The following is a 144,179-nucleotide window of genomic DNA, read 5'->3' on the forward strand; positions in this document are numbered from 1 at the left end:
TGATTGTTACGCCTGCATAAACTGAACGACAAGCAAGATGTGAACTAATTATTGTTTGTGGTTCAGTTGCTGGCAGCATTTAGACTGAACAATTATTGTTCAGATTCCTGCCATAAACTGAATGATCATCTTTCCTTGTAAAAGAGAGCTGTCCATGCAGAGTCCTCCGCCATAGAGGTGAATGAGAGGAACTATGTGATCCACGTGGAACCAACCGGTCACACTGCCACCAACCACAATTTTATGGCAAGCGGTTGGATGTTTACATTTTGCAACAAAGATTGTGGATTACTGGTATAAAAGCATAAATGTCTGAACATAACATCGCTGTCCATGGATTTACCTTATACAGTGGGGAAAAAAAGTACTTAGTCAGATACCAATTGTACAAGTTCTCCCACTTACAAAGATGAGAGAGGCCTGTAATTGACATCAGAGGTAGACCTCAACTATGAGAGACAACATGAGAAAACACATTCAGAAAATCACATTGTCTGATGTGTAACGAATTTATTTGCAAATTATGGTGGAAAATAAGTATTTGGTCACCTACAAACAAGCAAGATTTCTGGGTCTCACAGACCTGTACCTTCTTATTTAAGAGGCTCCTCTGTCCTCCACTCATTACCTGCAGTAATGGCACCTGTTTGAAGGACACCTGTCCACAACCTCAAGCAGTCACACTCCAAACTCCACTATGGTGAAGACCAAAGAGCTGTCGAAGGACACCAGAAACACAATTGTAGCCCTGCACCAGACTGGGAAGACTGAATCTGCAATAGGCAAGCAGCTTGGGGTGAAGAAATCAACTGTGGGAGCAATAATTAGAGAATGGAAGAGATACAAGACCACTGATAATCTCCCTCGATCTGGGACTCCACGCAAGATCTCACCCCGTGGGGTCAAAATGATCACAGGAATGGTGAGCAAAAATCTCAGAACCACACGGGGGAACCCAGTGAATGACCTGCAGAGAGCTGGGACCAACGTAACAAAGGCTACCATCAGTAACACACTACGCCACCAGGGACTCAGATCCTGCAGTGCCAGACGTGTCCCCTGCTTAAGCCGGTACATGTCCGGGGCCGACTGAAGAGTATTGGGAGAATGTCATATGGTCAGATGAAACCAAAGTAGAACTGTTTGGCAGAAACACAACTCGTGTTTGGAGGAGAAAGAATGCTGAGTTGCATCCAAAGAGCACCATACCTACTGTGAAGCATGAGGGTGGCAACATCATGCTTTGGGGCTGTTACCAGGACGACTGATCCGTATACATGAAAGAATGAATGTGGCCATGTATCGTGAGATTGTGAGTGCAAACCTCCTTCCATCAGCGAGGGCACTGAAGATGAAACGTGGCTGCGTCTTTCAGCATGACAATGATCCCAAGCATAAGGCCAACGAAGGAGTGGCTTTGTAAAAAGCATTTCAAGGTCCTAGAGTGGCCTAGCCAGTCTCTAGAACCTTATAGAAAACCTTTGGAGGGAGTTGAAAGTCCGTGTTGCCCAGCGACAGCCCCAAAACATCACTGCTCTTGAGGAGATCTGCATGGATGAATGTGTGGGAGATATCCTATATGTTCACCATTTTGTATGTATTTTCTGTTGTCAACTGTGTATATACTGTATTTTGTCTATAATGGTCTGAACCTCTGGAGGAAGGGAACATCACCTCCCCTCCACCTCCACAAGAATTGGAGGAGCTCAAGAACTGGTAAAACCAGTTCTAACTGGCCAAACCTTTTTAGGAGTGCTTTGTCTTGGACAGCAGAGAGGAGGAACAGGATGTTTCTCTCATGAAGCCAAATTCAAGAATGAACTGAGCGTGCTCACTGAAGTTCCTCCCAGATGGATGACATCACAAGCTACCTCACAAATACTTCCCTCTGAGAAATGGCCTATCAACTCACTGTAACTGCTAAATTGCCTGACTTCCTGTGTTGAAACTTTATTTAAGGTTTTACGCGCGCATAATAAAGACAGACTCTTTTGGGAACACATGATGTAGGCTTGTGATCTTTGAAAGGCTCTCCAGGCCTGTACACATATTATTTAATTTGGAACACACGGTATATCTATAATAGCGAATTTTGCGCTAACAAATTTGGAGGCACCGCTGGGATAATGAAGATACAGAGATATGAAGATATTTCATCGTTATCCGGACACAAGGGGACTTCGAAGCAGAGACGGACAGATAATGAGCTCAAACAAGGTAATAAGCTATTCTTATACCTGTACCATCTCTCCCTCTCTGCTATGATCCGCCCCAGGCCGGGTGAGTTGAAATATGATAAGTCTGTATCTAAAGAACTATGAAATAGATATACTGTGTTGTTTTTATGTTGTCTGTGAAGAAAATGTCCTGAGTGAAAGAAGGTGTGAGCTATGGGGGTTTATATATTCTCTGTAGTAGTGAATGGTGTGAACAGACTGTGCAGGTTAATAAGGAACAAAGAAAGTGTAGTATAACTTGTTAAAAGAAAGCAAAAAGGAAAGTTGATATAAGCAATTTTAGCTGAAGGTTATAGTAGTGAGTAAAGTTGCTGAGAGTGTCCATGCGGTGAGTTTCCATTGTTCAACATGTGGCTGAAGAGGTCTCCCTTTGTTATGTGGGGGGAGGGGTGCACATGGAATGCTTGCATTTGCCATGTCTGCATACATCAACTCAAGGGAATTTGGGCTTGGAGTAAAGATGTGGGCTAGCCAGAGATTCTGCTCCGATTATGGCAGGCCAAACGGGCTGTTGAGGTTCCACAATGTGGTGCCAAAAGTGCAGATCTGTGCCATGAGGTGCAGGAGTAGAGAATCTCAATTAATTAAGGATTTTTCCAATTACGACAAGATGGGCAGGGGTGAAATTGTAAGTGCTTATTAGTGGTAAGCCAGACCTGTGTCGTGAGTTGTGGGAAAAATCGAAGTATGACTCGCAAGCAAATTCAGTGAGATGATGTTTGTAAACATAACTGGACACACAAAAATGGGAAAGGAAAAAGCAAGTCAATGAGTTAAGGAAAGGTAGAAGGTTTAGCAATGAACGATGATAATGGTTGCTATCTGGAGTGGTGAATATAAGTATGTGGGTGGAAATGGGCATAAGTTGTATTGTGTTTGTCATTGGATAGCCTATTCTGAGCAAAATATGTAAAAACCGCGGTACATAAGAGTTTTTCTTATAACTATATACTTTGTTCAATATGGGAAGTTCTATGTACAGTAAATACAATCCCAGTTTCTACTTCACATGAGATACTTATCAGTCTGTGTATAAGTGAGTGAAAACCCCAGTGAGTGTGAATTTGTGTATTAATGAAGGGCCCGTATGAGAGTTAGATTGTGTTATATGGTATGTGTACTGTCCGTAACCAGAAATGAAATGAGGCAAGAAAGACCAAACGCTGAGCCAGACCACAGGGGGTGGAGCTAGGTGATGTAAGGAGATGGGAGGGAAGAACAATAGGAAGAGTCTTGCTCCACCCTCAACACAGACCAGCCTAGGAGAGAAGTGTGTCTCCATTTAAGTGGATGTTGGTATATATATGTATATTGTGGTAATGTATAGAGGGAAGGTCGCTCTTAGACTCCATGTTAAGTCTCTCACTTGAACAAATGTAGGTGACCAAAGGAGGGGCATCTAATTTTATTCCTGAGGGTAGTCGTGTGAGATAATAGTCCAAGATTGCCACAGTATATATATATATATATATATAGGTTCTTTGAGTATGTGGAGTTTTAAAAATATTGAGTCGTGTTAATTTGAATATTATTGAATTAAGATACAAAAATGAGATAGTTGTGTACTTGAGACACCTGATAAGTACTTTAGTCAAATTAATAACAAAAGTTCTATTTTAGAGTGTATCTCATTTTCAATTAACAACAGTATTTTACATGAAAATAGTTACATTTGAAAAATAAGTACATTTTTGATGCCAGTAATTGAGTTTTATCCCAAAGGGTATCAGGGATACGAGTCCCTTAGTAAACCAGTAATTAACCATCATTGGTGCAGTTGTTATGGTTGCAGATTGTAATAACAATATTTCCTCTCCTGTTTGCAGTATGTTTTCGTACAGGTACCAGAGATTTTGTGGGGCCCCTTAATATCATGCTTCCTCAAGGGGTCATAAAATACTGCATAGAGTACAAACTAAACATCTTTCAGCTTCCAGACTAGCTATGTATGAGACTGCCCTGCTAGCACCCTCACATATCGCAATCAAGAGGGGTATAGTTCCAAATGTCGTTTCATGTCTTTTACTGAATTCAGAAGGTTGAGAGGAAGGGGCAGCAGGCGCAGACCATGACATTAAATAGCAAGCACATGATTGTATGGTTGTAGAAACACGAATGAAAAGGAAAAATAGGGTCCTAACAATAATGTTGTAACTGCCATGATTAATGTAAATCTTGAGTTTTACCCATAGATGGTTCCAAATATTGTGGAAATGGACAAGTAAAACAGGCTATGCAATGGTAACCGACAGAAAGAGGTAATTGTACAAAAACCACTCTTTTCCTCATGAGACACTCAGTTACTCAGGAAATAGAGGTGATGGCGCTCACTGAAATATGTAAGCTGGCTGCAGGTAAGACTGTTTGTGTCTGCACCGACTTAAGGTACACATTGGGAATCGTACACGATTTCACATCCTTCGTGGCACAGTGGAAGTTTCATGGGGTCCTCGAGTAAGCCAATCCAGAATGCAGAAGAAGTGTTTTTGTTCTACAAGGTTTTAGCTCTTTCCGCACAGGTGACTTATCATCAGAGTCCAGGCTTATGCCACAGAGACAACTACTGAGGCTGGAAGGAACCAGAGAGCAGGCACCGCAGTAGCCTGACTTCCCTTGAATGAGGTAACGGCTGGTAACCTGCTTGCACCTGAAACAGGTGTAGATATTTCTCTGTTGCTTGAATTACAGGAACAGGCCTCAAAAGAAGAAAAAGGAGGAGTGGAATAGCGAGCGGAATGCTACTGGGGTCTGGCAGAAAGGTAAATGTCTGTGCCTCCCCGGCACGCTGTACTCCATGATGTCACACCTGATCCCTGAGCTAACCCATTCATCCAAGGAGGTAACGTGTGGTATGGTGTCTTCTGCTTGGCTTACCCCAGGGTTCAACACTGCTGCAATAGGGATTATACAGGGGTGCACGATATGCGCCCGTTACAATCCAGGCCAATTGGTCAAGGTACCTTCTCGGTGCGAGCCAGACTATCTGTATCAGTGACTGCAGAATGATAGCATACAGCTACCACAGGTAGGTGTTTGGAGTTGTTGGTTTGCATAGACCTCTTTTCATGTTATTTGGAGGCGTGGCTTGAGAAATAAAAATAATTTTTAACACGCCAAAAATATGACCTAAGAATATGTTTTATGAAAGTAATTTTGAATATTTGGGTACACCAGAAGTAATAATAAATAATAAAGGTAAACATTTTAATAGTCATCTACTTGGTTAGAGCCACGCCTGATTGTAAGACTAAGTTGAGTCCCTATGAAGGTTTTGTTTGGTAATGCTGCTGTAATAGGCCTATTCTTATTCCAGGCCAAAAAGGAGGGTCTCACCTCCCAAGTGAGTGCCTAACATTAGGAGTTATATCAACTGTCACTCATAAATGTGTATTCTCCGTGTTTCCAGATCAAAATGCAAAGAATCCTTTCAAGTGCTGTTAACCACTACAATCTCAGTGAAACCTCAAGAAAAGCTAATTTGGGTTCATGTCAGACATTGAATAAAGATAATCAAGGAAGGAGACAAATGTGGCCCATATCCTTTGTTATATGAAGGACCCTTGCGGTCATTGGGCTGTCATTTCTCTTCTTCCTCATAAGGGTAACAGAAGACGTACATCCTATGAAGAGGGTTATTAATGTTTCATATGTAATGTGCAGAGGCGTAACTTGAAGCTCCCGGGCCCTGATGAAAAACTTGGAACCGGACCCTGAACTATAATGCTTTACTCATAGTACTGGGTTCCCTATATGAAGAAGAGAGGCCTTATGGGCCCCAAAAAGGCTCCTGAGCCCGGGTGCAACTGTATCCTCTGTATCCTCTATAGTTACGCCCCTGGTAATGTGTCAAAGATCGGAAAAATGTCAACAGATGCAATAAGGTAGCAGTAAGTGTACCAATGTTTCAGCCATATTGTGTAATCAGACCAATGTTAACATGTAACAAACAATATAACCTGAGATCACACCTTGGAAAGCCAGTCACATTCAACATGTTGTATCATCTAAACTATGAACAAGGTGGCTTATGCAGAAAACGTGGAATAAAGATCAATCTTTCAGGAGCCATCTACCTAGAATACCGTTGGGAAACTGTAACGTGTTGTGAGGTATTTTCCTTATCCTGGATATCACCCAGCAGTAGGAAGGGATAAGGCAGGAGACAGGGAAAGGGCAGCAGGCGTGTGGTGTCACCCTTGCGGGAGGCAGCCACATGGCGGAGGTGACAGCTAGGGTCCCCTGTAGGCGGTAGGGAAAGGCCCGAGAACACAAATAGGAAGAAAAAACCATCCAGGAGAATGAAAATACGCACAACAAAGGAGGGAATTGTGGGAGATATCCTATATGTTCACCATTTTGTATGTATTTTCTGTTGTCAACTGTGTATATACTGTATTTTGTCTATAATGGTCTGAACTTCTGGAGGAAGGGAACATCACCTCCCCTCCACCTCCACAAGAATTGGAGGAGCTCAAGAACTGGTAAAACCAGTTCTAACTGGCCAAACCTTTTTAGGAGTGCTTTGTCTTGGACAGCAGAGAGGAGGAACAGGATGTTTCTCTCATGAAGCCAAATTCAAGAATGAACTGAGCGTGCTCACTGAAGTTCCTCCCAGATGGATGACATCACAAGCTACCTCACAAATACCTCCCTCTGAGAAATGGCCTATCAACTCACTGTAACTGCTAAATTGCCTGACTTCCTGTGTTGAAACTTTATTTAAGATTTTACGCGCGCATAATAAAGAGAGACTCTTTTGGGAACACATGATGTAGGCTTGTGATCTTTAAAAGGCTCTCCAGGCCTGTACACATATTATTTAATTTGGAACACACGGTATATCTATAATAGCGAATTTTGCGCTAACAAATGGGACAACATACCAGCCACAGTGTGTGCCAACCTTGTGAGGACTTGAGATGAGTATTGAGATGAACGTCTGTTATTGACCAAATACTTATTTTCCACCATAATTTGCAAATAAATTTGTTAAAAATCAGACAATGTGATTTTGTGGATGTTTTCTCTTGTTGTCTCTCATAGTTGAGGTCTACCTATGATGTCAATTACAGGAGAACTTGTACCATTGGGATGTGACTAAATACTTTTTTCCCCCACTGTATATATAAAAAAAACTTAAGCTTGTTTAACAAAAACGAAAACTGACAATCGAGATTTTTATAATATTTTTTTTTAATTAGACATCTTAATTTTACACCCAATGGCCGAGCTCCGGCTGAAGCCAGATTAATCTTAGAAGAAGGGAAATTTACGCTAAATAACTACTGCAATCTTTAAAAAATGTGACTATCACTTGAATTAGAGATAAGCTTGCAGCAGATGGAACAGTGTAGAATGTCTTCAGGAACATTTCTTGTGCACGGAGGCCATTGACGAACCGTACAAAAGCAAGAAAGATTGATGAAGAATTATCTCCAGAGTCCAAGACAATCTGTGCGGCCAGCGAGTCATGAGACCGGGATTCCACATTCAAGTGTCCATCACATTTTGAAGCGCTCAATGAAGATAATCCAGACTGGAGAGGGCAATTTTGAGAGTTGTACTTGGCCAGATGGGCAGAGGATGAACCGTTTCCAAGAAAGATGGTTTGGCGCGATGAGGCCACATTTAAATGGCTCACCTAACTGTCACAATGGGGACCTGAGAATCCACAGATTATGGAGGAACATCTCGTTAACCACTTAGTGACCAACCTTACGTGTTTTGTTGTCCTGGGTGTCTGGGCTTTACTCTAAAGGCTGTAAAAACAGCGCAGTCTGGGCTTACGACGGGTACCTCCGGTAGCTGATAGCAGGGAGCTAAGAAGCTGGAGTTGTCATCGGGGCCCTGGTGTGTGGTCCCCAGCCACGTAATTGCAATTATCCAATGGAGAATAGCAATTGCATAAAAGTTTTTGTTTTTTTTTAAAGTTAAAGTAAAATGAAACTTCCTGCACAGACCTTCCCCAGCTGCTGCGCATGCAAACGCCAGCAAAGTGACAGACGCATGATGCGCAGAAGGCAGGGAGGGCCTGGCAAATTTAAAATCCCCCTGCTTCTGGCTAGCAAAGGTAGTCGAGAGCCTGGAGCCATCCCTGGGAGACACAGTGAGCGGTTCCTAGTCACGTAAACATTAAGGAAAAGTTGAAGGGGTTTTCTATTGAGAAAACTATTGATGACCGATCCCCAGGATATTCACTTGTCCTTTAAAGGTCATCAATAGTTGATCGGCCGGGGTCCGTCACTCGGGACCCTAACCGTTCACCTGGTTGTGCACCCGCTGCCACCGTCGCAGTTACACAGGGGTCGGAGCGTAAGTCCATGCTCCGACCCCTGTGAATTGGCAGCGCTTGTAACTACAGGCACAGCTCGCGTTGATTTCAGTGAGAGCCACGCTTGCAGTTACAAGCACTGGCCACTACACAGAGATCAGTGCAGAGGCTTCTGCTCCGACCCCAGTGTAACTGCGGTGCTGTCAGCGGGCGCACAATTAGCTGATGGGTCGGGGTCCTGAGCGACGGATCCCAGCCGATCTAGTATTGATCACCTATCCTCAGGATAGGTCATCAGTAGTATTTTCCTATTTTCCCATTTTCTAAGTATTTTCTACTTAGATCGCAGCAGGAAAGGGGTGAACAGCGGTGGCTTTCTTTAAGACCTTCGCAGTCGGCGCTTGATCAAATGGAAGAACCCAGAATTGGTTGTGATTTGGTACAAAAGGGAAGCAAGGGACTTGTTTGACCAGTATTCAGAGATTTCAGTCTACCTTCACACTAACCGAATTTCCGTGTGAGTTTTTATACGCTTTATTTGCAATATGAAGAGGTGATGTGCACTCTTGGTCAAAAGCACTTCTGTTCTCTTTCCTGACCGATTCTTCTATAGTTCTGAGTTTTGCTGTGGTCCTGTGGTGGAGATGAGCATCAACCAGCATAAAATGTCTATTTGTCGCACAACTATATGTATTTCACTTTAATGATTTGACTTATAGAGACACGTAACAACATCTTTCATTATGATTGCTGCTGGACAGCAACATGACATCAGATGTGTATTGCATTGGCTGCTGAAGATGGGTTTAATAGTCCAGATGATGGGGAAGTAGTCTTTGCAGTATCAGACTACCCCCACATTCAGCCAACTTGAATCACATGACACACACACTGACCTTATTCTTCCTGCCACTCTCCCTTCTCCAGCAGCGAGCCAAGGACAAAGGAGGTTTGCACACAGACCACATGGCAAGGGGACAAAGACCAGTTTGCACATGGCACTACATAAGACTGGGAGGGGGGAAGGGGAGGAGGTTCTATATAGCCTAACCTATAGCAATGAGTATATACCATGTATACTATACCTTATACGCCCATAAAGGGCAGGTATTATGTGTTTAGATAAAAGGAGTTTCATGCATAATAAACAGCAGAGCTCTCGAGACTTCAGACTGAACTGTCTCAGTGTGAATTCTTTCTGTATGCACATAAATCAGAGTTGTCAATCGGGAGGCTACAAAATATCCCAAACCCTGCTGGAGAAATTTTGATCCAGAACAGTGGGCGTCCCTGGGTGGGTGAGTGGGCTATGACCACCGGCAGTCCGGACACGAGAGAGATCAGAGGAGCAGACAGTGAACTGGACTCGGTGGACCCTATCTACAGAACACGGTAAGATGGCTTTGAGTTGTCTACCTGTGTAACTGATTCCATGACTGTCAGTCTTCCTGTCCCTAGTACGACCGCTGGTGGTCATCAAAGACAGGTAATTTAGTTTTGCCTACTCCAAAGATTCACCGTATAACCTGTCAATAAGGGGTATTTTGTATGCCATAATTGTTGTCTTGAGGCGGTTATTGAGGGAACACTGAGGACCAAGAGACAATTTGGGAGGGTTAAATTGAAATAGATGAACTCGGGTGTATAATAAAGCACGTTATGTTCCTATGCACTTTTAGGGAAAGCGTCAGAGGCGTACTAAAGTGTATAATAGAGCACGGTATGTTCTAATACATTTGGAGGGTGACGCTGGGTAAATTTTGAAATAGGCGTACTCACTTGTATAATAGAGCATGTTAGGTTCTTATACATTTGGAGGGTGACACCGGGATTATAGCCGCGGTGCTGACGGCTGGTTACTATGAATATTGTTGAGGTCCTGGTCAGTACCGATATAACCGCCCATCATTGTGTGCAGTCCAAAGTCATGCCCGGAGTGCGTTCAGTTTGCTTTTGGGGATTACTAATAGAAGGTGGGCTGTTGCAAAGATAGGTGACACGTATACTTGAAGCCACTGTGGGTATTCTCCAGTAAACCCGTCAGTTCCTTTTGTTCTGTGTTATAGGGTTAATGTGCATTGTGATTTGCGGGGGAAGGAGGGGTCCTATTGGAAGGACTTGAGGAAAGTGGAATCTTTTAAAGGCGTACTACTGTGCACAGCAATTTTAGGACCGGATAGAATTAGCAGGAAGGATAGAGTTGAGGAGACTGGGCATTGATCCCAGTTATCTGAAGTTACCAGACAATGGGGAACAAAGCAAGTAAAGATAAGCGGCATAGAGCATGTGATTTAGTTGCACAGAGAGAGGGAGCAGATTATGCTAAGAAACGGGAGAAAATTAGGAAAGTTGCAGGATGGAAAAGAATGGAGGAGGTAGGTTGCAGACAGAAGAATGGAGAAAAGTTTTACGAGATAAGAAGGGGACTTTGGCAGACAGGGAGGTGCTTCAGGCTGCTAAGGGGTGGTAGCTAAAGGGATCAACGAGCAGAATTGGGTAGAGGAGGAGGTGAAAAAGGAGGGGATGTGTATTACCTGTATCATGAACAATGTAATGCATTTATGTCGTCCACTGCACCCCCTCCCTATTAAGGTGGTCACCCCTGCTGGACTTGCCACATCTGCAGTGTCCAAAACCCTGCATAGAGTGACGTCTGCAGCAATTGTGGGGCGCCACGCCCCCACTCTGAAGTCACGTCCGATGCCTGTGACATCACTTCCGGCCCCTCCCCATCCGGGACCAAGCCCAGCCCCTTCCTCCTCCTGCGGCCATCTTGCTTCACCTGGAAGGTCTGCAGGACTAAGCCCAGCCCCTTCTTTCTCTGGCAGCCATCTTGCTCCACCCAGAAGGCCTGCAGGACCAAGCTCAGCCCCTTCATCCTCTGGCGACTATCTTGCTACACCAGGAAGGCCTAATTCCCCGATGCCACTGTATCCAGTGCTGCGTCCGGATGGCTCTTTCGATGTGCCATCCACCACTGTGCCTCTGCTCCCAGAAGTCACTGTAGAGCCGGTTAGCCAGTCCAATGTCGGCAGTTCCCCCTTGATGGTGTTAAAAGAGCATGGCCCCCCCCCTACCTGTCCCCTGGCTACAGATGTTACTTGTGGGCAGACCCACCCCCCTCTAGCGCCAATGTGACCCATAGGCTCTTGGGGAAATTCCAAGGAGTACAGGAGGCCATCCGAAGTGGGCAGGTCCGCCTTGAACAATTTCTTACCAGGGCCCTCACGCCTAGTCCCTGGCCAACTGGTCCCCATACTCGCGGAATTCCAGCCCCCAGCTGACGCTCCCGTGATGTATGTCTCTTTCACCCCTACTCAAGCGTCCAGTCTCCAGACCAGTCTCCCTGATCCGGAGAAGCACCCGATGCCCTTCTATCGGAGATTGATGCAAATTCATAGAATTTTAGTTCCACCTGGAAGGACCTCCAGGCCCTCACTGAAGTTAAAGAAGGAGACACCTACTGGCTGATTATTGAGAAGCATCTGGACCCCCAGAAGGTAGAGAGTGACATCAATTATGAATCCGGTGTTTGGTTCTGCGACCAGATCAAGCCGTGGGCCCAGGACCGTCTTGCGGATCAAGCTACCACTATCCAAGACGTCTCCCAAGATAAGGGAGAGTCCGTGGAGAAGTATCACACTCGCCTGATCAAATTGTTTAATGACATAGGCTTCTTGGTGCAAACCAAGGCGCATTCCCAGATGCTGTCATCTGCCTTTGTATCAGGACTTGGCGAGCCCATACGGAAAGGTTTAATCATGTCCTGTCCGGAGTACAAGACTCTGTCCATGGATACGCTGCTGCGGGTAGCGAAAGGGCTAGAAGGAAAAGGACACTCATTGGTCATGCTGGCAGAGGACCCATCCCTGCAGAGGTTCCGAATGCCAAAGCCTGGACAACCGTACGTGCACATGTGCTACAACTGTGGTTGCTCCGGGCATTTCCGCCATGAAGGCCGCGCCTCAATGAAGTGACATTTTGCCTAGACACCAGAGGGCAGCTTCATCGTCCAGCCACTGACCTTCTCCAATAGGATAGTGGCAAGCCTGCGTCCACCATGGCCATGTCTCAGCAAGGTACCAACATTGATCTGCCGGATCCACAAGCCCAGGTCACCCGCTTTAGTGTAGGTCGTCCTACTACCTTCCTCCTGGACACAGGTGCAGCCAGAAGTGTGATTAAGGAAGCGGATTTCCCTTTCAAGGCCATGCTGGACAATGTCAAAAACTTCAAATGGGCATAGAAGGACGTCCCTCTGTCACTGCTTTTCAAAACCCCTGCAGATTGGTTCTCTCCCCAATGTGTTAGCACGGTTTGTGATCCACCTGAACCTGCTGGGAGCAGACCTGCTATCCAAGCTGCAAGCCACTATCACCTACACCAAGGATGGAGGAATAAAGCCTTTGTCGGAGGAAGATACGATGACTAGCATCAGAGCCTTTACTCCTTGCAGTCAACACAGAGAACCCTAATACAATACCAGCCTATGTCCTCCAGTGAGTCCCAGATAAATTGTGGTCCAAGGGCCCGGAAGATATTGGTAAACTCCGGGTTCCGCCTGTGGTAGTTAAACTGAAACCTGGAGCCAACCTCCCCCGTCGGGCGCAAAACCCACTCAAGCTTGCTGTCTCACAAGCCATCGCAGGGAAAGTGAAGGGACTCCTGGAAAATGGGGCACTCATACCCTGCGACACCCCACTGTTTCTGGTAAAAAAGACACCCAAGGGGGTGCCAGAGAAATATCGTATGATACAGGACCTCAGGGCAGTGAACGAGGCCACCATTTTGAACACACCATTTGTGCCGAATCCGCACACCTTGTTGGCAGGAGTCCCACGCACCGCCACATACTTCACAGTGGTGGATTTAGCAACGCCTTCTTCAGCATTCCGTTGGACCCTTCCTGTCAGTTCCTCTTCACGCATATTAGCCTTTTACTCTCCAGCTCAGTACTATGGAGCAATTCCAGCAACCTGATTGGTTGTTTGGGTTTTCTGATTCAACCTGATTGGTTGTTTGGGTTCGCTGATTCAACCTGATTGGCTGTTCGTACTGAGCTGAAGAGTAAAAGGCTAATATTCCCCCTTCACCTTCATCCATGATGGCCACCAATACACGTGGACCGTGATGTCTCAGGGGGCATATATCTATATTACACTCGAGTTCGGCACTAACAACCAATCAGGTTGAATCAGACAAGCCAAACAACCAATGAGGTTGCTGGAATTGTGAATCAGAACCAATGAGGTTGCTGGAATTGTGAATCAGAACCAATGAGGTTGCTGGAATTGTGAATCAGAACCCATGAGGTTGCTGGAATTGCTCCATAGTGCCGAACTTGAGTGTAATATAGATATATGCCCTCAGGGGGCTCAGAATTCTCACAGCCAGTTTGCTAAAGCCATAGCATCTATTCTTGCACCATGGCAATCCGAACACACTCCGGTGGTTCTCCTACAATATGGTGATGACCTCTTGCTGTGAGCTGTCGACCTTTCCACAGCTGAGGCGGAGTCGGATTGCCTACTTCACTTCCTGGCCGACCAAGGCTGCAAAAAATCCAAACTTCAGTGGTGCTCCACTTCGGTAGTTTTCCTTGGTCATTGCATCACGCAAAGAGCCAGGCACCTTACCCACGATCAGATACTGGCGATGCAACAGGTACAAGTGTCAAACTCCACGCAGGCGCTACAGGCTTTCCTTGGCCTAATCTCCTGCTGCAGATCATGGATCCCAGAAGCCTCTCTACTGATGTAACCTCTGTAGAATGCTTTGAAGACGGATCCATTCCTTTTAGGACCCGTGGCGCTGGAAAATTTCCATCTTCTGAAATCAGTCATCTCTATGGCCCCTGCTTTAGGCCTGCCGGACTATAACAAGGACTTCCACTTTTTTGTCTGTGAATGGCAGGGACATGCGACGGGTGTCCTTGCCCAATCTCACGGCCCCAGAATGAGACCCGTTGGCTACTGCTCTTCTCAGCTAGACACAGTAGCCGGCATAAGGCCTACGGACCATCTGCCCTGCTCAGGTCCTGTTGGACAAAACTTCACACCTCGATTTGGGACACCCTCTGATTGTCCAGGCTCCTCATGACATTATAGCCATCCTCAATCAAACGCAACCAAAACATCTTTCCGCGGCAAGACACCTCAGACTGCAATGTTCGCTTCTTCAAGCGAATAACGCGACTCTACGCCGATACCATAATCTCAACCCCTCCTCCCTCTTCCTCAGGTGGGTGTAGAGCTAGAAGAATAAGAAACCAATAATCCGGGGGTGCCCGAACATGAATGCTTCGAGCTCATGAAACAACAAACTTCACACCTACCTACTGTCCTAGATACCCCTCTACAGAATCCCAAACTCACAATTTTTGTTGACCGCTCCAGGTACACAGACAGCAAAGGAAGGTTTCATACAGGGTATGCAATCACTACGGAAGACACCATCGTCCAAGCTCGGGGACTGTCCCCCGACGAGGTCTACACAAGAAGCAGAACTACAAGCCCTGATCTCAACCTGCAAACTGGCCGAAGGGAAGACTGCAAATATCTACACGGACTCCAGATATGCTCTCAGAGTGGGCCATGACTTTTGACTGATAGGGAAAACCAGGGGATTCCTGACGACAGTCGGTACTCCAGTGAAGCACCATGTGGCTATCAGAGATCTGATGGATGCTCTACTCCTACCTACCCAAGTGGCTGTGCTGAAGTTCAAGGCTCACGGAGAGTTAAACTCAGCAGAAGCCAGAGGGAATCACCTAGCCGACATGTTGGCTAAAGAGGCAGCAATGGGTCCAGACGGAGGAAGTGGGACTCGGATGGAGGACCAGGCAATGGAAATGGGTGCCCAAATGGGACCAGTGGTACCTACTGGTCCATATGTAAGAAGCCTCTCAGAAGTACAGGCAAGAGCTAAAAACTTGGGAGATAGGGGGGCTACAAAAGACTACAAAAGACATATGAGGACAGATGTTTCCAAGTCTTACGGAAACCCTGTCTTGCAAGATCTTTGTACCCAGCAGTGGTACAATGTGCCCATGGACTGACCCACCTATCCAAAATGCTATAGATGCCCTCATTCAGAAGTACTATGTGGCCCCTGGTATCTCCGTTCTTACTGATCAATACTGTAAGTCATGCACTACTTGCACAGAATGCAACCCAGGAAGTATGGAGAAGGTTCCCGCAAAAGACCTTGCCAGACCCGTGCACCCCTTTCAACGGATTCAGATTGACCACATCCAGATGTCTAAGAGCGGGCAATTCAAATATGCTCTAGCAGTGGTAGATGTCTTCTCCGGTTGGGCAGAAGCATACGCAGCGAGCAATATGACTGCAAGAACCATTGCTAAGAAGCTGCTCACAGAACTCATCTGCAGGTTCAGGGTCCTGGAGGTCATCGAAAGTGACCAAGGCCCAGTGTTCACTGCCAACCTCGCCAAAGAAATTTGGCAGGCCCTCGGTAGCAATCTGTTGTTTCACACCCCTTACCACCCCCCCAGAGTAGTGGAAAGGTGGAGAGACTCAATGGCACGCTAAAGAGCAAGGTGCTTAAAATGACGCAGGAAACAGGGCTGTCCTAGCCAGACTGTCTCCCAATAGCCCTATTCAGTGTCAGGTATACACCCAGGGGGATCATGCACTATCTCCCTACAAGATCCTGTTTGAATCAGCCCCAAGGCTAGGTTGCTACTATCCTCAGAAGTTACAATTGCAATCTGATATATTGGCTAAGCATGTGACATCCCTTGCCAATGAACCAACCAAAGTCCATGCACAGGTGTTCTCTTCCATTCCAGATCCAGAGAGGGACACCGGGACACATATCTTACAGCCTGGGGATTTGGTGTATGTCAAGAGGTTCCTCATGAAGCACCCTCTTGAGCTTCGATTTGATGGTCCCTACCAGGTGCTTCTGACTGTTGCCACAGCTGTGAAACTGGCTAGAAGACCCACTTAGATCCATCCTTCACACTGTAAGAAAGCCTCAGATCCGGGAGATCAGGCTTAGTAGTCATGCTGTGGACACTACTCTTGTTGGAGCTAGTGAGAAAGGGGGGAGAATCTCGAGCGACAATCCCGAGAGAGGAGGGTGGCAACTGGAATCCCTGGTTGGAGGAATATGAGGGTATAGTTACCGTTTGGCATAACTCATCCAACACTCACGTACCCACATATTCCTTTGACGATTGTACTGTAGTCCCGTGTGTCTAGGAGCAAAGCCGCACCGCGGGCCAGATCTAGCCCGGTCTAGTTGGCTATAGGACCTATATACCCGGGGAATACAATATATTTGCATCACTGACAACTACTGGGGAGAAGACTGCCGCTATTGGGGATCAGTGGGATGGAACACAGGAACAGAGTGGTCCTACAAACCGCAGAGTGTCTTAGATAAGAAAGACAAACGGGAAATCCCTGATTAGTTGCATGACCCTCCGTAAGATTAATAAGGACAACGGGAATTGGAAGGTTTGATTTGGTATGTTGTTTAGATTTACTATGGTTCTTACATTGACCATAGAAAACCCAAGCCCAGGGGACGAAGGGACTTACTGTTTGGGAACATACCGATATGGGAAGACGGACCCCTTGGAAAAGTTTTAAAAATAAAGCATATGAAGGATGCTCCCGAGTGGAAACCTTCACCTAACCCCATACCAGTGGTTAACCACCTACGCCCTAAGATACGTGTGCGGCAGTGCCCGACCACATTTGGTAAAGGTCCCCCTGAATCTCCCCCTGTAGAAGCGGAGGAGTGTTTCCTCAGCCTCTACACTAACACCTCCACCAACCACACTATTTGAAGAGGTGGAAAAAGGAATACCCCATAACCACCCAAGTGCGTCGCCCCGGGGACAGCATTACTGTTTACCCCGAAAATTACACTTCCTATGCAAACAGACAGGGTGGGGGGGGGGTGGGGGGGAGATTTTTAGGGAACTTCATCGATGGCTATTCCTCTTCCTACAGTACACTAGTAGGGGAAGAGACACAAAACCAGGTCCAGTCCTTAGATGATGTTTATTGGCTTTGTGGGGACATGAAGTTGAGGACCCGCCTGGAAGGTAATTGGATAGTGTGCCTTAGCCAAAACCCTTATGTCCCTCCACATCCTGTCAGACAACGTTAGGGATAACCAGGTTACATCCAATTGTTACCATAGAGCAAGAAGAGAGGCCCTGGGCGGTAGTTTTGATCCTCACGTGTATATTGATGTCATAGGACAGCCAAGGGGGGTACCTTAAGAGTTTAAAGCTAGAGACCAGGTTAAGACCAGGTTAAGACCAGGTTAAGACCCTCGACTCCCTCTTCCCAATCATTACAGTAAACAAAAATGTTGACTGGATTAATTATATCTATTATAATCAGCAACAGTTTGTAAATTATACCAGGGACGCCTTACAGGGAGCAGCTGATCAATTAGGACCTACCTCGACTATGACTTTCCAAAATAGAATGGCCCTAGATATATTAGCAGAAAAGGGGGGGTGTTTGTAAGATGATAGGGGAGACCTGTTGTACCTACATCCCAGACAATACAGAACCTACAGGTAGTCACAGTTGCCATTAAGAAGCGGACTGCACTATCTGAAGAACTAAAAAGGAACTTGGGCATAACTGACCCTTGGGACCAGTACTTTTCATGGATGAGCGGGTGGCAAAATATCCTGGCTCAGATAAGGATTGCTGTCTTGCGTGTATTAATCATTTTTGCCATCATAGCCAGCCGTGTCATACCATGTATAAAGAAAATGTGCGAGAAGGCAATCGCTGGTGTAGTGCCAACCATGCCCCTTTTAAAACACGGAAACACATATGTAAAGAAACCTTATGCTCCACTGCAGTCCCTTCCCCCAGATACAAGATTCAGCCTTAGGGAAAGCACTTGATCCTCTGATATGCCAAGATGGTGACTCTGGGAGCCCATGGATAAGCCATGGGTTGTCAAAAAGGCCACAGAAGTGTTCGAGAAAGGCTTATCAAAGGGGGGTGGATAGGTCTTTGGAATTAGGGACAGTAAAATAGACATTTCAAGGGAGAATTGTGGTGGAGATGAGCATCAACCAGCATAACATGTCTAATTGTTGCACAACTATATGTATTTCACTACAGATACTCCCCTACTTGCGGAGTTCCAGGAACCTGTTCGCAAGTACATTTGTTCGTATGTCCGAACAAATGTTTGTATGAAGGGGATCGCGGGTGGATCCCGCTCCATACAATGTCAGGTGCAGGCTGTTCTTACAGCTGGCACTCGGCGGCACCAGTTCTGACGTTCAGGGGTCCTGTACAGTGTCCCGCAATAAGATCGCGGGACGCTGTGCGGTTGTAGGGCAGCCAGGGGCCTATCAAGTGCACGGCTTGATAGGCGCTCTGCATAGGCAGCGCTGGGGCCTTTCAGAAGGCCCCCAGCTGCCTAGCAACCGCACTGTGTCCTGCGATCTGACCGGACAGGCTTGATAGAAGCCTTCCCGGTCCCTGCACAGCATGATGTCATGCCATAGCATCATACTGTGCAGCACAGATTGTTCACATCTTGCGAAGTTCGTAACTCGAATGTTCACAAGTAGGGGACTATCTGTATTTGATTTGACTTACAGAGACACGTAACACCATCTTTCAGCATGATTGCTGCTGGACAGCAACATGCCGTCAGATGTGTATTGCACTGGCTGCTGAAGATGGGTTCAGTAGTCCGGGTGATTGGGGGGGTAGTCTTTGCCGTATCAGACTACCCCCACATTCAGCCAACTTGAATCACATGACACACACACTGACTGACTTCATTCTTCCTGCCACTCTCCCTTCTCCAGCAGCGAGCCAAGGACAAAGGAGAAGTTTGCACGCAGACCACATTGCAAGAGGACAAAGATCAATTTGCACACGGTACTACAGAGGCTGGGAGGGGGGAAGGGGAGGAGGTTCTATATAGCCTAACCTATAGCAATGAGTATATACCATGTATGATATACGTTATACGCCCATAAAGGGCAGGTATTATGTGTTTAGATAAAAGGAGTTTCATGCATAATAAACAGCAGAGCTCTCGAGACTTCAGACTGAACTGATCTCATTGTGAATCCTTTATGTGTGCACATAAATCAGAGTTGTCAATCAGGAGGCTACAAAATATCCCAAACCCTGCTGGAGAAATTTTGACACAGAACAGTCCTCGTCACTACTGGTACGAGGTGCTACCTGCAGCTCTATCAGGGTGTACAGGTAGTCCTGCACCTCTAGGATGGCTCATCTATATGTGACGGAGCAAGAAGGGTTGCAGTGTCTCCCAGCACAAAAACAAGGAGCAGATATCAGGACATGGGCCGTTACACCAGGAGAGCCGGACAGGAGGAGCTGCCAGACCGTACAAAATGCCCTCCCCTGTACTGACCAAAGTGTCATGCACGGACTCCATGAGGGCCGACCTTCTATAGGGGACCTGTGCTCACAGCTCAGTGCCGGGCAGCTCAATTGGCAGAGAAGACCCGAATCGGTAGCTCCGCCACTGGTGGCCCGATTCTCTTCACAGATGAGAGCAGCTTCACACTGAACACATGACAGACGTGAAAAGTCTGGAGACGCCATGGGGAACATCATGTGATGTGATTTAAGTGTTCCCTTAATTTTTTTTTTTTTAGCAGTGTAAAAGCAGAATTTTGAAAGCAGCTCTGGATGTGAATGGAGAGACACGATGCACCTCAAAATCGGTACAACAGGAACCAAGATTTGCTGCAGATTTATACTCTGAATGGTAACAGCTCCACTTCCGCCCTTCCATCCATTTCTACAGTGAAATCGGCCAATGAATCAAACGAGACAATAGTTTATTACGATTTATTTACAATTAAGCAACATGTCTTACAGACCACAGATCTGGCCAGGATAGATTTAGCTCCGTTGCAGAAGCTATAAAAATCCGTACAGTCATGTATAAAATCACAAATGAATACACAGGCACAATACAGTGGAGGGATGGAGAGCCGCGTCAGGAATGTCTGGGGCAGCGGCCTCCAGTCTGGGCCTGCAGCATCGTGCTACGCGGCTTTAAGTGCCGATTATGGCGGCGCCCCCCTCCCACCAGCGTGAGAAACTGATGGCAAGTTTACAAATGCAAACTGTAGACAAAGCCGTTCCAGCAGATAGAAAGAACTATAAAGAATGAAGGTCAACGATCCTTAAATAAACAAGAGCAATTATAATCCAAACAAGCCATAAAGTACAAAAGCCACAGACTCGGCCGCGGATACAAAACACGTTAACGTCATGCAGTTAGAAAAAGATTCGGACTTTGGACTTGGGATTTCGCATTACATACTTTAGTACCGGATTATGTTTTATCCCATCTATAAAACACGTGGACCTACAATGTACCGGAGGAGGCGCTGCAGAAGTTGCTTGTGGAGGTCATGCTCTCCTTCGGTAACGCACCCAGGGCCTGGAGAGCAGCGGCGGCGGCTGTGGCCTTGGCCAGCTTCTTGGTAAGACTGGGTTGACTCGGTTGACATAAGACTCCATTTACGGTTACCTGTCAGAGCAGAAGAACAGAAACCGACTTCATGTCCAGGAATGAAGCTACTTGGATCACAAAGCTTGTGTTTGTTTAACCCATTCAAAGCAGAGAGTGTTCATTTTGGTCTTTACGTGCCCGCCCTCCCAGAGCCGTGACTGGTTTATTCTCCCACTCACGTAGCCGTAGGAGGGCTTGTTTTTTGTGGGACGAGTTGTAGTTTTCAATGGAGCATTTTAATGTGCTGTATAACGTACAGAAAAACTTTTAAAAAGTTTTAAGTGGGGAGAAATGAAAAAAAAATGCAATTGTGTGTGGGGTTTGGTTTTTTACAGCGTTCACAGTGCAATAATGGACATGAACTTCGTTCTGTCAGTCCGATGACGGCGATAACAACTAGATCTATTTTTATTCATTCATTTTCTGAAACCATAAATGGCTTCCTGTCACATTTTGAGACCCGTAATTTTTATATTTTTTCACCGATTGCGCTGTGAGGGCTCATTTTTTGCTGTAGTTTTTATTAGTACAGTTTTAGGGAACACACACATTTTGATTACATTTTATTCCCTTTTTGGGGAGCCAGGATAAAGAAAATTCCATTATTTTCCATGGTCTTCACCATGCAGGATAAATATTGTGATGTTTTAATAGTTCGGACTTTTGAATACACAGGAATACCAAATAAGTTTTTATGTTGTTTTTTTTTTTTTTTTTTTTTTTTTAGTCTGTGGTTTTTGAACTTTTATTTATTTTTCTTACCCTTGTATTTCGTCCGCACCGGGAACTTGAATTTGCAATCACTTGACCGCTTGGACTATATACTGCAATACTTGATTATTGCAGTTTATAATATTTTTCAAATTTACCTCCGAAGTCCTTGAGATTGCTCCAAGCTGCCATGCTGGTGATGGGGCACAGAAAGAGATGCCCCCCTCCCACTGACGGTTTTGATGTGCAGCAAGCTTTGACAGCAGCATCTAAACTGTTAACTGCCATGGTCAAAGCTAGCTCATTGCAACAGTTGCCGGCTGCTGTCAACTGTCAGATGGATGTCAACTAACAGCTGACAGTCACGAGGTATAGAGCAGACTCGACTCCTGAGCTCACACTCCATACATCCATCATGACAACATGACATATTCAAGTAATGTGCTCAGGAAGGGGTTAAAGAAAAGTAGTGCTTAAAGGGGTTTTCTAGGACTACAGCATTGGTGATATTCTTAACCCCTTAAGGACATGGCTTATTTCGGGCATAAAGACGCAATGATTTTTGGTGCATTTGAATCTTCATTTTTCAAAAGCCATGTCGCTGTCCTCATGCTCCCCCGCTGTTGCAGTGGGAGGCCGGCTGTTGATGACAGACAGCTTCCCGGGCCATATAGCGCGGGATCTCTTATGATCTCGCGCTATCCCTCGGGCTTATCTGTATGTCCTGTTGCATTAAGTACCTCCCTGCCAGAATGTACAGTTATGCCCTGTGGCGGGAAGGGTTTAAAAAGGATGTCCTACTCCTAAGCATATGAAACCAATATACCTGTTTTAGCACCGCAACCATTTACTTGATGCAACCTGCTTCCCGATCTTGCACCCTGACAGAGATCCAACATATGGTCATGTGACCCCCACACCGACCAGAGTGTTTTTGCTGGTCCCACCATCACATCGTACATGCAAGGACCTAGTACTTCCAGCCAGATAAACGTATGCTACGCCACTAGTTACATAGCATCCACTGCCATGCCAGAAGTGCAGAAACTGCGGCCGGGTCATCAAGTATGAACAGTCCAGAACGGCACCTAAGCAATCCGCAGATTCTTGTCCCTACTTATTCCTACGCATCTGCTGTTCTCCCATGTGTACCAGAGACTGGAGTCTCAATAGAGCTGCTTTGGGTGTAGTAGGCGGGACAACCATGTTGTATGTGTACATTAGAAGAGCGGAAGTAGCATTGGCTGAAAGCAGTCTATAAGGTCTCTTACCCTAAAAAGAAAACGTTTCCGATGCTCGGGGCCGGTGTCATCCACAAGCTCGAATTCAGGAGGCGACCATTTCTTCTTGTTGCAGAGCTCCATCAGAGCAGAAATTGGATGTTTTCCTGTAAAACAGACCAACAGTTCATGACTGCGGCTAGACAAGAAGCGAAGCAATCTTAAAGGGGTTGTCCAGGACTTTTTGGAATTTTTCTATTGGTGAGCTGTCCTCAATATCAGCTGATACCTATGGACAGCGCAGGAAGCAGATCGTGCTGACCACAATGCAGCAGCCCAGGTTGGTATTGCATTGAATTCAATGAGTTCTGCACCTGTACTACCAACCCAGGCTGCTGTGCTAGAGTCCGAGCGATCTGCTTCTGTCCGTCTGAGTTGACAGCGGCGATCCAGAAGGATCCCCACCAAGGATATGGTCTATTTCCCATCCATGTATTGTAGCGGTCATACATGTATGTTCACCGTTACCAGATGGGTGCGGGGACCCCTGATTTCAGGCCATGACCTGGAAACAACAAATACAATTTTCTAACATGTCAGGCACTAATTAAACTAGAGAAGGCTTTGAGACGCTACAACTAAGACGTCTCAGCAGGGAAGGTTATATTCAGGACTCTGGTAGGGGGTCACCAAATAGACCAGCGGCAATTCCCCCGACATATTTAAAAGCATCCTGTCAGCAGGTCCGCCCCGGCAACGTCATTCCCACAGGCTTTCAGTCTGGAAAACACCTTTCCAAATATATAACTATTACTGCTCTGTAGAGATGAGCGAGCGTACTTGGAAAAGCACTACTCGCTCGAGTAATGTGCTTTATCCGAGTATCGCTGTGCTCGGGTCTGAAGATTCGGGTGCCGCTGCGGCTGACAGGTGAGTCGCAGCGGGGAGCAGGGGAGAGCGGGCGGGAGAGAGGGAGAGAAAGATCTCCCCGCCGTTCCTCCCCGCTCTCCCCTGCAGCTCCCCGCTCCGTGCCGGCACCCGATTCTTCAGACCCGAGCACAGCGATACTCGGATAAAGCAAATTACTCGAGCGAGTAGTGCTTTTCCAAGTACGCTCGCTCATCTCTACTGCTCTGGTAAAGTAGTTTAAGTCGTGCCATATGCTAATTAGCTGTCAACAGTCTGGTCGGTGTAACCAATCAGTGAGAGCTGTGCGTTGAAATCATCCTTAAAGGGGTTGTCCTGCGCAAGCAAGCGGTGTTAAGCACTTCTGTATGGCCATATTAATGCACTTTGTAATATACATCGTGCATTAAATATTGGCCATACAGAAGTTATACATTTACCCCTTCCGATGCTGGCGTCCCCGTCTCCATGGCGCCGACCGAAGCCTTCTTCTCCCTCGATTAGACGCGCTTGCGCAGTCTTCTCTTCTGTTCCGTTGAATGGGGCCGCTCCAGCGTGCTCGCGCCGCACAGGTCTTCTGCGCATGCGCATTAATATGGCCATACAGAAGTGCTTAACACCGCTTGCTTGCGCGGGACAACCCCTTTAAGCCAGACCGATTTATGTGGGCAACATCCCCTATGTCATCCGCAAGCCTCCCGTCACATCTGGACATGGGGAGTGGCCCAAAGGAAAACTGGTGCCTGTGCCCACAAAAGGGCAAAATAAACTGGGCATGTGCCAATCGTCCGCAGGATTCCTCTGTATATGTGCCACTCCCGATGGCCAAAGATGATGAGCAGCTCGTGGATGATGTAGGCCAAGTCATCTACGTAAGTTTGAGGCCTCTTTCACACAGAAGACAGAGATAGCGACTTGGTAGCGCTCATTTGCAAGGATTTTCGAGCAGGGGACTTGACATATAAGCTCCACCCCAAAATAAGCTCTGTCTGAATTTTTTTAAAAACGCCTCCAGGAAGTGCTGTCTCTGATTGGTTCTCGAGCGCCGCGACTCAACCAATCACTGCAGCGCTCGATGAACCAATCACAGCCATTCAACGCTGTATAGAGCATGCCGTAATTTTTTTCCCCTCGCAATGTAGCAGCCGACAAAACATTGCTCATGTGAAGGAACCCATTGGAAAGCATAGGCTTCACATACATGCAATTTGCAGTGCTGTCAAATGGCGCAAATTTGTCACCCGTGTGAAAGCGGTCTAACTGCACTTTCTAAGGCCTCATGTCCACGGGGAAAATAAGGCCGGCAACGGATTCTCCTGCCCCGCGGACATGAGGGCTGAAAATAAGAATAAACCCACCTGCTGCAGGCTGTGCGCGTCTTCCCTTCTTCGCGGCCGGATCTTCTTTCTTCGGCCCGGCGGATGTGCTCGGCACGCCGGCTGCGTGCCGCGCGCATGCGCCAGGCAAATCCGCCGCGCCGAAGAAAGAAGTTTCCGGCCGCGAAGGAAGGAAGACCTGCATCGCCCGGAGCAGGCGAGTTTAATTCAGGCGCGGGTCTCCTGCGGATACGGACGGCGTCCATAGGCTTCAATAGAAGCCTGCGGGAGCCATCCCCACGGGAGACCCGCACCTAAATGGAGCATGTCCGGATTTTTTCCTGCACACGGGACCCACGCCTGCAGGAAAAAATGACATCCGCAGGTATTTAACTACCTGCGGGTGTCTAATGCATCCCTATGGGGCGCGGATCCGCGTGCAGGAAAAACGCTGCAGAATTAAAATGTTAATTGTACCGTGAACATGAGGCCTAAAACCTTTTGACATGTCACTGTAACATTATGTTTTGATGACTGGGGGCTCCGTCTGCTGAGTTCCTCAACAATCATTAGAAGGAGTCATCGGAAGCACTCAGCAGAGTATTGTCACTGCTCGCTAACAGAAGACTGGCTCAACAGAAAATCTATAATAAACTGAAGGCCCATCATAAGGAAACACCGGGACTGGACATTCTGAATAGAACGCGGGACGGGATGTAAATGCCCCCTTGTCCATTCGCAGGTCAATGGCAGTTATAGGCAATGTAGGGGACTAAAGACTTTGGGCGCAAAAGTTGTGAAAAGGCAGTAAGATGAAATGCAAACTAAACGTCAGAGAATCCGCGTCCTCGTCTACCCAGAGGAGGCGACTCACCAGACAGATCCTTCATCGCCGGCAGAGCCAGTTTGTTAGAAGCTTTTTCTCCATCTGCAACCAAACCTGCAAGACAAAACAATGCAGTGATGTGAAAACACATTAAAGGGACGCAACGTGGAAACCGCAGACTAAACTCCCAGCAAACCCTCCCTTAAGGTCGTTCATTCCATTCTGTCTTACAGCAATAAAACAAAGGCCTTTCTGAATGTCTGCAAGAGATCAAACTCGTCCCTGGCTGTAAGGCAACCGGCTGCAGCAGAAGCCCTTCCCCACTGTCTTCAATAGCAGTCCAAGAACACGGAGCCGGAGAATGGAAGGACTTAACTAGGGAAGGATGAAATTAACCCCCGATTCTCTGCAGGATTTTTACTTGGCTGCTTCCAGAACTGCAAGACAATCTTACAGACTATAAAGCACAATCGCTTCACGTTTTCTATGATTAACGGGAAATTAAATCCCAGAATTCCTGAACAAAACCAAATGCCCTTTTACATGGCCGGCTAATCATATGAACGCTGGTCTCAGATTACATACCAGCAAAGGCTCATTGGCTAGCTGATCACATCTTTTAGGAGGGAGCAAAAAGAATGGTTGGCGGAACATCTCCCTGTGTACTCAGGATATACTGCTGGCAATAAAGGAAGCGTGGGGGCCGTACCAGTGGAGGGCGCTCATCAGAAGCCTGGAATTGGCCACTTAAAAGAGACTTAGGGCCCTTTCATACAGCAAAATTATCATGCAAACCACTGGTTAGATGGAGCAGGTTACACGATAATGGTTAGGTGTGAAATCAATGATAAATTGCTGATCGGATCTTTCATGCAAACCATAGGTCTGCCGCTGCATCTGTCTGTGTGAACAGGCAGTCGTTCATCTATGAACTGCCTATTTACTGTGAATGGAGAAGCATCTAGGGTCACTGGGTATACGTTATTAAAGTAAGAACCTCCGTCCAGAATCTAGTTAGTTTTGGGCAGCGCCACATCATATGTATCCCGCAGACTGTATTTTACATCGCAGACAGAGGGGGAAATCTCTTACCCCTACGTCATACAAAAATGCAGCGGAGCGGGACACTGCGCCCAGCGGGACACTGCGCCCAGTGGAGCGGGACACTGCGCGCGCAGCAGTTTGTGACAATTGATGTGAATCATTCAAAGATAATAGGGGTCGTCTGCAAGACTTCCGATCACTGTGAGTCTTCTACAGGGCTGATATCTCCCTCCCATCTATTCCGGGCAGGAATAGGCTCCTCTTTCGACAGGTGAAGCGTTTCCAGCTCCATATGGACACTTTGCTTACACCATATAAAACGACTGTCAACCTTCGAGAAGAAACCCTGCACAATCCACCTGGGGAATAAAGCAGTTGGGGCATCCAGATCATCTTCGTTAGGTTGACTCTCCCCACCGCTGGATCGGAGCTCGCACTAATCTTCTAATTTTTACTTGAATCTTGATAGGAGTCTTAATTCAATTTAGCGTATTCGGAGGCGGTCCTAGAAATTTACACGCCCAGATATAAGAACGCGGATGCGTAAACTAAGGGGCATGCTCAATTTGAACTAAATTGCTAAATCAGGATTACCCACTGGCATAAGAATAGATTTACTGCAATAACAAGGCCCAAATAACTACAATAATCATTAATTACCGAGATCAGCAGTCTCTAAAGAGGCACCTGAATCGCCAGAGAATAGCAACATACCCTCTGCATATAATGCAATCTGTTGTGGTGGAGCGCTATAGGACATGGGGTCTGCTGGCCACGTCATCCCGCCAGAGTCAGAAGGAACCACAGCGTCCACTGACGCCACAGAATGCTGTAGCGTCACTCAAAAGCGGCGTATGATATGGGTATCATAGGATATTTTAAGTAAACGCGTTGCCTGTGTGTATATATATATATATTTTATACATTTACTATTAATAAAAGCTTAGACGAAGATTGGGCCCGTCAACCTGCCTATTGTTATCTCCTGCAGACCTGGATCTTGGAGGGGGGGGGGGGGGGGGGGGGGGGAAGATTGGGCCCGTCAACCTGCCTATTGTTATCTCCTGCAGACCTGGATCTTGGAGGGGGGGGGGGGGGGGGGGAGATTGGGCCCGTCAACCTGCCTATTGTTATCTCCTGCAGACCTGGATCTTGGAGGGAAGGAAGGGGGGGGGGGTACTTTGTGGGTCCACTGAGGTGACCCTGTACATGTTGGTTAACACGTTGGACGAGGATGCCTCTAAGATAAGCCTTCATTATTCAAAAATTGATTTGTTCCTCTCGGATGCCAGAGGGTTCGGGAAGGTTACAGGATCATGCCCCAGTGACTATACCACTTCATGAGACGTTTTCCCATGCTCCTTTCTTTCCTTGGAGACTTAATATATTCTTTCCCATCCAGAATATGAATCTCACTTGAAAACCAAATTAGAAATGTTTTTTTTACCGCTAATTGTCAGTCGGTCGCTAGTGTCTTCTCTGTGTGGAATGCCCATTGAGCGTAAAATATTGCTCTAGGGTTAAGGGGAAAAGGGAGGAGGCGTTAACTTCACTGACCTCTCATATTGATATCATTGACTCCCTAAATAAGGCTAACTCTAAACCTCAAAGGACGGAAGAGATATTCAGGTTGCGGTCCAAGCTTCAGAGTCTTTGATGGTAAAGTGTGATATTGTGTTTCCAAAAATTAAAATCCAATTTTATGCACATGACAACCGTACCGAGCCGATTGGCCAAACAAAGCCTTAAATCTTACATAAGGATTAGGGATCGTTTAGACTCTGGTGGACATAAAGTCACTTATTCCCAAGAAATGGCTAATGCATTTGCCTCATATTATTCCTCCCATTATAATTAGGAGATAACACTAATACATATCAACTACAATGGAAAGTAATTACAGACTTTCTCCAGAACTTTAATCTGACATGTTTATCTTCTGACCAATCAGCCTCTCTTTCTATACCGATCTCCATGTCTGAACTTCTAGAAGCCATTAAAACAGTAAAACCTCTCAAATCTCCGGCCCAGATGGCTCCTGTAATGGATCCCTATTTAGTGACGGTGTTAATGAGGCAATGGCTGAAGAAGCCTTTCCCTCAGAAATGTTAGAAGCTTTTATTGTCACTTTACCTAAATCTGCTAAAGAAGCGACTTCCCCACATAATTTCCATCCGCTTTCCCTATTGAATACTGATGTAAGCATTTATGCTAAAATCCTTGGCAGCCGACCCTCTTCTATTCTTCCAATGTTAGCTAGTGCTGATCGAGTAGGCCTCACCCCCCCAGAGGCAGGCTGCCGATGAAACCCGCCCGTTCCGGTTAAGGCTGCCGAGCTTGGTCGCATACCTTCCTTATTCTTGGCCCTAGATGCAGTGAAAGCATTTGATGGGACCTACTGGGCTTATTTAGAGGCTATCTTAAGGAAATCTAGCTTCTCTGCTCCCATTAAAACTGTGATAATGTAGTTCTATTCAGCACCATCCTCAAGAGTTTTTCATCTTGGTGCATCTCCCCTTTATTTACAATCTCTAATGGTACTGGACAGCGTTACCCTCTCATTCATTAGTTTTGCTCTTCTTATGGAACTTCTGGCTGAGAAGAGCAGAATGGATTGCGATATCAAAAGGAATTATGTCCAATATGTAATTACTGAGTTTGGGACAATGTATTAATATAGGGTAAAAACCACAAATTCTCAATTGCCGGGTGTTGGGATTGACGATAAAACAAAAAAAAACTAACATCCTAAACCAAAATAGTCGAACCTGTAATGTCTACAACAGGTTGGGACAGCAGTCCTCCATCGGTCTAGACATGAAAATAACTGAAAAGCATCGTGCCATCAGGATAGACAAGAACCCAATCCCGTGTCTGTGGGTGCAGTCCCAGTCGTCTCCAGGGATCTAGTTCCAGTTACCGCCAACACCTGCCGGTCTGGAACGCACATGTTCTTCACCCCGCAGACGGCGTTTATACTGATCCAGCCAGTCACCCTTCAAATTGTCGAAAAAATGTGTTGCGCCATTTGCCACTACTTGCAGCCTCAAAGAGTGGAGCATTGCATATTGGACATGACGACTGCGCAGTCGGCGCTTTACATCCTGAAAGACTCTGCACTTATTTGTAAATCCGCTGAGAAATACAGGAAAAGAGATATATTGGCACAATCCACTGATATGTCCTTCATTTCACGCGCCTTCCACGGAATTATGTAAGGATCCTAAGGCCTCATGTCCACGGGGAAAATCAGATCCGCTGCAGATTCTCAATGGAGAATCTGCAGCGGGTCCCTCCTGCCCCGCGGACATGAGCGCCGAAAATAGCAATTTAAAAGCATTTACCTATCCGGCGCGGGCGGAGAAGGTCAGCTGTTCCTCACGGCCGGATCTTCATTTTCGGCCGGCGGATGAATTCCTGACGCCGGCGGCACGTCGCCGACGTGCCGCGCGCATGCGTCGGGCACATCCGCCGAGCCGAAGCAAGGAAGATGCGGCCGTGAGGAAGAGGAGACCTTCCCGGTCCGCTACGGATGGTAAATACTTTAAATTCCTATTTTAGGTCTCCCGCGGATCCGGACGGCTTCCATAGGCTTCAATAGAAGCCCGCGGGAGCCGTCCCCGCGGGAGACCCGCACGAAAATGGAGCATGGTCCAGATTTTTCCATGCTCCATTTTTTTTAAAATCCCTTTTATTGACGATCCGCGGGTATTTATCTACCCGCGGGTGGTCAATGCATCCCTATGGGATGCGGATCCGCATGCGGGAGATCCGCTGCGGATCTTAAATCATATTTTGCCCGTGGACATGAGCCCTTAAGGTTTCATCAGTACACATCGTGGAGGGGCCGCAGGTGAAGATGGGCACATTGAGACTCGGTGGGCTCTTTCCAATGCAAATAACCAAGTGGGGGAATCCTTGGCAAAGAGATTCAAAAGCCAAGTTTCAGAATAATCAGGATTAGTGCCATCTACCTTGTCAGGAAGGGCCGCAATGTGCACATTATTGCACCACGAGTGATTTTCCAAATCATCAAGCTTGCTCTGTAAATGGGGGACAGTCTGGTGATGTCTGCGGCAGCATAGAACTACATATTTCAGTTCAGAGGTGCTACATACATCGTCCTCTCCCCAGGACCCAATATCAGGACCTGTCTGTTCTGCACATTAGTGTGAATCCCAGAGTGTTCAGACCCCATAACACAAGTGCGGGGACATGTCGTCCATAGGGATATCACTGTGATGGGCAGCAATTCAGTGCCACTGTCACCCGATGTATGACTAAGGACGACAAGTCACCCGGTCCCATCTAAAACACACGACCAGTGGTGGAATGCTTATGAATGGCAAGGCGTGCATTTGACATTTCCATTTGCTAAATGTGGCTGGACCCATTACCTTTACGGTCCGTTTTAAAATCCAGAAGAATGGGATCGACGTTTCCTTCATTATTCCTCCCGAGTCCTTCTCCCTCCTTCCAGCCCATCTTCCTCATGAGCAGAGCGCCGCGTCCTCCGGTGACGGGCGCCGCCTTTAGAAACTGATCCTAGGAAAAAGACACGAGAGAAAGAAAAGAGCCGAGCCGAGTGTTAGTATAAAAACAGCTGCAAAGTTTCTCCAATGCAGATTGTCGACCGCTGCAGGTCGTCTCTAAACCATCGCTATAAAAACATGGCTATTAAAATGAATTCCAGTACAGACTTCCTACATTAACAATCCTGACTAGTCATTCCTTTGATAATACATTTAAGAAGCCAACGAACCATTTGTACAATGCAAATTAAAGGTAGAGACTCTTGAAAGGCTTACGTACCTATGCCTCTGCGGCCGCAGTGCTGTGATAGGAGAGCAGGCAGAGACCAATGGACACGAGGCACATACAAGGATCTGACCCTGCAACAAGTTTCCATACAGAGCGGTGAAAGTTCACAGGTGACTGTGAACTATCCCCTCTCTTGTAACCCATTGCTTACCCAAGCAGAAAAAGCTGTCCTACCGTCTTCCTGATACCTGAATACTGGACAATTCTAGACTCATCACTTCATCCTGGACTGTAGCAAAAAACAAACGGTCCCCTCCCCCACCACGTTAGTGAGACATCGAGCAGCCCTCAACATTGTACAGCAAAAAGGTTAAAGCGTACTCGATCGCCATCAAAGTGTAGATCGGTTTTGAAAGGAAATGGGCCTCTGACCTGTCCTGTCCAGATATGTTGGACTTAACCAGATCATGCAGAAGAAGCTCCCCTCCATGCTTGATCTCCTCGCTTTTTCAACACCCAAGGGTTTACTTACTTATGAGTTTCCATTTGCCCTTCTCAATTGCCAGGACATTTTCATAAAAGAAGGGCTGGGAGTGACCTAGACCCCAGCCATAGTCACACCGGGGTCCGATTCCTCTTTAGAACCTGCTTTGTAATGATAGAATTTTCAACATCAAGGTCTGTTTCATTGTGCCGTCCGGCTCGCAGATCACAATGCAAAACAACAATTGCACCTCCTCTTTGTCCAGGAGCTCTGGGTATTACGTTCACATGGTAACACACAGAAACCGCCTATCGGACCGTTTTGATCAGGCTGGCCATGATTTGATTGCAAATAGAGTCCCATTGCTCGCTGCTATAACCGAGCATTAAAGCAACATCTGATATGCAGAGGGGAGAGCCGAGGAAGCAGAAGCTTTAGCCGAGGTCCTCGGGAACTTCTCAAGGCAGCCAAACGATCATTCACCACCGAGGATCGTCTTCTTACGCTCCGCCAGTGCAGATGGTCTTCTCCTGGCATCTCTTCTCTTGGTCGGCACAGCGACATCTCCACTTCTCTGCATACCATCAGTTGCTACTTTACAGCAGGAGTATGGTTGGGATTTTCGGTATGACTGTGAATGGAGTGCAGACCTCAAGGGTCTTTAAAATTAGGTCAATGGAGTGTACAACACATTCTGTTTCTTATCATGTGAACGACCAACACAGCGAAAGGAACAGTGAAACAGACCGGTTTTGGGGAACAACAGGAATTCATCATTTCAAAAGGGGGAAAAAAGTCAGATTTTAAGGTACTGATGATGTCACAAAACCAGCCCAAGATGAAACGGAACAGAAACATTGACAAAAATTCAAAAAGTTACATTGCAACTATTTTCCGTTTCATTTTGTGGCGGTTTGTGACATGCTGCAATGGCAGGCTTACATGTACTACCGTTCTACTGGAAGCAAGCGCTGGCTATGTTCTCAGCATTTGCATAGTCCAGGCAAATACCTCTGCTTGCTTAACATATACCTTTTTAAGCCAGGCTTGAGGGCCGCTGTTGCTGATCTCTTCTGCAGACAGGACTTGTGCTCCGGTGCTCCCTGTAAATTGTCCAGGAATGGATGTAGACTGAGCCCAGGCGTCAATCTGTAGGAGGAGATGGGAGATAAGGACTGGTTAATATGTGATAATCACTGCTAGGAACTGTATCTGCAAGAGCCCGAAATAAAGAGAGGCGGTGGCAGAACAGTAGAAGAGAGGGATTTTTTTAGATGGACAGATCAAACGGGAACATTTGATTGCCCAATAATTGGCTTGTCTGAATTGTCGTCAGCACATTCCTCCGAGGAAGCAGGGGAAGAACACCACTAATTTAGTTGATTGGCGTTCGTCATTGGAAGCATAATGTTGCATGTAAAAGGACCCTTCGAGTAGTGAAACTGTGGAAAGCCGGACACCAAGTGGTAGTTATGCAAGATATTGAAATGCTGACAAAATTGGTATTCTGGTCAACGGGTCAAAACTGATAGATCGTGCGGAATGAGACCGCTGGAACCCCCACGATCCCAAGAATGTGGGCCCTGTGCCCCACCCTGATTCACAGTTCACAATCTCTTCTCCCATTCCTGTAGTATCATGGTGAATGGGCCACTGGTCACACATGGGTGGCAGCGGCTCCATTATAATTAACGACGCAGACTGATACCTGAGCACTGAGCTCGGCTGTCTGTCTGTCCACCGAAATGAATGGAAAGCAGGAAGCATGTGCGGTTTAATTCATGTAAACTTGGTTGACAAACATAGCCGAGCACGGAGCTCAGGTATCGCGACATTGATTAGAATGGAGTCGCTGCCATACGTACGACCATCTGCCCACTCACCACGATACTACAGAAATGGAAGTGGTGATTGTGAACTAGTGAATGGGTGAAAACTAGCCATTTTACCCACTGACTGGAATGCCCCTTTAAGTACCAGATGTTTATGTAATAAATAGTACAAATCCAGTAAATGGTGAAGTATAACTGTCTTTTAATGACAGGATTATGTAATAGTATATTTTATAGTGCATTATGCAATATTGTATATTATTTAAGCCTCTGTTCAGCCCATATGACAATATAAACGGCACCGCTCAGGTTCTAGAACGGATTTTGCAGCTGGAAACTGCAGGTTGGTCATAAACGTTGAGAATGGAAACAAGGATTTTTTTTTTTTTCCAAAAAGACATCAATGGACCAAAAATTATTATTATGTGACGAAAAGCACCATTGTGAAGGAGATATTCCTTCTCAATTTTTTTGAGTAAACAGCATTTTAAATTTTCAAAAGCAGCATCTCAGCATGCTGATGTCTGCTGTGGGGTCAGGAGAGAGCCTCTTTAAAGGGGGTGTAGCAGAAATGGATAGGGGATAACGTGTGGATCGATTGGGGGGTCTCACTACTGAGACCACTGCCAATCTTGAAAATGGGACTCCTGTGTCCTAGCCAAGTGCCTGCCGCTCTGGTATCCATTGAAAGTGAATTGAGCACTAGTACCCTTATGGGACCAGCTATCCATTCAGTCTCCTCCTCCTTGCGGGGGGTGCAGTAGCCCCACAGTGAGGATGATGGTGGACACAGGAGTTCTGTTTAAGATTGGTGTGCGTCTCAGTGGCTAGCAAGTTATGGCCCCCTGCACACGGGCGGAAATTCCGCTGTAGGATTTCCCGCAGAATTTCCGCCCCTACACGTCTGCATAGGATTGCATTACAATACGCCGCGATTTTGTTTTCTGCGCATGATTTCGCGCAGACAAATCGCGTCACGTTCTATTTCTGTGCAAGGCTCACAGAGCCCCGCACAGAAATGTCACTCGCCTGCCGCCGGCTCCGGTCTGCGCATGCGCCAGCTGCCCGGCAGCCGGAGCATGAAAGATCCGGAGCCGCGGGAGCAGGTGAGTGCTGTGCTGGTCTCTGCATGCAGTAGCCCACGTCTTATAAAAAGGTTTTTTTTTTGTAAAGACGTCTGGGCCCCTCATACATACTTAAATGGTCAGTATCTCAGTACAACTTTTCCAGACACCAAAATAAAGTTTTATTCTTTTTTGTCTTATGCAATGGCCCAATCTACTTTATAGAATTTCGCTAAGAGGTTAAAATGTGCCTAAAGTTTCAGGTGACTTTTTAAAATAAGCTGCTGTGTGATTGGACCAGATGACCCTGGAGGTCCCTTCCAAATCTACCACTCTAGGATACATGAGGAACACCACTTTCTGGTCATTATATGACTTGTATCCTTCATTTATCACCGGCTTTCCTCACTGCAGTCTCCATCTCTAACTCCCAGTTGTTCCTTGGCTGGTGGGTGTAGACGGCTGTTATGAGGTCTCCACACACTGCACACATAGGGGAGTAGGATCTCTTCTTCTCCATGTCTGAGGTGGTAGCTATAAACTGCTATGAGGTCTCTATATACTGCACACAGACATAAGATCCCACTCCTTTTACTTAGGGTTGTTTGTTGTAGACTGCTGCTATGACATCTCCATAGACTGGACATATAGAGAAGCGATCCTGTCCCCCTAGCTCAGAGCTGTTTTGTGTAGAGTGAGGTAGGTCGTCTCCATACACTGTACACATAAAAGAGCAGGATCTCTTCTCTATCTCTGAACTGGTGGATGTAGACTGCTGCTATGTTGTCTCCACAGACTGCAAACTTAGAGAAATGATCCTGCCCCACTATCTCTAACACATAGAGAAACATCAGCAGTATGGAGGTCATTATACAGCAGTACTGAGCAGTGTAGATGTGATTGCAACAGTTGAGGCAGTAACACACTTATAGCTGCAGCAGCATCTGTCTCTGCTTCTCTAACAGGTGGCTCCTCCTCCACCTCTAATCAACATTGCCTTTCTATGGGCAACAGGTAACCAGATCCCTCAGTGAGCAGTTAGTCAATTTTGCCTACCAACATGGATTTTAAGTAGTTTTTTCGAAAGTGAACGGTCTAGGAAGGAGGGGGAGAGGGAAAGGAGTCTTGAATAAGATATATTACAAAGTTTCTTACATTCACTTGTACTAAGGATTTATGTAAAGTTTGCTGAAAGTTCACCGACTAATTGAAATGGGGAGGGGAGGGCGGCCATCATGGGATGAAGCCACATTTGTAAAATCACTTTCTTACCTATTGCAGCTATAGGCCGCCTGCAGACGAGCGGGTCGGATCCGGCAGCGGGAATTCTCGCCGCGCGATCCGACCCGAGCGCCTGCAGGGACGAGCGTGTACTCACCCGCGCCTGGCGGCCCCGGCTCTTTCATGTGCCGGCTGCCGCGCAGCCCGGAGCCGGCGGCCGGGTAAGTGCGTGCCCCGCAGAAAATTAGGACGTGCCGCGGTTTGTTTGCCGCGCGATATTTCGCGCGGCCAAACCGCGGCCGTCTGCATAGGAGTGCGTATTTTAATGCACTCCTATGCAAACTTTCAGCGGCGGAAATCCCGCGGGATTTCCGCTCGTGTGCAGGCGGCCATAAAGTGCAATAACATGACAGCCTGGGACAGAATTACATTTATGAGGGTCAATGTATAGCCAACCATTTAGGGTATAGTAGGGACTGCACAGAAAAACCCAATGGTTTAGCAATTTATACTTATTCAGTCCTGAAACGTACAATGTCCGCCAGGTTCGACCTCATGCTGTGCTATATAATCAACTATGAGAAAATCTGCGACAGACTGACCACGGCCTCTCAGTTGTCAGCAGACCCTTTGAAACGGGAAATTAAACGTAAGACACATAGAAGATACTTTCAAATGCGGCAATAAAAAAGCTAACTTAACCAACCTGCTCCTGTGCGCGATTCAGCATATACAAGGCCTCAATGTCATAGGGATTTCCTGTGAGCCTGGTCTGGGCGACTGCACGTTCATTCATTGCCGAGGTGATATCCACCGGCTACGGGAGAAAAAAAAACGTACAGCACCTCAATACACAAATACATGTAATTCATCATTTTTGCAATATACAAAGCTAAGCAGGAGACCCGTGTACAATAACTAAGCTGCTCATTATGCACATTAATTGCATCTTTTTACCTTCTGTGACAAGTGTGCATGTTTGGTGATTAAAATGGGATGTCCAAGGCACAAAACCACTCCAAAAAAGGGCTGCCCCACTTTCACTTGTTTTGCTGCAGTGGCCTGGGTTGATACTTCAATAGGACTCAGCCTGCAGTACCAACCCATGCCACTGTGCAAAGTATGGAGCTGTCTGCTTCCTCCAGCTAAACAGCTAGTATTGGGATAACCCCTTTAATCTTCTATTTGTGCTGCATTGCATTAGGATGAACTGAACATCAACCAATACAGACTGAAGAACCTCAAGCATGCATAGTCCATCTGAATGCAAGAACGGCCCACCACTAATGAGGCGGCTGCTGCTGATGTACCAGTACACCGAGCTGCAGAGTCTTGTGGGTTGCGTATGTCACGTTGATTGGATTTCATAGCGGAGGCATGTGATCAATAGTGTGGATCGATGAATTGGCACATATTTGTAATAGTCAATTATGAACATGGTCAATGTAACAAACGGGGAAATAAAGAGTAATTTTGGATCCCAGACAACCCTTTAATGAAAAACAAAAACCCATGAAACAAATGACTAATTGGGAATGACATGCACAGACTACATACAAGACTCCAATATAAAAGGAGTGACTCAGTTATATAAACACCTCAATGTGTTATGATGTAAAGTTCTCTAACTTTCTAAAATTCCTCGTGTCAATTACATGCAGAGACTAAAGGCCCATTTACATGCAACGATTATCGCTCAAAATTTACCGAAACGATGTCTTTTGAGCGATAATCGTTGCGTGTAAATGCTACCATCGTTTGCTTTTGCACAATGATTTTTAATGATTTTTAGTTGAGTTTAAAATCCATTGTTTGGCCGGAGAGCTGACAGCATGGACCGCACACTCATTCTCCAGGGTAGCACTGATAACATTGTATTTAGCTGCAGTACTGCAACAGAACAAATGGGCTGCATGCAGATAACAGACCGCCTGCTGTTCTCTGCATACAGCTCGCGGAAGCTCATTTACATGCAAATGAAGGTAATAAGATGCTAATGGGCATTAGTGTCCATTAGCAGCTTATGCAAAATGATCACTCAAACTGTCAAACATCCTATCTTTTGAATGAATTTTGAGCGATCATCTTTGCGTGTAAATGGGGCTTAAAAGGCAAATATAGTACTCACATCCCTGGACTCAGTAAACCATCTCCTATGAAGCTCATAAGTTTAGCTTATTGGGCTCCAAGGAGCTGACAGATTCCCTTAAATAAAGTCCTGTAATTACAGCAGCCTCTGCAAACAGTTGAGAAGCGGGCATGGACAGGGAGCGAAGGAGTAAGACATGAAATATGGCCAGTAGATCCCCTTTAACTAGCAAGTCCCCCGTACTGGCAGCAAGTGACTTCCTGTTTGGTTAAGATATTCAAGCCTTCTACCCCTGTATCCAACACCTACAAGAGGCTGCCTCATACTGAAACGGATGGGGTGCGCAGCTTGCAAGTGAATTAAGCTAACAACTATCGCAACACAAGATGTAAAAGCATGAACTTACACACTGAAGTGTTAAGTGGATTACTGCAGGTACGCCTCATTATTAGTGTGAACTGCACACATCTAGTAATGCACTGCCCCAATGTCAGCAATGCAGTTATATCTGTAATACAGTAATCACACTAGTCAGAGCGAGGGACCAACATAGACAATCTATAGAAAATAACCATGAGCGGTGTTCTGTAAGTGGCAACTATGTAAAACATATATAGTTCATGTAAAGGGAAGCAAAGAACCCATTTAAAGAGAACCTACGTTATGGGGCTCAAAGGTCCGGGAATGGGTAGTCTAGGGAGTGCTGTGTTATAATATCCGGGCGCCCCGATCCTGCGCTGTCCCCCCTGAAGTCACTATGGGAGAGCGTGCGCACAGAGCAGACTGAAAAGATTCATGCTACTGTTGCGCCTGAACTTCAGGGGAACACAGAGCAGAAACTGGGTCACCGGCGAGTATGAAGAAGTGCTCCCCGAACTACCCGTTCCCTGGCCAAACAAGGGTTAAATAATTTACCGTGCCATTTCAACACTCCAGCACCATGTCACATGACCTGTGACATCACAGCATCTTCTGACGCCAGTGACATCCCATACTCTGGTCACATGGCCTAGTAATGCAGAGGCCCAGATTGTCTATAAGACATCACATGGGTAAACAACCACATCATTGCTAGAACCAATGCAAACGGAGATCAGCGGCGGGGAGCAGTGGAGGGGAGAACATGGTCTTTACTGCAATTTAATTCCCCCCATTAACACCAACATTTTTTTTCTAATTTGGAAAACCTTTTTAAAGCGATTGTCTGAGAGTAGAACAAGGGTCTGCTCCTCCCTTCAAGAGGCGGCACAGCTATTTTAAGTGGGTTGTGTATAGTGCTGCAGCTCAGCAAATGATGTTGAGCTGCAATACCAGACAATGCCCATGGACAAGGGTGGCGCTATTTCTCAAGAAGAAAATAAAAGCACCTCACACTATCTGGACGTCTAAACTTCCAGACCACCAAGTTGTTCCAAATTTAAAATAAAGTTTGGGTCGTGGTGGATCAGCATCTACCATCATAATGAAATCCTTGAATATCTAGAAAAGTCTTAATGACCGGATTAATAATTACAAATAAATAAAAAGATACAAAGCTCCCCGATATCATAAATATTCTGTACATTTAATTAGTTTTGCTAAACATTCAGCAGCGCTGTACAGACACAGTCAAAGCAGAAGTCACAGCAATGAAGGTGATCGTCGCCGTGCCGGCCGGCTGCAGGCAATATTCTTCCCAAACGCACGCACGGATTTCCGGTTCCCTCAGACTGTAATCTTCAAGGCTCCTCCTGTTGTGTAGGGGGGCATTTGTCTCCAGTAAGCTCTAACATAGATGTTTCGTATAGAGCTTGAAGACGATCATCGCGGTTCCTTAGACGGTTCTCTTCTTCAGTGCATTCAAAAGTTTGATCGAACAAACTTAGCAGATGGGTGGTCTTCATTCTGCTGAGGTTTACATTGTAAAGCGATGATACAATCTACGCGTGTTGTTCAACGGGTCATGGACACCAACTTCTTAATAGTCATGAAAGCAGACCAGGGGGTTTCGAATGGGACTTTTTTTTGTCTCTCAGGCTCTTACTTCAAAAATTCAACAGCAAGAACCAAGAAATGTAAACTTTGGTGTTGTTACAGTTTTAACAAAGGCAACTAATAAAGTGTTAAAACAGGATGACGGCGAAACAAACGACTATTTCATCACTTACCAAAGGGTTTAGTAACAGGTGGGATGCAGGAGTTACAAAGAAATAAAAAGTTTCTCGATTCAAGTTCAGAGTTTTAGGTTGACACAATTCACTAATAATACACCCCCAGGACAATCAGGATAACCGGATGTACTGCAGCTCACCCCCAGTCAGCAGTAAGTTAGTATAAATGATCAGCAGCGGGCCCCGCACGCCCCAACAGATTTTATGTCCAACACAAGACAAAACTGAACTAGGTACGGCCATTAGAATTCGGTTAACATATGCTGCCATCACTGTCTGTTAGAATAGTTAAAAGGGGCCGTTCAGCTCCCTCTGATATGGCAGCTCCCCCTACAGGTAGAGGATTGCCTGGTGCTCTGGTAGTCAAGCCGATCAGCTGTTATTAGAAGTGGAAGTGGTCTGGAAGAACACATTTAGCTGGCAGCAGTACATGCAATACGTCCAGAGGAATACCAGCTCATTGCAATGGCTCTGCATCAAACATGGATGCCACCGTTGTATAGAGACTCCTATAACACCCAAAGGGTCTCTGGCACAGCTCCTTTGAATTAGAAAAGGAGCTATAGGGAAGAGATTTTGGGCATTCTACAATTACCTCAACAGCTCTGCGGTCACAACTCCCGGCTTCACTGGTATACTAGATACCTCTTGAAAGGGGTTGTCCAGGGTAAGAAAACATGGCTGCTTTCTTCCAAACGCAGCCGCACCCTTGTCCATAGAGTTGTGTGTGGCATTGCAGCCACTGAAGTGAATAGTAGCTGAGTTGCAATACCAGACACAACCCACGGACAAGGGTGGCGCTATGTTTGGAAGAAAGCAGCCATGTTTTTTTAAACTCTGGACAATCCCTCTAAGAAAAAAAATCCTTTCCATTCAAAGAGACATCTTATTTAGATGTGGCCAATAAATGTGTGTGTGTGTCTAAATGTATAGGGCTGCGCGATGCCTAAACATACAAGGGACTCTTGAGACTCTATAGGCTTATCTACTTGTAGACTCTCAACCAGTGTCATGTCTCAAGGACGTGGCAGATACGGTTTTTGCAATGTCTGTAGCTTGCTAAAGAGCTTCTTCAACGATATGCAGTTAGCAGACACCACTAATACAAACTTGGTTGTACAGGTACTACGGGTGTACACACTGAGGGGGAGCGGATGGTGGGGATTCTGAATATGACTAATCACTAAGAGGGGAGTTTGCTTGTTAAGATACATTAGAGGATTCATTTCCATAATATATAGAGGTTTATATCACTTCTAAAATACATCACCTCATTGTCAAAAATAAATAAATAAATAAAGCACTTGGAGGGAGTTGTCGGAATAGGATGACACCGTGTGATTGTAACATGAATATAAATGATTAGAATATCAGAGCAAAGGGATCATTTACTGCAAAAAACTAAAGCTGTAGCTCTTGTATCCTCTAGCTTGGATACAAGATGTGATACGGGCGGACATGGAGGCTCTATTACTCTGTTGTACCACCTCTAGCTTGGATACAAGATGGCATACAGGTGGGCATGGAGGCTCTAGTACCCTGTTGTACCACCTCTAGCTTGGATACAAGATGTGATACGGGTGGACATGGAGGCTCTAGTACTCTGTTGTACTGCTTCTAGCTTGGATACAAGATGTGATACAGGTAGGCATGAGGCTCTAGTACCCTGTTGTACCACCTCTAGCTTGGATACAAGATGTCATACCGGCAGGCATGGAGGCTCTAGTACTCTGTTGTACCACCTCTAGCTTGGATACAAGATGTGATACGGGTGGACATGGAGGCTCTAGTACTCTGTTGTACTGCTTCTAGCTTGGATACAAGATGTGATACAGGCAGGCATGGAGGCTCTAGTACCCTGTTGTACTGCTTCTAGCTTGGATACAAGATGTGATACGGGTAGGCACGGAGGCTCTAGTACTCTGTTGTACCGCCTCTAGCTTGGATACAAGATGTGATACAGTCAGACATGGAGGCTCTAGTACTGTTTTGTACCACCTCTAGCTTGGATACAAAATGTGATACAGGCAGGCATGGAAGCTCTAGTACCCTGTTGGGTCATCTCTAGCTTGGATACAAAATGTGATATGGGCGGGCATGGAGGCATACAGGTTCTGCATGGTATCCTGCTAAACATCACTCCACATTTGCTGTAATGTAGCCTCTAGATCAAGGTTTCCCAAACTCTGTTCCTTATGGCCCCCGGAGGTCATGTTTTCTGGATGTCCTCAGTGTTGCACAGGTGATGTAATTATTGTCGGTGCTCCATACATTGCCACAGGTGTTCTTACTATAGAATATCCTGAAAATATGACCCGTGGTATATGGGTGAGCACGGAGGCTCTAGTACCCTGTGGTACCGCCACTAGCCTGGATACAAGATGTGATATGGGGGGCATGGAGGCATACAGGTGCTGTATGGTATCCCGCGGCACATCGCTCCACATTTGCTGTAACAGCCTCTCGATTGTGAATACTTGTAGGCTGTGGAAGTTGGCATCCCAGATGGTCCAATACATGTTCTTTTGGCCATAAATCTGGTGACCGGGCACCAACGGAGTTGTGACAATGTTGTGGAGGCTCCTGGGACCCCTTGTGTGTGCGGCTGAGCATTATCCTGCTGGAAGCCGCCATGAGAGGAACACATGTGGCTTCAGGATGTCCTGAACATATCGCTGAGCTGTCATTGTCCCTCGTACCACTACTAGCGGAGACCGACTGTCGTATGCAATGGCCCCCCAGACTATCACACCAGCAGGGGGCTGTGTGCCGCTCCACGGCAATAGAAGGACTGAGGCGCTTACCCTGCGGTCCCCAGACACGAACACGACTGTCGTCAATGCCAAAAGTTAACATGTATTCGTCATGAAAAGAACCAGGTTCCACTCCACAGCGTCCAGTTTCATTGTTTACAACATCACTGCAAACGGCGGCAATGGTGGGTGGGAGTCAAAGGCAGTACAGAAAAAGGGTGCCACGAGACCAAATGTCATTCAGCCAAGCACTTGGAGATGGTTCCGACAGCCACTGGGGCCTTTAACAATGGTGCCACCCGTCTCTGGGTGGCAGACAATAAAACAGTTGGAGCTTCTGGGGTGATAAGACGATCCTTTCTAGTGGCGGTCTGCCGAGGACGTCCTGAGCCCGGTCATCTTGTGTGCCCTCACGCATCCACTGGTCCCAACACCACCTAATAGTGGGGAACAATTCGTCGATTCGACCATCCAGCTCCTCACACCCCAATAATGCGCCCCTCACAGACTCTGGTAACGGGTGAAATCTCTTCTCTGCGTCGTAGAGGCGTCTAGTGGCCAACAAGCTCTACAAGTGGAAGAAGAGGTCACTACACACAAGGAGCCTCCGAGAGCCTCTTATAGGCCAAGGGGGAACCACTTTTAGGGCCTCCGGTGACAAGACCGTTCATCTAATCACCACAACTCTCATCATCTACATATCTGCCCAAGATGGAACTGCATGCACAGTTTTGCGGCAAAACTCCTCCTTCTAGGGGACCAATGGTTTTTGACCAAGAGTGCACATCACCTCTTCATATGGCAAAATCAAGGCTATGAAAACTCACGGGGAATCAGTTAGTGTGAAGGTAGACTAAAATCTCTGAATACTGGTCAAACAAGTCCCTTGCTTACCTTTTGTACATAAAGTCCAATATCTTGTTATGAGCAGCATTAGTCCTCCCTTTCCCTGCTTCCCCTCATTCCCGATACGAACAGCACTAGAGACAAACAATCTGATCAGAATTTACCAATCTACAACTCTTATAAGAGAGCGCTGCAAGCCAGTGAGAAAATACATTTGTATAGGCCACACGAGTAAATCTTAGCGCTTATTTGCTTCAAACACAGGATGGGTTATTACTGAGCAATTAGGATTAGGTTTGCAGTTTATGAAACATACTAACGACCACCCAAATGACCAGAGCAGGAGTGTACAACCACCTTTACTGGTCTGAGGGCCACAGTGTCCCATTGAACTACTGAAAAGGGTTGCAATAAAACTTAAAAGGGATATCGTTGTCTGGACATGTATGGCCAATCACAAGGGCACTGCCTTTGGAAAGTCTTTAGACTCTTTCACTTTATGTTGTGGCCTTGTGCAAATTAAAACAAAATTTCAAGTTTTTTTTCCTCCTTCTGCATTCAGTACCTCATAATGATAAAGTGAAGAACAGAATGCTACCATTTTGCATTGACATAAGTATTCACCCCCTTTGGTAAGACACTTAAAATTTAGTTCTGGGTCCTTTCATTTCTGACATGTTTCTACACCTTGACTGGAGTCCATCTGTAGTAAATTCAGTTGATGGACATGACTTTAAAAAGACACCACCTGTCTATATAAGGTCTCTCCGCTCACAATGCATATCAGAGCCAATACCAAGCTATGAAGAGGAAAGATCAGCCAGTAGAGCGCAGAGACAGGATTGTGTGGAGGCACAGAATTGGAGAAGCTGCAAAAACATTTCTGCTGCCCTGAAAGCTCCAGCAGCCTTTATAATTCTTACATAGAGGAAGAACAACCAGGACTTAACCTAGAGCTGGTCGACCCACCAAACTAAGGAGGAGTAGGGCTTTGGTAAGAGAGGTGACCAAGAACCCAATGGTCACTCTGGCTGAGCTCCAAAAGATCCTGTGCAGATGGGAGAAACTTCCAGAAGGTCAACCAAGACTGGAGCCTCCACCAATCTGGGCTTTATGGCGGAGGGGCCAGAAAGAAGCCTCCTCAGTAAGATGCATGAAAGCCGCCTGGAGTTAACCAAAAGCATCTAAAGGTCCCTCAGACTGCGAGAAACAAAATTCTCTGCTCTGATGACACCAAGATGGAGCTTTTTGGCCTCAATTCTAAGATTTATGTTTGGATGAAACCAGGCGCCCATCACCTGCCAATGCCATCCTTACAGTGAAGCTTGGTGATGGAGCATCATGCTGGGGGAGGGGAGACTGGTCAGGGGGGATGGAAAGTTGAATGAGGCAAAGTACAGATTGGGCGGAAGGTCACCTTCCATCAAGGCAATGACCCTAAGACCAAACACAAAACACAAGAGTACAACTCTGTGAATGTCCTTGAGTGGCCCAGCTAGAGCCCTGAACCCAATGGGACAGCTCTGAAGAGACCTGAAAATGGTTGTCTACTGGTGGCCCCCATTCAACCGACCAAGAAGAATGGCAGAAAATTCCCAAATCCAGGTGTGCCAACCTTGTGGCATGATAGAAGACTGGAGGCTGTAATTCCTGCTAAAAGTAGCTTAACTAAGTATTATGTACAGGGTGTGAATACTTATGTCAATGCAAAATGGGAGTTTTTAATTTTTTTTTTTAATTAGAAAGATATCTAACATTCTGTTATCACTGTCATTATAGGGTAAAACGAGAAGAATTCAGTACCGTGTTAGCCAGTAGAGCAAAGTGTGATTGTTCTAAGTGATTGTTCTCTTACTGAGAACAATCACACTTGTCATTGTAAGGTATTGAGTGCAGAACGATGGGGAACACAAGGCCACAACCTAAAAAAATCTAAAAAGTGAGAGGATCTTTAGACTTTACAAGTGCATTGTATATGCCATTAATGTGTGATAGGAACAGGTGCCACTTCTAGCATACCTCCTCATAGGCCATGGCGCAGAGTGGGAGGACTTATGCAAATTTTCATAAAATGGCATTCCTTTATCTTTTGCTGTAGTTTCCTGGGTTGGCAGGGGCTTACAACATCCTGCAAGTGTGGATGCAAATGATGGGCGGTATGCTTCCAGAAATTCCACATATTGGAAAATGGGGCCTCTTTCTCCTCAAGCAGTCTTCTATAGAGGAAGACACCATGCATGTCTGTGGCTCACTCCTTTGTAGACAATGGGTGTTGTAGTAACAGTCTAGCATTTCACAACTCCTATAAACTACAAACAGAAAGAGCCAAGTGCATACATGATCCCCTCTAACTCATATACTTCTTTCTAGAGTGCCAAAAAAGGATTAAGGGACCCCATTCCCCTGACGTATGGGGGATCCAGAGATGGCTACCCAATGAACCATTAGTACTTGCTCATCTGTGTTCCTGAGCCGTGTGCACCTCCACTCTGACACGGAAATTACATGTGAGCAGCCCCGAACAGGCCATTATTTTCTGTGTCAAGATGGTTGGAGGCCGCACAGAAAGGCATTGCTGCTGCAAGTGACCGCAGGCTGTGCACGCCCCTGGACTACTGGATGGTTGTAGCACAAATGCAAATGTATTTTTAAGAACCCCCATTTTAATACATTTACTAGGAGAATCTAATGGTACTCAAATATTTTGCACATTTGCAAGGACAAAAAAGTAAAGATTACACAAACAGGAGGATTCTGCAATGTACTACATAAAGAGATATTAGTTATGGGGTCCAGGAAAGGCAAGTTGCTAAGTCTATCCAACGCTGCTGCCAAAAAGATCAATAAAAAAGACTGACAAACTTTCACATACGCAAAGTATTTTACTAGTGCCCAAATGCCTGTCATGGCTGTTAAACTGAGGCCTAAGACTTCCGTACATTTCCCCCATCATCATCATCTGAGAAGCTTCTCTATATGGGTACATGCTAGCTATGCTTTTCAGTTTAGGACAAATTCAGCCAACCCTGAAAATTCAGATTTGATATAGCAATGGTATTTTTGAGGTTTGATGTTAAGGGTTTGTACACTTGTGCAGCCTTTAAACATCGCAAGGTTGCTTGGTTTATATTAAATGTGCAGGAGCTAAAATAAAATAGAATCTCCAAACATTGTGTTAACGGCTCCAATACGGACCTACAGCGGAAAGCAGAATTATTCACCTTCTTTGTAAATTCGGTCAATTTATAAACTTTCAGCTGTTTGCAAACAATTTAAATATCTCAACCCAACTAAAATATAGCAAGCAGTTTCTGCAAATTCAGCACAAAATGCCAATTTTACTGACTACCGCAATCTCAAAATTCCCCGCCCCCCCCAGCCCTCAGTACTTTGTAGAGCACCTTTTGTAGACGTGATGTATAACCAGACAGCAGCTTCTGACAGCGATCCTGAGGGATCTTACCCCGTTCCTCATGGACAATGGCCTCCAGTTCACTGATACTCTTGGGTTTGGGTGCTTCAGCCGCCGCCTTCACATCCCACTAAAGATTTTCTATGGTGTTCAAGACAAGTAACTGACGGCCACTCTAGAATATTCCAGGACTTCTTCTGAAACCAAGGCTTGGTGGACTCTGAGGTCTGCTTGGGATCCTTGTCCTGTTAGACGGTTCAATGACGTCCAAGCTTCAGCTTCCTCACAGAAGGCATAACATTTGCTCCAAGAATTTCCTGATACTTGAATGAATCCATCTTATCGTCCTCACACTGCAGGTTTCCAGGTCCAGAGCATCACAGAGCCACCGTCATGCTTCACAGTAGGCAGGGGGTTATTTTCAATGTTTGCTTCACTCCTCCTCCAGACAAACCGCTGATCCAGAAGCCCCAAAAGGTCCCATTTTGTTTCATTGCTCCACAGAACAGAATCCCAAAACTTCTATAGATATTTATATGGTTTTGTGCATATTCAAAGCAACTTTTCTTGTGTTTTTTGGTTAGTAGAGGTAACTTCTTGAGTTCTGGCATGAAGGCCTTCAGCGTTTAGTATGTGCCTTACTGTGCAAACAGAACCTCAGTGCCTGCTGCCACCAGATCAGGAATCCGGTAGCAACTGGTGATATCTTCCTCTTTCTGCCATGTCCATTGTTCTTGCAACTTTGAATTTGTGAAGAGCTTCCAGCTCTATCTCTAAGAACTTTCAGAACCTTTGTTATCTTTTTGTATCCTTTTTTTCTTTCATAGAATGGTAGAATTGGAAGGGACCTCCAGGGTCATCGGGTCCAACCACCTGCTCAGTGCAGGATTCACTAAATCATCCCAGACAGATATTTGTCCAGCCTTTGTTTGAACACTTCCATTGAAGGAGAACTCACCACCTCCCATGGTAACCTGTTCCACTCATTGATCCCCCTCACTGTCTAATATCTAATCTGTGTCCCCTCCCTTTGTTTCATGCCATTCCTTCTAGTCTTCCCTTGTGCAGATAAGAGTAGGGCTGATCCCTCTGCACTGTGACAGCCCTTCAGATATTTGTAGACAGCTATTAAGTCTCCTCTCAGCCTTTTTTGCAAGCTAGACATTCCCAGATCCTTTAACCATTCCTCATAGGAGAGGATTTGCAGACCGCTCACCATCTTGGTAACTGTTCTCTGAACGTGCTCCAGTTTGTTTGTGTCTTTTTTAAAGTGGGGTGCCCAGAACTGGACACAGTATTCCAGAGGAGGTCTGACTAAGGAAGAGTAGAGGGGGATAATGACCTCACGTGATCTAGACTCTGTGCTTCTCTTAATACATCCCAGAATTGTGTTTGCCTTTTTGGCTGCTGCATCACATTGTTGACTCATGTTCAGTCTGTGATCTATTAGTATACCCAAGTCTTTTTCACATGTGCTGCTGCTTAGCCCAATTCCTCCCTTTCTGTATGTGCTTTTTTCATTTTTCTTGCCCAGATGTAGTACTTTGCATTTCTCCTTGTTAAATACCATTCTGTTAGTCGCTGTCCACTGTGCAAGCTTTTCTAGATCTTTTTGAATACTCTCTCGCTCTTCCCTAGTGCTAACTAATCCTCCTCTAGCTTTAGGTCGCCGGCAAATTTGATCAGTTTCCCATCAATTCCCTCCTCCAGATCATTTATAAAAATGTTGACCAACACTGGGCCTAGGACAGAGCCTTGTGGTCCCCACTTGATATATTCTTCCACTTGGATGTCCAGCCATTTATGACCACTCTTTGAGTACGATCACTCAGCCAGTTGCGACTCCACCTAACAGTTGCCTTGTCAATCCCAGATTTGGTCATTTTTTCAATAAGTATGGTATGAGATACTTTGTAAAATGCTTTACTAAGGTCAAGATATACTATAACCACTGCATTTCCCTGATCAACCCAGACGGTGATTCTGTCACAGAAGCAAATTAGATTAGTCTGGTATGACTTGTTTGTTACACCCCATGCTGGCTCTGGTTAATTTCTCAATTTTTATCCAAGAACTTGCATACATTCTGTTTAATAATTTGTTTCAAGATCTTTCCCAATATAGAGGTCAGGCTCACAGGTCTGTAGTTCCCTGGATCCACCTTCTTCCCTTTTTTGAAGATGGGGACATTTGCCCTTTTCCAATCTTTTGGGACTTCTCCTACTTTCCAGGAATTTTTAAAGATTATGGCGAGTGGTTCAGCAATTACCTCTGCTGCTTCCTTCAGTATCCTAGGATGTAATTCATCTGGACCTTGAGACTTGAATTCATTTAAGTTAGCCAAGTGTTCCCTCACAATCTCTTTGCTTATAGATAGCCTGCATTCTTTTATTCCCCCAATAGTACAGGGAAGATCAGTTGATGTTCCATCTACTTTCTGAGAGAAAACAGATAAAAAATAAAAATTTTTAAAGTTCAGCCTTCTCAACATCATTCTTAACTAATTCACCACTTTCATCTTGTAAGCATCCAATAGCATATTTGACTTTTCTTTTGCTTTTGACATATCCCCAAAATCCCTTTTTATTGCTTTTTGCCTCTGTTGCAAGCATCACTTTTAGATTTTCTGATACTTGCCCTACAGTTTCTGCAGACATTATATTCTTCTTTAGATATTCCCCCATTCTTTTCATTTCATAAACATGTTTTTCCTTGTTTTTAACATGTGTACAAGTTCTGTGTTCATCCATCCTGGTCTCTTTAAATGCTTCCCATTTCTCCTCCTTTTAGGAATTGGTAACGATTGTGCTTCAAGAACCCCATTTCGCAATATTTCCCAACTTTCTTGGAAATTTCTGTCCTTAAGAAAATCCAGCCATTGGATTCTTCCTATCCTCTTTCTGAGTTCATTGAAATCTGCCTTTCTGAAATCCAACCATGAGGTCTGAGTTTTCTCAGGTCTTCCTCTCCTTTTTATCCAACATCCAAGGATATCATGATCACTGCCTCCTAAGGTCCCAGCCACCCTTGCTTCCTCAACCATTCCCTCACTGTTGGTAAGAATTAGGTCCAAGATGGCAGATCCCCTTGTTTTCTCTTCTACGTTTTGGAAGATAAAGTTGTCAGCAAGAGCGGATAAGAATTTGTTGAATCTATTTCTTTTCCCTGAGAGAGATTCCCAACAAATGTCTGGATGGGTACAATCTCCCATGATCACTATGTTGGGCTTTTTTGAGAGCTTTACCATCTGATGTAGGAAGGGTTCCTCCATATTTTCTGCTTGCCTACAATGGTGTCCCTTCTGTTGTTCTCTCCTTGTATTCTTATCCAAACAGTTTCTACAGAACTCCCAGCTCTGAAGCTTGAATCTCTGTGGTGATGAATGTTTTCCTAACTTACAACAAAACACCTCCTCTCCTTTTAAGGTCTGTTTGTACAAGGCAGTGTCAATTCAGTAAGTTTTTGGACCCCTCTCTTGGCGTAGCCATTTTTCTAACATGCAATCAAATGGCACAGTCAGCAAAGTTCTCACCAGTCCAGGTATCTGTTGTGTTTTATCTCTAGCATACCTGATGTAACTAATGAAGCCCTTGATTAGTAGCATTGGGTGTGCTTGAGACAATACCCAATTTGCAAATATGTGCTGTCATGAAGAAATCTTTCCAGGTTCTTTAATAATTGAGATTGCAGTAGTCAATAAAAGTGGCATTTTGTGTAGAATTTGGAGAAACCACTTCTTATATTAGTTGTATTAGGCTATTTAAAATGTCTTTGTTTGATAGATTTTTACAAATAGCTAAAATTTTATCAATTTGACACATAAATCTTATTTGCATTGGAGGTTGAATCATTTGAATCGCAATTGTATGTGTCTCCATGGTAACAGACTACAAGCAAACCCTGTGTAGTCTAATCCTACAGTCATACTCCCCCTTCCATCTCTCGTCTACCTCATGCTGACCTACCAAATCGCACATTAGCAATTAGTAGATGGAAGGGAGTGTGACTGCAGCATTTGTTTGTAGTCTGTTACTATGGAAACACACAGCACTGCATCAAAGCATTATACCCAAGACAATCTGCAAAGTTGCTTAATTTGTTTAAGCAAAAGTATACACAATGAAATGTCCTGCAACATCGTAATATAATTTACTGAACAATTCTTCAAAGTTTTCAAGGCTCCTGTTTTGTCAGTGAAATTCTCATTTATATCCAAAGGCCGACAACTTGCTCTGATCATTTCCAAAAGTGGCAAAATTGCATGGCTCACGATTGGAGCAGCAGCATCTGGAGGGTAACAAGAATTCTTTCCATTCACTGACAATAAGGAAAGCTCTCAAATGTATATTAGAAGGTTGCATTTTTTTAAATTTAATTATTAGCATTTGCTATAAAGAAAAAAAGAAACTTGAAAAAATAAATTTAAAAAGGGGTTGTACAAGTAGTGTTTTTTTGTTTTTTTTGGTAAAACCCCATTGCACATGCCGTAAAATAACTAACTTTAGTTCTATCATTAACTCCAGCAGCCATGACTTCGGCGGGATTGTAAAGAGAAGACCGCGGGAAGATGCGAGTATATGATGGTCATTTTACTGCATAGGTAATGGGGTTTTACAAAAAAATATTAACTACTCGGACAACCCCTTAATGAATAATCAACACCGCCCATCCGGAAGTCGATATCTGGGATGCTCCTCACCAGTGTTCATATTGGAAAGTTAATTTGACAAGTTTTCTTTTTTTTTTTTTTTTTTTGACATTGGGGGGGTGGGGGTAGCAGCCTAGATTCTTACTATTTGGCACCAGTGACCGGGGTTAAGAGCTGGGAAAGTGAATTGAAATGTCAATTTTCAAGTATGGCTGGAGTTGTCTATTAATAACAAAAGCAAACACAGGAAAATACTTAAATACTGGGTAGAACATTCTTAAGATCATGCAGATGAAAAAGTAAAATATATATATGTAAGTAAAAGGCTTACTTATCTTTATTTTAGGATTTTATTTGTTCCCTTCCTGCCCCAGAGTGACATCAGCACTGGATCAGCATCATCCACCTGTTTATCGGATCCCATCTGGTCAGAACTTCTGAGCGCAACCACGGCCTAACTACACTAAGGAATCAAGCTCTGAAGTTATGACCTGATTGGAGGAAGAAAAATAAAATCCTGAAATAAAACGAAGCTTGAAAAATATTTAACAAGGGAACATATGGAGTAAAAAAATGTAGGAGAATGTAAAGTAGGCACAACTTACTCGTTGAGTAAATCTATACTGCATCTACAATAACTTTTGTGTTTTCTGTATGACTTCTAGTATAGGATATCTTCTGATTTTGACAGATTATATCTAAATTGTCATAAAGGCATTTTAATTCTCAAGTAATGGGCTTAGTAAAATTCTACAACAGTGCACTTGGATGAGCGTTTAGATAAGCATATCACTAAAGGATTACAGGAAGTCATTTAAAGGGATTATCCAGGGAAGAAAATACTTGGCTGATCCTGTCCGGGTCCAGCATGGCTCTGACACCGAGTCATGAGACAGAGTCCTTTCCCCTCTCGTTGCTGACGCTAGTGCAGGGAGCTGGCTGTTCAGCCCCTTGCAATAACTAAATCAGCCCACCTTCTTAGTAACCGGCAACGAAGAAAAGGCGGCGGCTGACTTAGGTATTTTAAGGAGTCGAATAGCTAGACCCTTCCAATGACATCACCGACAACAAGAGGAGTATAAACAAAACCCGTACTATACACATTGAGTTGGAAGTATAAGTGTCGGCACCATTGGATCTAGATGGGATCGCACAAGTATTTCCCTCTCCAGATAACCCCTTTAATGGGTTTGTACAGGATTAGAAGAACATTGGTGCTTTCTTCTAAAAACATCAGCCACACCCATCTATGGGTTGTATCCACTATTGAAAGTGTTCCATTGAGGGAAATTGGGCTGGGATGCAAAGGGACACACAAACTGTAGATACATGTAGCTTTTTTGCCATGTTTTTCAAATACTGGGTAACACCTTTAATATATATCTAGTAGGGACCTATTATATGCTGTGTTAAAGGGGTTGGAAATTACAGCGTTAATGCCAAGAAAGTTGGGATGCTATGTAAAATGGAAATAAATGGAAAGAAAAAATGCAATGATTGGGAAATCTCCTACAACCATATTTTATGCAAAACAGAATGTATCAGAAGAGGAAAGGGGGGCATTTTTCCAGTAAAGTAATTTAGAAATTGACGGCAGCAACACATCTCACAAATGTAGGAGCAGGGGTAACAAAAGGCTGGAAAAGTGGTACTAATGAAACACAGCTGGAAGGTCAATTTTCTACTAAATCACATGACTGTTAAAGAAGCAGAGTCTCTCAGAACCAAAGATGGTCAAAGGTCACCAATCTGTGAGAAACTGCGTCTAATTGTGAGACAGTGTCAGAAAAATGATCCTCAATGTAAAATTGTGAAGACTTTGAATATCCCACCATCTACAGCACATAATATCAAGGGACAAGGCCAATGGTCAATAATGGCTGCTCGAGAACTGCGGGTCCTCAGGCGGCACTGCATTAAAAACAGCCATGATTCTGTAATGCCAATCACTGCTTGGGCTCAGGAATACTTCCAGAAATCATTAGCTTTACAATCCACAAATGCAAAGCTGTATTATGCAAAGCAGCCAACACAATCCAGAAACCCTAGAGTCTTCTCCAGGCCAAAGCTCATTTAAAACTGACTGAGGCAAAATGGAAAACTATTCTGTGGTCAGAAGAGAATCAGTGAACTAGCGCTCCAAACTATAGAATCCATTCAGGGAGGTGGCTAAATGTTCATAAAAACATGAGTGAAAAGGAGGGGGGCTAACCTGGTGTGGAGTGCCCATCAGAGAACAGGCGTCCACACCGTCAGTCCGGAAAGGCTTGATAAAATATCCAGAAGGGCAAGATCCCTAGTCCATAGAGAGAGCGTCCGTGTAAGAGTCAGCGGGTGGGAAAACCTTGGTCAAGAACACAGTAGAAAAGAACCCCACGCTTCTATGCACTTAGGATGGTGTGGATAGTACAAGTCTAGTGAGAAGTATGACTTACTTCGTTGAGGAGCCCTGTATGCAGGACTTCCCTATGTCCAGGATCGTCCTTAATGAGCCAGAGGGAGCCCTGGGAGATTTCAACTTTTTATTGGTGAAGAGACAAACATGTGCAGACACAGGCAACAATGGAGGGGAAACCAATGGGGCACAATGTGCTTCGGAGCAAAAACAAGCTCCTTTATCAAGAACAGATCTGGGTGTCTCTGCTGCAGGCATTAGTGCCTATGGCATGGGCAGCTTAAAAATCTTGAAAGGTACTACCAATGCTGAGTAGTACATAGAGTTTTTAGAACATGCACTCCCATCCAGAGGTCTCTTTCAAGGTCTTGAATATTTCGTCAAGGCAATGAGAGACCACATACTGCCTCCATCACAACAGTATGGCTTCGCAGAAGAGGAGTCCGGGTGCTGAACTATCCACCTGCAATCATTGGCTTTTCACCAATAGAAAACATTTGGTGCATTATGAATCAAAAAATCTGACGCAGAAGACCCAGGACTGTTCAGCCAGAATCCTAAAAATGGGACAACATTTCTCTCCCAAAAGTTCAACAATTGGTCTCCTCACTTCCCAGACATTTACAGACTGTAGTAAAAAGAAGATAGAATACTATACAATGGTAGACATGGCCCTGGCCCTGGCCCAACGTTTGTGAGATGTGTTGCTGCCATCAAATGTTCTAATGTAAATAAAATATGGTTATATGAGATTTCCAAATCATTGCATTCTCTTTCTTTACATATGTAACATGTTACACACTGTTCCAACTTTCCTGGAATTAGGTTCATTGAAAAACATGGTGATTTTGCACCTCAGCCCTATTAACAAGAATGTTGCAATGCCAGACGTAGCCCATAAACAAGAGTGGTGGGGTTCCTGCAAGAAAGCAGCCATGTTTTAGTAATCTCAAGCAACCCCTTTACAGTGAAACTCACAAGGCAACCGTAGGATACCGAAGATGCTACTGCAGAGTCTTAGCAACCGGATCGGCTTGTATGACACTCATCTTCCACCATTGCCCACGAATTTCAGCAGATGTGGTTCGTTCTCCTCGTCTCTTTAAGCTGACAAGGCCACAATTATCAGTGGAGGCGGTGAAGCTCTACATCACAAACTGATTCAGGGAAAGGTTATTGGGGTGGCCGAAGTCTATAATTCAGGAGGGAATTTAAAAAAGTTGAAAGCAAGATACAATGTTCAGTTTTATAAAGGACTCTCCACTGAAGAGATGTTAAGTAATAAAGTTAAGTACGGCATTACCTGTCCACTTCATTACAGACAGCTGAAGCCATCTCCCACATCTTTAGGACATCGATCTGAAGATGGTCAAAACTGGTGAGCTGCTGTGACATCACTGTAAATATCTACTGACCCACGAACAATACATTCTGCTAACCTACAAGTATCACATTCATTTAGAGAATCACATTCCTCATCATGACACAACCTACTCCCTTAGCATAACGACCATATATTGTCCACTATAAAGAGCAGACCCATCATGTTCAGAAATATGCGCTTGTTATGGTATACTGTTATAATGGCAAAATCCCATCTCTAATTTCTGTGAGCCTCTACTCCTTTAACCTTCAACATTCAACCCATTTCCATTTAGTTTGCTATAGTCAACGGTCCAACATTATGCTTGTACTCGCTAACAAATGACAAACCTGTCCATCACGAATGTATTCTGCTGCATTAGGTTGGTTGGCAAGAGAACTAGACTTAAGTCTACCAGAAGGCTTGCCCTGGTCTTTGATTAAAAATCTGAACCCCCAAAACACCAAGACTGAAGTACTGGGGGTCTCCAGAAGAGTTGGAGCTTGGGCTGGTTTCAGGTTGGTGGAAATTCTATCAAAACGTTTAAGTGGAGTAAGAATTCCCTGTATTGCATATACACTCAAGCACAGATTAAGCCAAGAAGATGAATTCCAAAAGGCTGTTCTTAAAGGGCTTAACCAAACAAAATAACTAAAAGGAGTTATTATCCACCAATCCACTCCTGCCACTCACATAACACTTCCCTTGTTCCCCTCTGATTTCACAGGCTTCGGTTATGATGTGGCATATTGACAATTGACCACTGCAGTGCAGACATATTCACAGCTTCAAGGCTGCAGCTCTGTGCAGTGATTGGGTACAGGGTTTATACATAATCACTAGAGCTGTTTGAACAGAGAATGGCAGGAGACATGGGAAGAGGCTTCACATGAGCGGCAGGGGATTGGCGAGATTGGTTACTACTTTTGTTACTTTATACAGTTTGTAAAAGAAAAAAATGGGTAGTTAAAACAGTCCCTTTAAAAAGGACCTGTCACCGGATAAAATCCCTGGGACTGGCTGCATAGCTCTGCCGCCAGGGCCCTTCTATCTACATTTTTCCCCCATACTCACCCTTCCATTGCTTTCTTCCTTTCCTTTTTAGGTTCAGCTCCCGACGGTGCCAATTTCGCAAGTGGAAAATCCCCACCGCTCACTGTCACCAAATCGCATCAGACGGTCAATTCTAGAGTGAACAGAGAGGACCTCCCACTTGACACATTGAGAGCACCGTCAGCTGGGCGGCAAAAGAGCCCATCTGTGCAAAGGAAAGAAAGTATGGGGTGGTGGAGGGGTGAGACTAATTCTATCCCAAGGCGGGACCTCTACGTGCCCGCTGGGAAATTATTAGAAAGACACTGTAGTCATGTTATTGTTTCATAAAGCAATACCACTTTCTCTATACGGACAAGTGGGAGGTGTCAGAGGATACACATCATAAACCAGAGCATGTACATCATATATCTGAGGGTATACATCTCTGAGCCTTAATAAATTGGTATGCAGATACCTCGGACCCAAAAAGACAACATTTTCTAAACAAATGTCTGTTGATTGTCTTTCAACAATTCATTCATTCTCGCCTCAACAACTTCAGAAACTTGTGTAGGACGTTAAGACTTTCTACTTAAGTTTCAATATTAACATTCTCTGAGCTTAGACACCCCACACGACTGACTGGAAGAAATCAATCGCAGCCGTAAAATCCTAACCACAATCTGATATGTCCTTTTCTCTCCAATTAAAAGAAGCGTGTACACCGGTACTAATTAATAATGAATGAGAACATTCAACACAAACAAAATTTTGGACCATCTGTTTTATTTGTTTTCAAAATTACATTTCCAGGAAAAAAAGAAAATTAAACATTTACAAGAACGTGTTATTTGGTATCTTAAGTGAATCAGGAATAGATCATCTGACAGAAGTTTCTGGCTGTTGGCTTACGTTGACTTTTTCTCTCTATATATAAAAACAGACGGACACTTATGAAAAGTGGTTTAACCTTGGGAAAACCAAAACGGTGCTTTAATATTCTCAAATGGGTAGCTGTAATGGCATTATCTGCCAACGTTGCAATGTCTTTTCCTCGTTGCCCAGTTTTCATAAATGCCCATTCGATCACCTCTGCTGATACAAAGTGTAGTTGTCACCATTAAACAATTTCGAATGCTTAGAAATCCGTATAAAGCAATTAGAACCCAATTTATTTTAAGAATTAACGGCTAAAATAGCTTCAGCCGTACGAGAGGTGAGGAAAGGTGGCGTTCTATCAGTCAAAAACCACATGACAAAAATCGGACAAAGTCAACATAAGCGCCAAAAGGCAGTCGTTATCAGCTTCCTTCCAAGGTTACAAAAAAAAAAACTAAAGAAGGGCTGAAAACCCGGTGTAATAGGACGTTTCACAAACTTGTCAGAGCAAATCGTGCTTTTAAAAAGGTTGTATGCAGACAAGACAAAAAATAAAAAATAAAATCAACAGTGAATTCACGCAAGTCTTCACAAACCGAAAGGGTTATCAGAAACATATGGAAAAGAAGGAAATAAAAGAAACATTCTGGTGTAAAACATAAAGCACACGACTACTCTGCCCATTATTCAACTATTTTCATACTTTTTCAACATAACAATATGTATATACAGCGGTATCTGACTTTATAGTGAGTCCATTTACAATAGAAACATATTTACAAGCAGTTGCGACTGCTCTGCTACCAGAAGTGTCCATAGTGCAAGGCACTGCATTGTCTCTGGCAGTGGAGGGATTAGATGTGGAGTTGTGTTCTGGACTTTTGCGTTTTGTTTTGCGCCTAAGAGACGCCACCAGGTAAATTTACAAACTGAATAGAGGAGAATTTCAACTTAAAGCAAAAAGGATCACATTTTTTTTTTCTTTCCTTTCTGAAAAGATAAAATGCAACCTTAATAAGGTCGTACGGTTGTGCACTAGCACATACGTATCGCAACCCAACACGCCACAGAGAACAGAACTGCATTTGCTGGGCAAGGAGCGAGGCTGTGAAAGCCCAAAAAAGTTGTACGTAGTTGCAGGTTCTAGTTACGGACAAGAAAAAGGTCGAAAAAGAGCTCTATTTTTGAACAATTGTTTACGAAAAGCGTCAAGGGTATCAGAGCTATGCAAATGATACCAAATTGGGCAACTTTAAGTAAAGCAGTATCTACTGAGACAAAAAAACTAACAAATGAACAGTTTGGATCTTATGCTTATGAAAAATTAAGCTATTAAGCTTTAAAATCTGTTAATATGGGCATGAAGGTACTAAAAGGGCCATAGTATCTGTCATCAAGTACGAGGCTAGCGGAAGGAGCATTTTTACGATGTCTTAAAAGGAATTAAAAAATAATAATCTTCAAGAATTGAATAAGAGAAAAAGATATAAGGAACTTTTTTACGCAGGGGTGGAGCCAGCAAAAGATAAACAAAACAAAAATTACCAAAAGTTTAGGACCTTCATATCTGTGACTTAATTATAACAGAACTTTAAGGTAAGTCAGGAGGAAAAACTGGACGCTTGTTGCTACAGACAGGAAATCTGGTGGAATTGTTTGTACAAAGTGGAGACACGGGGGCTGCATTTGATGAGTTAGTTAAAAACTTCTCATTGATCGTATAAGATCCTTTTGTCGTTTTGAACCAATCTACTGTGCAGAAAGACAGATTTTTCACACTGCAGTCAACGGATTCAATATAACATTTGCAAATGCTTCACAACATCGGTGCACTTTGTACATTCTTTCTGCGCATAGATGAAAAACATATCTACTACTACGCAACCAAGCGTACTGCACCGTAGACATCAATGGGTGACCAGCGCAACGTATTAAAATTATACTATTTATCTTTTCAACCATTTATACGGTCCAAACAATAAAGAATTCAAGTAAATATGTAAAAAATAAAATCAGATCAAATTAAGTCAATTAGGGAACACAAAAAATGTAAAAGAAACAAATCCAAAAAAAATAAAAATCACCTTTACAAAAGCCCTCTGAAAGCAGATCCATGCGAAGCAAGGACTCGTGCCTTCCCGACTCCTATCCTTTATGTCTGAACGCTTCAACTACGGCTACCTACGGTATGTGAAAATAAGCGTTGTGCAATAGCCGAAGCCAAATATAGGTCAAAGTTGCAACGTTTCTTTTTTTTTTGTAATTAATAAAAGTTTCATTTGCAAAAAAAAAAAGAAAAAAATGTAATTATTACACGTCTACTGAAAGTTAACTGGTTACTGACTTTGCTTTATGGTTGTGGATGCTTCATTACCATTATGTGGACAAATGCAGAGAGCGTTCACAACTTTGCACAGAAAGGAAAAAATATATATACGTCCGTAGTTCTGATGAAGTTTACATAGTTTCTGCACATCTGGGGGGGCTGGTTGTCTTTGCGTTTTCCTGAAGCTGTTAGGAATCAGTCCTTTAGTGTTCTTTAATGACCAGTTTGCAACCAATCAGAACTCAGGATCTGGAAGCATTAGGTCCCATGTGAGGCCATTAAAGAAGGGAGGGGTCTCAGCCCATCAGAACGTTGGTTTGGCAACAGGTATCTAAGTGTGGTTATAATCCACCTTCCTCAAACAATTCTAGAACTGTAAAACAAGAAAATGCCATATTGCAATAGGTAGTTTATATAAAAAAAACGGATGAAACACAGATTCACCTAGAAACAGAAGACACTTCAGTATTATTACATAAGCTGAGCTATACGTTGGCCGGATGGTTGCATTATTTAGTATTGCACACATTAGCGGCAGGGGTGTTCAGTTCAACAGAACAGGTTCCCCTAGGCTTTTAGCAAAAATGGCATTTGGGCCTCCTTACTGGATACCGCAATCGTTTTAAGGTTTCCTGGTGTAGGATTGGTAGGAGGGGTTCGCCCCTCCCCCTTTACTTCTCTCCTTCTTCCTTTCTACTCTCCTTTGAGGTTTGCTTTGTTGAAAATGGTTTAAATGTTAGTACTGAGTATGGCATGCTAGACGAATGATAGGACAATGACGAGGGGCGATATGTTCATCTCTCCTACTGTGATGGTTGGCGCTAGATATGCTGTTATAACATGAAGGACTCTTGTTCCTGGACATCGCTAAAGTGTGCCTCTGCTCAACCCTTGACTTTCTGTCACTGTGACCGTATATGATGCCCTTTGTAGTGTTTGTTCAGCTCTTGTCTCTGTTTCTGTTGTACAAACTACTTCTTTAAAGATTAAAAACATAGAAAAAGGAATTTACCTCCTCTTTCATGACCTAATGTGTATAAAAAGAAGGACCAAGGAAGAAATGGAGAACACCGAGTATAAGCAGAATACGACATATTTCCGAGAATGCGGCAGTCACACAACAACAGCGATCTTATGTAAATCCGTGAATGTGTATGAAGATTAGACTGAAATAGGAGCCCAGAGAAGGGGCTAACTTTAGATTTTTGTTTTATTGTGTCTTTCAATTTTCAGAACGGCAGTCCCTTGGATTCATTAACCAGTTCCACTCAAACTAATTAGGTCAAGTTTCTGTCCGAACTCTACAGACGAGTCAGGTAACCTCAGGGCGGCAACAAAAAATTGAAAACGTTTTACCGGCTTCAACAACGAACAACTATTCTGTGTGAAGGTGACCTGACCTAGAGGATGAATGGACAAGGTGCGACTGTTGCAGAGTATATACACAAGAAGGTCTTACCTGTGCGGGGCCTGTGTTCGTAAAGACGTCATCCTTGCTTTCTTCTGTATTTTTATCAACTGGGACCCATTCTCCATATACTTTATCAGACTCTTTCTTCCGATGCTGAGAACCAGAGGACACTGGGAATTCCTTTGTCAAAGTTACTTGATTTTTGGGTGCTGGTTTCAAGCTGGGATTCTAAAAAACAAAAAAATAAATCTGTAATAATCTATATATAGATATATGGAAAAGGATAAATCATAACGAGGGCTGCACCATTTTTGGGACATATATGGCATTATAGAGAAGCCAGAAATCAGATCTTTGGAGAAAAAAAAAAAAAATCATATTGCCTCTAATAAGGTGATAATTAAAGAAGCCCTGGCAGCATCTAAACAAAGGAGCGGCACAAAATAATGTAAATGAAAAATTACTTTGGGCCTCTGGAGGCTCTGCGGATCAGTCAGACATACACTATACACCTATATAGAAATACACATACATTATTATGGAAACCCATAAAATACATAAGGACGACGCAGAAAAACTCATAGGACGTCAGCTCTCATCCAGTTACTTACTTTCTTGTTATTACAGGTCATTGATGAGGTAAGTTTCCTATGCCAGATTGCTGAATCATTATTGCCATCTACTATGCACTTACTGATTCAGGACCCTTTTGATCATGTTTTATGATTAATGTTGCGTCATATGAGTTTCTGTGTCATTTTCTATGGGTTTTTACAATTAAAGGAAATCAGTTGTACTTTTAGCCTATAGGATTAGCTCATAGGGCTAAAAGTACATGACCCACTGAGTACAGGGATGTAAGTGTTATCTCCCCCATTGTTTCCCAGGTTTGAGCGCTAAAAGCGTTGCCAAGTAGTCCTCCCATTTTATAATAGGCGGACTACTTAGCAGCGTCGCTTAATGCACCAAGAAGCGGCTTTTAGCGCTCAAACCTGGGGACCGGCGGGGGAGATAAGTATCCCAGACTCCGCAGGTCACCTACTTTCAGTCCATAAGCTTAACTCATAGGACTAAAAGTAGGTGACAGTTTCTAAGCATCTGTATTCTTCTTCTGGTGTTGGAGCGTGTTTATTTGTAGGTGTAGAGTGTTTTTTATACACTGAAGTTGATACTGGTGTGCGCTCTAGCATATTTATAGGCTGTATGTATTCAGACACATGTAGCCAATTATTGGCATTTTTAGAAGCTCTGAAAGTAAAACACTCTGGTAAACTACATAACCAGCATGACAGATAGGATAGGAGCCTTGAACTTGTGGGGCTTCTTGCTTATAGATTTGGGAGGGGCAACCAATGTATGTTGTGTTGGTGAACAGGAAGGTAGAACAGAATGCCAAGAAAAGTAACTGGAAATTATTCTACATTGGGGCCCCAAATGTGGTCTAAAGAGATCGATCTACATAAAGATAGAAGTGTTCAAGTCACTTAAAAGTGAAAAAAATAATAATAATAAAGACATTCCAAACCAGTTTCTTTTTAGCTTGATGAAAGGTTAAACCCGAAAGCTTGCTGTAACATCATGTATTTTTGTTAGCCATTAAAAATGTATATCTACAATCTTACTTGGTTTCTCTCTAAGAACAATCACACTTTGCTCTTCTGGCCCAAACGGTACCAAACCCCCTTCTCTTTCATCTTACAAATTACCATGTTTAAAATTGCCTATGTTAGTGTAAGCTTTTTCCACATAGTTTAATGAAGATGCCAAAATGTATATTGAATACATGTGAAGAGTTTCTAAAATGCATTAAATCTGTCATACACGGTGCGCAACTGATAAATGTAGCTCCTCATTTGTCTGTCCTTACGCTGTAACTGTTAGACAGCGGTAGGAAATCTGACCCAATGTTTAGTTTTATGTGGGATCTCTCATATTGTCCCCTAATTTTAAGGCTATAATGACACTATGGATCCACAGTGGATCTTGGGTTGGATCTTGGGTTGGAAACAGGACATATTTCTACTTTTGCACTGCAAACGGTGAAAACCGCACTGCAAATCTGTGACAAAAATTTATATATTGTTGATTTAAATCATGTCTGTCACCATCTTTTTGCTTCTCTTTCGTGACAGACACACTGATTACAGTAATAGGTCTGCTGTGTGTATCCATGAGTAGTTTGGGGAAAACTTACATTTTATCAGTAGCAGCACATACACAGAGGACTATTTGAAGCAGACCTGGATATTCATAAGCTGAAGGCCAGTCCTGCCCAACATGGACTGCTGTGTGCCTATCACTGCGCATAGAAAGACGCTTTTTTTTTTTTTAAGTGTCAAGCATAAATGACATGATAAATGACTTTCTGTGGGTTGGTACGATTACAACAATACGAAATACATACATATATATATATTATATATATATACACACATATACACACATACACACACACTTTTTTTAGGCATATTCACAATAAAGACCCTTTTTGCCTTTTTTGCATCTCTGCATTTAGTGTCCCTAAACATTTATATTTTTCCATCTACAAAGCTCTGAGTGGGCTTGTTTTTTGCGTGAAAGGTTGTTTTAATTGGTACCATTTTGGGGTACAAACAGCATTTTTGATCACTTTTTTATTGCGTTTTTGGGATGTAAAATGAACAAAAAAAGTACTCCGGTTCTATTTTTTCATTATTTCTTTTAAATAGCAATTGCCGTACAGGTTAAAAAATGTGTTTATTGTACGGGTCGTTACGGATGTGACGATACCAAACATGTAGGGGTTTCTATATTTAAACAAAGAGGGGAAAAAGCAGAAAAATGTTTTTTCTTTTACATTTTTTCACATTTTTTATGTCCCTGTAGGGAATTTTAATCTGCTATCATATGCTTGCTATGATACTATGCATTATTGCTTTTCATAGTGATGAAAGACCATGGCAGACATAGACACTCTCCCCCTGTGAACCCTTTACATGCCGCAATTGAACATTGATTACGGCATGTAATGTAAGGGGATAACAGGGGGGATTGGTGTTCTCAGTGATCCCTGCTGTTGCATCTGGAGGCAGGCTGCCAGTCACAGCTGGCTCTCTCTGTGGATGGTGTAGGCTCAACTTTTGAGCCCGTGTCATCCATAGGAGATATGTTTATATCCATTTGCAGGAACTCCTTCTCAGCCAGGATGTGAACTTATGTCCTGGCATGGGAAGAGGTTAAAGGTGTTTTCTGAGACTAGGATAGATCACTTATTTTGATCAGTGGTGGTCTACCGCCCGAGACTTCTGCCAATCAGCTGTTTTAAAAGGGTAACAGCACTCGAGGCACAGCACCATACATTTCGAGGTGGTTATGCCTGGTATAGCTTAATTCCATCCACTTAAATGATGAATGAACGAGGTATTACTGGCCAGCTAAGAGGCAGCAGTGCGCACCTGAGATTTCTGACCTCTGCAAACAGCTGATCAGTGGAAGTCCTGGGCAGCAGGCCACCATCGATCAGACAATGAAGACCTATCCCTCCCAGGATAGGGCATCAATATCAGAAACCTGGAAAACTCCTTAAAGTACATATTTTGCTGCTACCTTCTCCCTGTATTACTACAGTATTCTCCTCCTCCGTACAATGCTTGATATTACAGAAATTTTAAAACTGGCATGTACTTACCAGTAAACTAAAGGAAATTGGTTTATGTTCACTGACTTTAAACGGATGATTATAAAAAGGTCGGTCTTCTTCCTCATCATCGGAATCGTGAGGTTTATTTACAATCACATCATCTTCTTTACTCTGAGCAATTTGCTTACATTTCTTAAAAAAAAAAAAAAAAAAGAGAAAAAGCATGTTATCTCACAAAAAGAGAAAAAATACAATTGATTGAATCATCATACATGCAAATGGTCGGTAAATTACAAACTGATTCACTAGTGAGCAAAACGCCAAAAGTCTAGGCTGGAAATTCAGTCATCTTTACCGACTGATGTTACAAAACCGGCTTCTAGCCACAAATTAGTTATTTCTGCAGAAGTGTACACTGACTGGCCCCATTCTTAGAGCCCCCCGTACTCTCACGATTGGCGCTTCCCTGAATGGAGATTCTCCCCGTGACCCCGGAGTGCTGCATAAAATCACATGACAAGCTTTCTGAGGATCAGTTTCAGCATGAATCCCTCACTAGTTGGGAAAATTCAGTGATCCGCCAACTTCCGAGGCCGGTCATCATTGCAAGACTAGCCGGGGCCTCACTGCCAACCACAGGGGGTTTTCTCATGTAACGGTGTGGAGAGTATATAAAGAATAGTGCGATTGAGGGAAACATCCAGCGAAAGAGGGTCCTGTGGATGTAAACAATTCTTTGATGAAAGGGGTCAGAGGAGGATTTCAGGAATTGTTTTGACAGACAGGCGCTCCAATTGTGTCTGAATGCACAACTTGTCATTCATTAGCACAGATGGGCTATAACAGCAGACGACCAGTTCCAGCACCATTGCGTCTAAGAGAAACAGAAAGGTGAGAATCCAGCGGGCAAAAGAGCGCAAAACTTGTATCACTGAGCAGCGGAAAAACATCTCCTGGTCAGATGCAGCCAGATCTCTGTTGCACAGTGCCGATGGGAAAGTCCTCATGAATCGATGACTTCTTCCTGTCAGCCGGTCAGAACAGGTCAGCACCTCCATCTAATTTACAACTACAAGAAGCTTCCTGTCCGCAGGGGCCGATATTACCTGTAGAATGATTTAATCACTGAGTGGAATCTACACCGCAATGAATTGCTGCAGTTCTGAAGGCAAAAACAGTCCAACGCTACTAGATGGGGGTCTCTAATACAGGGGCCTTTCGTGTTTATGTTCTAAATCCTTCTTTATAAGGCTTTCTTGACGAAACTCAGTTTACTGACCTCAGTGAGTTCCTGTATGGTTACACCATACGTCCGATGGGTAATCTTTTCTTCCATTGGTGTAGCAGGTGATATAGCAGGCTTCAGGCTTGGTGGTAAAGGAACGCCTGCTTTAGCGCACATGGCAGCTGCATTAGCTTTGGCAATTTCCAGCAGCTGAGCTTTGTCTGGAAAGGCAATTGACATTGATAGTATTAAGATAAAACATTCATGTCCTACTTAAAAGATAACACATAGCAGACATAAGCCTTGCCATAAATGAATTCTTAATGGGTCACGGATCCAGGTCACAAAATCAGAGTCTCTCAAAGGTGCTGTCCGGTTGTAAACTACTGATGGGCCTATCTGCAGGATAAGTCATCAGTAGTAGATTGGCAGGGGAAGCAGTTTGGGATCCTGGAATTACAGGCAAAGTTCCTATTGAAATGAATGGGAACTCTGCCTGCAATATCAAGTCTGGCCACTACAGCTGGGATGGAGCCGTCTGCTTCCTGCAAAAAACAGCTCAGCGTTCAAACGCATAAGTCCAGCAAACTGCTTATCAGAGGAAAACTCAGGCGGTGAAGCCCCGACAATCTACTATGATGGTCTGCCCTAAGAATAGGCCATCCATAGTTTACAAGCAAACAGCCCGTTTAACAATGATCTGCAGCCCCATACAAAACACAAATCCTTTTTAAAGGGAACCTGTCATATTTTAGTCTATCCTCACTGTGGGCAGTATAAAGTAGTCACAGACACATGGCTTTCAGTGGTCTGACGTTTATGGGGAAAGGTGCAGTGGTCTCTAAAGAGAACCTGCCACCAGTTCCAAGGATGCTGAAGTACCTGCAATCAGAGAACAGCAAAGTTTACTACAATGTGCAAACCCAGCAAACCTGGTAAAGAGCATCTGCGGTCCATGCTAATAAAGCTGTATGGGCAGTGGGCATGTCTGGCCCATCAGCACAACGCTTCTACTCACAGGGGGCCCTTATCCAGGGGTTTCTTCACGACAATAACCCTGAAGTTGGTTTCTCATCCTCACCTTCTCACCTGACCCTGCACATAGCAATTTTGGCCTTTTCCCAATGATGTAGGACACAATCCATAATCCCACGCTTCCCAGTCGTGTCGCTCTTGCATCAGTGATTTTCTAGTGGGCAAAACAGATCCCTAAAGGAGCTTTTGCAGGGGCCAAACAATCATGGCGTTGATGATATGAAAAATGTATATGTCAAGAGGAAGATTATGCTGAAAAGTGACAATACTTTCAGCTGTCTGGGGTATGTAGTTAACAGAAATAAATAACATTTAGACCTTAGAACTTGGATGTACTTCCCAGGAGGCAGACCCCATGTATCAACTCTTATTACATGTGCAACGCAGACACAAAGAAAACTAAACTCGGTAATGAAGGAACATTAAGGAAACAAACTGCTAAGCGTTTTACAATATTTATTCTACCCACTGATGGAAGATTTTAAATGGAACTTCTCACCAGGTTTCACCTTTCTGAACTGTAGCAGGATATCAAATATGAAAAAGCTTAGCAACCGTGCGTCTCTTACAGCCCACGATGCTTTCACGCTTGTAGAGAAGTCAAAGTCCCATGCCGTATGCAAACTAGATTCGAACAATCTGGCGGACGTACCCAGACCACTCCAACCAGCCGGAGTCTTCGGTGTAACCCAGCCTCGCTGAGCCATATGGATAACATCCCTTCAGTCATCCACAAGCCAGTGAAGATGCTTATGTCCTGGACGTTCGAGCGGCACTAAGAAGAGTGCAACCTGTCCTAGGCAGGCAGGTCAGACTCATCTGTGCATGCACCAGCCCTGCTGCGAAGTCTAAGATATTGCAACTCCACTGACCATGTAATACATACACGGTTACAATGACTAATATCCTATCTAAAAGGATTAATGCCCGAATTATCGCTGGAAACAGCAATTTCGGGTGATAATCATCCTGTATATATTCCATGGACAAGGAACTAAAATTCAAGAAATCGCTCACTTGTTGCAGTTGCTGGTTTTTAGCAAAACTCAAGAAAGTCAAGAGACTACCGACCAGTGTAAACAGGAGACACTCAATATTTGAGTGACTTCTGTTCACTGTGAATGGAGGCGGGCAGGCCAAAACCATTCCGGACCTCTCTGCCTCCATTCACTCGCATAGTTATTGCTCCTGTGTAGACACCGGAATGATAGTCAGGTGCCTATGAGCTCAACAGTCGCCCCGTGCAAAGGAACCTTAAGAGTCCTGCTTCTAACAGCTTAGAAATGTGTGACTTCTTGATAGGATCCCTTTAAGTACTGCTCGCCCCTTCTTGGCCTTTAGCTTAGAGGCAATTTGGAACAAAGTGCTAAACTTGTATAAGACATACTGCTTGTGGGGAAATACTGCCTCCAGAACACACAAAAAGGAAAAGCCAACACTGTCAGGCAGTATGTTCACAGGAACGACACTTTAATATTAGTTTTCGAAAATGCACAGAATAGGCAATTAAAAGCATTTTATAATAAATTTAATCAGCCTATTTTGTACATTTTTCATATAAAACCCCTGTTCAGCTATAAAGTTAGGAGAAGTCATTGGTGGAAAAATTTATCTTCAGCTAACTGCATAGATATCTAGTTAGCTGAAGATGAATCCAGAAGTCCCATCTGCGCTGCGTCTGCACTATTCTCTCTAGTGCAGGCACACCAGTCATCTAGATTACAGTTTGTTAATAAAACCCGCTTTGTATTTCATTGTTTATCATACGTACTGCTTCTATACAACTTTTCTGTCTTCTGCTCCTTGCAGTTTATATATTTCCATGCCTCCTCATATCTGTCCCCGGCGCTGTGTAAAGAGAAGCCATTACATGCCGACAGCTTCTCCTCTTCAGTCAGTCTGCTCCCTGCCGGACCCCATGCGCTGTCAGTGTCACAGTGCCTTGGGTTGTGACATACACCCATTAAGACACTGACAGTGCATGTGGTCCATTGGGGACTGGGCGCACTGTGAAGAGAAAAAGCTATCAGCACAAAACAGCTTTTCCTTACGTAGCACCCGGGAACGGATGACGATGCAGGAAAATATTATAAAAGCTGCAGGAGACCGAAAAATTCTATAATATACGTATGTCCTATGAAAGCCAATGCTATATTCATATTACTGTTTGTTAATAAAGGCGGCTTTATAAATGTTGTGCCTGCACTACAGCTGATAATGCAGGCACAGCACAGACAATAGTGCAGTTAGCAGAAGACAGACTTTTCTAGCAATGACTAACTGCATAGCTGAATAGGAAAAACATTTAGAATAAGCTGATAAAACACAATGTAAAAATGCCTATATTGTCACCTATTCTATAGATTTTAGAAAAGCAAGAAAAAAAAATAAAAAAAGGGGGGGGGGGGGGTGTCCAAAAGTTTAAAGGAGATGCTGCTGCAGCCAATGACTGGGCTCAGCAATGATCGCCAAGCTCTGTCATTGGCTGCAGCAGCAGGTTTACTGGACATCACAAACTGAATGCAGCCTGTAAACAATACAGTACAGCACGAGTTCTGAAGCGGCAGCGGGGGACATGCAGGCAGAGGCATCCGCTTCTTTATATTCTGCCATGGGGGACCTGTTTGAAAAAATGTATTTTACCTTGGACAACCCCCTTTAAAGTGTAACCACACCCCTTCACATTAATAATCCTGCATGACCTCCTGCCAGAAGGGGGAAAAAACATGCAGTGCCTGAATGAATTCTTGGTCACCCTATCTCCAAGAAAAAAAAATGAGTGGTCAAAAAAAATTGTATGTACCCCTAAACATCACAAACAAAAGAAAAAAAAAGAACTACAAGCTGAACCCACAAAAAGTAATCGCTCACACAGGCCCATGAATAGAAAGATAAGGTTTGGGGGGGAGGGGTGGGGGTCAAAACATGGCAACTTACATGACTAGAAAACTTACTGCCCAAACATGGCTACAGGGACTCCCTCCTATGGCCAGGGTCTTTATTTACAAAATATATTGGCTTATAGTGATGGAAAAGCCAATACACTGTAAAAGAGGAACCAATTGTAAATTTGAGGAAATGTGGTCCCTAGGGTTAGCCACGGCTGCCTTGGCCAGGAACAACATTTTTCTTTGCAGATTGACTGGATCTGCACAAGTTAAGGGCTCTGGCTAGACTTTCTACCTATATGGATTCTGAAGACTTGACACTAACATGGTGCAATGTCAGTAAATCATATCTATAAGCTCCCTGGGAGCACCCCCTGTTGGGGGAAAGGGGTTGGGGTTGTTTGCCTTTTGTTGTGCTATTAAAAAACCATCAATAAAAAAAATATGAGATCTTAAAAAATAAATACATGGCGACCTAAGAGAATTCTTTAAAAAAGGTGTATATTAAAAATCGCACTGACAGTCTGGCAGTAGTCAAGCCATGTGACTAGTACATGCAATCTGGGTTATTCATAAGGGAAAAAAATACAGCACTTTTATTTAAAAGTTACTATTTGTTGTCGGATCTGCATATCAAAAGAAAGTATTTACCAAGATCAGTGAGACGTTTTGGAGACCTGGCAGAGTCCATAGATTTGTCCCTAGATCTTGATCGCTTACGTCGTAGAGGAGACCTACTGAAACTCTTCCTTCTGACAGGTGATCTGGATCGTCGCCTCCTAACTGGAGATTTGCATACACTTGCTCTTCTGGTAGGAGATCTTGACTTTTTCCGTCTTGGTGGCGTTCGACTTTTCCTTCTTTGTTTGATGCTGTAATAATCTTTAGAGGAATCTTTAGAACTAGACCTCTTTCTTCTTTTTTCGGCACCTTTCTTGTCATTTGAGGATGATCGTGATTTTCTTTTACGCAACACTTTACTCTGTGAGACACTCCGAGATCTATCAGATTTTGACGGCTTGCCTACTGGCGATTTTGAAGGAGATTTAGATTTGGATCTCCTTTTTCTAGGAGCAGAAGGAGAACGGGAGCGTTTCCTCTGAGAAGCTGACCGGGACCGTCTCCTACGAGAGACCGATGTAGAGCGGGAACGTCTTTTTCTTGGTACAGATGGAGAAGGGGAGTGTCGTTTGCGAGATACAGACAATGACGGAGATCTTTTTCTTCGAAACTCAGAGGATGATGGCGAGCGTCTCCTGCGAGAGGCAGCGGGTGAAGGTGAGCGTCTCCTGCGAGCGGCAGCGGGTGAAGGTGAGCGTCTCCTGCGAGCGGCAGATGCAGATGGTGAGCGTCTCCTGCGAGCAGCAGAGGGTGAAGGCGACCGTCTCCTGCGGGTGGCAGAGGGGGAACGAGATCGTCTTCTACGAGAAGCAGAAGGGGAACGAGAGCGTCTCCGGCGAGAAGCAGAAGGGGAACGAGAACGTCTCCGGCGAGAGGCAGAGGGGGAACGCCTCCTGCGAGAGGTAGATGGGGAAGGGGTGCGCCTCCTGCGAATAGCATTAGGTGAAGGAGTACGTCTCCTGCGAGTAGCAGAAAGTGAGCGCTTCCTGCGAGTTGCAGGAGAAGGAGAAGTTTTCTTGCGAGTTACAGACGTTGAAGGCGAACGCCTCTTGCGAGTTACAGACGGGGAACGGGAGCGTCTCCTACTGGTAACTGAAGGTGAACGAGACCTCCTTTGGAATTCAGAGGGTGAGCGAGAGTGCCTTTGGCGAGACCGAGAATGTGAGCGCCTCCTGCGACACCTGCGGTCAACAGATGATGAGCGAGAGCGTTTTCTAGGAGACAATGATGAAGAGCGAGACCGCTTTCTACGCCCCACAGATGCTGACCTTGAGGATCTTTTGTGCACCACATATGTGGATTCCTTCCTTTTTCCTACAGGAGAACGTCTATTGCTTTCAGTAGAAGCTGAGCGAGACTTGATCCTCTTTGATTTCACCAAAGACTTAGAACGTGACTTCTTTGCCCTTGTCACCGATTTAGAGCGAGAGCGTTTATTTTTTGAGGCCGATTTAGATCTAGAATTTTTTCTGTCTCTAGATCTTGAGCGTGAATGTTCATGTCTGCTTTTCAATTCTGAGATGGGACCTGTCTTCCTAGATGTAGGTGCGGACTGCGTACATTCAGTGTTTGTGAAGGACTTGGGCGGTGAACTTTTTTTAGCAGTCTCTACAGAAATTTCATCTTGCGCAGGCAAACGTTTTGAGGTTTCAGATTCAGAAGTATTCAACTCATAAGATGAAGAGCATTGTAGCTCAGCAGGCTCGGAAACATTTGTTAATAGAGAGGTTTCTTCTGTTTGTTTTTCACACCTGGAAATCAGAGGTTCTGGAATCTCTAAACCTAAAACTGGCTGTTCAACAGGTTGCTCATGTTCTTCTCTCTCAGGTAGGTGTTCAGTTAAAGACCAGGAAGAACTTGGATACTCTTGGGAACAAACTGTAGATGGAACTGAATGTTCTTGTACGATTTCTGAAGTAAACGTGTGCTCTCTTGAAGGAAACTCTACTATAGAACATTCAGAAGACCCATCTTTTACTAAATTAATTTGTGAATCATCTGTTTTATTGGAAGGCTCACATTTTTCTGGTATTTCTTGTATATTTAGGCTGGCACTGTCAGCACAGTTTTCCACAGAATCCTTTGAAAGCAAATCTAAAGTTTTGTATGGTTCATGATGGATAGTAGTTGAGTCAGAGACAGGTAGTTCTTCTCCACTAGGTTCTGTTTGTTGGCTATGTAAGACAATGGGTTGATCAGAATCATAGGGCAATAGCTCAGGTGGCGCATGAAAAACAGAAGAACCTTGTTCGGGAGAATCTGAAATGCTTAAAAAGGAATTTGCAGGTTGCTCAGAATCATAAGGCAGAAGTTCAGGTGGTGGTTGCGAGTTAAATGGAACTGGCTCAGAGGAATTTTCTGAACACATATCTGTTGGCTGATCAGAATCATAAGGCAATAGGTCTGGTGGAGTAGTTGTAAAATGGTTATCAGTTTTAATGCACTCACTAGCATCCCCATGATCATGCTTTATACATTCAACAGACAAGTCTGTGGCTTCATTAGAAGCTGAACACTGCAAGTCTTCTGGAACTGAAGCATTTTCAGTGGGCAGTGTGTTTTCAACATACCTGTCAAGAGCTAATTCTTCCGATCGGAAAACTATGTTAGAGTCATCCGTTTTAATAGTTTCGACAAGTCTTTGGTTCATTTTGGTAGAAGATTCTGAGTGTAGACTATGATCAACATCAGATGAATGCTCAGGAAGAAAACTACTAGGACAGTCAGAGTTAGAAAGTTCTTTTGAAGGGGAAGAGCAACATGCATCTTGAGAATCCTGAAGTACGACTGGATCCGAGCTGGCAGAAGGTTTTTCCAAGACCTTAACTTGAGTTTCAAGCAATCTGTCAGAGGCAGCTTCACTTTCTTCTGAGTAAGAAGTCTCAGTAATAGTTTCTTGTTCAGGTAGGTCTGGTAAAGATATAATGGTACAAGATGAATCTACACCATGCAAATTTATGATGGTATTTGATATGACAGGAATGCACAAATTCTTCTCAGGGTGGTTAGGTGGGTCTTCAGCAGGAGGGTACTCATATTCAATCAGTGGTACATCAGCAGCATTAAGGCATTGTTCATTTGCATCTGGTATAGATGGACTTGGTAGGTTTTCCTGAGTTTGAAATGGTGCATTATACAGTTTCTCTTGTACTTGCTCAGAACTAATGAAATCGTTATGTGGTTGGACATTTACTTCATCAGAACAGAGTTCTTTTGACTGGGAATGCTCATCTGTGACAAACTGTTTATCTAGAAGTTCCTCATTGGTGGTAGCACAAGGTATATCAAGCTTTGGCTCATCAGAAGAACTACAGGAACTAAAAGGCTTGTCGTCAGTGATGGGAAAAGTTTCATCTTGGTGAAGTGTGTAAGGACTGGAAAGGTGTTTGGTTGAGAGCCGAGTGGGGCTCGTAGAGTGTTCCAAATGAGATTCCATAGAAGTTTGCATTGACTGCTTTTCTGTTGGGGAAGATTCTTCTGATGTACTCTCCTTGGGACTAAAATTGCTTTCTAAAGAATAAGCCGTTAGAAGACTAGGGCAAGGAACCTCTTGCAGAGATACACTAGCATCATTTAATCTTCTGAGCTGAGAATAATCAGAGTCAACTATTTCATCTTCGTTTTTAGGTACCTCTGATGTCATCAAGTTTTCATGAACTTTTGGAAAAATATTGTTTATTTCTGAACCATCAGAACAGGATGAGTCTGTATCTATTTGAGTGCATGTTACAGTTGCTTCTATCAAAGTATGGCCAGAGATAGAATGCACTTCAGGTTTTTCATCAGGACTGCAGAGGTTTTCAGTCAAAACAGGACTCCTGCAAGGTTGACAAATCTGTGCGTGCTCTGCGTCAGTGTAGGGTTCAACCAGCTGTTGGCGATCTGGGCTGGCATATGGTTCAACCAGCTGCGGAAACTCTGGACTAGCATAAGGTTCCACAAGCTGAGGGCGATCTGGACTTGAATAGAGTTCCACCAATGGGGGATGCTGTGGGCTGCTGTAGGATTCCACTAATTGGGGATGTACTGGACTCGTATAGGGTTCCACCAACTGAGGGTGGTCAGGGCTACTGTACGGCTCAACAAGCTGGGGTTGTTTTGGAGTAGAATAGGGTTCAGTCCGGTAGGGGTGGCCTAAACTAGGACTCTGCTCCACTTCATGAGAATTGTTGGGAGTACAAGCTTCAATTTCATCAATCTCAGAGATACTGTGAGAACTAATTTCCGCTGTGGTGTTAGAATTAACAGGGGGTTCATTCAGTAATACGTTGTCAGGACTGGCGTAAGGTGCAACCCATTTGGAGCAGACAGATATGGAATACGGTTCCTCCACCAGGTTGTGTTCAGCTTTATTACATAGCTCAACTTCTACATTACTGATAGTTGGAGAGTTTGTTACAGCTAGTAGAGGCTGGTCATGCTCATTACGGAGTTCAACACATTCCGTTTGGATAGGGCTAGATTGAGATTCAACAAAAGTGTTACTATAATGAACATGGGGTTCACACTGCAAAGGATTATCAACCAAACTGTGCTCTTGCATAGCATTTGACTCCTCGGGTATGGAATGAACAGGACTGGAAATGGCTATAGCTATGTTAGAGTAATCAGAGCTCTCACAATAAGTAATAGGGACATCAGATGACCTACATGTTTCGCTACTTAGAGGACATTCCGAGTCCATGCCAGGTTCTACTTGTGGGGCGTAAATTAGTATGTCTGTTACTGGTTCTTGATTTAACTGTAGATGAGATTTATCCAATGACATTTTATGATTAGAATCAGCAAATTGAGAATTCTCAAAATCTACTGGCAATTGTTGCACAGAGGATAAAGTTTCTTCCATTCCTACATTCTGAGCAGTATTAACATTAGGCTGAAAAGATAACTGCTCTACAAAAGCATCAGATTCTGTTTGATGTTCAGAAGATACAATAGGCTCTCCAAAATTGGAATCCTCAACAGACTCTTCAGGTGACAAAGACATATAGGTTTGTGTAGCAACAAATCCAGACATTTGTTTTTGGGCTTCTGTCGCCACATCAGGCATATGTATTGTAGCAACATCTGGTACTGGAATCTGTGCTGCTGCAGCGACATCAGGTAATGGAATTCCTGCGGCGACATCTGGCACAAATGTCGAACTGGCCACTGGAACCAATGCTTCAGCAGCTACATCAGGCATCACGTTATGTTCTTCAGGAGTTAAATCATGTTCAGGAGGTAATTGAGCTTCAGCAACCATGTCAGAACCAGGCACTTGTGCTTCAGTAGCCAAATCAGATCCAGGAACTTGAGCTTCAGCGGCTAGATCAGAACCGGGAACCTGTGCTTCAAGTGCAAGATCTGAGCCTGGGACTTGAGCTTCTGGTGCCAAGTCAGCCCTTTGCATTTGTGCTCCTGCAGTAAGATCAGGCACAGTCCATTGTGCTGTTGCTGCCAAGTCTGGCACAGCCCATTGCGCTCCAGCAGCCAAATTAGTCATGGCCCACTGAGATCCTGCAGTGAGGTCAGGCACAGTCCACTGTGTTCCAGCAGCCAAGTCTGGAACTGCCCATTGTGTTCCGGTGGCTACATCAGGTACAGCCCATTGTGTTCCAGCAGCAAGATCAGGCATAGACCACTGTGCTCCAGTCAAATCATGCATGGGCCAGTGCGAACCAGCTGTTAGATCAGAAATAGGCCACTGGGTACCAGCTCCTAGGTCTGCCATAGACCACTGGGTTCCTGCAGCAATATCAGGCATAGACCATGCCGCTCCACTAGACATATCGGGTACATGCCATTGGTTTGCTGTGGTTAAATCAGGAACAGACAACTGTGTTTCAGCAGCTAGGCTAGACACGGAGAGTGGATCTGTTGGAGGTGCACTGGGCATAGGGACTTGACTTCCTGCAGACATACTGGGTAGAGGTACCTCAGCCAAATTAGGTACTGGGATCTGTCCAATATTATTCAAGTTTGACATGGAAGCCTGTGTTCTAATAGAAAAAATTGATAACTGTGTTCTATTTGTTACATTAGGTAAAGCTATTTGATCTTTAGACAACTTTCCAGTTGATCCTTGTGACTTGGCTTGGGATAACTGTTTCTGAATAAGAGACTTTAATCCAATACTGTGCTTAAAGCCTGCAGGTTTTGACTGGACGCTTTTTTTCACTAGTGGTGGTGGTGAGGCTGACTTGCGTTTACTGACTGGAGACTTGTCTTTTTGCTTGATTTGTGATCGGGATCTCCTCCTACGAACAGGTGACAACGATTTTCTTTTCTTAGTTGACAGAGAAGAAGAAAGCCTAGATGTTGATCTAGAACGACGTCTGGAAGTTGAAAGAGAACGAGAACGACGCCATCTTCCACGAGACCTAGACCGATGCCACCGTGAACGTGATCTTGAATTACTTCGGGCAACTGGAGATCTTGAGAAGGAATGCCTCTTATTTCTTGAGCGGGAACGTCTTCTTGGAGATGCAGATCTTGAACTGGAACGAGAACGTTTCCTATGCAATAAAGACTTGGAGTGGGAAAAGCGTTTCCAAGACGCAGATACTGATCGTGAGCGACTTCTTGAGGACAATGATTTAGAGCGCGATTTTCTCCTCCGATTTGGAGATTTAGACCGTGATTTCTTTCTAGTACTTGCCGTTTTGGAGTGCAAGCTCTTTCTTGCTTCCGATTTACTACGTGACCTTTCTTTCCGTTCTGGAGATTTAGACTGCAGTCGGCATTTTCTAGTTTTTGATGTAGAACGTGAGTTCCTGTGCTTTCCTAAAGATTTAGAACCCCCAATTTTCTCTGATGATTTTGATTTGGAGCGTTTTCTTTTTCCTGACAATTTTGAAGTGGATCGTTTTTTCTTTCCCTTTGACTTGGATTGTGAGCGCCTCTTTCGTCCTCTTGATCTGGAGCGGGAACGTTTCTTTCTGACCGACTTAGAGTGTGAGCTTTTCTTTCTGGCTGTTGACTGGGATCTCTTTTTTCGTGATGAAGATTTAGAATGGGAACGTCGTCTTCGGGACTTTGAACGTGAACGGGAGGCATGCCCTCTGTCTACAGAAGGTGTTCGACTATCCTGAGCTACAGATCTTGATCGGTACTGTCGCTGTTTAACTCCTAATTTAGATACCGCGTTAGAAATATGGGGAAAGGTATGTTTGTTACTAGAACTACTCTGAGAGTCATCTGCAGCCTGGTTATCAGACTGCAATAAGTCTCTATCAGGAAGATTCCCAGACTGATGATCTGATTGAGAGAGTTCAGTTGATAAATCCTGTGAAGACGCTGTAGGAGAGAAGGATTTTGAGGGCAGTGCAGTTTGTTGAGTAGTTGTTGGTTCTTGAGAAGCCTTCGAACTAGATTTTGACGAATGCGATGTAGATGCTGTACTGTTACGTGTAACACCTGAGGAAGATGTGTTAGCTTTAGAAGATTCTACATCAGATGAGTCTTCAGACGTACTACATAGCTGAGACACACCAAGAGTCTTAAACGTTTTGCTAAATTTGAATTGAACTGGCACAGAAAGCCTTCCTGTCTCATGGAGAAAGGGCTTAGGTGACAACTTTGGATCTTCCAGGGACTTATTTTCTTCTAAACCACTTAAAGTAAGTTCACCTTTTGCGCTTTGCTGTACCGTTTCTAATTTAGATTGGTTAATTTCTGTTAATGACTGGATTAAACTTTCTTCCTCAAGATTCAGCATTTCTTCATTTTTTGGTATGACTTTCTGTTGTATGTACAAGCTTGGACTACTTCCTGAAGTACAAGGTTTAATGCTCTTTTCTTGGCTGCTGAGGCATTCCTGCTCAGAATCCTTTGACAATGAAACAGACTGAGAATGTTCAGCAATCTCTGTATTTGAAACGGTGTGTCCAACAATATTCCTCAATGACTCATTTTCTTGAATTTTCATGTGCAAGCTCTCAAGATTCCCATAACTTTTAGGAGCACCAGAACTCTGTTTTTCACTACACAGAACAGTTAAGGAATTCTGTTCTCGTGAATTATTTTTTTCTTCAATCTGACAGATGACTTTATGATCACTATTTGGGATACTGTTAGCAGAACTCTCCAAATGGGTAGCATCAACGTACATAACATCACGTTTAGCACAGCTGTCATTCATATTGTTAAAAACAGTTGGTTTGGAAATTATTTTACAATCCGCAGAGTCAGATTCTGTGTTATTCGTGCTTGAAAGTGCTTCACAAGGCGTTTGGATTTCCATTGCATCTTCTGTTGAATCAGTCAAGGCAGACATTTCGTTATTAACTGAAGTAACAGACATGTATTCAAGATTCTTTTCAGAGGATGAGTGAATTATTTCAGTGGATGTACTGATTTTGCTAGGAGATGATAGAGTAGTCAAATTTGTAATACTTGCTCCATCTAAAGTAGCTGGGTGTTTGGATGTTGAGATCTCGTGATGATCTGCATTTGGGGGCACTGGAATATTCTGGAAAGCACTTTCAGAGGCAGACTTTGTTTCCATACTGGTGGATTCATGGTTACCTCCTTGCGGTGAACTATGAACATTCAGCTTATTTACATTAAGCAACAGAGAGGTGTTAAGAAGTGTTGCATCATGAGGTGATGATACTGGCAAGTTATTTGATTCCTCAATTTGACAAGTACTACTAAGATCTTCACTGATATGCAAGCTGGAAGAAAGCGGATTATTTTTTACTGGCTTCACTTCTATAGTCTTGCTTTCAATAGGCTGTGATACTTCAGAATTACCAGTTTCCTTGAAATTATAATCCTTTGACTCAAGCGCCTTATTTGTAGAATTGTCTAATAAGTAATTCTGATCAACATAACTGGATGCACTTCCATTTTCTGTTTCACTGGATATACATATATTAGGACTGGAACTCTGTTTTGGAGCGCTGGGCAAACGTTGTTCAACAGTAAGGGTATTGTTAACAACTTTTAACTCTACTCTTTGCACCACAGCTTCACGCCGACTGGCTGCCACAATTTCTTCTTTTGATTCATTTCCTTTATTTAAATTATCTTCATCTGAAATTGGTGGCTGAGAGTTAGGAGTGTCTCTTTGATGGCAAAAATCATCATTTAACACACTTGCATGAACAGCTTCCTCGTTGCGCTTACGACTAGCAGGGAGAATACTGCTTGGACTACCAAGTACTGGAAAAGTTTGGCTTTCATTTATTATTAAACTATCCATATTATTTTCTTGCTTATTCTTTAACAAATCCAATCCTATCTTAATTACTGGAGAAACACATGACTCTCTTTCAGAAGTAACATGGTCGATTGTTGAAGAGTTATGATAACAGTCGATCACATTTTCTGCAAGCAGCGCCGGAATGCCTTGCTTCACTGTGGTGCTAGTATGGTCAGAGAGTGCACTGGGCACAGAGCCTTTCTGTGCCATATTGTTTATCTCTGGTAGATCAGTGTCAGCATTTGTCATATATTCGATGGACTCAGAATCTTGCATTCCCTCTATACAGTTTGGCAAAGGTTCGGTGCTTGACAATTTTACGTTTGAAGAGGTGGCTATATGATCAGCAGAATTCTCTCTTGCCTTTTCACTTGGTTGGCATAAAGAACCTAAATTTTTATAAGCCAGTTCTGGTTTAACTTCGACATTAAGCTTATTGTGACAGTAGGAACTAATTGGATCTTTATCTTCCAAGGGAACAACCATAGACCTCTCCTCACTAAACTCAGATTTACTATAGCCTGTTGACTCAAAATCTGAAGAACCCAATGATTTCTGCACAGTCTCTTCATCAACCCTTAGCTCTCCTATCGTTGTATGTTGTTCAGTATGACCACTTGCTCCTTCAATGTCATACGCTTCTTTAGAGGTCTCAACCAAATTTATATCTTCTATGGGCTGCTCTATGCAATCAATCTGTGTGGGTGAAGGGCTCTGATCAATATCCATGTCACATTCTGTAGAGATAGTTTCATCGAATGGAATATTAGAACAAATCTCTTCAGCTGGACATTTAGAATATGTTGATTTCATGTGATCGTCCAACACAGATGTGGTTAATGAACTATCTAAAATGTTATGTGCTGCTGAACACACTGAAGACTCTATATTAACAGCGTTCTTGGCATATGGACCACTTTCTGATTCAGTCACTGAAGTTGAAATCATATCAGGCAATTTAGCTTCATCTTGCTTTTCTACTGTAGATACATCTGGACCAAACGATTTTACAGTTGGTGCAGAACTGGAAAGCTGTTTTTCATCTAATGACATTGCTTCAGGCATCTTTTGATCAGTAGAGGTTTTGGACTGCAGCGTAGATACATTTTCCACAGATTTTGATTTCAAAATGACAGACCCAGATCTTGGCATTGATTTTTCATTTTTTTCTTTTGACCTTGATCTCCTTTCCAAACAGCTTGACAACTTGTCCTCTCCCGACTGAACTTTACTGGCACTAGACATCAATGTGGATTGTTCTTCCCTTGCAACTGAAGTAGACTTTCTTTTGGTTGCCGAATAAGATCTTGACTTTCGCCTCTCTACACCTGAACCAGACCTCGATCTAGGCCTCCTGGTGTCTGAAGCACTTCTTGACTTGCGCCTTCTGGAAGCCGTGACAGACCTTGACCTATGCCTTCTGGAAACAGAGGGAGACCTTGAACTGCGCCTTCTCGAGACTGAGGGAGACCGCGTCCTGCGCCTTCTCGAGACTGAAGGAGACCGTGTCCTGCGCCTCCTGGAAACCGAGGGAGACCGTGTCCTGCGCCTCCTGGAAACCGAGGGAGATCTCGACCTGCGCCTCCTGGATACCGAGGGAGACCTCGACCTGCGCCGCCTGGATACCGAGGGAGACCTCGACCTGCGCCGCCTGGATACCGAGGGAGACCTCGACCTGCGCCGCCTGGAAACCGAGGGAGACCTTGACTTGCGCCTCCTGGAAACCGAGGGAGACCTTGACTTGCGCCTCCTGGAAACCGAGGGAGACCTTGACTTGCGCCTCCTGGAAACCGAGGGAGACCTTGACTTGCGCCTCCTGGAAACTGAGGGAGACCGCGTCCTTCGCCTCCTCGAGACCGAAGGAGACCGTGTCCTGCGCCTCCTGGAAACTGAGGGAGACCGCGTCTTGCGCCTCCTGGAAACTGAGGGAGACCGCGTCTTGCGCCTCCTGGAAACCGAGGGCGACCGCGTCTTGCGCCTCCTGGAAACCGAGGGCGACCGCGTCTTGCGCCTCCTGGAAACCGAGGGCGACCGCGTCTTGCGCCTCCTGGAAACCGAGGGCGACCGCGTCTTGCGCCTCCTGGAAACCGAGGGAGACCGCGTCTTGCGCCTCCTGGAAACCGAGGGGGACCTTGACTTTTGCCTTCTGGAGACTGAAGGAGACGCTGATCTCCGCCTTCTAGAAGCCATGGCAGATTTTGACCTACGCCTTCTAAAGACTGAACCAGACCTAGACTTGCGTCTTCTGGAGGCCAAGCTGGATCTTGACCTGCGTCTTCTCTGAGTTGACCCAGACCTATATCTTGATCTTGATTGGCGTCTTTTGGAACATGAACCAGACCTGGATCTGTGTCTTCTGGAAGTTGCACCCGATCTGGACCTACGTTTTTGCACTGCTGAACGAGACCTAGATTTACGCCTTTTGACAGGAGAGGGTGTTTTTGACTTTTGCCTTCTTAAAGGAGAGGCAGACTTTGACTTCTGCCTCCTTGAAGGTGAGCTAGACTTCGAGGGAGTCCTTACGGCAGATTTTGATTTTCTTCTACTTGCTGATCTTGTACGTAACCTACGTTTACGGCTAGCTGATCTTGATTTTCTTCTCCTATTTGCAGATCGTGACCTTGACCTCATTCTTTTAGCACTGGATCTTGTCCTTGAATGACGTCCCTTTTCAGATGATCTGGATCTTGACCTATGTCTCTTTGCAAGAGATCTTGTTCTCGACCTTCGCCTTCTTTCAATAGACACAGACCTTTGCCTGTTTTTTATTGACTTTGACCACCAACTTCGTATTGGGGATTTAGAATACCGTACAGAAGTGCTAGATTGTGATCTTCTTCGCCTCACAGGAGATTTTGATCTTCGCCTCCGACCAACTGAGCTGGAACGGGACCTTTGCCTTCGCACTGCAGAGCTAGAACGTGATCTTTGCCTAGTAAGAGATTTTGAGTTAGCTTGTTTCTTTGGCACCTTAGTCAAGGACTTGGACCTTGATCTGATTTCTCTTGCTAAGGAATGCGACCTCGATCGTGATTTTGCTTGATTTGCACTAGTTGATTTTGACAGTGGCTGCACTATTGATGATATATTGTCAGATTGTTTAAGATCTTTATTTCCTTCAGAAGTTAATCTACTTCCTCCTAATTCAACACTTATTCCTTCCAAAAGCACTAATCCTGGCTGAGCTAAAGATGTTTCTTTTTGAAAGGTTTCAGCAGTTTCACAGTTTGTATGCTGTTTTTCAATAGTTTGATCAGTACATTTCACGTTTTCATTATTTTGCTGACAATCAATGGCCGATTCTTTTGAAGGCTCTTGCATTTCTACTTCACAAACAGCTAGATTTGAAGAAACCGAAAAATCCATTTCATTTGGACACTTTGGACCAAAGAATCCAGAATCAGTATCTAACGCAGGCCTAGCAGGATGTACTTTCGCAGAATCTACATTATGATCCTGAACACCCAGTGAAGGCAGGGCATCTACATTCTGTTCATTTTGGGATGACAAAGTATTTAATTTGTCTTGCTCTCTTGGAGATGAAGTGACTGGTTTCCAAGCAGACTTGGAATCTGAACTGGCATTCTCTTGGTCCTCAACACTTGAAGTGGATTTTGATCTTTTCTCGTTCTTCTCTTTTTTCTTTTTCTTTTTTTTCTTTTTGCTTTTGTGCTTTTTGTGCTTTTTTGACTTCTTTTTCGATGAATCCTTTTTTACTTCATCGTCTGAGCTCAGGTCTGTAGTTTTCAAGTCTTTAGATTCACTTTCTTTTTCAACTTCTGTAAAAGAAATATTTGAATATAAATAACTACTACTACTGGGAAACTATAAAAATAAAACGCACTATAGTCCATTGCAATTGCCAATGAATGGAGAAATGCCATAGGGTGGGACTAGCAAATTCACAAACACAGGCTGCTCCATTTTCAGGCAGAATAGAACATAAAATTCACTAGTTTATGTATAGCACACAAAGACCAACAGAGTGAGCAAGGTTTGCTTATGCATTTCGGCTAAAAGCTTTGAGCTGGGCTAACATGGGGGTATGTTTACCAAGTATTTCGCAGGCTCTGTACACCCATGTGATAAGCGCTAACTCGCAGGCAATCAATTACATTGCCTTATGCAGTTGCAATCACATTTGCATGTCAGAATTGCTTAATACTAGAGTGCAAAAATAAAATAGACAAGAAAGAGCCCATTGTCCAAAAGTGAAGGCGCAGGAAATCTGAACAGAAAAAAAACCAAGGTGTACTGCGCATGACAGAGTGCACGAGTACACTGTCATGCACAGTACAATATCGCAGGCATACGCAGCAGTACGCAGGGTCACAGCCGGATCCATAGCTGCAAAAAATGGTGTAAAGCGCTGCAGGACCCCTGCAGCGTTTTACAATTACAACAGTGAGAGCCCGGCCTTATATCATAACCACTTAGCTACTATTAAAGGGGTTTTTTAGAGTTAAAAATTTATTTTAAATATAGCTTCGTCTTATGGCCTCCCACAAATTGCCCGCTGGCGGCTCCGGGTCTCCCACATTACATATGCATTACAGGCTGCAGCAGCCCGTTTACAAGGCATCACAGTCTGCTTCAGCCAATCGCTGAGCTCTATAACAGGCTGCTGCAACCTGTGAACATTACATAACAGCAGAGACTCGTCGTGGTGGCAGTCAAATGCAGGAAACCAGGAGAGGAGAGTATACGATTGCTTGTTATGTTTGGCCACGAGGAAGCTATATTTAAATTATTATTATTTTTTTTTTTTTTTTAAACTCTTGACAATCCCTTTTAGGCTTTTAGCTGAAACATGCAAGCCGAATTTGATGACTGTTGGGCATTGTGTGCTATACATGAAGTACTTTCATATTCCATTCTGCCTGAAGCTGGAGACACTTCATGGATTTAAAAACGACAACACATTTAGTTCTCCCTGACTTGTAATATTAAAGTGGTTTTTCAGTTTTGTTTTGTTTTTATATATATCTATTTTCAGGATAAGTATTTAATAAACGGTCAGCTGTTTTCTGGAACCACTGCACACCACTACTAGGGCAGCAGCCCGGAATGGTAATGCAGGTTTTGCGCCACTCCCTTTAATGTGATTTAGCCTGCAGTAGCATCGCAGGCCGCTGCACAGTGTATGGAGCGGTGCTGTTTTTGGTGCACAGTGGCTGCAGAAAAACTCATCTATTTAGGCCTCATGTCCACGGGCAAAAGAAGAATTAAAATCCGCAGCGGATTTTAACTCTTCTCCTGCACGCGGATCCGCACCCCATAGGGATGCATTGACCACCCGCGGGTAGATAAATACCTGCGGATGGTCAATAAAAGTGATTTTTTTAAAAATGGAGCATGAAAAAATCTGGACCATGCTCCATTTTCGAGCAGGTCTCCCGCGGGGGCGGCTCCCGCAGGCTTCTATTGAAGACAAAATTCGGAATTTACTCACCCGCTCCGGTTCTTCCCTTCGCCGCGGCTCCATCTTCGGGCCGTCGCCGGGCCGAAGAAAGAAGATCCGGCCACGACGGAGAGAAGATGGAGCCGCGGCGAAGGGAAGATCCGGAGCGGGCGAGAGGTAAGTTAATTCTTATTTTCAGCGCTCGTGTCCGCGGGGCAGGAGGGACCCGCTATGGATTCTCCATGGAAAATCCGGAGCGGGCCTGATTTTCCCCGTGGACATGAGGCCTTAGAGTTTAACACCCAGCACTCTATAATAACTTTATTGAAAATCTATCCTGAGGATGGATCATTCATAAAACGAGGCCGACAAACCCCTTTTAAGTTTTTTTTCTTCTTTACACCCCACTCCTAATCATGAGACAACATATGGATAGGAGCTGTATTATCAAAATAATGCAATGGGGGCATCAACCACCAGTTCCTCTACATTTAACCCTTTCCAATCCATTTATTTTTTCTCACCCATTCTCCCCAGCTGCAAATAAATTGGAGCTGGGAGAATGGGTGAGAAAAAATACATTTTCCCTGCACCCTCCTGATCTGACAGAGTTCAGGAGGGTGCAGGGAGGGACCTGCTTACCTGACCGGCGTCTTGTGCATTCTCCTTCTGCCTCCCGGCTCGGCGATCATGTGACCGCTGGGGTCAGGTGACACCTGGCGGTCACATGATCGCCGGGTCGGGAGACAGAAGGAGAATGCGCAAGACGCCGGTCAGGTAAGCAGGTCCTTGCACGGTGCAGGCTCCCGGCTCGGCGTTCATGTGACCGCCGGGGGTCAGGTAACACCGGCGGTCACATAATCGCCGGCCGGAATCTATGCATTGCATAGCGCTAATTGAGCGCTATGTAATGTGTAAAGGAGTGGGCAGAAAGGGTTAAAAACCCTTTCTGCCTTCTCCTCGGGGGTCCTCGATGACGACCAGTAAAGGAGTGCATCTGCACCCGATGTGCCTGACGATCGGGTGCAGATCCACTCCTGCACTGCAGTGTCGGGCCTGCCCCGACATCGGAGCTGTGGAGGAAAATGATGATGTCGGGGCAGGCCCGACATTGGACTGGAAAGGGTTAAATTAATCGGCAGAGGTCTAACAACTATTCTAGGGAAATGCTTTTAAATGTTACACTTTAAAAATATTGGTACACAAAAATCAAGCCCATGCCTTACTAAAAATCATACAAAACAATCACAAACGTTACCCAATTCCATGAACCATGAACACTTCAATGGAATCAAAAAGTCTAAAAACAGGCAAACTGTTGATAAGACAAAATGCCAACTTCTCAAAATAAATATTTAGCATAAATCTGTTTGCCGGCATATTTGGAGCATGATGTGAAATTTCTAAGGCCGCCTGCATACGGACGGATTTGCATTGCGGAACCCGGGGCAGGCGTCCGCCCCGGGTTCCACAGCACATACCGCCCATAGCATCCTATGGAAAAGTGATTTTTTCTGCACACGAATGGAAATCAATAGCAATTTCTGGTCGCGTAAGAAGAAATAAATAAATAAAAATCGCAGCCCAGCATGCTCCATTTTTCTCCGGATTCCCACTGATTCTAAATACAACTGTAGTCACAAACATCAGTCAATACAGAGGGGTCGGAATGGCAGCCTCTACTCCGACCCCTGTATAGTGCGGCGCTGACCGTGGGCGCCCAATCAGCTGATCGGGCCAGGGTCCTGAGCGGTGGATCCCAGCCAATCATCTGCTGATGACCTATCCCGAGGGTAAGTGATAATTGTATTTTTCCTGGAAAACCCCTTTAATGCTACACATAATAAGGAACACATTTTGTGAAACTAAATCACTATGTGTTGCTCACACTAATGTTCAGCGCCGCCATTGGAAGTTTCATTACTTGTAAAAGCAAGATAAGCATAGCATGCAGCGCTATTCTTGCTGGTAAAAAAGATGACCCAGATGGAACCCATTCAAGTCAATAGGTTCTGCCGGTAACCATTTAGATCCAACTGACATTGGAGCCACCATGGCTTTTGCTTTAAACAAATGCTATGACGCTATAGTGTGAGGTTGGAACACACTGTGGGCACATTGTTGCAGTAAAACGGGTAATGCTACTTACCTAGATTCTGTGATTTCACAATTTCCATGGGCTTGGGCTCCGTCTCTTCAGTTTGTGTGACTGTCTGACTGCTGCCTTCGTTCTGTGCATTGGCCGATGAACCTTCAGGAGCATCTTCTGTCCCTGGTGCTGGAAGTTCCCCATTATGAGAGCTGTCCATGTTTTCACTAAGGAAACAAAATTATTTACACTGTGATAAAGAGCATTTTACCACATTCAATATCACCTCCCCTGGAAATCAGAAGTTGGTCTTCTAGGAAACAACATCTCAGTCTCTGGACGGAACCTCCGAACAGAGGTGTAAAGGTAGCCTAAAGCAGCGTTTCCCAAACTCCAGTCCTCGTGGACCCCAACAGGTCATGTTTTCAGGATTTCCTCAGTGTTGCACAGGTGATGTAATTATTGTCGGTGCCTCAGACATTGCCACAGGGGTTCTTACCATAAAATATTCTGATAGCATGACCTGTTGGTGGTCCATGAGGACTGGATTTTGGGAAAAATTGGCCTAAAGTGCCTGACAGTCCCAGAATCACTTCCACATGCTAATCCTCTGTGCAAAGCACTTCTAACCCTCCAACTACAAACGCCCAGTATATCCGGATAGCGGCAGACTTTCAATGCATGCAGAGTCACATTGATCACAGAGATCGGAGGTTTCTCTGGTCCGTGCTGTTATAGCAAGTGCCAGCAGACCTGTGCCAGACTTGTGATGCAGCACCGTAAAAAGGAGTATGGCCGGTCTTCAAGAGGTTAAAAGGGTTGTGCCACCTCCACGCTCACTTCAGGATACGCCAGAGCCCCTTTGTTAGAATTAGTGAGAATCCCCAAGGGCGGACCCACACTAAATCTAGAAGTTTTCCTCCATCATGTGGATATGGCACAACCCCTTTGACCATACGTCTCTACTGGTGACACTTGAATTTAAAGGGGTTGTCCCGCGGCAGCAAGTGGGTCTGTACACTTCTGCATGGCCATAATAATGCACTTTGTAATGTACATTGTGCATTAATTATGAGCCATGCAGAAGTTATAAAAAGTTTTATACTTACCTGTTCCGTTGCTGGCGTCCTCGTCTCCATGGTGCCGACTAATTTTCGCCCTCCGATGGCCAAATTAGCCGCGCTTGCGCAGTCCGGGTCTTCTGCAGTCTTCTATGGGGCTCCGTGTAGCTCCGTGTAGCTCCGCCCCGTCACGTGCCGATTCCAGCCAATCAGGAGGCTGGAATCGGCAGTGGACCGCACAGAAGAGCTGCGGTCCACGGAGGAAGAGGCCATCTTCAGCGGTGAGTAGAGAAGTCACCGGAGCGCGGGGATTCAGGTAAGCGCTCCGGTGAGCTTTCTTTACCTCCCTGCATCGGGGTTGTCTCGCGCCGAACGGGGGGGGGGTTGAAAAAAAAAAAAACCCGTTTCGGCGCGGGACAACCCCTTTAATGTTGTTCATGTTTTCCTTATGTACTACTACAGTTCTCCTGTAGTGGCCACTGCAGAGTAAATGAGCAGCTGATGGCAGTACACCCATGGTAAAATCAGCTGCTTGCCAGTGGTCTCCAGAGACAAAACTTGAATAGTCAGCATGGCGTGGGGTTGTAGTCTATTAGCTCTGACACCAGCCTGTGATCCGAACAGTGAGAATCCTCAGCAGTTCAGACAGGCCATTCTTGATTCTACCCAACGCAAAGCCATGTTAGCTCTTTACAAAACACCAACAATCTAAGAATATTTTGATACTAAGGAAGCCAATATGTGAAGCAACAGCGATATCGACAAATCCCAGGTTTAACTCCATCTTGAACAGATCACATAAATATACACCATGCGGTACTGTAAGATGCACGGAGCGGCCCGAGAGCAGAGTTGGCTCCTTACCCGGTGGCCATCAGCTGTTCTTTGACAGCTGACAGCAACTGCTGTGCTCAGAGTTGGCTCCAATCACAGCACTTAACTATTTATTGCTGCAATCAAAACAGCCAGTGGGGGAGGGGTGGGGTTGCTCCAGTGTGCCATCTGCACCCCCAGGACATAGCTAAGGGACGCCGATGGGTTTGTATGGTAGACCAAAACTATATGAAAGTAAAATATACTCATAGGGGCCCCAGAACACTGTTCCGGTGGCATGGCATCTGAAAGGCGACGTTACTTAGCTAGTAGGCTTGGTGACATCTCATAAACCTGTCACCAGAGATGAGTGAACGTGCTCGTTTAGGATAATTACTTGATCGAGCATCGCTTTTTTTTGAGTAACTGCCTACTCGGGCAAAAAGATTCAGGGGGCCCGGAGTGGAGCGGGGGAAGAAGGGGGGAACAGGGAGGAGCTCCCTCTCTCTTCCCCCCCACCGCAACCCCCCCCCCCGCCACCCCCCAAATCTTTTCGCCCGATTAGGCAGTTACTCGAAAAAAGCGATGCTCGATCGAGTAATTGCTCTAAACGAGCACGTTCGATCATCTCTACCTGTCACCTTTCCTTCTAATGTAGGAGCTACAAAGCAGGTTTATAGGATGTCACTTATGACGTCCCTAACGGAATCCTATTGGCTGTAAAAGTCACATGGTTAAACAACCCATGTGACTCCTGCAGCCTGATGTAAACAGACAGGAGCAACGTGCCGACTAGAGGTATTGTTGTTTCTTTTCTTATATATTCCTTCGCCTCCAATGGCCTTCAATATCTGTAAAATTGGAAAACCCCTTTAAGCGGCTATATACTGCGATACTGAAGTTATAGCAAGTGCAAGTTCCCTGTGGGGACTAAAAAAAAAAAAAAAATTTATTAAATTTAACTTAAAGGGGTTTTTTGGGCAATAGTTAATCGTCGGGGACCTGTTGCTCGAGATCCCCAGTGATGAGCCGATTTCCTGGCTAAGGCCTCATGTCCACGTGGAAAATCAGGACTGCCACGGATTCTTCATGGAGAATCCTGCAGCGGATTCCTCCTGCCCCGCAGACATAAGGCAAAAAATAAGAATAAACTCACCTCTCCGGACGCTGCGGATCTTCCTTCCTTCGGCCCGGCGGATGTGCTCGGCACGTCAGCTGCGTGCCATGCACATGCGCCGGGCACATCCGCCGGGCCGAAGAAAGAAGATACGGCCGCGACGGAGGGAAGATCTGCAGCGTCCGGACAGGTGAGTTTTAATTCTGGTACAAGTGTTCCGCAGATCCGGACGGCTTCCATAGGCTTCAATAGAAGCCTGCGGGAGCCGCCCCCGCGGAAGACCCGCACTAAAATGGAGCATGTCGCGGTTTTTTCTCGCACGCGGATCCGCGCCTGAAGGGAAAAATAACATCCGCAGGTATTTAACTACCTGCGGGTGTCCAATGCATCCCTATGGGGCGCGGATTCGCATGCGGGAAAAACGCTGCGGATTTTAAATAATCTTTTCCCCGTGGACATGAGGCCTCACTGTCAGTGCAGTGGAGCCGGACGTAGTCATAGGGGGAAGTGCCAGAATTGGCTTCATTCCCATTGAAATTAATAGCAACTAAAGTGGCTATTAAATTTCTGCGTCCAACCCTGATGTCAGATTGATTTAAATGGGAGCAAAGCCAGCCATGACACTTCCGCTCCTGTCCCCTATGACGACTTCCGACATATATTTTATATATATATAAATATATATTATAATATATATTTGTTCTAAACAACCTTTCCCCACAAGATACTAAACAATAAAAAATCTCACATATTTGGTGTTGCCAAGTTAGTAAAAGTCCATAAAATATTGCACTATTTATCCACACAAATACTCTAAAAAAAATTACGGTAAGTGGAGAACAACAGAGTCGCAGGGTTTTTGTTATTGTGGGGGGAAAAAGGTGAACAAAAATATGTCGCGACCACAAAATGGTACCAATAAAAACTACAGATTGCCTGACAAAAAACGCGCTCTCCCACAGCCCAAGTGACAAAGTAGTAAAAACAAGTTAGGAGTCTCACAATGTGGTGACAGAAAGCAATTGTAGTCTAAAAATGGGCGCATCCTGTAAGCATCCTGGCATCTGTCCTCGGGGTATTACTAGTATTCCAGATGGCAGCGGGTTTATGATTTCCCTGTCCTATAACCAGGATGACAGCAGACGAGTTATTGTAATGTGTCAGCGAAAGTGAAGTGATAAGGTGCCAATAAAAACACAGCCCGTTCCAAAGACACGAGTGGAGCCACTTTCCTACAGCGTGTAATTACAGGGTGATGTAGTAATAGAGTATACAGTAATTATCCTTCATTTATCATCATCATGGTTGTCAGGTGCTTTAATAAATAAGCTGGGGCAGTTTGCCAGCAAGTGCCCAAACGGTTATAGACCAATGCCTGGCGGCAGCAACCGCCCGCGGCAGCTGTCCAGAAGTCACCCATCCACCGGTGGACAGCGAGTACCGAGGATGTACGGGCAGCACCCCCCAACCTCCTACACTTTACAGCAGAATATGGACACCATTGTGGAGGTAGAAGTGATCAGGTGAGACGAGGACGCAGATGGCGAAGACACAAGGGAACATGGAGGGGATATTTACACCAAGAAAAAAAAATACAAATAAAAAAAAAAAAAGTTTAAAAAAGGAAAAACAAACAACTTGCCATATTTATAATAAAAGAATCTAAAACAATAAAATGAAAAATATATATTTGGTATCGCTGCGTCCATAAAAGTCTGATCTATAAAACTAATACATAATTTACCCCACAAGATGAACCTCTTCAGAATTTTTTTTAAAAACTACGCTTTTTTTGGTCACCTTGTTTCCAAGAAAAAATGCAATAAAAAGCGATTTTAAAAATCGTATGTATTCCAAAATGGTACCAACGCAAACTACAGGACGTCCCGCAAAAAATAAGCCCTCGCTCAACTATGTCAATGAAAAAATAAAATAATCTGTATTTGTATAGCGCCAACATATTCCGCAGCGCTTACATAGACGGGGGATACAGACAGACAAAAGTACAAACATTACAGAACCACGGTTACATAGTAATCAGTTGATAGAAACAGTAGGGGTGCGGGTCCAGCTCCAACGAGCTTATATGCTATCAGTAATGGGGGGATACAGAAGGTAAAGGGGCTGGAGATGTGCACGGTATGGCGAGGTGGAGTTAGAGGGATGCTATAGACAGACAAGGGTCAGACATTTAGGCTGCCTGTCCACGGGCGAGTTTAAATTGCGTTCCCCGCGACGATAATCCGGCCGCAGGGAACGCAGTGAAGGCTCTCCATAGTGTTGCTATGGAGAGCGTTTCCCCCCTGTCCACGAGCGGAGAATCATTGTGATTCTCGCCTTGCAGCCAGGAAAATCGCGGCATGCTGCGATTTGCCACGATTCTCCGTGGTCAGCCTGTCAGATAAGGCTGACAGTGGAAATCCATCTGCCGGCTCCTGCTTCCGGGCGGCGGCGATCCACCGCAGGATACCGCAACGCCCGTGGACAGGGGGCCTAAGCCATGCAATGGCAGGATCGGTATGACTGCAGGGACAGTTGATGATGGCTAGCAGGGATTGCAGTCAGTAGGTCAGGGAGCATGTTATCAGGCGGAGTACAGAGGGGTTTGGTTTAGGGGGATGTAGTATGCCTCCCTGAAGAGGTACGTTTTTAGAGCACGCCTGAAGTTTTGTAGGTCCTGGATTGCCCAAATAAATAAATAAAGCTATTGCACACAGAAGATGGCGGCAGAAAATAAAAAATTAAATATCTTTCAAAAAAAATAGTACAGCAAACAAAAAAAACAAAAAACTATTTAGGTTTGGTATCGTAATAATCGTACTGACCCATAGAACAAAGTTATCAGCTCATTTTTGCTGCAGTTTGTTTGCCGTAGAAACAAGACGTGCTGAAAAATGGCCGAATTTCAATTTTTTATTTTACTCCACTTAGAATTTTTGAAACGTTTTTCAGTACATTATATGGTACATTATATGGTACCATTGAAAAATACAACTCATCCCGCAAAAAACAAGTCCTCATGCAGCGACGTCGATGAATAAAGGAGTTACGATTTTTTAAAAGGGGGGGGGGGGGGGGGGCAAAACAGAAACATAACGAAAACAGAATTTAAAAAAAAAGGCTCCGTCACTAAGGCCTTCCTCAGATGTTTTTGTACAGTGTTTAGCCCTGCTTTTTCAGCACAGCACTAAACTCTGTACAACGCTCCCATTGGTTTCAATGGGGCTGCTCACACAAGAGTCTTCAACGCTACACTTTGACAGCGATGCATGTTCTATCCATGGCAGTTTTCGGCTCTGGATTACCCATTGAAATGAATGGGCAGCGTTTTCAGCAGCGCTAAACGCCTTAGCTACACTACCTGAGCGGGGAAAAAAATCCATGCTTACCTAGCAGGTGCCATCAGGGTGCCCGCTGGAGTTCTCCATAGATCTGGGCCGGCTGCAAGCACTTGTCAAGCCGGCAAAGCATCTATTGCTAGTGATAGGGATTGAAATCCCTGCCTCCCAGCCAGAGATTGCTCTGATTCGCTGAGTGACAGCTGGCTCAGCCAATCACAGCAGCACTGGATGCACAAATCACAGCCATTGAATTGATTGGTGCATCCAGCGCTGGCAGCCAATCAGAGCAATTTCTTGCTGGAGGAAGGATCTTCAAACCCCGCCACTAGCACAAGATCCTCTGTAAGCTTGACAAGTGCCTGGCAGCCGGCCCGGAACTATGGAGAACACCGGTGGGGACTCAGATGGCACCAGCTAGGTGAGTATTTTTTTTTTCCCCCAAGCATCCATAATGCATGCCAGCGCTGCTTAAAGGGGTTGTCCCGCGCCGAAACGGGTTTTGTTTTTTTTTAAACCCCCCCCCCCCCCCCGTTCGGCGCGAGACAACCCCGATGCAGGGGTTAAAAAAACCACCCGCACAGCGCTTACCTGAATCCCGGCGGTCCGGCGTCTTCATACTCACCTGCTGAAGATGGCCGCCGGGATCCTCTGTCTTCATGGACCGCAGGGCTTCTGTGCGGTCCATTGCCGATTCCAGCCTCCTGATTGGCTGGAATCGGCACGTGACGGGGCGGAGCTACACGGAGCTACACGGAGCTCCATAGAGAAGAGGAGAAGACCCGGACTGCGCAAGCGCGGCTAATTTGGCCATCGGAGGGCGAAAATTAGTCGGCACCATGGAGACGAGGACGCCAGCAACGGAGCAGGTAAGTATAAAACTTTTTATAACTTCTGTATGGCTCATAATTAATGCACAATGTACATTACAAAGTGCATTATTATGGCCATGCAGAAGTGTATAGACCCACTTGCTGCCTCGGGACAACCCCTTTAAACCAGGCTGAAACAGCAATTAACGCAGCGTTGAAAAACGCTACGTTTCTGCAAACGCCTGTGTGAGGGAGGCCTAAGGGGTTAAAGGGTTTGTCCAGAAGAAGGAAATGGACTGCTGATTGGCCAGAAGGTACCCGGTCTCTCCAAGGGCTCATCCAAGGGCCTCAGTGTCTCCATTCCCTTTAATGTGATGATCTGACCACGGTTTGCAGAAGCCATGTTTCCGTCACCAGGGTCGTATGAAGGCTTATTTTTTGTGTGGCAAGCTGTAGATTTTATTGGTACAATTTTTGGGGTATTTATAATGTAATGTATGAACCTTTTGGGTTTTTTTGGAGAAGGGAAAAAAAACATCAATAATGCCATTTTTCTTTTAAGCGTTAACCAAAAAGCATACATTACATAATATTTTTTCTGCAGGTCGGTACGATTTCAACACCACCAAAAATAATTTTTTATTATATATATTACACACACACACACACCACTCACATTTTTAAGACTTTTCCACTTTTGCATTCCCATAACACTTATATGGAGTTCCGTGAGGGCTTTTCTTTTTTTTTTTGCCATGTCAAGCCGGTTTTTATTGGCATAATTTTTGAGGCAAATTTAGGTTCTTTGATTAATTTCATTGCGTTCGCAGGATGTGAAATAAACAAAATTATTATATTGGCTTTTTTCATTATAGCGTTTGCCATGCAAGATAAGTTTGTCCAATGTACAGGCATTACGGATGTGACAATACCAAACATGGATTAATTTTAAAAAAAGTTTCTTAAACAAAAAGGATTAAAGTTTATAAAAAAAAAATTTATTTATTTATTTTTTTCTTAACAAATTTTTATTTGTTTTTTGTACATTTTATGTCCCTGTACAGGACTTAAACCTGTGATCCTATGGTGATACACTGTAGTACTTCTATACTGTTACGCATTACTGATAGCGATCACAGGCGATGGTAGACCTAGACGCTATTGTCTGGTATCTGGCTACCATAGCAACCTATGGTCCCTCTGGCAACCAGATACCAGGCAATAGTGTGTCTGATGACGTCACCGAGGGAGTGCCCTCCCTCTATAAACTCTTTATATAGTGTGATCAACATTGACCACGGCACATAAGGGATTAACAGCGGGGATTGGTGCTCTCGCTGATACCTGGTTCCAGCAGGAGGCAGGCTATCAGTCACAGCCGTCTCCCGCTGCAGATGGCCAATGTTTAGCTTCTGAACCTGCATTATTCATAGGGTGTAAATAAATACCTATTTGTGGGAACTGCTTGCCAGCCAGGGTGCAAGAAGGGGTTAATACTTGTATGCAATAAAATCCCTCGTTGTTAAACAAAGGGATTTGCGCTTTTTCTTCTTGTTTCATGGAGTGACAAAGGAAGGGCACTTTCTCTGTCGCACACTTATGTGTCATGGTAAATAGCGACCGCAGCATAGAAGGCCCTAAACAGCAGAAATTAGTTCTAAAAACTCTAGTGTTGTCCATTGACATATTAGAGCAGCCACCTATTAATGACGGCCAGGACACAGCTTCCTGTACCAGTCCCCCACAGTGAGAGTGACTGCTTACCCAACAAACTATTATGGCACAAGATTGGAGTGGTAAAACTGTAGTAGCTGAACGTGAAACACTTAAACCTCTGTATAATACATAAATTACATGCTAACACAAATAAACGTCCCTGATGAGATGTATATATAACACCGTGCAGAAGTAATTGTTACTTAGTGCATCAAAATATACACTCCAACATTAAAACTACAAAACCAAGGAGGCCAAGCCGTTTGGTTATATGCGGTAGTAGGTGTCACCAAGATATGCAAAGGATCCCATTTTCAAGCGTCTAGTTCCAATCTGTGATTTGTTGGCGGTGCCTTAAATGGTATAAAAGTAAGACCACGAGACCTCAAAAAGCAGATAAAGTCTTGGGGTACGCCTGTGCAATGCCTCCTGTTCATCGACAGAATCCTTGAACTGAGACACCTTGGATGTCACACAGGTTGTTCGCTACGTGCGTAGGCCGAGGTGTCAGCACTGTTTCAACGTTGTGTGTCCCAGTGGTTGGAAGAAAAACGACAAACTTGAATGTCAGGTGAACCTCTGCACAGATTGGAAGAATGGCACGTAGTGACCCATTCCGTACTGCGAGTCATATCCCGAGCCTAGGGCATTCAACAGCGTCTACACAAACCCTTAAAAGGCACTTGCAGGAAATTGGGCTACAAGCCACTCCCTCTCAAAGGTATCATGGAGGAGAGCAAGACAGCAAAGGAGGCTAGAATGGAGTGCCAACCTCTTCAGCGATGAGTTCGACTTTTGGTCTCGGATGCAATAGTAACTGGAGATTAGTCTGGAGACCACGTGGGGAACGTAATGAAGAAGCCTTCACAAAGGAACATCACACCAATCTACTCCTGGGATTATGGTGTGGGATGGCATAATGTACAGTAGTCAGACTTCACTAGTCTTCATTCCAGGTACACCAACAGGCCGTATGCTGCTCGTACAAGTGTGAGCAGCTTGCATGGCCTAAGCGTGGTACCGTGGCCTCTAGCGTCTCCAGACTTGTCTCCCATCAAGCACATCTAGGACATCATTGGTCAGCAATTGCAAAGGTAACCGCCAGCAGCGCATCTTGATGATTTGTGTGCCCAAGTGCATTCAGCATGGCAGAACCTTCCTTTAGACAACCATTAATAACCTCACCGATAGCATGCCAGGACGTGTAAGTGCATGCATTTCTGAATCTGGTACTTGTCCTAGATATTGAATAACTCAAGATGTTTTTTGAATATTTTGTTTCCGTATTTTCAAAATTTGCATAACATTAGGTCCATCGATGCTGCAATATTCATAATTCCATGACATTTCCTTCTTAGTGTTGCAATTTCAATGAGGAGTGTATATACAGTATTTGATATAGAAACTATTATAATTAGGGCTCATGCAACAGTGCAACGCAGAATCAGAGCGTGAAATTAAACGAAGAATTGCACTTGGCCGCAGTGCAATGCAAAGAATAGCAAGGATATAGTAGAGCAAAGGTATCAGCATTGCTACAAAGGTCCAAATGATAAACACAATCGTGCTTCCGACCTTCATATACAGATGCGAAAGCTCAGGAAGGCAGATAGAAGGAAAATTGATAATTTTGAACTATGGTGCTAGAGAAGAATGCTGCACATACCATGGACAGCAATGGTCACCAACAAGATGGTCCTAGGGCGTATCAAACCAAGAATATCGCTACAGAGAAACATCAAACAGTGTCTCATGATACGAGCCAATTCTCTGGAAACAACATTGATACTTGGCACAATTAGTGGGTCAGAAAGAAGAGGACGACAAAGAACACGCCGGCTGAACACAATCAAGGCGGATACAAATATGGAAGAACTGAAAGAAGCTGTCAAGGATAGGAAAGCATGGAGAATGATGATACATAAAGTGACCAAAAGTCGGCCTCGGCTGAATGGATAATCACCATCATTATCATCATCAACAAGTGTGGTAAAGTACACATCACAAAGTCCAAGTACATTTGTTTCATTACTTACATACGCAATTTAAAGTCTCACTGTGCTTTCTAAAAACTCAGGGACATTTCAAATGCTTTGATCACTTGGGGTCCAACTGCTGAGACCCCCACAAAACAGAAGCACTCATCTGAGCATTATCGCTGCTCCATATCTGAAGACAGGCCCATAGACTTTCTATTGAACCCATCTTTAGCTAGTGAGCAGTAATAGCCGGTATTAGAGTATCTTGACGCCACCAGGAAGTCCTGGTGGAGTCAAGATTCACAGGGGGAGACGCCCCCTGATGCTGATTGGCTGCACAGCAGGCTGGAGGCACAAGACACACAGCGGCTCACTGTTGTAGCAGCGCTGCCTGGAAAACCTTCTTCAAACCGCTTTTCCAGGACCGTCAGCGACAGGGCTTGGTGCAGAAAAAGTGATATGCGCCGGACGCAGAGTGCAGGAGCAGACGGCGGCAGACGTCCCCCAGCTGATGTGGCTTTTCCGATGCCAGAGCACGTGTTGACGGCGGCACCTGTCACCGGGGTGAGCGGGCGGCAGGGATATGAGAGTCCTGCGGCCAGACCAGAAGCCATGAGCGCGGCATAAGTCAGTGGTGGAGCGGCGTGCAGGGACCTGACAGTCTTGGCCGCAGAGCACAACCACTGACGGCGGCAGCTGTGAGCGTGGGAGCAGAAGACACGGAGCTCTATGTCCACCCGGTGGAGCACACGCGGTGAGGGCGGCAACTGTGAGCGGGGGACTTTAGGGTGAGGGTACTTTTTATTCTTTGGCTTACAATATTACATGTTCATGCTGGCATGTTACAGTGATAACATGGCAGTATTTACAGCTAATAATAGAACCCTACTAAGGCTAGTCCCCATGGTCTCAAATAACGGACTGTGTACCGTCATTTTGTTTCCTGAATACAGCTGGCATGGAAAAAAAACATTTTTTGCATGCATTCAAAACACCACTGTGTGCCTTTCACCTCTTCCCATTACAATATTTTTTATTTTTTTTTGCTTCTTTCATCCACATTTCTAAATAAATAACCTAAATTTTTCTGTGACTATGGCCACCTGCAGACGGGCAGGCCGGATCCGGCGGCGAGGATTCTCGCCGCGAGACCCGAGCGCCTGCAGGGACCAGAGCGTACTCACCCACACCCGCCGGCTCCATAGAGCATGCCGCGATTTGTTGGCCGCGCGATATTTCACGCGGCCAAATCGCTGCCGTCTGCATAGGATTGCGTTTGTTAATACAATCCTATGCAGGCTTCCAGCGGCAGAAATTCCGCGTGAAATCCCGCCACAGAATTTCCGCTCGTGTGCAGGCGGCCTATTTCAGCTTTTTTACAGTTTGTGTTATATTTACCAGTGGGAACGTTTAGTCCTAATAACATCAAAGAACTTTAAAAAATTGTAAGTGGGGTGAAATGGGGAAAAAAAGAATTCTATGGGGGGGGGGGGGGTAGTGATATTTGTTTTTATGAAGTTTACGGTGCAATTTTGCTTTTCTTTTTGCTTTATTATTAACCCCTTGAGTGGCATGCCCGGAAATTTTCCGGGACGAGCTCCACTGCTCATAGTGACATAGCCCGGAAGATTTCCGGGCTATGTATCACTATGGGAGCTGCAGAGCACAATGCCACAAGCTGTGACAGTGTGCTCTGCCTGCACAGACCCACAGAGAACAAAGCAAGGGCTTTGAAAAAACAGCAGAAGATATTGCCGACATGTCGGCAATCTCCTGCACTGGTTTGTTTACAGGTTGCTATAGAGACCATCGGCCGATGGTCTCTGTGGCAGGGAGAGCTGGTTGTTAGCTGTCAGAGGACAGCTAGGTACGAGCTCTTACAGCAGAGATCAGAGAAAACCTCCGATCTCTGCTGTGTTAACCCTTTACATGCTGCAGTCTATGTGACTGCAGCATGTAAAGGGCTGTCATCAATGCAGCATGTAAAGGGCTGTCACCATCGGACCCCCGGAATGTGATCAGGGGTCCTGATGGGTCCCTGTGGAAGTCCCCTAAAGGGACAAAAGAAAAAAAGAAAAAGAAAAAAAAAAGTAAAAAAATTATAAAAACACTTGTCTCCCTTTACTTTGTAAAAAATCAAAAATACAATCACACATGTGGTATCCCTGCGTCGTAATGACCCAGAGAAGGAAGTTAATACATTATTTAACCCCTTAATGACATGGTCCCTTTTTTTCTTTTTTCCCCATTTCTTTTTTTCCTCCCCCCTGTTTAAAAAATCACAACTTGTCCCGCAAAAAACAAGCCCTTATATGGCCATGTCAATGGAAAAATGAAAAAGTTATGGCTCTTGAGACGCAACTGCAAAACTAGTTGAAATTCAATGATTAGACCATTTTAAAAAACCTGCCCTGGTGGGCACGACAGGGTGGTAGGAAACCCGCCACTCAAGGGGTTAAACATTCTCTCTCTTGCATATTTTAATACCCATGTCTGCAATCCCTCGGAAAACAATACAAGCATAGAAATTAAATGAGAATTTTTTTAAATGAAATTCAAAAAAGGCTGCATTTCCAAAGCAATGATTAAAAGAACATGCGGGGCCTGGCTATGGAGGAGTAAAGAGTTGTGTCAGTTCAGCTCCTGTCCTCCACTTCAGAGTATATCCACCATTTTTATCTTCTAGGGACTTTATTCTCCAGAAATGGGTAATCAGAGAAGGGGGAAGCTGCCAGGAAACATACTAGTGGTATTCCTCATCCTGCAGGCACCATAAGCAACTTTACGAGGAGCCCATTCTGAGAACTCCTTGGGACCTATACCAGGCATACAAGCAGACTTGGAGAGGTTTCTCTCCACAGCCTAGTCCTCTGGGGGGCATACAAGCACACCTTGGGGAACGATGGCTGAAGCAGCATCTCTGGCGGTCACGGACCATAAAGAGACTAGCTCTCCTCCATATCGGACCTTCATTCCCAGTCACCAGAGGCCCCCCCCTGCAGGCCCGACTACTTGCAGCACGCCAACAGGATAACCAGGGGGGCTTTCTTTAACCAGCTCTCTGTCTGGAGCTAGGAACAGCATACTCCCACGCTTGCCGGCATAAGAGTCTGCCGCCATTTGGATCACGTTCCTCAGGGCTCACAGCAACAGCTGGAGATCCTGCAATGGCCGTCCACTGGCAGGAAACCCACGTGGAGGAGAGTGAATCTCACAAGCAGTGTACCGGAGCAGAGAAAAATGGCGGCAATGACAAGATGGCTTTGATACTTATACATCCTATAACAGTTGACCCCTCCTGCCTTCCCTTGTCCCACAAGACCTGCTCCCCTGTATGTGGAGCCTAATGCAACAGCAAGACCCTTCCTCTTACACCTTCCTGGGCGTCACGGGGCATTACGAGCCTACTACTATTGCTCCTAAGAACTCTGGTTCCGAAACCCACAGATCCCAATCGTCCTAGACACATTATCTGTAGGGTTTATCAGTACCTATAAAAAGAAACTATAGTACAGAAACTCCGTGATGGTGCTACGGCCTCATTCAGAGGTAAACCGTTGCAAATCTTACCAGCTCTCTCTCATCATACCTTGCAGAGTCAGCGTGCTCTACATCCCTGCTAGAAGTTTTAAGACAGTGCAATCAGAGCTACATTTAGGGTTTCCCCCTTCCGCCTATAGTTACGGCACCACTGGAAGCACCCATTTTCTTCATACTCCAGAGGATCTCATCGGTTTCCTCTCAGCATTAGACCTTCCTACCATTGCCCTCACAGATTGGCCAGACATAGGTACCCGAGTGCCCACAGTGTGTCACACCATACTCGCCAAAATCATTGCCAAAGACGCCAAAATGTCCCTGTTGTGGTGAGTCCCACCCTCTGCCTAGGCACAGCCTTGTTTTCTACCAACTGACTCTAACATGCCTGTTTTGTTCTTTTGTATTAGGCATGGGGCTGCATCACTTCCTCATAAATATGCTGCTGCGTTATTAAAGTGTGTACATAAGCAAATGCTGATACGTACATAACGTTGTCCTCTCATATAAACCCTTACGGTTTCTCTACCTCTGTAGGATCCCCAGAGGTCACCTAGCTGCACTCCTTGACTTTTTCCCTGCCTCTTTCCCCCTTATAGGGTCGATCCAGACTATAAATTTAAAAATATATATATATTTAGAACTGTAGCTGCTTCATAATCACGTGTAGACGGCACCATGTGGTTGGCCTGTGCCTCAGCCAGGGCCTATAAGGAGGAGGTTGGTGCTCTGGGGATTACACAAGAGCATATTGCAGGCTTGTGCTGTAATCCGTGATATTGTCACCTATGGCACATAGTCCGTTTTCTTCTTTCCCTGCAATGTACATTTCCTATGTGAACTGGTTCTGTGACCTTTGGCTCACTTTCTCACTGGCGATGCGGTCTGCAGGAAGGAGGAGCTCGTCTACCAACCTGGAACAATTCTCATGCAAAATAGTAACTTTTGTTAGTAGCTTTTCCTTTGTTCTCTCTTGGTTGGGTGGTCTCTTCACTTTATTCCTTCGCTCCTCTTCCTCCTCCGTCTCTCCGACCTTTTCTTCTCTCCCTCTTCTCCCTTTCTGCCGGTCCCTTTTCCCTCAGATTTTGTTTTCCAGTTTCCTTCCCTTATTCCCAATGGCTCCACTAAATTTTTGCTCCCTCAAATGTGTTGGGCTTCAATGTCCCAGAAAAGCACGGCCAGATTTTATATCAGTTACACAGAGCTCTCATTTATTTACAGGAGACGCATTCCCCCCATTTGTGATAAATAGTATACCGCATGGTTCCACAACATGAATCCTGTGACAAACTCCAGAGTCGCCACGATCACTATCCATACATTATTCCTACACGAGGTATTAGGCACTCCTGTCAACCCCAGGGGGCATGTAAGTAATTTTTAAGCTCCAAATTTGGAATACATTACTTACTCTTGCAAATTGATATCTTCCCAATCAGTGTCAAGTGAAGGCAGGTAGGACGTTGTTGACCCACTTAACAGAGGATATTATTGTGGCTGTGGGGGGGGGGGCTTCAACTTTCCTCTCTGACTGTAGACTGCTCCATCCATAGGGGTACCCCACCCTCCTCGCAGTTAAAATTGTTCCTTCAGTCCATGCGACAACTTCACTAGGTTAACGTCAAGATTTTTATCGCAATTTATATAATCTTATGGTCCACTAAAATGACATGGCCTCTGAGGCCCTACAAACCAAAGTGTCCTATTACCACAAAGCAGCCCTCCCCACCAATTCCATGGCCTTTAGGGACTCTACAGAGTCTGACATTAATCCGAAGGCGATCAACAAGACTATTAAGATGTCCCAAGACAGGAAATCTCTGGGGCCTGACTGGTTCACTCCCAGATTTTTTTATGATTTTTGATCCTAGTCTCTCTCCTGCAGGCAAAGGTTCCCCCATCTACTCCATTTCCCCACCAATTACTAATGGCCCACATCACAGTTATCCTGAAGTCAGGCAAGGATCCCTCCTTATGTGCGAGCCATCGACCCACCTCACTGATTAATGTGGATATTACGATCTTTTCCAAAGTGTCGGCAAAAAGATTGGGGCCACTCTTGCCATCCCTCATCCATAATGACCAGATTAGCTTCGTGAATGGGGACGAGCGTCCTGGAACTTGGTCTTCCTGATGTATGGGAGGGTAACACCTAGTCATCACAGTGTCCCCCCAATTGGCCCTACTCTCCATTATCCCGGGCAGCCTCTCTACGGTGATAAAAGGCATTCTGTGTCCCTTCCTGAGCAGAGACGTACGCCACCACCCTCAATGGTTGAATTAATTTGAAATGAACTATATTATGCACATGGAGCTGATGGTGGCCGAGGAGTCTATCCCTGAAAGCAAAAAAATTTAGGTAGGATGTAGGATTCAGAGGGAATTATTAGCCTCCCCATCCTTTTTAACATCCCTTCCCCTCACCCCATTTTTCTTTTTCTCTCTCCCCTTCCTTTACGTCTTTCGCTTTTCCACTCTTGCTTCCATTTTTTTATATCTTTCTCCTCCATTTTTCTCTCAGGGTCTCACTCTGCTGCAAGTGGTTTTAGTGTTAGTATTGCGGATGGCATTGTGTATGGGTGTTGGGATAACGCGGGGGATTGAAGAGTCTGAGGGTGCCTACCCACTACACTTTTTTCACTGCGAAATTCGCAGCGTTTTTTTCCTCCAGGGGTCTATGGGACTTGTCAATGTTTAAATTGCATCGCGCAAAATGGCGATTTTGCCGCGATGCATTTTTAACATTAGAAACCTGGAAAAAAACGGTGCAAATTCGCAAACGTTAGTGGGTAGTCCCCCTTAGGTCCAGTTGTAACTGTCGAACGGTTATACTGAATATTTTTGCTAATCGATGAGCTGCTCACTCGCTGTTATAATGTGGCATCTGTCACAGCCTTGACCTTCATTCACTGTAATCCTATATGATGCCATCTGAATGTTTGTTCTAGAACCTGTATTTACTTGTTTTATGCTTTCTCTAAAATAAAACAAACAGATTAAACAGAAAAAAAAGAAGAAGAAACAAAAAAGCGTACACGGGCCTCAATAAATTAACAGACTTTACAGTGAAAAATATATTTCTTTTGAATAAAGTTTTGTAGTTTCAGAGAGATATTTTTAAGCATTTGAGAACAAAACCATGTAGACATGAAGCGTATAGAGCAGTACGGCTTATTCTCCCATACATTTCTTATTGACTAACGCAATAAGTGAAGAAATTAAATAAAAAAGGGAAAACATCAAGCACACTTTTCTATCTCACAAAATAAATAATGTACATAAAGATAAGGACAGTCAAACGTAGTCGAAGGAAAGCACTTTGAGCCATGCTTGGTTAGTTATAGTCCACAGGTCCGTCAAGCAATGTCGTACTTTTTTTTTTCTTGTATTAAAACTTCTATGCTTGACCGGTAACTGTGTGATGAAGGCCGGGCTCACAGCCAGACCAGATTGCGCATGCAGGAGGCCCGCAGCAGACTCCGGGTGTGAGCACAGCCGGCGACCCTGCATACATTATTAACCTGTACTATGGTGACCACAGCGTCTTTTTTCTTCTTCAATATTTGTATTTGCCACACCGTAGCTAAGCGGTGATGCGGGTCCCTGCAGCCTATACGCAATGTTAAATGCATATGGGTTGTGGTTTCGATGGCCTCCATTGACACCAATGGAGGCTGTCCGCACGGAGTCCATGGCAAAATAGAGCATGCTGTGATTTTTCCTCTGCTCACATAATACAAAATTTGCTTTCGCGAGTGTGAGCGAAAAAGCGAAAGTACATGCTTTTCAATGGCTGCATTTTGCCGTGGACCCTCTGCATGGACGCCGATTCCACAATTGGAATCTGCCAAAGTGTGATGTAAAAAGCCCGTCATCACCAATTCCTGCTGCTGTGGCTTGGTGTCAGCTGTAATATACAGCCATGTATGGATGGGGCTTTGCTCTATGGTCAGTTACATGACATCCGTTGTATATGTATGGAGGATCTTGGGAAGGGGTTACATAGAACATGAAGATACAGCAGGGTCATATAGCAGTCTGTGGATGTCATACTATGGTTCTACATAACACAAGTGCAAACTGTGCCGAGGCGTCCGTCAGCCAAACTTCTAACTCCTGTTTTTCCACACTCCTGATTCTCTCATATGTGGCTCACGTATAATAATTAGTGATATATTTACGTAATCAAGATGGCAACATGTTTATATGGTATTTTCAAGCTGGAGTTGGGCTGGTAGATCCCTTCTGGCTGTAAAGCCCTAAGGGCTCATTCATACAACCGTATGCGGGAGTCCTGCAGTGGTCCGAATGAGCCAGCTACCTCCGTGTATGGCGGCGAGGGCACTGCCCATGACAGTATCTCAGGCATGCGGTCATGCGCAGTGTGATTTGTCTTTTATGTATAGCCACTTATATGCAAGGTATTGATCAAGACAGCGTTGCATATGCTTCCATAGAAAAGAATAGGGCTCACGCTGCATGGTACGCAGATAAATAGAGCATGCTGCGATCCTTTTCTCGAACCCATCTACACGCTAATGTGAACGAATCAATGAGAGTATTTACTTTCCTTGACTCCATTCACCACGTGTCCCGCGGCCGTGCATGGCAGACTTAATATGCATTGAAATCACAGTCATGTGAATGAGCACTAACTGCAGTAAGGTCCCGTGAAGGACTCCTTAGGCTGCCTGTCCACGGGAGATTGTTCATTGCGTTACTCGCGGCCATAATCCGGCCACAGGTAACGCAGCGAACGCTTGCAGCATCTACGAGCGTAGAATCATAGGGATTCTCCGCTCACGGGATCTAAGTGGCATGCCGTGATTCTCCGCGGTGAGCCTATCTGTCAGATAGGTCTCAGCGATGAGCCTGGCAGCGCTCCCCTGCGGCAGAATTTTGCTGGCGATATTTCGCAACAGCCGTGGGCAGGGGGGCCTTATTGTGCGGCCAAATTTATTAAAATAAAACAAGTTTTTCCACAAGATACTAGACAAGCCAACACCGCATCAGATCAGAGGCACAATCGAGGGATTTTCTAATATACGACACTTCACAAGCATCATTGTGACAGTTAGGAATTCAGTGATCACAGAAATGGTGAATTTTACTTTTTTTAAGTAAAAAATATTGCAACAATTTATTTGAGCACCAGTATTATATTAGTGATTACAGACGTTACTGCTATACATAAAGCAGAATAAATATATTTTTTTTAAATAAGTTATCAATTTAAAAATATATTGCCTTAAAAATGCATCTCTTCAAAGAAGCATATCAAATCTCCTGAACTAATTCCCCACCACCACCACATGCCCCCTGCCCCTCCCACTACACGCCTGGACTATGGTCTATCTCCTACCCCTGTACCCCCTGCATCACCTCCTCGTTGCTGCAGCCCCGCACACCATTCATGTAACTGTTGTATCGTCTATGTTCCTCTGTTTTGTAAGCGCTGCGGAATAAGGTGGTGCTATAAAAATAAAGATTATTATTATTTATCCAGTAGGGAAAGAGAACAAAAAAAATACACATCCTGAATGGACCCAATATGTGTTTTGTCTAATACCCTTCTCTGAGGCTACATTCACACGGTTGAGTTTTTCTGCCAGATATCATTCTTGCCGATATGCGTTTTTATGCCAATGTGAAACGAGGATCACTAGTGTCAGGCGAGTGCCATGCAAGGTCTTTTAAAGGTCCCACTGGAAGCAATGGGCGAGGCAATTCTTCCTCTGGACCAACATTGGCGCTCATGTGAATAAGTCCAGTCAAAAAATGGAGTTCATATTCGTGCGAGTTTTGCTTCAAAGTTGTTTGTGCTGGAACTTCTGTCGGATGCTTTACGGTTACACATTTCACAGCCATCTTATCTATCCACCCATTAATCTACCAGGTCTGAGTATTATGATATGTGATCTACATATTGTACTGGGGCTCTATATCTTGTGGTAATACCTTTATCTATGCGGACTTGGGAATTTGATTCTGGATCTTTCAGTTACTGTGATGCGGGTCTACAGTTTGGGTCTGCGATGAGTCAAAGTAACAGTTTGGTGAAACACGCAAGATGTTACTGACAAGTTTACTAGCTATGTTATGTCCATATGTGAATATTGTTCCTGCTTTACATCAAGGCCATCCTGAGACGTTGGAAATACTCTGCATAGTGGTTGTTCCTACCCTGCGTATGTTTTCAGCTATCCTCTTATAGTATATCTAAGAAGACTGAGTATTTACATTAGTTTTCGATCTCTAGCACCCTTAGTTTTCTCTATTCTTTTTTTTTTGTCCCTTAATCTAGAGTTTATAGGGATATATGAGGTGAGGTTCCAGCAAGAGGTTGCCCTTTTCGGGGAGGGTGCTCCGTACTGTTAGGCACAACAGGATATTTCTTAGGGCCCTCTCCTTTTGTATGCAAGAACAAAGATATATATATATATATATTTTTTTTTTAAACAGGACCATTCAGTTTATTTTACCAGCGAACGAGAATGACTGGTGTTGAGACAGAACAATTAGCAAACAAGCCAACGATGATTTTCATGGCTGCTCGCATGAAGTGAACAATAAGCAAACAAATGATCGTTCACCATTGGCTGTGTTTACAATGAACGATTATTGCTCAAATTCAAACAATCAAGTGATTTTTCTGAACACCAGGACTGCTCAACATTAATTTTTTCACAAGAATATTTAATGGTGATTCTAGTATTTCACTTCCTGAATTTAAATGTGTTAGGATTTTTCCATCAGGCAGGGTTTTTTTGTGACTTTTTTATAACCCCTTAGGGTAACTAAGCACTACAGTTTTTTTTTTACCGCGACATTCGCAGCGTTTTTTTTATCCTGCAGGGGTCTATGCGACTTGTAATGTTAAAATCGTCCCATAGACCCCTGCAGAAGAGAAAATGCTGCGAATTTCGCAGTCAAAAAAAACTGTAGTGGGTAGTCACCCTTAACGTTACAGAACATATAGTTACGCCCTACAGTGTCAGGGTATGTATGAAGAGAGATCGCGATTCGAATCAGTTCCATACAATGCGAGTGGCAGTAGTTTCTTACAGCCAACACCCGCCCATAACAGCTCTGATATGCCGCGACGCTCATCTGTGCTGTTAATCCTTTAAATACCCCCATCAATTTTGACAGCAGCATTTAAAAGCTCCGACCGATGTTCGGGGGGCCTGTACGGCTGCCGCGATGAGATCGCGGGTTGCTGTGTGGTTGTCATGGCAGCCGGGGGCCTTCTGAAAGGCCTCAGGGCTGCCACTGCAGAGTGCCTATCAAGCTATGCCTGTGGTGTGGCTTGATAGAATGCCTGTCAAATTGTGGTATGATGTATTGCTATGGCTCTGGGGACTAAAAAACAAAAGTAAAGAGTTTTAATAATAATTAAAAAGAAAAAAAAAATTTATATTTATAATAAAAGAATCTAAATGATAAAACAATAATAATAATCTTTATTTGTATAGCGCCAACTTATTCTGCAGCACTTAAAACAAAACATATTTGGTATCACCGCGGCCGTAAAAGTCCGATCTATCAAAGCAACGCATTAGTTACACCGCGCGGTGAATATCAGAAACCCCCCCCCCCAGAATTCTGCTTTGCTGGTCAACCAGTCTCCAAAAAAAAAATATAATAAAAAGCGATCAAAAATTTGTATTTACTCCAAATACAAATAGAAACTACAGTACCTTCTGCAAAAAAAAACAAAACCTTTGCATAACTATGTTGACGGAAGAATAAAAAAAGTTATGGCTGTCAGCAGATGGCGGCAGAAAATTATTTAAAATTAAATAGCTTTGAAAAAAATTAAAGTACAGCAAAAAAAAACCAAAAAAACAATATAAATTTGGTATCGTAGTAATCATACTGACCCATAGAATAATGTTATCATGGCATTTTTGTTGCAGCGGGTACACCATAAAAACAAGACGCACCCAAGATGGCAGAATTTAGTTTTTCTTCTCCATTTAGAATGGTTTGAAAGTTTTTCAGGACATTATATGGTGCCATTGAAAAATACAACTCGTCCCGCAAAAAACAAACCGTCATAAATCTACATCGATCAATAAATAAATGAGTTAAGATGTTTTTAAATGTGTCCAATGTTCCTTTAGGCCTCATATCTACGGGCTTAAAACCCGCAGTGTCCCTCCCGCATGCGGATCCGCATGCCCCATAGGGATGCATTGGACACCCGCAGGTAGTTAAATACCTGCGGATGTCATTTTTCCCGTCAAGCGCGGATCCGCGTGCGGGAAAAAAAATGGACATGCTCCATTTTCGTGCGGGTCTCCCGCGGGGACGGCTCCAGCAGGCTTCTATTGAAGCCTATGGAAGCCGTCCGGATCCGCGGGAGACCCGTACCAGAATTAAACTCACCTGCTCCGGACGATGCGGTTCTTACCTTCTTCGCGGCCGGATCTTCTTTCTTCGGCCCAGCGCATGCGCGCAGCACGCTGCCGGCGTGCCGAGCACATCCGCCGAGTCGAAGAAAGAAGATCCGGCCGCGAAGGAAGGAAGATCCACATCGTCCGGAGCAGGTGAGTTTATTCTGATATTTAGGCCTCATGTCCACGGGGCAGGAGGGACCCGCTACGGATTCTACATGAAGAATCCGTAGCGGTCCTGATTTTCCCCGTGGACATGAGGCCTTAGTGGATCCTGATAGACTGCATTTGGCTCCACTGCATATAAAACTGGGATAATGAAACAATTTGACGAAGCGATGGATAGAAATTCTGTGGCACTAATGTATTTGAAATCTAAATTTCCCAAAGTTAGTGATGCGAAACTGAAAGAAGGAATTCTTAAAGGGTCACAAATAAGATCAGAGATGGATAATGAAAAATTTAAGGAGCTGTTAAATCTACATATCATGCACGCTGAGAAAAAAAAAGTCAACTTGGGGGAACAGCAGCACAAAATAAGGTATGGCTGTACTGGTCTTCATACCGGCCACTAATGCTTGGGATTGATTTAGGGTGTTCGATCATTATCAGGTTACTTTTAACCTCTTTTTGTTTTTTCCTTCCCACTTCAGAAAAAAATCATAACTTTTTTTTAATTTCTCGGTTGACATGGCTGTACAAGGGGTTGTTTTTGGCGGAACCAGTTGTATTTTTACAAGGTACTATTTAATGTACCATAGAAATGTATTGAAAAACTATTAAAAATTTCCAAGCGGGATGAAATGAGAAAAAAAAAATTGTAGCGTGATTTGCATAGCTACAGCGCCACCTAACAGCGACTTTTTTACTAGAATTTTCTTTTTCATAAATTTCATCTCACTTGGAACAGCAAAATGCCCTCCAGAGGCCTCTGAGTTGGCCATGCTTAATTTTGTGAATACCCCCTGAACTTGGATACTATTCACTGCTGAACACTACATCCCTCAGCATGCCCAGGAAGCCTGACAGCTGTATTCTAGGACATGTAGGGGGTTGTTGTGCACCAGTATCCATGCATGCAGCAATCCAGAGCACAAGAACAAATTACCAGAACTCCTCTAACAGGTTGAATTAATATTTTAGTAGAAAAAAAAAAAATACAAAAATTCAGGCAGCATCAGTCACAGCTCATGCACACAGCTATATTGCAGCTTCATGCATGAGTCAGATCTAAAGGATCCTGGCCTGAGACCACAGAAACGTTTTCCCGTTCCCTTAGGAAGAGATTTGATCCCACCCTTGGCACTAAATATACAACTAGCGCACAGTAGTGTGCATGATCACACCCAACATCCCCCGTGTCACACTCACAGAGGTCCAGGACGCAGAGTTATGGGGATCTGTATGGTGGGGTCCTCACACTGTAGAGCCGCTGCCCCTGTACCTGCCTGTGATATGGAGAGATCACTTTTACGACCGGCGATTTTCATTCCCTGGCAAAGAAAATAGCGAAAAACAACATATCAATTTTTTGACTTGTTAAACCTGCAGAGCGGCTATTTTGTTAGTCAGGGAAAGAAATTCACAGGCGATGACAGCGCTCCTCTCGTCATGTCACAGGCAACACAGAGCAGCTCTACAGGTCCCAACAAACATCTCCTGCACTCCTGTGAATAAAACATGGTAGACCAACACCATATTGGAGGTTAAAGTGGTTTTCTGAGCAAAAGCTACTGATAACCTACTCTAAGGATATGTCAATATTAACTGCCGGGAACCCGTTGCTTGTGATCCTCGCTGAACTCCCAGCTCACTGTCAGGGCAGCGGGGCCGGACGTCGTCATCAGGTAATCAATAGGAACTGAAACTTCCTATTACACTTCCGCCTCCAACCCTGATGTCGGAGGCGGAAGTGCAGGAAATGTAATATCGGCTTCAGCTCTTATTGGTTTCTGTGGGAGTAGAGCCAGCTATGGCCCTTTTGCTCATCGGCGGGGATTCTGTGCGGCAGGTCCTTGGCGATTAACTATTGATGACCTATCAACGGCTTTTGCCCAGAAAACCCCTTTAAAAAGGATTATGTAAGGAGCCTGTTCAGTAGAGCGTCTCAGCTCTGCATAATGATGCACCTCAGAACGGTACAATATTCTTCCCGTAAACAATGACGTATATGATGTAACATGACCTTTGTGAAGTCAGCACCCCATCTTTCAAAAAAGTTAATTTTTTCATAAGTTCTGGATGCACCCCAAAGAGTTCTAGAGTTCCCAATTCATTTTAAAAATAGTTCTAGCGAATTAATCAAGAAAAAAAAAAAAAAAAAAATCTAGAGCTTCGAGCAATAGGAGTTTTCTTTAGAACTCTTGAGGTGCTACCCAGAACTCTTATAAAATAGCGGGATTTCCCAAAAAATTATTTACACATAATTACACTTTATAATAAAATTAGTTAGCACCTCAAGAGTTCTGAAGAAAATTCTTAATGCTCGAAGCTCTAGAACCCATATTTACAATGTTCTCGCTGATTTTCAGATGCTGGATCAAAAAATTTCAGTTATGTGTAAATAAATTCTTGGGGAAATCCCACTATTTTATAAGGCCTCATGTCCACGGGCAAAAGAAGAATTCAAATCCGCAGCAGATTTTAACTCTTCTCCTGCCCGCGGATCCGCACCCCATAGGGATGCATTGACCACCCACGGGGTAAATAAATACCCGCGGATGGTCAATAAAAGGGATTTTAAAAAAAATGGAGCATGAAAAAATCTGGACCATGCTCCATTTTCGTGCGGGTCTCCCGCGGGGACGGCTCCCGCGGGCTTCTATTGAAGCCTATGGAAGCCGTCCGGATCCGCGGGAGACAAAAATCGGAATTTACTCACCCGCTCCGTTTCTTCTCTTTGCCGCGGCGCCATCTTCTCTCAGTCACGGCCGGATCATTTTGCTTTGGGCCGGCGCATGCGCGGGGCACGTCACCGACGTCATCCTGCGCATCCGCCGGGCCGAAGAAAGAAGATCCGGCCGCGACGCAGTGAAGATGACGCGGCAGCGAAGGAAGGATCCGGAGCGTGCGAGAGGTGAGTTAATTCTGATTTATTCCTATTTTCAGCGCTCATGTCCGCGGGGCAGGAGGGACCCGCTGCAGATTCTCCATGGAGAATCCGTAGCGGGCCTGATTTTCCCCGTGGACATGAGGCCTAAGAGTTTTGGGTAGCACCTCGAGAGTTCTGAAGAAAACTCCTAATGCTCGAAGCTCTAGAACCAATATTTACAATGTTCTTGCTGATTTTTAGATGCCGGATCCAAAAATTTCAGTTATGTGTAAATAATTTTGGGGGGAAATCCCACGATTTTATAACAGTTCTGGGTAGCACCTCAAGAGTTCTGAAGAAAACTCTTAAGCTCGAAGCTCTAGAGCCCATATTTATAAAGTTCTCGCTGATTTAGTAATATCATTTTTGGAAGTTAGCACCCCAGAGATACATTTGTTGATTTTTTTGCTTAATTCTCTAGAACTATTTTTAAAATTAATTGGGAACTCTAGAAATCTTTGGGGTGCATCAAGAACTTATGAAAAAATTAACTTTTTTGAAAGATGGGGTGCTGACTTCACAGAGGTTGTAACATGCCATGTTTGAAACCGGAGGTATGCAGGATACGCGATCGATAGTTTACAACTGTCCAACCCCTTTAAGAATAGAACCCATTACATCTGTGCGAACAGAGTCTTAGTGTTATCCCCACCAGCATCATGAATCTCTATCTTACACGGACCAAGACAGCTACAACAAATCCAGATTCATCCCACTGACTTAGGCTGCCTGTTCACGTCCGGGACAGAATATCGCTAGCGATATTTCGTCGCGGGGGAGGAGGTGGGAGCGCTGACAGGTCTCCGCGATGAGCCTAATAGATGGATTTTTAAAAAAAGCATGGCGCTCCATCCGGCGTGCCGAGCGCATCCGCCGTGCGAGAGAAAGAAGATCCGACCACGACAGAGAAGACCTGCACGGCAGCTGGACAAGTGAGTAACGCCTCATGTCCACTGGTAAAATACGATTTAAAATCTGCAGCGTTTTTCCCGCAGTGTGATCCGCGCCCCATAGGGATGCATTGGAGACCCGCAGGTAGTTAAATACCTGTATATGTCATTTTCCCTTCAGGCGCGGATTGCATCTGCGGGAAAACACCCACGGTATGCTCCAGTTTTAGTGCGGGTCTCCCGCAGGCTTCTATTGAAGCCTATGGAAGCTGTCCGGATCCGCGGAACACCCGTACCTGAATTTCTGCTCTCCGGCGCAGGAGAGCAGGTGTTCAAAAGAAAGATGGAGTGCCCGGCACATGCGCGCGGCACGCTGCCGGTGTGCTGAGCACATCCGCCGGGCCGAAGAAAGAAGTTCCGGCCACGACGGAGGGAAGATCCGCAGTGTCCAGACAGGTAAGTTTAATCTTTTTTTTAGCCTCATGTCTGCGGGAAAGGAGGGACCCGCTGCAGGATTCTGCATGGAGAATCTGCGGCGGGCCTGATTTTCCCCGTGGACATGAGACCTAAATGTCTTTTTAGGCCTCGTGGCTGCGGGCATGGGTGGAAACTGCTGCGGGATTCCACACTTGGAAACCGTGCATGCCCGTGGACATGAGGCCTTACAAAAAATAAACACATTCAACACATCAGACTTTGGCCGCCTGCCACTGAAAGCCTGCACATGAAAGAGCCGGGGGCCGCCAGGCACGGGTGAGTACGCGCTGCTCCCTGCAGGCGCTGGGGTAGGGTCCCGCGGCGAGAATTCTCGCCGCCGGATCCGACCCGCCCGTCTGCAGGCGGCCTTTGGTGGATTTTTGAATCCGCAGCAGGACAGTTTCTAGTGCTGATCAGTTGCTGATTTGGTGAGGGTTGTCCCCATTGAATTATAAGAGGAAGTCAAAATCTGCAACAAAACCCCAAGTGTTAGAGAAAAAGGAAGCCAGCGTTGCTCTAGTGCAAAACGGAGCTTTATTCAACAGGTAGATCAAACACACAAGTATCCCGCGGGTAGGACCTGCCGTTACCCCCTTCCCACTGCGGCGCATTTTGTTTTTTCCATTTTCACTTTTGCTCTCTACTTTATAAAAAAACCATAACATTTTTAGTCTTTCTGTGACTGCTACACAAAGGCCTGTATTTGGGCGACATGGGTATTGTTCAATGGCAATACTGTATTTAACATACCAAAATGTTGCTTACTGTTGCCATCTTTTGACCCCCATAACCTAATTTTTTGTTGATGTAGCTGAGTAAAGACTCCTTTTAAGCGAGGTGAGCTGTAGTTTTTTTTTTTGGGTACATTCGACTTTTTAATCACTCTTTGTTTCATCGATATGAGGGGACCCAAAAGGGGCAATTCTAGCGCTGAGTGTTTTCAGCGTGAAGAATTAATAATGCAATATTTTAATAATCTGGACTTTTATAGATTCAAAACAACCAATCCTTTTACTTCTTTTTTTTTTTTTAATAAAGGGAATCTTTCACCAGAAAGTTCCCATCAGATTGCACCCAAAAAATGGCATGCGAGTAGCATAAAGTCATAATCTTACTTAGGGCTCCTGCCCACTGGCGTGATTCGCGGCCCGATATCGCCCTCGCAGTCCTTCTGACACCCCTGGATGCAAGGCGTTTTCACAAGGAAACCGCCTGACATCACTGCGGGCCTCCCTTCATCACAGCCGCAGCAGGAGATTGCAATCTTCTCCCATTGCTTTCAATGGGGCTGGTGCTGCTGCCTCTCTCATGGTGCCATACAGGGAAAAATTGCAACTGTGAATGAACCCATTCAAAAGAAGGAGCCCTTAGTGCCCAGTGTACTAATGCACCGGCTTGAATCAAGGAGGTGGTGCCATCATAGCTCAGTCAAGACGTCACACAAGACAGTCGCCCTCTTTTGTCTCTTGCACCTATTCCCTCTGTGTCTACATCAGCGCTTGTATCAGGAGGGCCGCATGGCATACGTCGGTCCATGTAGCACAGAAATCTCATGCATGTGCCCCTCTGTCTGTAGACTTGCAGAAGATTAGGCTACAAGGACTGACGTATACCATGCGCCTCTCCGTGTGTTACATATACACAAAAGACAGGAGGTGCACATGGATATTGCAGTGCTACAAGCCCTGACATTCACAAAAGGGGAGGCAGAAGAGACTGCTATCCTGGGCGATGTCCTGGCTCAGAGCAATGATGGCACCCCCTCTTTCATTCAAGGCAGCGGATGAATACACTGGGAGCTGAATATAAAGTAAAATTACGACGTTATACTACTTGCATTTTATTTTTTAAGGTTTCAGAGGCTTAAGAACGCACTAAGTTATAATTCGCAGAACAAAAACCAAAAACTGTTTTATTGATAAATAATGTAAGCCGGGGGGTGTGAAGGGACAGACGTGTGTACACTAGAGTCTATGGCAAAAAGGAAACCATAGGACAAAGGGGAACAAACCCCAAAGGTGTGAAAAAGGGGATAACAAGGCCCTGATGGGTGGTCGGGCCTAATACAAGGAGGGTTGTAAGCTGGATAGACCCCCTGTAAATCTCACCAGGCTAGCTAGTACCTCTGTGGTGTCTGACCCCCATCCCTCAGAATGGAGGTTGAGGACTGCGGCCAAAGATCCACAACCAAGGAGCCAAAGACGTAAAGAACGCTTGACGATAAACGCTAAAGAGGCCATCGATGTGCTTCACAGCAGGGGGCCTCAGTGGGGTACAGAGGATGGGTAAACCAGACCCACACAAGGGGGTTTGCAAGGTCAATGGCGATGTTGTACCGCAGTTAGCGCTGCGTTCAGGACGCTCCGCTAATCGCAGTAACAAGGGTCGAGTGTGAGAGCGGCCTGTGGGCTCATTCACACTCAGTCGGTGAGTATGCAGCGTAGTCACGGGCCAGGACTCTGCATATTCCATGTGTGCTGCGCTCATTTCTAGCGTGAACATGCAGTATATACGGAGGCATCGCGCATATTCTATACGTATTTGCACTGGCCAATTGGCTTTAATAGCCCACTTTAAGCCCTAATATGGACTCAAATAGGACATGCCGCCTGTCTGAATACCCCAGTGACAATCTTTGGGGATTCCGGGCTCTGTATATTGCTTGTAAACCAATATGGAGGCTATTTATGCCGTGTGAATGAGCCCAAAATGTGCACCAAATTCGATACATTAGCTGAGGATTTGATACAGAGAATATGCAGATAATCTGCAACAAGTCATCGGTTACCGCTGGTTTGTTCCAGCACATTCTATGATCCGCAGGTCAACCCGCCCGAATGGAAACCTGCGCGTCCGCAACTGAACTATAGCGTGCAGGTTAGACTCCGGAAAACTATTTTCAGCATGTTCAATTCCAGTGTGGTTCTTGGTTCCCGCACGGACGGCTTCCACTGAAGTCAATGGAAGCTCTTCGACACACGGCCCGTCAACGACACAGCGGACAGGCCGCCAGTTCCACGGGAAAAGCAGGAGAGTCGGAAAAAAAAAATAAAAAATTATATATATATCTCAAATCTGCACTGCACATGACCAACAGGAGCTGTAGAGATGACCCAGGGGGGTCCGCGCGGAGGCCGCCGCACACACAGGTGCGCAGTCTCCCTCACAGGTCGGGTTGTGTGCGAGATTCCGCATGCAGAATCTGACCCGTCCGTGGGCATGAGGCCTAAACCCGCCCGGCGCTCCTCTCCCCTGCGAATACTTCAGCGCTCGCTGCAACGCTGAGCGCCATCTTTAGCCCCGGTGACAGGGTGCCTGCTTCCGTCTCACCTGACCGGCAGAAGTAGTGCCGCTGGGCACCAGAGTGCCCGCAGGGAGCGCTCAGTCCTCGCCGGTGGGAGGCGCGCCGGTCCGTGCTGCTGAGGTTAGCCGCGGACTTACAACTGAATTGCCATGAAAATCTGCAATAAGGATGCAAATTTTGATGCAGATCTCGCAACGAAAAATCTGCATCACTTGCGCTACATGTGAATGCACCCGAGGACCGGCACCCGCAGCGGAACCGCGCCAGATTTTCTGCAGCAAAATCCGTATTAAAAATAAATAAATAAACATTGGCGCGGATTGCGCACATCTCGTCGCCCTCTAGCTGCGGATTCCGGCGTGCGCTCCCGCCACCCCCCCAACCAACCATCACACGGCTCCGGTTACATCTGACGGATCCATGAGGAAGCATGCTGGGGGTTGTAGTACCACAACATCTGAGGAGACGCAGCTGCGTTACAATGACCAAGGGCAAATAAAAACCTCTATAGTGCACTGCTGGGACTTGTAGTGCTGAGATAACACTGCAGGACTACAACTCCCAGCATTTCCTGCCTCCACTAGTCCGGCTGAACCGTAAACCCTGCCGGCCACATGCTGGGACTTGTTGTCCCTCAGGCCTGCTACTGGCCGCGGCCCTCGGGGGTTACCATGGCGGAGGCCGGAGGCGCCCCCTAGCTGCAGGCCGCGCTGCGCACATTCCGCAGGCCTCTCGCCTCACACACAGCGCCGTGTAGGCCCGGCCAGGCCGCGGCACCACAGCGAGGCCTCCACGCTGCCCGCCCCCTCCCGCGGACGGCTCCCCGCTCAGTCACCTGTGACGGTTCTCCTCCTGAATCTCCTTGAATTTATTCACCACGAAGGAGCGGAAGATTTGTTCTATGTTGGTCGCCATGGCGTTCCGGACCTACTCCGCCTCCTCCCGATGGTCCAGGCACTTTCCGACACACTGACGCACGGACGTGCGCGCTCACGCCGCGCCGAAGGTTACACGGAGAGCCGGCGCGCGCCCCCGCGACTCCGTCCGCTGCTCTGTGGGGCTCGCGCGCCCCAACCACTCAGCGAGCAGGAGAGAGGGCGTGACGTCATCGGTAGCAGCAAGGCGAGCGGGAACGCCTGAGGCGCGAGGGGAAGGAGGCGGGGCGTGCGCGCTCACGGGTAGAAATAACGGACGGAGTCTGTACTGTCGCCTGTTGGGGGCTGAAAAACCTCTGTACTTACAGTGGGCGATACTAATGGGGGTAGATGAAGCTGCCGAAAGGAAAAACGTTGTTGCCTGTTGCAACCAAGCACAGCGCAGCGTTCATTTTGTATTCCGTTGTTTAAAAATGAAAGCTGTGTTGTGATTGGTTAAACTGCTGAGGTAAACTCAAACCTGCGCTGTGATTGGTTAAACTGCTGAGGTAAAATCAAAGCTGTGCTGTGATTGGTTAAACTGCTGAGGTAAAATCAAAGCTGTGCTGTGATTGGTTAAACTGCTGAGGTAAAATGAAAGCTGCGTTGTGATTGGTTAAACTGCTGAGGTAAAATGAAAGCTGTGTTGTGATTGGTTAAACTGCTGAGGTAAAATCAAAGCTGTGCTGTGATTGGTTAAACTGCTGAGTTAAAATCAAAGCTACACGGTGATTGTTTAACCCTTCCATCCCCAGCAGTTCCGCTGCTTCTGAGGGAAGAGGACGTCACATCTTGGGAGGAGCGGAGCCCCGTCTACTTTATACTGGTGTAGCTCTGTTTCCATCATTGTTATCGATGTGCTTTTGGTGTCATTTTAAAGCTAAAGTTTTTGGTAAAACATTTTGGTGGCCCTAACAGAAGCAGAGTCACCGCCGTTTGAAGTGGGGTTGGGAATACTGTATTTCCAGCTGTCATTTCAGTCTGCAGATAGGGGGGACGAGCAGACAGAAGAGAAGATCTGCGGTTCCCCTGTATATCTCACGCTCCCGCAGATAGCATGAACAGCAATTCATGCCACTTATCACCCCCATCAGTCGGGGAGTATATTTGCTCTCTGATTGTCGCATAGGGGTTTTTTCCCCCTACAAAGGCAGTGAAATGCTGAGGAGCTGCTCATCTACTCGCTCCTCTACTCCGTTCTACCCTGCAACCGCTGCCCGTGGCATATAAACCGTTTTACAGAAAATAAAATGTTTATTTTTCGCTTAGGCTGCCTGCACACCGGCGGGTCGGACCCCACATGTGGGATCTCGCAGCGGGATTGTGGCGTCCCAACGGGCCACTCAGGACACGAGGTCCGTGCTAATACAGAGCTGGGAGGGCAGAGTTGGCACTTGTCATGGTGGCACTTCCAGGGAGGAAGGCACGCAACCTCGGCCCAAGTACCACCAGGCCTCTTCCGGACACCTCTGGGACACGGATGGCGTATAACGTGCGGTGAACTGTAGATATGTCACGGGTGACGCCAACGTTCCTTACGGAATGAACCTGCACACACAGTACCTTTGTAGTACCTCAGTCCCTGGGGACGGTCAGGGTTGCAAAACCTGTAGCTTTGACAGTATACAGCGTAAAACACATCGGTGCAGGAAGGACAGAAGACTCGAGGTCAGGGAGGAGAGACTGGATGACACCGGTCCTACAGGCCACGTTACCTGTAAGGTACCGCTCCTGGAGGGGCTACTCTCCAGAGGAGGATGGCGGTAGGGTCACTCCACAGCCACTCACCTGATAAGGACTTGAGTTTCTGCACGGCGGACTCTTCACTTCGCTCTTGTTAGGGATAAAATCCATGTTACGTTAATATGCTGTGGGGCTCCAAATCAGAGCTGGTTATGCCGGCCACCATGAGAAAGCAATAGACACAGGCATCACGGTCGTGTCTTAGAGCAATCTGAGTTTATTGTGTACATTGTCTTTCTTATACAAAAAATAGTAGGCGTATCAGAGGTTGAACTGCTTTACAGAGGTCGACCTGTTTTACTGGTACATAATTTTGTCTTCTCTATAAACAATGCTTTATTTGTTTGTATGTAGACATCGTGTCTGGTATCCTGATTATCATCACACTCTACATTAACAAAGCATTCCATACAACCTTTTGATCAGTGTAACGAGATAAACAAGCTCTTGGAGACATGATGGACGCTTAAGATTACACCTGTACTTAATGTAATTAAGTACTAAGCTAAATGTACGAGCATTTAGCAGACCTTTTCATAGGACACAGAATAGAGTGTACAATTTAGGCCTACAGCCTCCGGAAACGTATATTACAGATGGATGAAATGTATACATATATAAGTTTTCATGTTCATAACCCTCACAGTCCCCCATTTTGAAACAGTCCATCTTGAAAAGAGCCTTTGTAGTGGTACTATCAAGGGTGCTAAGCCACCCCTGCCGGTCTTTCTATCCTCTTCGCCGGATCCCCACTGTTGTTGCTCTTTTACGTATGACTGTTTTAACGATATCGTAGAGGGGGCGATTCCAGATAATTTGCTTGTCTCCGTATCCCACAGAATGTCCATAAATTGCAAACACTCAAAAGAATGAACAAAAGAAACAGTATTAGTAAAGGGTGAAACATAAAATCCATCATCTTTCCTGCAATAGGTGACCATTCAGTAAAAATATCATACCAGTTATACTCTGTGTCTACCTGGATCTCAATACCTAGGCTGACTAGCTTATCTCCTACCCATACATTTTTCTAATTCCATAAGGGAGAGGTTAGTAACATCCAAATGCATTTAAAGGTGTTCAGTATCTATCATTAGTCTTACAATTCTACCCAAGGATACAGTCAGAGTTGACATAGGGATAGTATCTGGGTACCAGTAGTACCTTAATGTTGCTTCAGCATCTGGCAAAAAGGTGTAAGCTTCTGTAAACCAATGTATCACCGATATGTTCTGTATACATCCAGATAATGGAGTGGTGAGATTATACATACTGGTGGTTCCAGTTCGGTTGGCAACAAAGAATATATACATATTGGGGGCCAACTTCTATCAGCATATAGAAGAAGCAGGTAACACCGTCCAATCACATATGCTGATTGAAGGCTGCTGGAAACATGGCTCATATGCGGCTGTACTCCGTCCGCATGCTAGGCCATCCAGTGTTTCTTCACAGTTCTCTATGCCATGGGTTTTACTTTCACTATAAATCATCATACCTGTGAACTTGGGCAACCAATATTGTAAAGCATATAGAGGCGGTCCGAACACCACAGGTAGTACTACAGACTTACACATCAGGCTTGTGTCCTTTACATCATAAAATCATTTCCCCAGTGCAATATTCATCAGAGCATTCTACACCATCAGCCCGGGGCCGTATCCAGGATGCTACTGGAATTACATTATTGAGAATATTTCTCCACAATTTTTCATTATTTGTCATCACATCTGACTGCTTTGTCCCTCTCGTGAATCATATATACATATTGCAGGCTACATTGTGTATAGTTTATGAATTTACTCATATTTACAAACAAATCCTTTTAAACCGCAAAACCAGATTAAAAAGCGTTAATACATCCTTATCATATCCTAATGCAAGACATCGGGGGAGGAACAAGGAAGGCATGCATTGTGCCTGAACATTTATCAATCTAGAAACATCCTGTCCTACCCCAGCCATTTTATTCTTCATCACCTCTAAATCTATAGAGTTCAGAACCCCTACACCTGTACCAATTCCCCCTAATAGGGTATCATACCATTTTCGTTTTCCTCTGGTGCAGGGTTTCATTGCCTGAAGAGAAATATTATAATGCAATATGGTTTTCTGGCTCTTTGTGGATGATAAGGGGTGTCAAATGCCTGGGAGTTACCCAGGGCAGACATGAAGTGTTGCATTATTTCACCTGTGAAATGTGTACCTCTATCTGACTCGATTACCTCTGGTACCCCGTATCTGCAGATTACCTTATTCATGAGCTTCTTTTCGGTTACCTGCTCATTTACTTTTGTAACAGGGTACGCCTCCAACCTGAAAAACATCAACAACAAGCACATATTCATACTTCCCAACACGTGGGAGCTGAATGTCGTCAATTTGCAATCCCTGAAATGGGTAGAGTGGTCCTGGCAAGAGCCTTTGTGGTCAATTTACTTCTACCCTGTTGCTTACGGCATAGCTCATGCAAAACTGGACAAATGATGTAGCAGCTACAAAGAACCCAGGGGGCAACCCTTTCTCTCTCAAGCGTAGGTAACATAGCTGCCTTCGATAGGTGAGTCTTTCCATGGATCAGCTGGGCCATCATGGGGTACAGGGATCGTGGTAGGCAAGTTACTGACCGTTTGCCATACGCCACCCTGTTCTACTGCTCCCATATTAGTCCATTTATCTTTTTCTTCTTTGCTGGCTTGTGACTGTAATGTCTTTAGTACATTAATGTTCAAATTTTTATCAAAGTCCAAATCATAGTCTCTGACTTGTGCGGTCAGTATCTTCTTTTCTTCTTTCTTCCACGGCTTGAGGGCCGCTGTCTGCGCTGAAGTCTGCTAGGGCATTGCCTTTTGCTTCTGCACTGTTGGCTTTAGTATGAGTTTTCACCTTCAGGATTGCTACTTTGTCTGGTAGGAGTAGGGCTTTCATAAGGTTCTGTACTGCTACACCATTCTCAATGGGTTGTCCTACAGAAGTTTAAAAATGTCTGGCCTTCCATATTGGGCCGTAACCATGATCTATGCCGAATACATACCAGGAGTCAGTGTAAATGGTTACCTTCTGTCACTCTACACGCCTCAGTGAGGGCCTTCAGCTCCGCTTCTTGTGCTGAGACATGCGGAGGCATTCTGCTTTTAGAGATCTTGTTGTGTGAACACTGCATATCTGGTGTGGAGTTGTCAATCACCCTGGTACCATCTATAAAATACAACTCAAAATATGTATTAACAAGGGGTTTCAATAACTCTTTAAAACGTAAACTTTCTTGTTGCATCAATGCTAGACAATCATGCTGATATTCTATTCCAAATAGATCACGTTCTTATTTGCAAAAATTTTTAAAAATAGCTGATCTGTAATACATAGATCACCTATGCATCCCCCTCCCCCATTTGATCACCTATGCCTCCCCCTCCCCCATTTGAAACAGGATACTCGATTGGAAGAAGAGTAGCCGGGTTCACCATTGAAAAGAAATATTAAAGGGGGGGCATGAGCAAAGCACATTGCAACCTTATTTGACGAGCTAGAGACAGGTGTTTAGGTTGTACTTGAGTGAGTATACTCTGGATGTCATGAGGGGTGAGAACCACTAGGGGGTAGTCCAGGACCAACTCAGAAGATTTGTCAACCATTGCTTGTACTGCTGCCACCGCACAGACACAGGAGGGGGCTCCTCGGGCTACCGGATCCAATCTCATGGAGTAATACCCAAGTGACCGTGGACGTCCTCCATGTTTTTGCGTCAATACTGCTGTCGCATGAAAGGCCAGGGACGGCAGTATGAGACAAGTCCCAAAAAGGTGCGAAGCTTTGGCAGCAGAAGAAGATACAGAAATGGCTTGAACTGCAGCCCTGCGTCGTTCTGTGAGATGTCTGCCTTCTTGAGCTAGACAACAACCTTTTGTTTACAAAGCTGTAATTTTTCCTTTTTAAGCCTTGCAGCCATTTTCTGCTAAAAAAAATTTTAGAAGAGAAATAGATGCAGATTGACATGTTTCAGATCCTCAGCACAAAGCTGGAAAGTCATTAACATATTGCAACAGCACAGTCCCCTCAGGCGGAGTCCAAGCCTGCAGGACAGTTACATAAATGCCCTTTTGTCTGAAAAAGGGCCGGAGATTCAGACTGTCTCCACTCTGGCTTATTATCTATGACCTTAGGGATTCCAATAGACCTTCTACAAAGGCCATACTAAGTACATGTTTGCCCATCTTTTCTATGCCCCTATACCCCAGATCTGACTAATGTTGTTGAAGGCGGGCATAGAATTGTTTTACACTTTCTTCCTTCTCTTTGTGTGATATTAGAAAGAGACAAGGAGGATTCTCTCAAATTTTTGTTTTTCTTTTTCCCAATGTTCCAGACAAATTAAAAATATTTTACCACTTCTCAATTCTCTATGATTAATTTAATCCTAATCTGTGCCACAATAGTTTTTCACATAATTTTAGATTATCGTTCCCACTGCCTTCCCTGTTTTACATCTGCTCCTATTCCACCCTCCGCTCCCTGCATCTCTTTCTTGTCCTCATGCTTCCACTCACTAGCCTAGGATCTAGTGAGCATAGGCATAACCGGTTTGCACCGAGGAGCTCCGCAAGCAGGGCAGCTCTCTCTCCAATCCGGGTTCTGTTGTCCACAATGCCAGCAGGTCCATCCCTCCAGTCCAATGTTTGACCTTGGAGTGGATGACTTGGCATAGGGTGGGGAGGAGACGGTTGGAATTGAGATGAAGGAGGGGGTGAAGATGGAAGAGGGAACTAACCCGACAATGAGAGAACATCTTTGAATTCTTTTCTCATTTCATTTTCAGCTACTGAACAGTATATATATATATATGATACAACATACTTCCTATGTAGCCAAATATAACCAATTCTTAATTCAGATTTCTTTGCAAAGACAAGTAGGTCTTCTAAAGCCCAGTACTCCCCACCCTTTGAAATTTATCTTATCTTCTATAGAACACAGAAACTTGTCCAGACAGATAGCTGTATAACTGGTTCCACTGCCTGTGACCATCTTCTATTGTGTGTAACTAACCTGGGCTGTCTATTTAAGATTAACCCAGAATGTAATACACTTGCCCCCACCTTACAAAAACTGCAAATTCACACTCACTAAGGGGGTTTTTATTCATTCCTATACGGACTGATAATATGTGAAGTAGAAATTGGGATTGTATTTACTGTACACCAGACTTCCAATAATGAGCGAATTATGTATAGATAAGAAAAACTCTTAGTACCGCGGTTTTTACACAATTCGCTCAGAATAGGCTACCCAATGACAAACACAATACAACTTATGCCCATTTCTACCCACATACTGATATTCACCACACTGTGACCACTCAGCGGCCAATATATTATAGGGGGCTTTATTCCACCCTGGCATTATTAACAATTCATCGGACACTTCTTTGTTCTTAGCTACCGACATTTTCGTACTATTGCGGATTTTCTTAAACAGCGACATTTTCACACTAAGCCCGATTATCACAAGAAATTCTTCAACTATCAGTTTATCAAAATTTTCCTTTAAAACAAACTAGTGTATTACTCTCTGCGTAATCCGGTTCACAGCGCCATTTATGTATTGCTGCAAGGAGCAAGACTTAGTTCAAATTACGCTTTAAAGAGAGTTAGACACTATAAAAGGTTCATACTGTAGTTGATTGGGACCCTAATAAGTGGGATGGGGACCAATATTCATTTGCCAATTTCTTTAGCTATCTTTCACACCTTATCCTCTTTACCAGCAGTATGGACAATGGCTGGCGGCTTATGTACACCAAGAGGCTTATTGTTTTTATTCTTTCACACACATAAAACAATTGTTTGTTTCACTATTTTCTTATGCAGTCTTCCATACCTTATCCTCTTTACCAGCACTATGGCCAATGGCTGGCGGTTTATATACACCAAGAGGCTTATTATTTTTATTATTATTTTCTTTATACACTCTTCAAATAAAATACTGTTGTTCATTGAAGATGAATTACACTTTAAATAGAACTTTTGTTATTAATTTGACTAAAGTACTTATCAGGTGTTTCAAGTACACAATTATCTCATATTAATATCTTAATTCAATAATATTCAAATTAACACAACCCAATATTTTTGAATTCCACATATTCCACGAATCTGTATATACATATATACACTGTGGTAATCCTGGGCTATTATCTCACACAACTAGTCTCAGGAATAAAATTAGATAATTAGATGCCCCTCCTTTGGTCACTCCATTTGTTCAAGTGAGAGACTTAACATGGAGTCTAAGAGTGACCTTCACTCTATACATTACCACAATATACATATATATACACCAACATCCACTTAAAATGGAGACACACTTCTCACCTAGGCTGGACTGTGTGTAGGGTGGAGCAAGACCTGTTCCTATTGTTCTTCCCTCCCATCTCCTTACATCACCTAGCTCCACCCCCTGTGGTCTGGCTCAGCATTTGGTCATTTTTGCTTCATTTCGTTTCTGGTTACCGGACAGTATACACCATATAACACAGTCTAACTCTCATACAGGTCCTTCCATTTATACACACACATAAAGACAAAAACATTTGCATGTCAGTTACTATTTTTTTTTTTTTTGTCAGTACTTTAAGTGTCAGTACTTCCTCACTTGTCTAAAAGTGTCGGTACTTCCCAACCCTGCTTATTTCCCCCCGTCTCAATTACTTCTCTTATACCTATAAGAGGCTCCCATCAGGGATTTTATCCCCTGAAAATTTTAGGCTTCCCTGGTACAATTTATACCATGCCTTCCCGAGATCGGCAAGCGGGTTTCATATTCTGTACTTCCTCACCCTGCATATTTTACCTCGTCTCTACTACTTCTCTTATGTTTATAAGAGGATCCCATCAGGGGTTTTATCCCCTGAAAATTTTAGGCTTCCCTGATATAACTTATACCATGCCTTCCAGAGATTGGCAATAGGGTATCATATTCTGTACACTGACCATGCAAAGTAACAAATAAAGACAATAACAGTTAAACACCCGCACAGCATATTCAGCCCACCATATGAATTCTTAAAAAGCTTGAAGATTTATAAGAGGCATGCACTTCTTACCCCTCGGACAGGAAAGGAGCAGCCAGGAAGCACGGATAGATTGTGGCAAGATAAAACCTTACCTTACTGCGCAGTTTTTGTCAATCCGTGGTTCCGAGTGGCTCCTTATCCCATCTGGGTCCGGGGGGGTTCGAGGTGTAGGTGGTCCTCTTGTTCCATCAAGCCCCGCGTTCGGGCGCCAATTTCTGTTAGGGATAAAATCCATGTTACGTTAATATGCTGTGGGGCTCCAAATCAGAGCTGGTTATGCCGGCCACCATGAGAAAGCAATAGACACAGGCATCACGGTCGTGTCTTAGAGCAATCTGAGTTTATTGTGTACTTTGTCTTTCTTATACAAGAAATAGTAGGCGTATCAGAGGTTGAACTGCTTTACAGAGGTCGACCTGTTTTACTGGTACATAATTTTGTCTTCTCTATAAACAATGCTTTATTTGTTTGTATGTAGACATCGTGTCTGGTATCCTGATTATCATCACACTCTACATTAACAAAGCATTCCATACAACCTTTTGATCAGTGTAACGAGATAAACAAGCTCTTGGAGACATGATGGACGCTTAAGATTACACCTGTACTTAATGTAATTAAGTACTAAGCTAAATGTACGAGCATTTAGCAGACCTTTTCATAGGACACAGAATAGAGTGTACAATTTAGGCCTACAGCCTCCGGAAACGTATATTACAGATGGATGAAATGTATACATATATAAGTTTTCATGTTCATAACCCTCACACTCTCTCTCTCCATGAAAGGATCGTGGAACGGGTGACCTCAGGATGCCGCTCTTCCTCCTCCATCACTCTTCACCACATGAGGGTTTAAGGTACCCCCATGTGGCCGGCACTCCACTCCTCTCTACCATAGAAGATGATGGACTGACTGAAGAAGACAACCCCTAGCTCTCAAACACCCATACTTAGGCCGGCTGCACACGGCCGTGACAGGCTCTGCCGCAAGCCCGTCACGGCGCCCCCCAGAGACCCCATACTTACCTGCGGATCTGGCGTCTTCCGTCCCGCATGACACGCCCACAGCGTCACATGACGTTGTTGGCGTGTGCTGTCGTCTTTTATCTCTTGGTATCGCTATGGCAATGACGCAGCTCCCGCGGCCATTCTGCAATCATCACTGCAGAATGGCCGCGGGATTGACGGCTTGCATTGACTTCGTAGCCCGCACAAAGTTGCGGCATGCCGCGATGTCTTCCCCGCGAGCAGAACATCACAATCGTTTTTTCGCTCTTGGACAGGAAATTGCGTATTGTCACAGCATGCTGTGGGCTGGATTTGCTGCAGAATCCGAGGCAGACGCCCGCTCTGGATTTCGCAATGCAAATCCCCCTGTGTGCAGGCGGCCTCACACAATGTAGAAAGAATACAAATAACTGCACTGAATGGCCTAAACATAAATCCCACAAACAATGGGGAAATTACTTTATTTCCACGGCTGCCGGCAAATTCCACACCTCATATGGACCTGGGATTAGTTCCTCTAAAACCTAGAACTCGTCCCGCCACACAAGGCGCCGTACAGCGGCACCGACCGAAACATAAAAAAGTTATGGAGCACAAAAGGGAAACTACTGGCTCTGAAGGCTAAAATTGGTTATGTTACTCAGGGGTTAAAAACGCTCTTAAAGGGGTTGTCCCGCGGCAGCAAGTGGGGTTCAGCACTTCTGTATGGCCATATTAATGCACCTTGTAATGTACATCGTGCATTAAATATGTGCCATACAGAAGTCATACACTTACCCCCTCCGGTGCTGGCGTCCACGTCTCCATGGCGCCGACCAAAGCTGCCTTCTCCCTTGGTTATACGCGCTTGCGCAGTCTGCCCTCTTCTGTCCGGCTCCGGCGTGCTCGCGCCGCAGAGGTCTTCTGCGCACGCCGGAGCGGCCCCTTCAGCGCAAGCGCGTCTAATCCAGGGAGAAGGCAGCTTCGGTCGGCGCCATGGAGACGGGGATGCCAGAAGTGTATAACACCACTTGCTGCCGCGGGACAACCCCTTTAAGCTGATTGAGTTCTATATATATTAACATGAGACAGACATTCAAAATCTACATTTTTTGAATGTTTGTTTTTTCCTCCCTACTTTCAAAAAATCATACTTCTTACTTTTCTGTTTTTTGTTGTTTTTTTTTTTTTTTTGCGGGACGAGTTGTGTTTTTCAATGGTTCTATTTATTGTACTGAAAAACTTTATAATGTATTGAAAAACTTTAAAACATTTCTAAATGCAGTGAAGTGGAGAAAAAAGCAACGGTGACACAACATTTTTTGTGGTCTTTTTTATGGTGACACACTGTGGCAAAAATGGGTTAGTACAATTACAACACTGCAAGATTAAAGGTTGTCTCGTGAAATCAAGTGGGTCTATACACTTCTGTATGGCCATATTAATGCACTTTGTAATGTACATTGTGCATTAATTATGAGCCATACAGAAGTTATTCACTTACCTGCTCCGTTGCTAGCGTCCCCGTCGCCATGGATCCGTCTAAATTCGCTGTCTTCTGGCGTTTTTAGACGCGCTTGCGCAGTCCGGTCTTCTCCCTGGTGAATGGGGCCGCTCGTGCCGGAGAGCTGGTCCTCGTAGCTCCACCCCGTTACGTGTGCCGATTCCAGCCAATCAGGAGGCTGGAATCGGCAATGGACCGCACAGAGCCCACGGTGCACCATGGGAGAAGACCCGCGGTGCATCGTGGGTGAAGATCCTGGCGGCCATCTTGGTAAAGGAAGAAAGAAGTCGCCGCAGTGCGGGGATTCGGGTAAGTAATAAACTTTTTTTTTTTTAACCCATCCCTTGGGTTTGTCTCGCGCCGAACGGGGGGCCTATTGAATTAAAAAAAAAAAACGTTTCGGCGTGAGACAACCCCTTTAATCTAGTTTTTTTTATTGTACTACATTTAAAAAATAAAATATCTTTCGGGCTCGTTCAGACGAGCGCTGCGGGCGCACAGTATAGCCACATGCAAAGATCGTGGCTATTCTGCACTAAAGATCACGTGAACGGGTTAAGCTGTTCACACGATCAGAGGCGCGTGTTTTCCAGCTTCCATAGGAGTCAATGGGAAGCACGCACCACAGGTAGGTCGAGTCCTATCTTTGGCGCACCACAGAGCTTAGATGCCACCTTGCAGTCGCATGTTTTATCTTTGTTAGGTGATGGAATTTAGCACGTCTAACATTGCTTCATGTGAACGCTTCTATAGGAAACCATTGGTTCCCATAGAAGCACTTTCTGTGCGCAGCTATACTGCGCACCCACAGCGCTCGTGTGAACGAGCCCTTAACCCTTTCAGTGGCAGTCCCGGAAATTTTCCAGGACTACCTCCACTGCTCATAGTGATATTTCTGGGCTATGTTTCACTATGGGACCATGCAGAACACAATGCCATAAGCTGTGACATTGTGTTCTGCACACACACCGCCTGCACAATCACACAGAGAACCAGTGCAGGACTTTGTCAGAAGCCGGACGATGGTCTCCGTGGCAGGGAGAGCTGGTGATCGGCTGTCAGATGATAGCCAGCCACCAGCTCTTACAGCGGAGAACGGAGAAAACCTCCGATCTCCGCTGTTTAACCCTTTACATGCCACGGTCTGTGTGACCGCAGCATGTAAAGGGCTGACAGGGAGAGGGCTCCGTCTGTCATTATCGGATCCCCCGCAATGTGATCAGGTCTCTATGGCACCCAAAGGCTTGAACATAGCCTCTGGGTCTGATGGCTAAATTAGGCTATGACGCTCAGACTCTGCCTGTGTAATGCTCTTCTATGTATAGCAGGGTATTAGAAGAATAAAAAAAGTATTATGCAAGTCCCTTAAGGGAAAAAAATTCTAAAAAGTTTTAAAAAATTATTTTAAAAAAGTAAAAACGCCAAAACCCCACCTTTTTCCCTTTACTTTGTAAAAAAGAAAAAATGTAAAACAAAAGTTACACATGTGGTATCCCTGCGTTCATAATGACCCGGAGGGGGAAGTTAGTACATTATTTAATCTGCAGGGCGCACAGCATGGAAAAAATAAAAATTACCGTATATACCGGCGTATAAGGCGACCCCCCCAACTGTCACCTTATACGCCGGGAATACAGCGGAGCAAAAAGAAAAAATCATTACTCACCTCCCCCGGTGTTCTGCGGTGCTGCTGCAGGCTGTCGCTCCCTCCTGGTCCCCGCCAGAGCATTGCTTTCTGGACGCAGGGCTTGAAATCCCCGCCTCCAGAAAACACGTGCCTTCAGCCAAACACAGCCATTCAATGATGTCATTGAATGGCTGTGATTGGCTGACGGCGTGTGTTAGCTAATCACAGTATTAGCTTTCTGGAGGTGGGGATTTCAAGCCCTGCGTCCAGAAAGCAATGCTCTGCCAGGGACCAGGAGGGAGCGACAGCCTGCAGCAGCGCCGCAGAACGCCGGGGGAGGTGAGTAATGATTTTTTTTTTGACACTTTCTTTTTTTTGTATTACCAGCGTATAAGACGACCCCCGACTTCAGAGCAGATTTTTCGGGGTTCAAAAGTCGTGTTATACGCCAGTATATACGGTAAATGTGGCAAAAATAGCTAATTTAGCCTATCTCACCACACAAAAAACGGAATAGAAAGTGATCAAAATGCTGCATGGATCAACAAATGGTACTAATAGAAAGTACAACTCATCGTGCAAAATAAAAACCCTTACACAGCTCCATTGAAAAAAAAATTAAAATGCTAGGGGTGTTTGAATGCAGTGATAAAAAAATAATCTTTTTTTTTTTTTTTTTAAGTGTGAAAAAGTAGCGAAAAAGAAAAAAACTATTACAATTTAGTATTTGGCATAATCGCACCGGCCTGGAGAATGAGAAAAATAAAAATAAAAAACATGCCAGAATTACAGATTTTGTTAATCTTGCCTGTAGAAAAAATGGAATAAAAAGCGATCCAAATTTTACATGTTCCCAAAAATTAGATAAATGAAGACTGGAGTTCATCCCGCAATAAACACGGCCGTCTAGAGCGCCGGCGATGGGAAATAACATTATTACGGCTCGTGGAATGCAGCAACACAAAAGCAAACCTTTAAGAAAAAAAAATGTTTTAAATGTACAAAAATAGCAAAACATAAAATCTGTATAAACTCGTTATCGCCGGAATCATGTGACTCAGAGAATAACGTCATCACACTATTTATTCTGCACGCTGAACGCCGTAAGAATGGAATCCAAAAAGCAAATGGTAGAATTCTTTATTTTCCCGCCAACCTCCCTGCAATTTTTTTTACAAAAGTTACGCAATACATTATATTTACCCAAAAATGATGCCATCAAAAAGTACAACTTGTCCCGCAAAAAACAAACCCTCATATGTCCGTGTCAGTGGGAAATGAAAAGGTTATGGCTCTTGGAACGCAACTGCAAAATTAGTCGAAATTAAATGATTGGCCCATTCAAAAAACCTGCCCTGGTGGGTCTGACAGGGGGGGAAGAAACCCGCCACTGAAGGGGTTAAAGGGAACCTGTCACTTGCCTAAATTTTTTATAGATTCGGATGCAGCAATACCAAATATATTTTGGTGTTTTTTGTTTTTTTTAATTTAACCCCTTAAGCACACGGCCTATTTTGGCGTTGACAGCCAAACAATTTTTGATATTTTTTCATCTCCATTTTTCAAAAGCCATAACTTTTTTGTTTTTCTGTCGACGCGGCCGTATAAGGGCTTATTTTTTGCGTGGCGAACTGTAGTTTTTTCGGTACCATTTTTAGGTACGTTGACTATATTGTAAAACTTTAATTATTTTTTTTATGATCATAGGGAGAGAAAACGCATCAATTCTGCCATAGATTTTCTTTTTTAAAGCGTTAATTATGCAGCATAAATGACACACTACATTTATTTCTGCGGGACGGTACGGTTACAACAATCCGAAAATTCTTATATTTTTTTTAGATTTTTCCACTTTTCCACAATAAAAACCCTTTTTTTGGAAATTATTTTTTTTTTCTAAATCGCTGCATTCAAAGTCCTATAACTTTTTTATTTCTCCGTGGACGTAGCTCTGTGAGGGCTTATTTTTTGCGAGACGAGCTGTAGTTTTAATTGGTACCATATTGGGGTACATACTTTTTTTTATCACTTTTATTGCGTTTTTTGTGAGGCAAAATGCTAAAAATTTGCATTTTGCCTCAGTTTTTTAGCGTTTTTTTAACGCTTTTTGCCGTGCAGGATAAAAAGCATGTTGGATTTATTGTACAGGTCTTTACGGACACGACAATACCAAATATGTGGGATTTTTTTTATGCTAATATGAGAAAAAGCATTTAAAAAAGGTTTTTTTTAACATTTTTATTTTTTGTACATTACTTAGATTTTTTTTAACACCATCTGTGTCCCTCTGAGGGACTTACAGCACAGCACTGATGATCGCTACGATAAGGCATGGCTGGACTTCTCTCCTGCAATGCCTTATCGCTTATTACAGCGATCTCAGGCAATGGCAATACAGGACGCCGGTATCTGGCGTCCTGTTGCCATAGCATCCAGCCGGGCTCTCTGCGATAACATCGCGATAGCCAGCTGAAGTCACAGAGGGAGCGCACTCCCTCTGTGAACCCTTTCCCTGCCGCAATCTACTTAGATCGCTGCAGGGAAGGGGTTAACAGTGGGGGGGCGCATCTCCGATGACCCCCGCTGTCACAGCTGGAGGCCGGCTGTCAGGCCGTGACAGCTGTCTCCTGCTGCGGGATAGCGCGAGATCTGCTATGATCTCGTGCTATCCCTATGACGTAAGGGTACGTCATTTTGTAGGATGTACCCCACTCCCATGGTGTACCCTTACGTCATGGGGAGGGAAGGGGTTAAATTATGGGGAAAGGTTTTTTTTCAAACTTTTAATAGTGTTTATTTTTTACAATAATATACTTTTTACACTTATTTGTACTTTTATCCACTGGACTTAAACTTGCGACAGTTTGATCGCTTATACCATATACTGCAATACTTCAGTACTGCTGTATATTGCATTCTGCAGCCATTTTACTGACGGCTCATGTCCACGGGCATTTCTTCACTGTGTATTACGTGTGTGATGAACGGCTGCATGATACGCGGTGAATGGTGTCAATGGAGTCAGTGGACTTTCGTTGATCCAAGCACATGTGCGCGTGGACACTGCATGTTTTACACACAAGAGATAGATTGCAGCACGCTCTATTTCTCGCCATACCGCACAGCGTAAGCACTATTATTTGGTATAGTCAGCGTATGCAAACACTGTCCGTATGCAATGCATTATGTATGGGTGGCGATGTCAGTACACGCGCTGTCCAAACGTAGTCTCTGCTGGCAGAGCCGGTATTTACAAACATCGGTAAAACCTGGAGACCCACAGCGTGTTACCGATACGGCCGTGGCCATAAAACCTAAGACAAGCCACATGCCCGTCTTAATAGGCGGAAAGATATGGCAGCCCTGAGCATTTCAGGAAGCCCTGGGCTGCCATGACAACTGAAAGGCAACCCATGATCTCATCGCAGAGGGGCTGTTCAGAGCATTTAAAGGGTCATCAGCCACGATCGGCTTGGACTCCAATTGCAGTTGTTGCAGGCAGGCATCAGCCGAACCAGCCATGTATGGAGCAGGCTGCCCAGCCGGTGCCATATTAACCTCGTGCACATAGGATATGACCACTGCAGGAGCAATGAACTAGAGCAACATCACTTGAACACGGGGACCTTCAAAGTGGTTGACCAATGGAATTGTTATCTACAGGATAGGGAATAACTATCGGATTGGTGGGGTGAGACCGCTGTGAAGTCCCACTAAAATTAACTTTCAATTAGAGATCATCGACATCTCCGTTCTTGTGATTGGTGGAGAGACCAGCACTTAGACTCCTCCCATTATATAATTAAAGAGATGAATATGGTTTTTTTTTCTCTTAGGCCTGTGACATGCAAGTGTATACGAGCGGCTTTTATACGACCATATTATGAGTCCCGGCCTAACCGCAGGTCCCCTGACCAAACTGCAAGCAGCAAAGACTCCTGTGATACTCGGTGTTTGGGATAGGCCGGGACACTCAGCCATATTACGGATGCAGCCAGAATACGCTCGTGTGTTGCCAACCTTAGCCATTGTGAAAGTATTGAAATGACTTATGTTACACCGGTAATTCAGGGGTTAATACAGCTTATTCCAAAACTCATGAAAGCGGCATAAACTAGACTGAACTGGCCTTTATATGAGGGGCATGAGTACTTTCTGGAGAACCTATTTAGTCAATATATCTGAATTCCTTATCATAATCTTTATTTGTATAGCGCCAACTTATTCCGCAGCGCTTTTGAGGCACAAGGGGAAAGGTGGGGTGATAAGAAGGTACCGGGGCAGGAGGTGAAGCAAGGAGGAAGACAACAATGCAACAATAACATGTAATATACAGTTTTTAGGACACAAACGGGGTGGGGGTTGTACAGGAGGTGCGGGGCAGGAAGTGTACATGATAGGCAAAAGTGGAAAGCTATAGGTAGGGGCAAGGGGCATATTGTGGGGGTGGGGGACTAGATTAGGAGGTTTGGTATTCCTCCCTGAAGTGGTGTGTTTTAAGGTACATCTGAAGTTTAGCGCGTTGGGGATTGTCCGGATGCCTGAGGATAGAGCTTTCCAGAGGATTGGAGCGTGTGAGGTTTGTCTTAGAGGGGTGCTTAGTCTGAGTGTGTTAGCAGAGCGGAGAGCTGGGATGGGTGATGCATGGACAGGAGGGAGGCGATATACGTGGAGAGCATTGTGGGTGAGAGTGATGAGTTTGACTTGAGTTCTGTAGTGCATGGGGGCCGACAGTGCAGCGACTGGCATAGTGCGGAGGCATCTGCAAGAGGCTGGATAGGAAGATGAGTTTAGCTGCCGCATTTAGTATGGACTTGAGAGAGGAGAATCTGGTGCGGGGAAGGCCAATGAGCAGTCAGTTGCAGTAGTCGAGTCGGGAGTGGATGAGGGCGACAATGAGTGTCTTTAGGGTGTCCTTGGTGAGGAATGGATGGATTCCTGAGGTGCAGGTGGCATGTTTGGGCCAGAGATTGGATGTGGTGGGTGAAGGAGAGGGCAGCATCCAGTGTGACCCCCAAGGCAGCGGGTATGCTGTCTGGGGGTTATGGTAGTGCCAGATACTGATATGGAGATGTTGGGGAGGTCGGTTGGTTGAGGGTGGAAAGACAAAGAGGTCAGTTTTTGAGAGGTTAAGTTTGAGAAAAAGGGAGGATATGGTGTTAGAGACAGCGGACAGACAGTCGGTGATATTTTGTAGAAATGGTGCAGACATGTCACGGGAAGAGGTGTATAGCTGGGTGTCGTCAGCGTAGAGGTGCTATTGGAGGCCAAATCTGCAGATGATTAGTCCGATTGGGGGTTTGTAGATAGAGAAGAGGAGGAGGCCCAGCCCTGGGGGACCCCGACAGTGAGAGGAAATGGAGAGGAGGTGGAGACAGCCAAGGAGATGCTGAAAGAGTGGTCAGATAGGTAGGAGGAGAACCAGGAGAGGGCAGTGTCCTTTAGGCCAATGGAGCGAAGCATACTGAGGAGGAGTTTGTGGTCAACAGTGTCAAACGCTGCGGAGAGATCGAAGAGGATCAGTAGGGAGTAATCGCCCCTCGATTTGGCCGACATCAGCTTGTATTCTTATTAATGTACCTAATGTATACATCACATTACATATTCATTCGTCAGTAATAAAGTTTTGTAATGATTTACTATTTTTCCACTGCAGTAGGTTGTCACTCACGGTGCTGTCCGCTGTGATTGGACAACATGCCAGAACCCTTTTGTCGTTGAGTGATTTTCTACAACATGGTTACGCCGTATTTTTCTTTTTTTGTAATAAAGCTCCTGTGAATGAGCTACTTCCCTTCAGAAGAGCTTTGGAACAAGATTGAATTGCTTTGTGTTGTGTTCTTCTCCGATGCACCACACAGACAATTGGGCATACCTGGTTGATGAGGCTTCAACACCCCTTGAGTATCACCTAAATTGATGGATTAAGGCTCGTTTACACAGGCTGATGATCGTTCAAAGATTGCTCAAACGACAGTCTGAGCGATCATTTTGCATAAAGTATTAAGTAGCTACTCAGCTGCTTAAAGGGGTTGTCCCGCGGCAGCAAGTGGGTCTATACACTTCTGTATGGCCATAATAATGCACTTTGTAATGTACATTGTGCATTAATTATGAGCCATACAGAAGTTATAAGAAGTTTTTCACTTACCTGCTCCGTTGCTAGCGTCCTCGTTTCCATGGAGCCGACTAATGTTCGCCGTCTGATGGCCAAATTAGCCGCGCTTGCGCAGTCCGGGTCGCCTTCTTTTCTGAATGGGGCTCTGTGTAGCTCCGTGTAGCTCCGCCCCGTCACGTGCCGATTCCAGCCAATCAGAAGCCACAGAAGCCCTGCGGTCCACCGAGGGAGAGGATCCCGGCGGCCATCTTCAGCAGGTAAGTAAGTAGTCACCGGAGCACGGGGATTCAGGTAAGCACTCTCCGGTGTTCTTTTTTAACCCCTGCATCGGGGTTGTCTCGCGCCGAACGGGGGGGGGGGGGGGGTTGAAAAAAAAAAAAAAAATGTTTCGGCGCGGGACAACCCCTTTAAGGCCGGCTATCCACGGACGATGCGGTATCCCGTGGTGAAGCTCTGCCGTGGGAGCCACCGCCGAATCACCGACGGTCAGCCCTATCCAATAGATAGGCTGACTGTGGAGAATCGAGGCAACTCGCAGCATGCTGCGAATTCCCAGCCGCTTATGGAGAATCGCAATGATTCTCCGCTTGTGGACAGCTGTCAGCGCTTTCCATAGCAATGCCAGTTAGGTGTGCAAATGAAGCCTTCTCTGAACGCAGCTAATAGCCCAAGAGCTCTTATCTGTACTCAGATCCTTTGTTCTCCACAGGGAAACAATGCTATCAGCACTACCCGCAGGGAACGACTGATAAAGAGTAAATGACGATTTTTAGGTTAGCTTGAATTTAACGATTAGCTAGCAGTGCCCGAAAAGTGGACGATGGGCGCACATTTACACTCACCGATTATCGCGAAAACGATCGCCGATTAGCGATTTTTTAGCGATCATCGGCTGGTGTAAATGGGCTTTTAGTCCAACACCATTAATCTACTTGTGCATTTTTAAATAATCTCAGAAAACCCGTTTAATTAACAAACAACATTAAAAAGCGTTTGTTATAACAAAGCACAACCCATCATTGTACAGCAATTGAAAGGTTAACCTGATGCCCACCAACCACCATACATGAACACCACAAGATCTGTATTGTGCAGGTTGAACAGCTTGGGTGCTCGACTGTCAGAGACAGACATCGACTCAGAGGAAAAGACAGAAGTAGTTTATAATCTACATGGCTCTATGTATTAAATATAAATGTAATGGTGCGGCGGTGACACCGTAGATGGCGGTATTTTTTATGAAAATAACTTTATTGAACAGGGGTAATTAAAGGGACTAAACTAAGTTGTGGTGCTGTTAGAGGAGGTGGCAGGGAGCTGGGCGATGTATTTATTTATACACAATCGCTCCCTGGTTCCTCCGGTGCCGGCCGCTGAAGATCGGGTATGGCACTGCACATCCGACTCTTTTCACAGTCCGGTGCACACGCTCCCATAGACATGCGTGGAAGACTGTGCACAGAAAACACTGAAAAGAGTCAGATTCTCATGCCACGCACTGACTTCAGAGGGGGACGCTGCTGGATGGCAGGAACGGGTGAGTATAACAAATACATCACCCAGCTGCCTGTCACCTCCCCTAGCAACACCATAACTTTAATTTATTTATTTATAAAAATAAAGAATGGTGAATTAAAAAAGATTAACTTGTTGTACATATTACTACCAAAAAAGGAAGAAAAGTCAGTGAAAATGCTGTGGAAAAAAATGCAGCCAAAATAATTTTGGAAGCCCAAGAAAATAACTAGGGCCATTAAATCCCCTTATTTTAGGACCAAAACACTCTGGGCATTAAAGGGTTAAACAAACCACGGCTCGGAATGTGTTCAGAGTCAAGTTAAACTTAGCTACATATGTAATGTAATTACAAAGTTACTGCACTTTTTATAAGATTATAATTATATACAAGGTGTCTGTGGATACCTGCAAACACAGAGGCAACCAAAGCCCACGGCTTGTAGCAAGGAGTCTAAGGGCTCCTGTCCACAGGCGAATTTCCACTGCTTTCCCTGCGGTTCTATGGAGAGCACTTCCCCCCTGTCCATGAGCGGAGAATCATAGTGATTCTCCGCTCGTGGCCGGCAAATCACAGCATGCTGCGAATTGCCGTGATTCTCGGCATTGAGCCTGTCTGTCAGATAGACTCACCGTGGAGATCCGTCAGCTGGCTTCTGCTCCCCGGCGGCAGCTCTCCGCCGCGGGATATCGCAACGCCCGTGAACAGGCAGCCTATGATGATCAAGATTGGTGTTGAGCAAACCGACATAGTTGAACCCTGTTTCGGGTGAAACTTTGCTAAAAGTTGGGTTCGGTGTGAACCCTAACCTCTGGTGCTTGATCTTGGCTGAACCCGCAAAAATTCTTTTCCTTATTTTTCTTTTTTTTTTGTAACATTCAAATTTAGATTTGCAATATAACTCTAAGGCCTCATGTCCACGGGGAAAATCAGATCCGCTGCAGATTCTCCATGTAGAATCTGCAGCGGGTCCCTCCTGCCCCGCGGACATGAGCGCTGAAAATAACAATAAATGAGAATAAACTCACCTCCCATCCGCTCCGTTTCTTCTCTGCGTCGCGGCCGGATCTTCTTTCTTCGGCCGGCGGATGAATTTGTCACGCCGGCGGCACGTCGCCGGCACGTCGTCGACGTGCCGCGCGCATGCGCCGGGCACATCCGCCGAGCCGAAGCAAGGGAGATGCGGCCGTAAGAAAGAGAAGACCTTCCCGGCCCGCTGCGGGTGAGTAAATGCTTTTAAATTCCTATTTTAGTTCTCCCGCGGATCCGGACGGCTTCCATAGGCTTCAATAGAAGCCCGCGGGAGACCCGCATGAAAATGGAGCATGGTCCAGATTTTTTCATGCTCCATTTTTTTAAAAATCACTTTTATTGACGATCCGCGGGTATTTATCTACCCGCGGGTGGTCAATGCATCCCTATGGGGTGCGGATCCGCGCGCGGGAGAAGAGTTAAAATCCGCTGCAGATTTTAATTCTTATTTTGCCCGTGGACATGAGCCCTAAGTATCCAGATGAGGAAGAAGAAAGTTTGCATAACTTTAGGTAAAGATTCAGATATTCGTAGCGTATCACCAATCAAACCACAATAAAACACGGAAATTTGTTGTGTAGAGAGTCTATAAGTTCCTCCATCCACTGGAGTTCCTCTACCTTGTGGACCCAATGAACCAAGGAGGGTGGTGAGGGAGATTTCCAAAGCGCTGGGATACATGAGCGTCTCGCATTAATAAGATGTTTAAGTATAGATGTGTGGTATGTACATAGAGGCAGATCTGAGGGATGTAGTAGGAATAGGGTTGGGGACTTTGGAACCTGCAGATTTTACATGAAATAGAGTGGACAGCCTTCCAGAAGTTGCATATCAAGGGGCAATCCCAGAAGATGTGTAAGAGGGTACCCACTTCTGTACCACAGTGTCAACATGTAAAGTGTGAGGAGGGGAACATTTTGTGCAATTTAGAGGGCACCGTGTACCAGCTTGAGAGTAGCTTAAAGGGGTTCTGACACAAAAAAGATTTTTATGCTTTAGCAGCCATTGTTCCCTGGTCTGCCTAATGGACACAGGGAACCCACAATTAATGGCATGTTAAAGCATAAAAACCTTATATTTACCTTTTTTCCTGTTGTTCTGCAGCGGGGTCATCTCCCAGAAGGTTCTCTTCTTCCTCCGATGAAGCTGGACGGGCCGCCCCCTTCCGGGATTGCGCGCAGGCGCATGAAGACAGGTGCCCTCTGACAGGAGTCAGGACGGGCCGCCTCTCCACTGCGCACGAGCAGAACTTGGGAGTTCAGCCAGGACGGATGGGCCGCCCACAGCAAGCACTGCTTGTGACGTGGCGCCTGTCCGTTCACCTAGGAAGTGGCTGACGGATTGAGCAGTGCAGGAAGCGGTCATTTTGACCGCTCCAGCTTTGGTTCTAGAAGCCACAGAAGAAGATGTCCGACGAAGGGGACATGCCTGGCGATCGGTCCTGGCCAGGCAAGGAAAGTAAAAAATTTTTTTTCATGTCAGAAGCCTGCCTCTTGATATCTACCGGCCAAAGATGCGTGAACTCGTAGATCCTGTCCACCTGGGCCGAGGAAAAAGACAGCTCGAAATCCCATTTGATCAGATAAGGGGGTTTATAGTCTTTTGGCTGCAAGAGAGTGTAACTCAGCTATAGAGAGTGATGAATGAGGCCAAGCCCCATACAGGCATTTTCAAATACCGTGAGTGGTCTGCAAATGTTTCTTGCCATTGTGATGAATCTCAGAAAATATGCTACCTGTATGGTTCTGCAAAAGCCCAGGATGACAAGGTCAGAGACAGACAACAGATCTGATGCTCTAGAAACCTACTCCGAGACTGATAGAAAATGTACTGCTTGGTGTTTACCGGCGGAACACCATATTTGGAACGAGCCAGAAGAGAGATCTGCAGGAAATTGGGGCTTTCCTAGGATAGGAAAAACAGATTGGGGAGGGTTTAAGAGCCTTACCAGGTAACAGTCTCCTGCAAAGAGTAAGCGTAGGTCCGATCGTGGGCTGTGTTCGTAGTGTAGGTGGAATGGAAAAAGGTTCCCTTGGGCGTTGATGTAAAGGGGTTGGGGCAAAAGTATATATCGTGGTGACCCACTGTTTCAGAGATTCATGTCTGCACCAGTCCAGGACTTGTTGCAACATTGATGCTTGATAGTAGCATTGTAGATCAGGTAGGTTTGCCCCCCTCCCTGAGATTTAGGTAGAGAGAGAATTGAGCGAATAGCATTGCCAGTTTGTTAGCCCAGATAAATTTCATCAGATCCGAGGAGAAGGATTTAAAGAGCTGACCCAGGATTGTAGTTGGGAGGGTTTGGAAAAGGTACAGGATGCAGGGTAGTATATTCAGATTTGGTTGGTACCACTTTTGGGTGCATGTGATTTTTGGATTACTTTTTACTAAATTTTTGGGGAGTTGACCAAAAGAAAAATAGCAATTCTGGCTTTAGATTTTAAAATAATTGTTACCATGTGAGAGAAATAAAATATTTTAATTGGGTCATTATGAACGCGGTAATAACTGTTACGTGCTGCTTTTTAAAAAAAACTTTTTGTATTTTATCTATGTAAAATAGTTTTTTGTGGGGAAAACTGAAATAACTGGTTGTTTTGTGATAGACATGATGATTAGTTAGTAAAAAATGTCTATTGATTTGTATAAACCAAATGTATTATGCTATTGCAATGACTTTTAACTTAGTGGAGGGTAATGGCCACACAATCTCATCATGGTATTTGCTAGACAATGGGATGGTGAAAGATGTGTGGTGTAATGTTAGCTGAGTACATAAGTTGCACAAACAGCCTCTAAGAGTTAAAGGTCATAGTGTTATATGTATACTTGTCCAATACTGAGTGTTTTCCTAGCCCTCTTCCACCCCCCCATACTGAAGTTAGTTAAACAATGAGTTGACACGCACACAGAAATGCCTTCAGCTAGGACAAAGTCCACGCTACATCAAGACTTGAGGAAGGTTGGGCAGAGAGGCGGGAGATTCTATATGATCTGACAAATGAGAATCTTATATGTTACTGATGTAATCTGTTGCACGCCCATTAAAGGGCAGGTGTTATGTCTTGCAATAAAAGGGGCTGTCTGGGTGTTTCTCTCCAGAGCCATTTTGGATATGAGACTCTCCCGGTTTAGACCAGCATTTGTGTCTGATCTGATCGATGATGTGTGCACACTATACAATTTGGAAGCTACAAAATACCCCGAAACCTGCTGGAGAAAACCATAATCCAGCTCAGTTTGGCATAACACTCTAGATATAGAAAAATATTGAAGATGATGAAATGCGAAACGTCTCCTTATTTATTTATTTTTTTAACTTTTTTTTTTACAATTTTCTCAT

The 144,179-nt window shown here is 44.8% G+C and overlaps 1 protein-coding gene across 7 annotated transcripts; it reads right to left on the bottom strand.

The window, feature by feature from the left end:
* Positions 1 to 20,341: 20,341 nt before the first annotated feature.
* Positions 20,342 to 119,308, bottom strand: SON (SON DNA and RNA binding protein). Of its 7 annotated transcripts, XM_066599020.1 has the most exons (13): positions 119,157 to 119,291; positions 111,931 to 112,052; positions 87,848 to 88,014; positions 71,141 to 84,076; positions 66,621 to 66,787; positions 65,390 to 65,533; positions 61,771 to 61,950; positions 37,122 to 37,232; positions 33,331 to 33,447; positions 31,451 to 31,598; positions 26,058 to 26,123; positions 23,013 to 23,128; positions 20,342 to 21,048 (listed from the first exon to the last, which is right to left on the bottom strand). In XM_066599020.1, the coding sequence occupies exons 2-13, from the start codon at positions 112,047 to 112,049 to the stop codon at positions 20,884 to 20,886; spliced, it is 14,436 nt and encodes a 4,811-aa protein (XP_066455117.1). In that variant the 5' UTR covers positions 112,050 to 112,052; positions 119,157 to 119,291; the 3' UTR covers positions 20,342 to 20,883. The 7 variants fall into 7 exon arrangements, 5 of the variants coding, with proteins under 5 accessions (XP_066455117.1, XP_066455118.1, XP_066455120.1 ...); XM_066599021.1 differs by lacking the exon at positions 111,931 to 112,052 and having other exon boundaries at positions 119,157 to 119,308; XM_066599023.1 differs by lacking the exons at positions 20,342 to 21,048; positions 23,013 to 23,128; positions 26,058 to 26,123 and having other exon boundaries at positions 31,460 to 32,459.
* Positions 119,309 to 144,179: the final 24,871 nt, after the last annotated feature.

This window comes from Eleutherodactylus coqui, chromosome 4 (assembly GCF_035609145.1).
Source record: "Eleutherodactylus coqui strain aEleCoq1 chromosome 4, aEleCoq1.hap1, whole genome shotgun sequence".
NCBI lineage: Eukaryota > Metazoa > Chordata > Amphibia > Anura > Eleutherodactylidae > Eleutherodactylus > Eleutherodactylus coqui.

Coding starts and splice junctions, on each gene's coding strand:
- SON (XM_066599020.1), bottom strand. CDS start 112,049: ATGAAAATCGCCGGTCGTAAAAGTGATCTCTCCATATCACAGGCAGGT. Junction 65,534..66,620: donor CCATACAGGAACTCACTGAG/GTCAGTAAACTG, acceptor TTTTTTTTTAAG/AAATGTAAGCAAATTGCTCA. Junction 33,448..37,121: donor TGAATCGCGCACAGGAGCAG/GTTGGTTAAGTT, acceptor CTCCTCCTACAG/ATTGACGCCTGGGCTCAGTC.